General features: G+C 38.8%; 2 protein-coding genes and 1 long non-coding RNA gene across 7 annotated transcripts in view; all 3 read left to right on the top strand.

Moving 5' to 3' along the window:
* The window catches only part of GLRA3 (glycine receptor alpha 3), a 106,927-nt gene extending 85,603 nt beyond the window's left edge, over nucleotides 1-21,324 (top strand). Inside the window, exons 7-9 of the mRNA XM_042466432.1 lie at nucleotides 3,335-3,549; nucleotides 9,386-9,532; nucleotides 19,912-21,324. Coding sequence (XP_042322366.1) covers nucleotides 3,335-3,549; nucleotides 9,386-9,532; nucleotides 19,912-20,193 — 644 coding nt within the window. The 3' untranslated portion in view covers nucleotides 20,194-21,324. The remainder of the gene's footprint in view (nucleotides 1-3,334; nucleotides 3,550-9,385; nucleotides 9,533-19,911) is intronic.
* Nucleotides 21,325-47,333: 26,009 nt separating this feature from the next.
* On the top strand, nucleotides 47,334-66,085 carry LOC121932073. Of its 3 annotated transcripts, none has more exons than XR_006104262.1 (4): nucleotides 47,334-47,457; nucleotides 48,900-48,990; nucleotides 52,574-55,164; nucleotides 64,568-66,085. It is a non-coding gene; the product is annotated as an uncharacterized LOC121932073 (long non-coding RNA). The 3 variants fall into 3 exon arrangements; XR_006104261.1 differs by lacking the exon at nucleotides 64,568-66,085 and having other exon boundaries at nucleotides 52,574-52,848; nucleotides 53,063-56,590; XR_006104260.1 differs by lacking the exon at nucleotides 64,568-66,085 and having other exon boundaries at nucleotides 52,574-56,590.
* Nucleotides 66,086-78,141: 12,056 nt separating this feature from the next.
* HPGD (15-hydroxyprostaglandin dehydrogenase) lies at nucleotides 78,142-109,857 on the top strand. 3 transcript variants are annotated; one of them, XM_042468797.1, is made up of 7 exons: nucleotides 78,146-78,454; nucleotides 81,864-81,987; nucleotides 84,167-84,273; nucleotides 91,585-91,681; nucleotides 98,115-98,191; nucleotides 101,636-101,799; nucleotides 107,806-109,857. In XM_042468797.1, the coding sequence occupies exons 1-7, from the start codon at nucleotides 78,362-78,364 to the stop codon at nucleotides 107,942-107,944; spliced, it is 801 nt and encodes a 266-aa protein (XP_042324731.1). In that variant the 5' UTR covers nucleotides 78,146-78,361; the 3' UTR covers nucleotides 107,945-109,857. The 3 variants fall into 3 exon arrangements, with proteins under 3 accessions (XP_042324732.1, XP_042324731.1, XP_042324733.1); XM_042468798.1 differs by lacking the exons at nucleotides 84,167-84,273; nucleotides 91,585-91,681 and having other exon boundaries at nucleotides 78,142-78,454; XM_042468799.1 differs by lacking the exons at nucleotides 78,146-78,454; nucleotides 84,167-84,273 and having other exon boundaries at nucleotides 81,862-81,987.
* The last annotated feature ends 34,322 nt before the right edge of the window (nucleotides 109,858-144,179 follow it).

Below are 144,179 nucleotides of genomic sequence, written 5' to 3' on the forward strand. Positions count from 1 at the left end.
ACGGTGGGGTTTCATTTTTTGGTGTGTGACTTCAAGTTGTTTCCATGTTTTAGTGACTTTTAGGCAAATCTGTCACTGGGTTTCTTGGAGCTGAGAGTGTGTGGCTCAACCAAGGTCACACTTGGGTTTCTATGGACAAGAGGGGAATCAACCCCTGATCTCCAGAGCTGTAGTCCAATGCTCAGATCACTACAACACTAGATATTTATTTATTTTAAGGCATTTGTTGATTGCCTCTAAGCCCACCAGGGCCCCTAAAGTGAGGTACATGGATATCTTGACAGACACCAACAAGTAGCAACTAAAGAAGTAATTATGTTAAATGAGCAACATCACCATCATTGTGGAAGACTAATAAGTGCCTGTGTATTAGGTCACTTTTCCCAAGGAGGTAAATTATTATGATATTTAATTTTTGTGTCACCTCCCAATGCAGTTTTTAAAAAAAACAAATTAAGTTACAACTCACACAAAAACAAAAACGAATATCCAACTACAATACAATGAAATTTAACATCTCTGCATCTGTTTATAATTTACAAGGATGTCATACTATATGTCTCAAAATCTGCAAGAATAGCTGTTGTTCAAATTGCAGTGCATATTTTCAAGTCAAAATTTCAAACTCAAGCTCACTAAAAAAAGGGGGGGACCAGCTATAACCCATAAAAATCATGTTAGATTCCTCAAAATATGACTGTATTTGTGGTGGTTGTCTAATCTCAGCTTCAAATTTAAAAGGTGAAACTCCAAATGAAGGGCTTCACAGAAGGAAATAGGTAGGTGTGCCATAACACATAAAGAAATGCCTTTTTAGAGTCTTTTTTAGAGCTCTATTGAGTCCCAATTTGAAGAAAGGCTAAATAAATAAAGTTAATAATAATGTCAGTAAGATAGATTAGAAAATATGAGAGAATCTTGCTAAGATTCCTGTAGTTTAAAAGAGTATAGAAAATTGGAGAGAACTATCTGGGGTACTATTGCTAGGATTTCTGAGATTAAAGGTGGGAAGTGTTGGGGGGGGGGGGGGGGAAGGAAACCAGAAATCCCAGTGGACAGAGGCATTAAGTATGGACTCAAGCAGTACGGTCATCCATATCCATGGATTTTTTATGCATGGATTCAAACATCCATGGTTTGAAAATATCTTTAAAATAGATAAATTCCAAATAGCAAACTTTGATTTTGCCATTTTATACAAGGTACACCATCTTACCGTGCCTTTGTATTTAATGAGACATGGGAATCCACATATTTTGGTGTCCACAGGGTGAGTGGTGTGTCTTGCAACCAAACACCAACGTATACCAAGGGCCCACTGTAACAACAACAAAAACCTCAAAATATCTCTCTAGATAGATAGATAGATAGATAGATAGATAGATAGATAGATATTCTATTTGCACTGATTAGTCCAAGACAAGAGCCTCAATTCTGAACTAAGAGGGGAAAGTAAGGACTCTGACAGTCTTTGAAAGCAACCCAACAAAAACAGATAAAAATAATATAATTTTACTTTAGTTGAGTGTAGACTTTGACTCAAACCTACCTCCATCCAGATAGATCTGGGCTACCAGCGTAAGTATGCAGAAGGGGCTCCAAACTACAGATTCCATCTGAGCCTCCAAGTGGCAATAATGGATCCAAAGGCTGAGCGACACCAATGGATTCAAGTAAAGTATGGAGTTCCTTCTATTGACTTCCACTGGTAGCCCAGTTGTGTTATACTGGTTGGATTCTTGATAGAACCTGTTCTTCTATCAAAATCTGTTGTATACCACAGGAAACTGATTCTATTATAACTCCTTCCTCTTGAACTCTTGCATCCTTATAGTACGGAAACCACCATTGGCACCTACTAGAGTGTACAGCTTATATTTTATCCACAGATATATTAATTTGAACTGTTGCTCAATAGACACCATAACAGAAAAGCAAGCACCTTTGTGACAGTTATAGACATCCTTGTGTCAGTGATGAACTCCCTTCAATAAGAGTTTTTTTTAAATACTACTACTACTAATAATAATAGTAATAATATATAAAACAGAGCTCAAGTGGTACAATATGTTAAGGCTTTAAGTCTGTGGCTCCCAAAGAAAGAATGATTTCTTATCTCACACTAAGAAAAGAATATTTAATTTCACTTCTACACATTCCTATTACTTTGATTTATTTTTGTGCAAATAAATTTATTTATTTATTGCTGTGTAAGCAGGAATGCTCTATTATTAAGGGCTGCCTTAACATGCAATTTTATGCATGTCTATTCAGAAGTGATTTCTAATGAGTTCCGTGAATTTGTCCCACAGGTACATTTTTATAGGCCTGGCACCTTGAAGGAAATCGATATGTCATTAAACATATTATCATTGCATTTTTATTGCTCAAGTGTTGGTGTGTGGACAGAATCACTCACATGTTTTTCTGTCTCACGTGCCAAACATAACTTCCCCAGGGTTGTGAACTATGCACTATGTTCCATTTACTTCTCCACTTCAGGAAGCAAAATGTCTGGAGATAGCCCTGTTGGCCTTCAGCCTCTGCTTTGTGATGATTTTATTGCACTATATTTTAATCAAGGTTTTGTCTGTTACCCTTACTTTCAGTGGTACTTAATGGTTTTCTTGTAAAAATTATTTTAATGGACTGTTGTTTAGTGGTGGGTGATAGCTCCCACATTAGTGGTGTGGTGAATCTTCCCTGAGTTTTAATCTGAATGTTATTTTAGGCTGCATCTCCACTGCAAAAATAATCCAGGTTGACACTGCTTTAACTGCCATGGCTCAGTGCTATTGAATTCTGAGGACTGTAGTTTGTTGTGTCCCGAGAGCTCGGACAGAGAAGGCTAAAAGTCTCATAAAACTACAATTCCCAGCATTCCCAGCATTGAGCCATAGCAGTTAAAGTATTTTCAACCTGGATTATTTCTGCTGTGAGGGTTTTAAAGGAACTGTCCAAGTTACTGGACATATTACATGTAGGGAATATTTTTGTAGCTCCTTTGATTCACTGTCCCACTGAAATAGAAGATACCCACTGCCACTGTATAATTTTTATTATCATTTTGTTTTATCACTTCATTTGTAAGCTCCCATTAAAAAGATAAATACATAAAAGCAGAACAGAGCTATAGTAAATTATCACATACATTCTTTAATAATTAAATAACTAAGCAATAAGCAAGTAAACAGAAATTGGTACACTTTAGAAAATTTCCACAATTTGTTATAAACAGAAAACTATTTAAAACTGCTCTGTAACTACATCAAGAAATATTTGGTAAAGAGAAACAATGCTAATTCCACTAACAGTTGTTCTCTGTTGTAAACAGGCAAGTTTACATGTATTGAAGTTCGATTCCACCTCGAAAGACAGATGGGTTATTATCTCATTCAAATGTACATACCAAGTCTCTTGATTGTCATACTGTCCTGGGTGTCATTTTGGATCAATATGGATGCAGCTCCAGCCAGAGTTGCTTTAGGTATAACAACTGTACTCACTATGACAACACAGAGCTCAGGGTCACGGGCTTCACTCCCAAAGGTATGCAAGCTCTTGGACTTTGTGCATTTTAATTTTGGTTGATTCTGGAATATTGTGTTTTGTTTTAGCATAGCAGGCTCAAGCCCTCAGAGCCTTGAAGTATGTGTTCCTTGTAAGATATGTATATCAGAGTTCATTGAAGGAGGAAAGATAAGAGAAGGTTTCCCATTTTAAATCAGACTACTGTAATTACTTTTTTATATTTTTGACTATGCCAAATGCATTATACAAATCTATATTATCATTATAGAAGCTCATTGATACAGGATAATTCTTTATTGACTGCCTTCTCTACTACCTATTTGCCTGATCTCTTGTAGCTAGCAGTTTCTTCTTGTGGCTGGCAGTTCTTAACTTTTGGAAGTAAAAGTGCCTATAAAGAAGCAATTCTGTTTGCTGGTCCACAAATGTAGAACTGTCTTTGAGGGTTGAGAAAAATTTACAGTTCTCCTGGGATACTTCTCCCCTGAGGCAAACAGAAACGTGGTTATCATATTTCAAAACATTTACCATATGATTTGCTGTCTTTATGCCTTCCTCTAGCAGTCACCAAGACTATGGAGAAAGAGTAAATTGGCAGTACCATTGGTCATCGAATGATGAATAATTGTTAATACGATAAATAATGAATGTCAGTCATTTTATAGGAGTGTTTTTTTTAAACTGGGGAAATAGTTTGTTGATTTCTTTTTGTTGATTCTACTTTAGTACATATTGCATTCTTTTTTGTTTTAGAGGGAAATTTTATTATGCCAGGGAGAATGTTTCAGGGACCACAGGAAAGATGCTCCCTCAAGTTCTAAGCAAAGCTCCAACACTGGAGGGGGAGATCGGGGCCGGTTACAAACCGGCAGTTGGGATGTCCGGAGGACGTCCCATTTTAAAAAAGGGGCGTCTCTTCTAGACGCCCCTGAGTCTAATACGGACTGTGTCCGTACAATATGGCGCCGGCCCTTCTACGTGGCCGGCGCCATATTGACGTATCGGACGCTGAGCGTCCAAACGTCTCGCGGCCCTAATGATGTCACGAATGCGCCCTTGGCACTTCGCGACACCATCAGTGCGCCGCTGAAAGAAGCCCCATTTTGGAGCTTCTTTTTTGCTCCACGCGGGAGCCGCGCGGTATGGCTGCTGAGGCTCCCGCGCGGAGCAAGCGGCGGCGGCGGCGGCAGACCGCCTCAAAGCGGTGGTCTAGAACCCGCCCTGGTCTCTGACTCCTCCTTCTGGCCACTTCCAGCCATCCCAGAGGTTTCCATGTGGCCCTTCTTTGAGGTAGAGCTTTAGTCCTGGGGGGCATGTTGAGAATGTAGCAGTGAGCCATGAGGGAGAGAATACAAAAGAATGCAAAATCTACAAAAGAACCATACTTTTATTGGCCAACTGTATGCATAAAATACATCATACAAGTTTTTAAAGCTCCACTGGCTTCTTCATCAAACAAAACATTTTTTAAAATCATACAGAAGAAGAAATATGATGATGGTGGAGTCACAGGCTTACGTTTTGTGCCAGATGTTGTTTCTCATGTAGTTCAGTTGTTCTGGAGGGTTGTCAGTGCTGGCAAAGAGCAATAAAAGACAGGTAATAAAACTTCAACTCAATTAGCAACAGAAAAGTAGCTTCCCTTGAGTTCCATGTGGTCCCTGTGCTGTGCGAAACTCGCTGCTCCTTTCTTAGACAGAGAACATTGAATTTCTCAAGATGTCCCTGTATTGTTACACCTGGAAAGTCTTTTAAGTCTTGTAGAGGTGAAACTTGCAAATTGTTGTCCAAAAAAAAGTTTTAATACGAAGTCGAAGGCTTCATATAGTTTTTTGTGGGTTTTTCGGGCTATGTGGCCATGTTCTAGCAGAGTTTCTTCCTGACGTTTTGCCAGCATCTGTGGCTGGCATCTTCAGAGAATGTTTGCCTGGAAAGGACTTGGCTATATATATTGTGTGATCTGGAAAAGCAGGAGTGATTTGCATGTGTATTGTTGGTTACTAATGGTGTGAGGGTCTCTACAAGAGGACTAATGTCTGCTTGATTAGTGCACATTGTCTGCTGGGAAACCCCTGACCCTGAGAGATTTCTCATTTGCATTTGTCTTTATCTGGCTATCTTTCAGGACTGGTAGCCAAACCTTGTTTACTTTAAGGGATTCCTCTTTCCTGTTGAAATTGTCCAGGTGTTTGTGGATTTCAATGGCTTCCCTATGCATCCTGACATGGTAGTGGTTGGCATGGTCCAGAATTTCAGTGTCTTCAAACAGTATTTTATATCCAGGATGGTTTGTGGCATGTTCTGCTGCTGATGATTTTTCTGGCTGGCCCAGTATGCAGTGTCTCTCGTGTTCTTTGATTCTTGTTTGCACACTGCGTTTGGTGTCCCTATGTAGACTTGTCAGCAGCTGCATGGTATGCGGTAAACTCCAGCGGCTGTGAGAGGTTCTCTCTGGTCCTTGGCTGAGCAAAGCATTTGTTGGATTTTCTTTGTCGGTTTGTAAACCATTTGCAGGTTGTGCTTCCTCACCACTTTGCCTATTCTGTCTGTGACTCCTTTGATGTCTGGAAAAAATACCTTCCCTGCTTGTCTTCACTCCTCTGGGTTTTTCTGGGCTTGACAGCCCTTCTGATGTCAGATCTGGAATAACCATTAGCCTGTAGAGCCGGTCTAGGTGTTTCAGTTCATCTTCCAAGAAGTGGGGTTCACAGATGCGTTTTGCTCGGTCTACCAGTGTTTTAATTGTGCCTCTTTTTTGTCCTGGGTGATGCTTGAAGTTCTTGTGCAGGTATCGGTCTCTGTGTGTGGGTTTTCTGTATACTGTGTGACCCAAACGTTGGTTCGGTGTGTGGATGACTAGGACATCAAAGAATGGCAGTGTTCCTTGCATTTCTTTTTCCATAGTGAATTGGATGTTGGGATGGATGCTGTAGGGATCACCAAACACAGTGTGCAAACAAGAATCAAGGAACACAAGAGACACTGCAGACTGGGCCAGCCAGTTACAAATAACCTCTCTCTCTCTCTCTCTCTCTCTATATATATATATATATATATATATATATATATATATGATGTAAGTAGACATAAGGACACCACCAAAGTTTTGAGGAAGAAAGTTCCTCAATACACATACATTTATTGTTATATTTTTGTTCCACTTTTCTGCTAAACAGAGTAGTGCTCAAGGAGGTTAACAGACATATTTAAAATAGATTTTTAATAAACAAACAAACAAACAAACAAACAGTAAGCACCGTTCAGATCACTGGACTGAAAATAACTCACATTGTTTAAATGTTTTAATACTCATTATTCAGTTTTAGGAAATAATTAACCAGTGTCTGGGAATAAAGAGAACAGTTCAATCAGCTTTGTAGCTTAATTTCTTTTGTCATGTTGTCCCCAGAAAATAGTATACGTGCTAATTCTTAAAAGAGTTTCAAATGCTTCCAGAAGAAGAAAAAATTACAGTGCACCTATTAAGAAAACAGACCTAACCATGGCTGGAGAAAGGACTGAGGAAATAAGAAATACTGTACTGTATTTTGCATGTGTCCCTTAAAATTTAAGACTGCTTTTAGCTATAATAGACAATTAAGCTCCTTTATCATTAATAGCTAAAATCTAATTGCGAGTTCCATCTAGATTAATTCTAAGGAATTGATTTCTGAATGATAAATCAACACTTAGGTATGTCCTACTGATGCAATTACTCTATTCTAGTTGGGATTAGCCATCTGATTTAAACTAATGGTTTCATCAATTCTAATTTACTTAAACTGAATTAATGCTTTAGTACTGTCAAAAAACAATTTTGATCATTATTTCTAAATAAAAGGCCAGGTTAGTTTGAAACTAAGCATTATGTGAAACTGTCAGTTGTTCAGTTCCTCACTTATTTTGTTTTGAGAAATGTCCTAAAAATGTTCACATTTAGGACATGGTTCTAGAATTAAAAGAGTACATGGTTTTTATTTTCCCATTCAGACACACATATTTAAAATTACACAGTCTGCTACACAGAATTGTGGTGCGGGCCTTATATTTAATTTGTGCTCTTCCCTTTGTTTGTGATGACATGTGAACACATTGGTTAAAGTGAATCTTCAGCAAAATCTTTTCTTGGAAGTATTTTACTAAGCTAGACCCATTTTTTTCAGTAGGACTTAAACTTAGCAGAGTGTGCATCAAACTGAAGCTTTAAGGCAGTTTTTGAAAGTGAGGCGGGTTATTGACCACCGCTTTGAGGCGGTCTCCCGCCGGCGCCATTTGCTCCATGAGGGAGCCGCAGCAGCCACACCGCACGGCTCCCGTGCAGAGCAAAAAAGAAGCTCCATTTTGGAGCTTCTTTTTGTGGCGCCTCTATGACGTCCATCTGGTGCAGACTCGCGATGTCATAGACGCCGCGCGAGTCCGGAGCACACGTACGTACGTAAAGATGGCGGTGCCCGTATGAACAGGGCGCTGCCATCTTGTACGTATTCTATACGTACTAGGGTTAGGGGGGTGCGGAAGCACCGCCCCTTCCTAACCCTAGTAACGTATAGAATACGTACTAAATGGCAGTGTGTAACCCGCCTAAATTTCCACATTCCTTCCAACTGCACTTCATGAAAATTATCTCTGAATGGGTTGTGGACTCACCTGAAAAATGTGGAGTGGGTAAGTTTCAGGAGGAGGAAAAATAGTCTTAAATCGGGCTAGATGCTGATTTGGGGATGCACATGCTGCCCCTTTGAGCGCCTGATCAGGGCTGTGGCAACTACATGCTGCGGCCCCAATCTGGCCTTTCTGTGGTGCAAAAATGAGCCACAAATAGCAGCTCCATAGTTGCCACCACCACGGCTATTTGGCACTCTTTTGGTGCTGTGTCATCTAGATGCAGTGCCAGAGGAATGCCATGATGCTGCCTCATGTGCAGTGGGGCATGTGGTGTCACACTGACATTGGGGTGGAGTCAGAACGTGCGCCATGTGGACACTGCGCTGCCACTCCAACCTGATGCTGGCCTTTATTGCCGGTCTCTGGAAGCTGTTAGAGTGCATCTACACTGCAGAAATAATTTTGTTTTACATCACTTTAAGTGTTGTAGCCTAGGGAATCCTAGGATTTATAGATTTACAAGGTCTTTAGCCTTCTCTGCCTCATCGTTAGTCCCTCACAAAACTACAAATTCCAGGATTCTGTAGGATGGAGCCATGGCAATTAAAGTGATGTCATGCATTATTTCGACAGTGCAGATATATCCTTAAAGATATATCTGGAAGGAACTTCTCTCTTCTCTCCCCTTTTGCACTATCCCCTCTATGCACCATCTTATATGATTCATGATGGGCCATTGCATCTAGAAATTGTTTATGTGGGTCACAAATAGGTCAAGAAAATGCAAAAACTCCTGTGTGCTTATCTGAATTGGTTCTCTTCAGATCCAATCTACTATCTGCATACTTGGGGTACTGCATTTGCCTAAGCTGATAGTGCAGCCATAGTCAAACATAAGAAATCTTTTCATTATGTTCAAAATGTAGGGGGGGAAACTGAGTTTGAAGATTTGGGCTGTTTTTTCCAGTTGCATTGTTGGTGTTGACACCATGTTTTGTGATGCTGTATTTCATCCTAAACATTTTATATTTAATGGCACAAATAGTTTTAGAAAAATGCCTTTAGGGTAAGAGTTTTTCATAAAGCATTACTTTTAGTAGACATATAGGTTTGCCTTTTGTCTTTTTTATACAGCTAGATTTTACTCTGATGTGAGGAAATACATTTATTTTCCCTTGACATTAGGAGTCACTAAACTTCCCATCTGTGTTTCTAATACCAGCAGTCTTCTGCTCTGTGCTATCTATAGGTATCATACGTCAAGGCTATTGACATCTGGATGGCTGTTTGCCTGCTTTTTGTATTCTCGGCACTCCTGGAATATGCAGCTGTAAACTTTGTGTCAAGACAACATAAAGAACTTTTGAGATTTCACCGAAAGAGGAAGAAGAACAAGGTAAATATGGAAAGCCTAAGTTAGGGAAACACAGGCCAGGGGCATTGGGGAGCCTGTTAACTTTGTAACAATAGGATACTGTCTAAAAAGTGGCTGTAGAAATAACATGTTAACACAGGATGACATTCCCTCCTTTACATAAGGTCACCACAAGGCCTCAGTAATTCACAAATCCCACTGAAACCTTCCAAGTCTGGATTAAAAAGGGATTTGAGTGGAGAGACATGTAGAAGCTTTCTGCACAGAGTTTAATTTCTCCACTAGAGAATACTAGCAGATTGTCCCTTCATGATGGAGACTGCTGGTAAGAGATGTGTTAAAATAATTTCCTGACTGGCTCATTGGAAGGCTTGGGCAGTTGCATTCAGGGTTTTTATAAGCTTTTATCAAACACAAGAACTTTATTTCTAGCAAAAGTTTTGCGCCCTGTTTTGTTCTGGGTTTTTTTTTTTAATTAGAAAATTGCCAGTCATTTTGTGTGAGGTAGAGGCAAGGAAAAATCATTTCAAGTCAATTAGACACTACACTGTAAGCATTTTAAGTAGAATGCTAGATTTTGATTTACACATTTGAGATGAGTTAATCTTTTTATCACAACTTATCATAAACCCTTTCATGGTAAACTGAGGTTGAGCCTATGTGCTACTTACAAAGCACTTGATCCAAGGGATAAATCTCCTTCTAAGATGACTGTAAGAGAAGGGGGTCTGCAAACTACAGGCAGGAGGGTCACTTCTTATATAATTCTCTCACTGAGTCTCTGTTGCTGTTAGTGACGGAAGAAGAGAGTTCAAGTTGTTTTGCCTCTATCAAAAACAAGTATCCATATGCATCATCAATATCATACACTGTAATACATAAATATTTAGTTATATATTTTTTAAAAAAGTTCCAGTTTGAGACCTAGCATCTTTTAAGTTTCTGTTTTATAATTTGGTTTCTGTCTCTTTTATTCTTCTGCTTTCATCCTTCATTTCTATTTTTAATGTGGCTGGGAGGATGCACATAACATAGATAAAACCTCTGAGAGCTGTGGAAAAAAACAAAGAGGAGATCAGTAGTGGCACAATGTCCTATAATGATGGACACAGAGTAGAAAAACTATGGTGCCTTTTCATAAGCCAGCAACTTCTTGGGGGGGGGGGGATGAGTAATATAACCTCCACTGGGACTGGTTGCAATTATTTATTAAATGAAGAATGGAAACTTATTTCATCCTTCTCCATAAGCAAGTCATAGCCACAAAGCACTAGAGACATCTCTGTTTCCTAAAACATTTTCAGTTTACAATTGCAAATATTTCCCATATTACAAGGAGTTAATTGCCAATAGTCTTTCTTACAAGATAGGATACAGATTTAAATATGTGTATACACAGATAATTTAAAGGCTTATGCAGTTTCAGATAACTAACTGGAGGATTTAACATTACTACCAGATAAGCTCTAATGATGCAGATGATAGTGTGCCAGAATCCACAGAAGTGAGAAACTTAATTATGCTGAAGTGCCTGTGTAAGAAAATATTTTTTTTGTAAAACACAGACAATTTGTTAAGGTTTTTAAGAGCAACTGATTTTCTCTTCAGCAAATCAGACCAAGCAGCTGGGTTTCGTTGACTCCCTGACTTGGCTTTTCCTATTCCTTTTGCCTTCACATAATTATAAAGCTTAGTGCTTACTTTGTGAACCATCTGACAGTGGCTAAACAGTTGCCAGTTTTCTAGCTTAAGACATAGATTTGAATTTTCTCATTCTGCAACTAGGGTAAAAGAAGAAAAAGAAGAAACACTGAACTTTATCTAACCAGGAAATGATCAGAAATCAATAAATAAAATAAGAGTATAAATGACTCAAGTAGATTTGTGGAATTTCACCTTAAGTTTATTTTATGAGCATAATGAATGTTCCATTTAAATGGCTCAAACAACTGACCTGTTTAGCATAGTATCAGTTTTCAGACATGGTGATACTGAGCAATATATCCCTTGAGTCTCACTGCTGGGGAAAAGGTGGGATATAAATAAAGGGATAAAGGCTATGGGTGAAGAAAAGTGAAGAACAATGAAGTAGTTACTCAGGCACCACTTGCCATCTGTTCTTGGATATAAGTAGCTGTCTTATTCTGCCTGGGGCCGGTGCTCTAAAAATGTCATTAGAAATAGCGTTGAAAAGAATCAGATTACAAAATTGGAATTTGACTTCAATATTCAAAATGTGAATTCCAAATTGGCTGATCAATTTCTTTGTAAAACAGTAGTTGTCACCTGTCTGCGATTAACCAACCTACTATGTTGAGATTAATCAACTTACTCTCCTCTGCTCTGTTGAATAATATTGCTTCTGTTCAAAATATTACACATTACTCTTTCTTGAATATGGGAGTAGGGAAATTCCTAGTCTTGCCACCTTCTATTGTCATTTTCCTCATATGGAAAACAATATATCTGAAGAGGAGAAGTTTCTGTTCTCATGAAAATCAGGAACCTTACTGACCAAGAGAACTTTCAAGCAAATGAAACATCTCTTCAAGCATGTCATTTTCCACAAGAGGGAACTGATAATGGAGCTGGGCAGAGCTCCACATTCACCTCTTTGCATATTCAAGAAATTGTATTAATAACACCAGAACCAGCCTAGTGTGGTTCTATAAGCTGGAAACTGCAGTAAAGTTGTATGTATGATGAAGTGGGGAAGAAATGTTATCTCCTGTACATACTAGGTATCACCATTTAATTCCCGTACTAAGACAAGCTAGACAAAAGACGTTTGTTTCAACACTTTCAGTGTCATATTTACTTTGTGCCTCCTCCATTTTTGGAGTGAGATTGTAAGCAGATAATTTTAAAAAAATAAATGTGACTAGTTCTGATTGGTTTTGTTTTAACTTTCTGGCACTCTTCTAACGAAATAGCTTTATCTGTGCATCATTCCAACAGATATCACACAAACATGACTTTTAGATTTCTTTTTTCCTCAGTAAATTGTACCTCGGAGCAGATATATTTGACCTTTAAATTTATCCTGCATTATTCCAAGTCTGATTTACAGGGGAAAGTTCATTTCAGATATAAACTACAATGCTCAAGAATTGAAAGTGTCCTTGGCCACAAACTTCAACAAAAACATGGACAGATAATGTATTTCCTTATTCCTTGCTGACTTAGGAGCATGTTCTTGTCATTATCACAACAAGAAGAAATGTTGTGAGGCATTTTCAAGGAGAGATAAAACCCAAAGTTATCACATGTATGAGGGCTATCAATAATGTAAACATGAAAAACAAATGGAAAGCAGATTTTTTAAAAATCAGTTACAACCAGCATTCTTTTGGGAAGAAATCACATTGTAAAAATATCATTCCATAAATCATTGTTACTCAGTTCATACTTATAGGCTGATTCTGAAGATATTTATGATGATTACATCTAAAATGTACACCATTTTGCCCTTTAGAAAGCTCTTACAAGACAGTGGAGAGAGCAAGTTGGAGATGTATCATACATAATTGATACATATGGCTATTGCTTTGCTTGTTGACATTTCCAGCTTTAAAAAAGCAAGCATGCATACTAATTTTGTACTTGTGCTAGGGGAAAAACATAGTTTGTTCTCAGGCTATATTTTAATACTCTTTATTTACTTTTCAGAAGTGTTCAGTTTTTTAACTGAAGCCACAGTATCTCATTCTTTAGAGAGGGAATCAGTTGGTGCACCTGCTTGACTACATCCTTTTATTTAGTTTTAACTCAATAATCACTTTTTAATTTCCTTTCCTCTTTTTTTCTTTTTTTCCCTTCCTTTCTTTTTTTTCATTTATTTTGGTCCTCCTTCCATTTTGATGGAAGTTTCATGAGGGAAAGCTTGGTGGAAATGAAATCAGTGAATCATTGTGGCGTAGCAATGGCTTGAGAAGTGCAGAAGTCGTAGACGGAACATTGGCTCAAATCTACAATATAAATTTAAGGGTAAACTCTGTAAAAGATGTCCCATTTGTCATAACATGATATCCAGTCATTAACAACAGCCCAGTCCATTTGTCTGAACTAATGTCTTTCCATATGAACGCTGTTTAATTCCATATGACCTCTATGTGATGACATATGTTGTACTCAAAAGACACCCCCTTCTTTATAATTGAATCAAACATTGATTGATGTTAATATGTCCCATAAAATTTATATCTGAATCTTTTCAATAGTAAAATGTCCTTGAAATTAATACATTAAGGCTGCAAGCCTATGTCTTACTTTCTGCAAGTGCTTTTGTTGACTGTAACAAGACTGGATTTCAATACATATAATACAGAAACATAAAAAGACAGGGCAGGTGCGGATGGCCCTAAAGGATTGGGGCTGAATTGGAGCTGCAGCAACTGCACACCATTGTCCCAATCCAGAGTTTTTCCAGCCCAAAGAGAAGTACCAAAATACCCATCCTTTTTGGGGTGGAAAAAAGCTACCCTTTCTTCCTTGAAGGTGGCTCTTCTGCATTCCTGTGGTGTGCGGCGTATGAACGCTGCACCACCACCATGAAACAACACTGCCCTCCATCTGGTCAGGCGGGTGGTGTGACATTGGCTTGGGGGAGGCACTGTGGAGTGTGTCATCTAAACACTATGCCCCCATCCATCCCTAACCTGGCGTTTACTGCCGGTCTGTTTCAGTCTATAGTCACTTAAATACATGTAACAAAAGTAAATATATTGATCCCTGTTTGCTTTGGGGATCAAAGAAAATAGAAGGGAGCAGAAAGAGACCTGCTGTTTTGAACCATGTCATGCTAATTTGTTGAACTACTTGTAGGTAGTTACAGTTGAACTACCTGAGGTAGCTACCTGACTCCTGAAACAGATTACCAGTTCTTGTTGAGATTTTCATCTTCTCAAACATAGTACAAGCAGTGTATCACAAAGCAGTCATTGCAGTTTACAGTGTATCTGTTTCACAGTAATTTCCTTTCCAAAATACATAAAGACTTGATTGGAAAAGCACTGCCTTGTGGTCTTGGACTCCTATGAATGCATCAAACTGGATTTTTTTATTCCATCTCCCCCCAAAAAATGGGAGAACTGCCTTTCCTGGAAGGCTCAAAAAGCTCCCTTAAAACCTGAAGTGTTTTGTATTTTTGGTAATCCTTGTGACTCAGGGACCTGAGGGGCAGAAATAGCCCCTCAAACCCACCAGAGTTGTCCACCTTGACTTACAGCAACAGAAGACAGAAAAATTTACAGTTTCACTTTCTTGTCACCATGTCCTGAGTGACACAGGCATAGCTGTGTACACTTGCTAAGAATAATAAATGGCCAAAATATGCATCAAACACAAACTAATATAGTCAAGGACCTAAACAAAATGAAATGTTCTCATCTTTTTAAGGCTGGGCATTTTGTGCAGTGATGCTGATATGCCAAGACAGCAGCCCAGCCCCTTACTTTGATGGCTCTTGAGATGATACTTGATTTAGCAAGTCTGCATGTGTATTAAGAAACATTGACTTAGAAAAACCTGCATGCATATTAAGAACTGTGTGGGATTTTTTTAAAATTTCTACATTTTTAGGGTTCATACTAAAAAAAAATACCAGATGTACCAGGAGGTGGTATGCTAGCATGGCATAGTGGTTTGAGTGTTGGACTATGACTCTGAAGACGAGACCATTCCAAGCTTGGCCATGAGACCCACATGAGTCACATGCTCTCAGCATAAGGGAAAGGCAATGGCAAACCTCTTCTGAATAAAAGCTGCCAAGTAAATCCCTTGATAGGGTCACGATAAGTCAGAAAAGACTTGAACGTACACAGCAGCAACAACAACAACAACATTTGAAAGGTAGAGGCTATAGGCACAATGTTGTTGTGTGCCTTCAAGTTATTTCTGATTTATGGTGATACTAAGGCAAATTTATCACAAGATTTCCTGGGTAAAACTTGCTCAGAGGGTTTTTTCCTTGCCTTCTTCTGAAGCTGAGAGGTCAATGAGTAGGGTTCCATGGCTGAATGGGGATTCAAACCATGGTCTCCCAGTGTCCTAGTCCAACGCTTAAACTATTATACCATGCCTACATACAGATGATGAAATACTAAAATTTCTTACAAAGTAAAGTATGGAAATTTCTTACAGACTAAGGCAGAGTAAGGAAAAAGGAGCATAACTGATGAAAAATCAGGGCAACTTTACATTTAATAGGAAAATAATTAAGCAAAGAGTGTTAATAGAGATGATGAATTGTATTTCTAGATGTGTTTGTAAAAGTCACGTATAGCCAAGTATAAGTATAATCAATGAATGAAATTATCCTTTTAACCCAAGAGATGAATGTTTTTGTGGGAATAAAAGTACTGCTAGCTTCAGGATATTTTCAAGCTCCTTCATTATGTCCCATTACCTGAATCTGGAATACAGAGCTTGACAGTATTGCTCATTCACATTAGTATGACCTGGCCCAAAGGTTTGCATGTGTGGCATTATTTACCTTGCTAAAATTGCCATTCTAGGGTTGTTTTTGTTGTCTTCAAGCTGTTTGTGACTTATGGCAATCCTAAGGTTTTCTGGGGCTGAGAGTGTGTGACTAGCCCAAGGTCACCCAGTGGGCTTCCATGGCAGAGCAAGGAATCATTCCCTGATCTCCAGAGTTGTAGTCCAATGCTCAAACCCCTAGATCATTCAGGCTCTCTAGTTTACGAGATGCCAATTAGTTTTGGTGGAATTAAAAATCATTACATCCATAATGTTTCTAGTACAGAATCTGGCAGTTCCATTCCTCTTTATATTACCTGGATGGCAAACAGGTATGGCTATACTGTGAAGTTATGCTAGTAGTGGCAATGCTTGTGGCAAAGAAGGGAATAATTCATTACCATTATAACTAGCAACTTTGCCAGGGTTAAAAACCTCTAATTTGGACTAAAATAGCTGGAGCATGAGAGCAGACCGCGACCGCAAACAGGGGTTAAAGCCAAGCCTCTCCAAGCCGGCTTTTAGGCAACTTTATCCTATCAGGGATAAATCACTATAAAGCGAATGTGATAATCTCCATTGAAATAATTCAAGTTTTTCCATACCTTGGCTCAGTCATCAAACAAAATGGAGACTTGCAGTCAAGAAATCAGAAGACTAGGAGACTTGAAAGGGCCTCTATGAAGGAACTAGACAAGATCCTGTAGTGTCATATATCATTCAAGTGTTATATATAATCCAATATAAAGTTAGGATTGTCCATGCCATCATATTTCCCATTCCTGTTTGAAATGTGGTGCAGGGGAAGAGTTCTATAAATGCATAGAGGACAAGGGAGGAGACTAGGGAACAAAAATCTCCCTTTTCCCCAAGCAGCATGAGCTTTTGTCTCTCTTTTAGGTTCACCATACTCTAGTGCCTTCAATCTAGTCTACCACACCAATATGTGGCAATGTTACATTTGTTTGTTTGTTTGATTGATTGATTTCTATCCAGCTTTTCTCCTGAATGAGTTGCAAAGTGATATACATTAAAACAGAACTCCTAAAACTGCTGTAGAGCACATAAGATTTAAAAAACATTAAACCATATATCCAACCAAAACCCTATTTTAAGCCATGAAAATTAAAACAATCAAACACTTAAATGGACATTACATTCATACATACTATTTATCTTAGCATTTAAGGGTTTCATGTAGTCGGGAACCCTAGTGCAAAAAACCACAATATTTACAGCTTCTCTCTGTGTGTCTATGTACCTTCAAGTCACCTACTGATTTTTGGTGACCTCATGAATTTCATAGGGTTTTTAAGGCAAGGAATACTCAGAAGTGGTTTTGCCAGCTCTATTCTCTCAAATATAGCCTATAGCACCTAGTATGCCTTAACAATCTGTCATTCAAGTTCTAACACAAGGCTAAAATCTCCTTCAGTCCTGACTTGAATGCTTTAGGTTTATCTACATATTCCAACAATTGATTGAATGCATCTATTCTATTTGGGACTAACAAACGGTATGCCAACCACATGGCTACATCTGCACTGCAGAATTTTTGCAGTTTGATAGTGTTTTAACTGCCATGACTCAATGCTATGGAATTCTGGGATTTGTAGTTCTGTGGGATAGTTAGCCTTCTCTGTCAGAGAGTTGTAGTGTCACAACAAACTGCAAATGCCATGATTCCATAGGCTGGAATCATGACAGTTAAATCTGTGTCAAACTGCACTAATTCTGCAGTATCACAGCAGCCATAGCAAATCTAGGCGAGATGTTCAGCTACCAGTGCTTTGCAACTTGATAACATTTTTGTTGTTATTCTCCTTTATTTGTTAGTTATTCACAGTTTATTCATTTCCTTGGTGTTGGATCATTTTTTATTTCTTTTTCTTTGTCACGTTGGCAGCAATAGATGTAGCAAACTCAATCTAGAAATGTGTTTGGTGAATTGTTATTGATGTATGAGGTTTATATATCTTTTTAAAAAATTAGTTTGGCTCCATCTACAGGTGGAAGCAATTTCTGCTGCTGTCATATTAAAATTGATATTTTAAATAGTCTTAATAGAGCTGAAATTTAGAATAAAGCATGCAGCTTAGAAAAAAATGACATGGCAAATTGTCTTGTGTGGCACTAATACAAAATTAATGTGAGAGTTCTCTATTAATATGGGATTTATATAAAGCTATGATATAAAATAATATGAAACGAGGAAATATATTATGAAATTATGTTTCCTCTTTTCCAGGCAGGTGAAATTATTCTAGCCTCCTTGACCACTTTTATTTAAGGAAGGAACAGTATCTCCTTCCTTATATTTTTGATATTTTTTGCAGTATCTGTCTATGAATGTCACAAGGTGAAAAGAAATGGTTAGGATGTAGAGGTCAATACTAGTGATAGTACTCAATGAAGAATCCAAAGAAAAGCACTGAAGAAAAGCAATGAAGAATCCAAAGAAAATGATCCTTATAATTCTCTCCTGCCAGCACTCAAAACTGCTACTTCCAAATAAGAGCTGTTGCAAAAATGAAGTGCACATTAAAATCTTACTTCATAATAATTTGGACATAGCCCAGATTTTGCAGGATTTAATATTTGACTGTCCAAAAGGCCCCTTGCACAGGAAAGAACATTGTCCACTTCATTCTGTACATTCATTTAAAGATTCCTTGTGGTATCTTTATTCTTTACCTTTTTACTATTAGTACAATATCTCCCACAATTCAGCACTTTAAATACATTCCATTGGCATCACCCATATCATTTGTTCTCTCTGAAAATATAGTTTTAATGAGAGTTTGCATCATGAGTATGAAGTTTTTAAGGGCACTATCTGGCATCAGCATTTTATCCAATAATCCAAACATTATATCCTAAAGGTCTTCTCTCTATGCTTTCGTATATTCTGCTAGCAGCCTTGTTACACATTGTCTGTATACAAAGACATAGGTCAGCATAGTTACTAACAGAGGTGCAGTTCTCATATACTATTCCCCCATGCAATAAGCAACAAAAAATCTATATAGTGTACACTGTTCATGTACTACTCAGCTCTAGGCAAGAATTCCTCTTACATTATGTAATGTCCATCTATAGCCTGCATAGTTTCTAGGTGACTGGAGGAAAACTCTCTCATGATGCTCCTTGGTCATAGTATGGCAAAAGAAGATGTTTGATTCAAATAATTCTCAGGCAAGCTGCTGTCAATGAATACTTTGGGACTGCAAAGTTGTGACTGACATGGAAGTAAATAGATTGAGAAACAGCAAACAGTTGTTGGGTTACTGAAGCTTTTGTATTTTCAACAAAAGATTCCAGTACTGAAAAACAAAGAAAATAATCTATCAACCTTTATTAGGCATCTCAATAGACAATATACAACAAACAATACAATACAAAATTAAACTAAAATAGTTTACAGGAATACTTTAAAAATTTAAAATTTATCGTCCTTAAAATCATCTAACACTAAACTCTAACCATTATTTAGTTTGTGCCAGATTTTTGTTGCCTCCATTAGAAAATTGGCCATCAATCGTGTAATCTGTACATTACAATCCTCCAATAAATGTACTAGAGTTATATCCGTTAAGCAGTAGTTCATTTCCAATAGTTTCTTTAGCAATTTCGCTCTCGGTTTTTGGTACAGCAGGCAAAGAAATATAATATGTTGGAGAGTATTTGGAGATAGTTCACATGTACATATTCGATTTGCAAAAGGGATCCTCAAATATCTACCCCTGGTGACATAGGAAGGGTGAATATTCAACCTTGCGAAGAGGAAAGCTTTCCTCGAAGCCTGAAAATAATGAAGTATGGCGTGCTAATTTTCATATATTTGGAATACAGGATTGTCATAATGATCCAGGTCTTTATAATCCCATTAGGGATTGTTTGTGTTTGTTTTGTTTTTTTTACAGGATGATGACATGAGAGAGAATCGGTTCAGTTTCACAGGGTATGGAATGGGACCACCATGTATACAAGCAAAAGATGGAGTAGCTCCAAAGGGGCCAAATAATCCAACTCAACCTGCACCAAAAACCCCTGAAGAAATGAGGAAGGTGTTCATTGATCGGGCGAAGAAAATTGACACCATCTCCCGAGCTTGTTTTCCACTAGCTTTTCTGATATTCAACATTTTTTACTGGGTCATCTATAAAATCGTTAGGCACGAGGACATTCACCAAAAGCAAGATTAAGATTTCCAGGGCATAACAGTCTTGGTGGTACAGATCAGTATAAATGTACTGATAGGCTCACAAAGGGCATGGAGGGGGTAAATAATATTTGACTTGCTATGCAAAGTCACAAAGAGAGAAGAATGACATCCTATGAAGATACAGTACTTGCTACAACAGTGTTTCTACTTGTTATTAACTAGAAGTAACCTAATTTTTCAAAGTAAAATCACAACATTCTAGACTAAAACTCTACTGCCAACAAATTTATACATAGTGTTACATAATGGTACAGCATTCTTTGATGTTCCTTGCTACAATTTTTAATTCAATGTATTTTTCAAATCTATCAAAGGAAATTCCAGATGTCTTTAGACAAGTGCCATACTAACAAAGTTGCTATTACACTTTTAACTCTCCTTTAAATTTACAAGCAAATATTTGCCTTCGTCTTAATTCTGAAAAATGTAGCTATTTGTTCAAGAGATTTCCCTTTTAAGTGATGACGCATGTTTTCTAGATTTAAGGGTACTGTCAGTGGCTTTTCTAATAAGCACAGGACACATTATAGGCTATAGTTTACAAAGAGAAACTTCCTACAGAATATTTCATAGTGAGGAAAACCACAAACCACTAAGTCAATGAGATCCCATTGATTTTTCTAGTCATGCTGCAGTGCTATTCTGAAATAAGCCATGTGCTGAATTGATCAAAATCCTTTTTAAAATAGTGTTTTTGATTCCAGTGATAGTTCCCAGCCGTGTCACAAATTAGTATAACGCAGTCCGGTGACAGTATTTCAATAAGCCAGAGAAGGATAATTAAGTTAACAAGTATTGAAACTGTGGGAAATTGATGGAAAAATTATTGCCTACTAATATACATACTCATTAGAAAGTGCTTATCCTTAAGATCACTGCAACATACTTCCATGTAAACATGCTTAAAATTAGCCTGCAAGTTCCATCCCTCACTGATGGGGGAGAAATGCATAATTGCCTTTTGAGACATTTGTTTTCAGCTCTAAGCCAAATCTCAATGTATTTTGGCATAGTAAATATCCCAAAATGCATCCACATGTTTGGTGTCAGAATGGATACATAAGTCTGTTTTGGTGAGTCTTGTTCAAAAACTCCAATGAGACCCCCCCCCCCCCCCCCCCCGGTATATTCTGGCTGGACAAAAGAATACCCCAGTACCAAATACCAATAGATTGCTTGGAATATTTTATGTCTGTATACTTTATTTTTTACAGAAAGAAAACAATTCAAGTTCAATAGCAGAAATATAGGATAGTGTTCACTATCACGCATATGACTATGATCTAGAAAGTCTATGCTATTTACTAAACCTGTGTAAATTCTGCAATAAAAAGTCCGCCCTGAGAGTGAATTTGGTCCCATATGTATTGGTGAAGTATTTGGATGCTTTATACACATGAAATAGCTGGGCTAATTAATCAGCCTCTAAAATATCTATTAGTTAGGTAGGACACAATGTGGAGAAAAATATTTCCTATAATAGCAAAATCAGTATTCTTTAATAAAATATACATCGTGGTTCTAATCTGGATAGTTTAAATCATGAAGACGCTCTGCTTTTTCTGGGATTTCACAATCCCTTGGATTCCTTCTTTCATTAATTATAGATGCGGAAGAAGGGACAAAACTGAGCATCCAAACGTTGTCTTACAGTTGATACCTGCTGATAGCTACAAGGGTTTCTTTTTCTTTTCTTCTCTTCTTCCTTTTTGCTTTTAAATGTTAAATCTTATTGCTGGAACTATTTTCAGTTTGATAGACTCCCCTTGCCCTGTAAACTAAAGCAGAAGCTTGACTGAGCCAAAATTAAGCCCCATTTTATTTGGATAAAGTTAAACACAGTAGCTGTGCGGCCTGGTTTTTTTTATTTTATTTTATTTCATTTTTAAATAGCATTATTCACCAGCAGTCTTTCTTTCACAAACACCACTGAAAAATGTACAATTTTTAAAAATTGAGTGAAATTTAATCACTAGTAATTTTAATAGGGCTCCAACAATGCGGAAGACCTCCAGTATGCAAGCTACTGCTTAAAGACAAAATATAGCTACCAGATTACACATCTGACTGCAGTGCTAGGACACTGAACCTAAATAACACTTATAAAAGTATACTATAATTATAGGTTGTAAATAAGACCCAGTACTATTTCTGTGAAGTTAACAGCTTTTCTTCTGGCCTTGGAATATGACAAAACATAAATGTTCCAAATATTTTACTTTTAAAATAGTTATATGCCTTTTCTTATGTTATTATTAAAGAATTCGCATATTGTCTGTTTACAAGTCTACAGATACAGACCAATATCCTGTGGAAATGGTAGTACATGAATCTTTCTCAGAGGCAAAATGCGTAAGATGCATGGCAGATGAATAGTCAAAATTATCATGAAAATTATAGTTTTCAATTTTAGCCCAAATTTTAACTTTTTCATAAAATATATTTGTTTATAGCAGGGAAGCTATAGGATGGTTAGGGGCTGCCCTTCATTTTCTTTTAATTTTGAACTTGATGTTAAAAATATGTAGCAGGTAGACAGTGTAGGGCCTCTTGCATGGTGCCTTTTACGGTAATCCAACAGCAGTGACACTACCTGATCTACCTTTACTTCCTGGGGGCAATTGTATGAAAGGGAGAAAAAAGATGGTTCCCTTCATTTCTCTTATCTTGAACTTATCGTAGTGCATCCTGAAATACTGTAGTGAATCAATGGTCAGTTCAATTCTTTCCTTTTCTTCTCTACTTGCATAGTAGGTTTGCCAGATCTCAGGGCCAGGTCTTGAGTCTTCAGTTTTCTTGCATCATCTCCAGGCAGAAGATGTGGTACAAATTCTCCAGTTTTGGAGAGTTGGGCTTCAGGCAACAGGAGAGGTCTGTGTTCAAATCTCAATTAGAACAGCAGCTTGCAAGGATTCATTGGTTTCTTGCTTCAACTTGCAAAGATTCTCCATGGGCAATCTATCTATTTACTTAATGTATTCCTTCATTCTCAGCTGTTGTGGCATCATTTGCTTTGCAGCTACTTTCTGGTAAAGGCAAGTAGCTGAGTGAGAAGGAACAATCCCCTCAGGTCACCCAGAGCTGGGAACAGCCTCTTTAGATAAGATTTCTGCTTTAATTGCCAAAGAAGAAAATACATTTTGTCTCTCTGTGTGTATGTTTTAGCAACAAGCTGTGAACAACTCTGGTTGGTATTTGATGCATGACACATATCACCAGGGGTCATACTGAGGTCCCAGATCTGGGCCCAGAAATGTCAGGACTTGTGATGATCCTGAACTGGTAACTCTACTGTATAGAATAAGACAAACATCAGGACTGCTGCACAGGGCCAAACATTGAAGAAACCATTTAAAAACTTTTCCATTGAACTGGCGAAATGGGAGGCTTTCAAACACAGATGCATAAGCAAATGACCATGACAAATATAGATATGAAAGGATATTAAGGAAATATTTTTTCTATTTCTATTTATTTTTTATCCATACTGGCTGTAAATATCATTCTCACTTATAATTGGTATATTCTTTAACATCCTTTTGTCTGAGTATTTGTGATGGTCCTTTGTGGTTTAAAAGATTTATTTATTTATTTATTTATTTGAAGTATTTATTTCCCACTCTTTAGCCACAAAGGCTTTCAAGTATCAAATAATATATTGGAAAGTTCTATAGTATATTTGTAAGAATCTAAATGACTTAGATGACTATAAAAGAACAAGAAAGAAGCAAATGTGATTTTCAGTGATTCTCAGAGAATTAAAGAAAAACTAGATGAAATTATGATTTTTATGAAAAACAGCTCTAGTTTAGTTTATCTGGAGACATATTTTATTGTGGGAATATTTATTTTTGAACAATTTAAAGAATTTAAATTTCAATGTGAAACTTGGGTTAGGAGTGTAACAGCCCATGTGTTTGGACAACGATACTTTTAAGTATATATATTTGAATTTTCTTTCAGCATGATCGCTACACCAGTTAAGGTTTCAAAATGCATTATTAGACTTAGGTAAATAGTAATGTGACTATAACTCAGTTTATATATGGTTCATCTGCATAACAGAATTCATAGACACTTCAAAGCCACCAATGGGAAAAATTTTGCTATATGGTTCTTACTGTATGGTTTAAAGGGAAAAAATGGAAATAGCAAGCTATTGGTGAACTGATTCCAACTGTTATAAATAACTCCTTGGGTATTCATTGAAAAGTGAAGCTGCTTCTTGACCAAGTCATAATACTTTACCTACATAAAACAAACAAGAAGAGGCCTAAAGCCTCTGGCTATAGCCACCATCTTACAGTAAAATTCCACACTCAACAAGAAGGGATTCTATTATCCATATTATGTCCAGAAGGCAGATGGATCCCTCCTATAACCTAATTCTTAAATCCAGCACATCACATTGCAACAATTTCTAATTCCATTACAGAGTTTCCTTGGACCTTTCTACTATTTTGGCTCTCCTTCAACACAATATAAAACATTTGCCAAGACTGTTAGAAATACTATTGGTATGTTTTGTGTTAGACAAGGTATTAAAATAAATGTCATTCTAAATCAGGAGACAATCATGTAGAGAAGTCACGATATAACGATAACACTTTGTAACCTGAGGTAAGAGAAGGCAGACTAGCAGTATGAATTCCACACAGTATGATGTTTATCATGAATGTCAAATAGATAAAACTGGTATATTGCCAAAACTATCTCCTAATTCAGTTCACTCTTCTGTTATAGTATATAAAATGATAAAGAATGGTTTATGTTGTCTTGTGCCACCCCTTAAAAATTACCAGCAACTGACTAGTGCCTCTTAAAAATTCAGAATACCAGCAGGCACATGACAACTTATTATAAATAAATCCAGGAATGACTCTGTTACAGGCTCTGTTAGAAAAACTCACAATGCAAATGGATTTTAGTACACCTTTATTAAAATGTTGTAGCCAGTGCTAAAAGATTCTAATACAGTGACAAAGTGCTTCCCTTGTATTCACGTTACTAGTATTGAATGAGTCTCCCACATCCAAAATTCCAAACTCTGAAAAAGTCTGAAATCCAAAATTTTCCACATAGGTGGACACCTTTGCTCTCTGATGGTTCAATGTGCACAAACTTTGTTTCATGCACAAAATTATCTAAAATATTGTGCATAAATTTACCTTCATGCCATTAAGGTGTGTACAAAACATGAGACTTGGGTCTCATCTCCAAAATATCTCATTATGTATATGCAAATAGTCCAAATTTAAAAAAAGTCTAGAATCCAAAACACCTCTGGCATCTACACCCATTGAAATGCTTCAAGAGAAGCATTTTGGATAAGGAAGACTCAGCCTGTGGTGCTCTTTAGCACTGAACTATTGGATGCAGTCCACTAATGTAATTACTTGAACTGTCTTAAAATATTAACCAATCTAGAATTCAGTGGTGGTTTTTCTGGCCTCTGAGAAGGACCCAGAAGAACTACTGGTGTTGGTTTTGTGGCTACACATGCTGTGGTGATTGGTGCCACCAGGAGGTTTGCAGCACACTGCAGGAAGAACAGAAAACATCCCCAAGTTGCCTAGGCAACTGATCAGTCCTTCCAGTGTTTCAGCGTTATGCTGCAGCATGCTTCAGAAAGTTAAGGAAGCTGTTGCCTAAGCAAGTGGGTGACTATTCTTCTGATCTACTTGCAATATGCTGCAGTAGATTGATTATCATGGCTGTGGATAGCCATAATTTTGAAGTTGAAGGAGAGCATCACAATGGGTGAATTATGCCCCATCCCACCTAGAGCATCAATAGAAACAGTACAACTTTACAGCTTGCAAGCAAGGCAGCAAATGGATAAGGTTAATTTCAGCTCAACTCTAGTTACTAAAATATGCGGATTCTTTTCATGAGGGTTTGTTCAAAAGTCTTCTGGAAGGCATAATAACATCAACATAAGAAACTGCACTGGCTTTTTGGAAACAGAATACTGGCCTATATGGTTTTTACATGCCACATAAAATTAAAAACAGATTTATTTATTTTTTGTCTGCAAAGACATTGTAGAATTGGTCTCTTTCAGTCTAGAGCCCACTCCAGGTATTAGCCTTCACTATGATGGGCTTGAGTCTAGAGGAAGAACAGAAGCCTATCACCTGATCTTGTCTCCTCATACATGGCCAGTTCTTCTTATTCCCTTCCTGTCAGAGGAGATAAAAGAGAATGTCTGAATCTGAAACAATTCGTGCTTCCATGGACTTTTCCGCACAATTTAGACCCCTACATGATTGTAGAACTCCTCATGGTTGTATTGAGGAGCCTACATGAGCATAGCTCACACCTTTGCCCAATGTGGAGAGGTTAGGCTGGTGAACTAGGAAGGCATGAATCACATGAAAGGTGGCAATGTAGCCTTGCTGTCCATTATTCATGTGTCACTATTTCAAACAGCTAAAACATCATAAGGGCAACTGCTTCATGCACATTGATTTCAGTGTCAAGATATTAATATAGTCCATTATTCTTTGGATTGAATATGGAAGAGTAAGGACCCTGAACTGTGATTTAAACAGTCAGCCAGCTTTGGCATCTATGCCTCTGGTTCGTATGCCAATAGATCACAGTCCACTCTTCAGTCTTTTCCTCCTACTTCAGCTTCTTAGTTTTTCAGATCGAAAGAATGTAATGCATTTTGGACATAAACCTAATTCTCACTGTCTCAGCAAAACAACTGTTTTAAAATGGGACATGCTGAGATCAGTACCAGCTAGCATTGCAGGAGATGCACAAATAGTGAGTGATAAGAGCCTATGTTTATGTTAAACTCTAGTATGGGGTCAGTTCACTCACATACAAGGCTATAAAAACCAACTGAGAGCACAGATGACACAAACAAGAAAAGCAAAATGTTTTCGGGGGGGGGGGGGATATATGTATAATGTGTATGACTGTGCAATAGCAAGTACCTTTCAGAGTGTGCCATTGTTATGCACCTTCTTCAGATTGACTTAGGGCTTAGGCCAAGACAGTAACTTGCCAATGTGACTATAGTCCAAAACACCGCAGACATAATTCAGTTTGAGACCACTTTAACTCCCTGGCTCAATGCTAGGGAATTTGTGAACTGTAGTTTTGTGAGATATTTAGCCTTCTCTATAAGAGCTCTGTGCCACAATAAACTAAACTTCCAGATTCCCTAGGACTGAGCCAGGGCATTTAAAGTGGTCTCAAACTAGTTGTTTCTGTAGTGTTTTTTTGGATTTTAGTGGGTTTTCCGAACAGGAGCCCCTATCAGATGAGTGTGGAACTGGGGGTCTTCTGCACTGGGCGATTCAATTCGGTCATAACCAATGTACTGTCATACCTGGATTTGAATTGGCCAATCCGCTTATCGCGTGAAGTGGCCCTTCCATGGGATTCGAAATGAGTGCGTACTGGCTCCTCGTTTTGGGCTGTTGGCGAGGTGCACTTTAAGGGGATTGGCCAATATCGGATTGGGGCTTGTTCGATCTCAGTGCGAATGGGTCTGTATGATTCCTAGTCCGAACTCCGTCGCAAGACCCCCAGATTCCAATTTACTTCCGGTGGGTCTTTCTCTTGCCGGTTCCAGGGAGCGGGGGGGGGGGTTCCAGCGGCCTCCTCCCTCTCCAGCTTGAGAGGTCCCGGTGCATCCCAGCAGGAAGAGGCGCGGGGCCGTGAAGCGGTTCCAGCGCCTCCTCCTCCCGGCTTGAGAGGCATCCCTGGCTGATCCCAGGCAGGGAAGAGGCGCGGGGGCCGCTGGAATTGCGGTTCCCAGCAGCTCCTCCTCCTCCTCCTCCCGGCTGGGAGCCAGCCAGGCGCCTCTCAAGCCGGGAGGAGGAGGAGGGAGCCCGTGGAACGCGCGATGCCGCGATTCTACGGCCCCGCGCCGTTCCCTGCCTGGGATGCAGCCAGGGATGCCTCTCAAGCGGGGAGAGGAGGAGGAGGCCGCTGGAACGGGGCGTCGCTGCGATTCTAGCGGCCCGCGCCTTTTCCTGCCTGGGATGCAGCCAGGGATGCCTCTCAAGCCGGGAGGAGGAGGAGGAGGGCCACTGGAACGGCAGCGATCGCGCCTATTCTAGGCCCCGCGCCTTGTTCCCTGACTGGGATGCAGCCCAGGCTGGATCCCAAGCCGGGGGAGGGAGGAGGAGGGAACCGCTGGAATCACGGCGACCCCAGAAAGGCCATCAGTCCAACCTCCTTCTGCCATGCAGGAACTCTTAATCAAAGCATCCCCCCATTGACAGATGGCCATCCAGCCTCTTTGACAGCTGCTGGAATGCTCCTCCCCCCCCCAGAATACATACACCACACTCACACACAACATGCAGAAAACCGGGCATTGCTAATTTGTTGCAAGGGAAGGTCATGGTTACGTTAAAACCAAGAGGAATGTAGGAGGGAAACAGTAAGGGCACGTTGTATGCGATTGTTAATGTGCATGAGCTGGCTCTCCAGTCGTTTACCGGGCTGTCATGACGTGACCTCCCCTTTCACCCGGAGCGTTTAAGGTCGCAACCCATGCAGGGCCCACTGAGCATGTGGAGGGGGGCCGATACGAATCGGCCAATCTGCATGTTGAGCTCCGGTTTGACAAAACATTCTGCACTGATGCACTTCGCGCAATGCGGATTTGCCAATTGAATCCTGCCAATGCGGAAGGACTCCCAGGTATGACAGTACATTGCGTTATGACGCGAATTCGAATCACCCAGTGTGGAAGACCCCCAGTTCCACACTCATCTGATAAGGGCCGGGATTGAAATCCTAGTTTCTTGAAACCCTAGTCTAGCATTCAAACCATTCATGACATGGCTTTCTCACATTTCAGAATAGTTGATATTAAATCTCCAGGGAGAATTTCAAATGATCCATTATCACTCATTCTGACCTTGTTAAGTACTGTTTCTTGACATTTGGCATTAATATATTGAATACGTCTTGCTCCTTGCCATCACAGTACTGAAGCACAATACACGGGCAGTCTTTTTATACCAGATGCTGGAGAAAGCAGCACAGGACAGCACTAGCTTCTTTGCCCTCTACAGAAGTGCTGCAGAAAAAAAACTACTTTGTGATAGTTTAGGGTTTGAGCTGGCGTCTTCCTGAGGTCAGAGGCCTGCATCAGACTCCACCAAGCCTCGCAAGCCCACACTGCCAGTTGCTGCCATAATTCCCATTGCTGTTGCATTTTCTGCCAAAATTCAACAGCAACTGTGGCAGTTCTTCATGGTGCTAGAGGGTATGAGACCACCCTCCCACACCAGTTTGGAGGCCAAGCATTTCTTTCTTTCCAGAAGAGAAGACCCAAAGCACAATTTTTTGTGGTAGTGCCACCAGCATTTTACCACAGCATATTAACTGTCAGCAGCTAGATCAATCCCACTGATTTTGCCAGAGGAGATCAGTGGTGTAAGTAAATGTGGGCAACAGGAACTGCAAAAATAGCCATGGGGCTCCATGAGACCCATTTGCTTGATGTTGCCCATCCCGGTTTAGGAATGGGACATCGCTCGGTGATAGTCTTCCCAGCCAAAGATCTCGAGATTAATTGCTTGCATTTCCAGTTAAAATAATTAGATAGCAAAACATGTGAAATAACTGAAAGCCACTGCAAGTTAGAGAATTCTGGGATGAATTGACAAATTGTCTGATCTGGTATGAAGCAGCTTCCTATGAATGGTTGTGCAAAGGTACCAGGCACGTGACCTCAGGACTAATATGATGGTTTCCATTATGGTTTTTTAAAAACGTATACAGCTTCAAATTGCAGCCCTTAAGAATTTTAGCAGTCAATGAAGAAAAATTTAGTGTCAATTTATCCTAGATTTCAGTCTTATTCCACTATTACAGATTTCCTAAATTCTAAACAGCTCACAGCCTGTCAGCTTGCTACACATTTAGCTGCATGATATTGCAGGATGGCTTGGTTGTCCTTCCAAACATAATAGTGTGCTCTTGAAAAGATTCTATGGGTGAAAGGTAAGAAGAGTTACTTAAATTGTACTCAAGCAGTGTAAGGAATGTGCTTTGACAGAAGGCACTACTTGTTCAAATGGTCATGAAGTCATTACAAATGACTTTTTTTTTTTTCATGAATAGTGATTCCAGGCAATAAGGGGTTCAGATATCGTCTTCAACTTTTGTTCTTCCCAGGTTTTCTCATTGCTTTTTCCATCTTCCTTTCTTACTACAAAAATAATATAGAAGAAAAAATGAAATAGCCCCACTTGTAATATCTCTTGCTTGGCAGTACTAGGAACAATCTGCCTGGAAGAACCCTTAATGATATATATTATTTATTTATTTATCTTAAATATAACATTACGATAAAATTATATATTTGAGAGCAAGAACTACAAATCTATAGTGAAAATACATATTTTCTCTGTATAATACCATGTAGACCTCTATTTAATTATAAATGTGCACTTTAGAGTTAAAGGGACAATTGCTTCCACTATATTTTTCTGCTGTTGCAGAACTGATAAGTGATTAGGCAAATGAATATTCTTTTGGGTTGGACCAAGAAGAGACAATAATATTAAAGCTAAAATTATCATTTACCTTAAAATAATAAAATATTTTTTTAGAGAAAAGTAGCCAGTAGTATGATTTAGCCCAACTTAAACAATGACAAAATTTATTAATGAAAGGAAATGACAGTCAGAGAGGATACAAAATAAATATCTCTTTACAGAAGACCTATGCTCTTGGGTGACTGAGGTAGAAGATTTGATGAATGTTTATCTCTCTGAGATTAGCTTCTTATTAATTTGGTCATGAATATAAAAACTTGGTGCAGAATTTTAATCTGTACTTTACTGAAGAAGTAGATAATGGATAAGAAAAAACTGTATTAAACAGGCATAAGGATGTTTTAATTTGTTTCTTTTCAAAATAGTTTTGAAATCTGTTTTTCAAATTAAGTTGTCTGGAAATAAGAAGGTGCACACACAAGATTTTGGGAGGTGTGTGTTATATGGGAGCTTTTTTGTTTCCAACAGAAGTGCCTCCAGGCAAAATGGTGGCTCCAGGCAAAACATATGGTGCATGGCAGTCTCTAAGTTACTGTATTACCTATTTGGAAGGTTTGTGGAAGTAAATGAGACTGATGTGTAAAAGGCCATGAAATGCTGGCTCATACTGTATTCTTGATATGCTTCAGTATTTTTGCACTTCTTCACTTACATCTCCATGAAATATGCAAAATCCATTCCTTGAGTTTGCAATGTCAGCCTACAGTAGAGGATATAAAATGGATGAAAAGAACTAATATTAATTTCAACATTCTATGGATATTTAATTGTGAGCTACGTAAAAAGAAATTGTGCCATAAGCTTTGAACATGAAGTTTAAATTTTATATACAGTAGCTTGTGTGATAGTGCGCCAAGCTTCCTTAAAAGGCAACAGCAAAAAACGATGATGACGACGACGATGATATAATAGTGTGTTAATTATTTGTCTGTAATTTTTAAACATATCATTCTGTGAGTTCTGTCTAGACAACAACAAATGCCAATTCATGTCTAGAAGTATTTATTTCCAGTAAATCCAATGGAAAATGTCATGCATGAATTTTATTAAATTCCATTTTTTTCTTTCTTGTATTATTTCTTTATTAAGCACTGCAATTGACATGCTCTGGCGACAGGGGTGTTCAGATCTGTGTGGCCTATGGTGTTCATATAAATGTAGATATTTTGTTCTAAAACAAGAATAAAAGCTACCATTTTTCAAGATGCTGCTCAGGTGTTGCCATGATTTAAGCACTGACGTTTGACAGTCTAATGGATAATGGGTAATAAACTGGAACCAGTAGAAGGGATATTATAATCATGAAACATAACAGCAGAATTTGGGAGATGATGGAGTCCTATAAGGATTCTAGGGTGGATTACAGTGATTTTTAAAATAAAAGATTTAGGAGACTTTTAGCATGATTCCTTCACTAATCCAGACTCATAAAATGAAAATTATAGATAATTGTCATATACTATCTGGTTATGCTCCTTCTGTGGGCAATGCATTGGTGAGAACTCAGGGTCACATTAATCCACTTCCTGATGTGATGACAACTGGAGAAATCCTATCCATCTGTGGTGGCCGGAAGCTCTGTGTGATTCAAATCTGTTTTTGCAAATGTCCTCTCTATCTTACTATTCTCATTAATACCACACCACTAACACTTTGGTTCTAAATACAGAGTGTGCCAGATGGACAATGTGTCAGTTTCATTTTCTCCCATCTGCACATTTTGAAACTTTTGGTATATTCTAAGCAAAACAAATGACACAAAAATGTTAACCTATCAAGAGATTATTCAAACCCCTTCCCCATGAAGCCTTCTTCCCATGCTCTTCTAGTTCTGGAAACCTTTAATTTCAAACATGCAGGAGTATGTGAAAAGGTGCAGCCAGAACGATAAATTGTTAAAACCCTAGTATTTGACAGAATAACTTTTTGTTCATACACAGTATTTTTGGGTTCCAGGTAAGATATCTATGTTGTCATTAAAATTTCAGAGACAACAATTTCCTCAGAAAAATCCCCAAACTTCATTTTAAACTCTCTTCAGGCTTAAAGAGCTATATGACATTTTGTTCCAAGCCTAGTGGCCCATATAAAAATTGAATAAAATTTCCCTGAAGGATAATGTACCAAATCCCGCAAATTCCCTTTAAGTGCAGGATCTATGACGCAAAATAGGAAGTGCTCATAAGAAAATACTGAAAATAATGCAAGCGTGTCCTGTGAGGTGAATAATTTGTCTGCAGCTGCAAGAGGACATGCACATAAATTTGTTTAAGCTATTGCCCTTTTGGATGGTATCAGTCATCATTCCTAAAATACCTTTTAAGCTGCAGGTGAGTTAAAGTCATGAGTAAGCACTTATATAATGCCCCCACATAGCTCCTGTTCTCTAGCTGCTGACAAACAGGAATATGTCATTAGCCTTCAAGATATTTGGGTCTTCATCTTCCAAATCCCCAGCCAGCATAGAGCATGGTAAGTGATTGTGAGAGCTGTAGTACCATATAAGCTAGCTAGCAACACCATAGTGCATATGGTAGAATATTTGCAAATATTTTGTTGTTGTTGTTATTGATTTATTTAAGAGTTAACAGGATAAGTCACATTGCATTTCCCAGCCAGAATAAAAGAGGGATCCCATGGCAAATGCAATAATGTTTCATATACCCCTATCAACCTGTGATTACTTGATATGTGTTAGCTTATGGGAAAGTAAATCGCCCTTAGCCAAATTCACGTCTATATTTCAGTGGTTGTTCAGCAATAAGGATCAATTGAATGAACAGCATGCCTGGCAAATGTTATGATTGTGACATTGATTGATTGACATCATTGTACACCGGAGCTTTAGAGAATACAAGAGGGCAGGGTTTTCCCCAGTGGACTTTCAATCAAAAATTCAACATGGGAGGCAATTTGTGGTCATTTCATCTAGGGCATGTAACATATAAACCGGCCTATGGAATGTCTGCATCCTTGAGTTATATGGAGATGTGCTAAAAATCCAACTGGAAAAAAGGATGAAAAAGAACACATTGGAATGGGTTTATGAAGCGGCAGCCAAGAAGAAAGTACCATCTTTCATCAAAACAGTATAATTTGCATCCCCTAGCTGAAGATGCTCACTGATTAAAAGGGCAAAAAGAAATGTGCTATTATTTTCTTATTGTTTGGGATCATCAGCTATTTAGAAAAGTAAACAGAATGTTTTTGGATGTTTCATTTATGTGTGGTGCAAATCAGTCAAACATGGGAACAGCAATTCTATGTATCAGGTGGATAGGTAGGAACCATTATGGAACATCTACCATAACACAAGCAATAAAATAAAATTGTAAGGCATGGGGTAGGGTGGTTGTTGTTTTCTTCCTGTTTGTTGGGCTTCCAGAGAAAAGAAAACACTTCCCAGTTTAATCAAAACAAATGGGAGAGAATTAACTATTCCAGGTCCAAACCCTCAATACATCTCAGGTATATTGAGGGTATGAGAATCGTATGCATCTTTTACAACCCACCTCTGGAATACTACATTCTGTCCCCACTACTTACTGAACTGGTGGGACTGCCATGCCTGTAAAATTTTCTGCCACTGGACCAATAAGGTTTTCTACCCAAAGACTGCACTCTCTTTCTGCAGACTAACTGGTGGGGGGGGGGGGGGTTTCTAGTTTACATGGACTGTATCCACAAAAGCTTCTGCTAGAAATTTCTTCTTCCCAGTCAGTCTCAGAGGTGCTGGCTTCTTTATGACATTTTAGGCAAACAGATTTGTACAGCTATTGCTTAGATATGATACTTGATATCAGATAAAGTGACCTGTTTGAAAATGTGATTTTATTGATATGTTTTGTTCTTTCCCAACATTTTAATGCATGGTTGAAATAACTACAGGTAGTGATGCAGACTTAAATAATATTTTTAAATGATAATTTGACATCAACTTGAAGCAGTGTTATACTAATATCCATTAAGGCAGAAATAATAAGCTACATTCCATGGACCAGAAATGCACACTGTAATCTTACATAAATGTACATTGTATAAATGTATATGCTGCTCTTGTTGCGTACATATTTGCTCTTTTAACATTTGTATATATGTACAAAAATTAAACATAATTTTAAAATTTCATAAAAGGAGGAATCACATCTATAGGAGCAATTGAAAACTTCATTATCTGATCTAAGAGCAGTTTGTAAGACAAATAAGGATACTATGACAACAGTATAAACATTGCCTTGACTGTTGTAAGTGTCTTGATTGTTCTCTAAAATGAATTCCCAGAATATGTCAAGCTGTATCTGTCCATTATTCCCTCTACTGAAGTCTTCCTCTATCTGCTGCTGTCCAGATATTTTACATTACAGTTCCCAGAATCCCTCACCAAAGTTGCCTTGTTACTTTGGGCTGATGGGCAAAAGGCATGCTCCTGAGGAAGGCTGCTCTATTGCCTACCTACTTTGATTCCTGTTTTAAAGGGTTTTTTGGGAAGCTTGGCTTCACTATTAAAAGCTGGATTTGATAGTGCCACACTGTATTTTTCCGACCAGGAGGATGCACTGAGTCTGCAACTCTGCACTTTATTTTTAAAAAGATGTGATGGACATGAAGGTGAAACAGAGAGAAAGAGAAATAACTGTCCTGACTCAATATAAGACAATTTCTTGTATTTCTACTGTGGGGAGCAGGGAGAATACTTCTGTTATGTCTGCCTCGGGGTATTTGCTTTTTCACACACTTCTGGCATTGATACAGGGGAAAAATCTATACATGATGCTGAACAATGCTTTCTCAAATGAAGAAACATATAGGACTATGATAACTGATCACATAATAGTTTTCTCCCACTAGGCAAGTAGAAGGGAGGAAGAGATGTAGAGCAGGCAGCCGTCATGGTGCTGTGCCATGTTTCCTGAGATGGGGAAACACGGTCTTACAGAGCATTGCCATTCCTGAATCTTCTCCTGCCTTTGTTCTACAAAAGATAAGATAGAAATTGAACCCACACTGAGCTATATCACTGTTTCCAAAAAAGAAAAGAAAACACACTGTAGCAGCCATGTATCAGTGATAAAAGATTTGATATGATCGTAAGGCTGCAGAAAACTCTCAAACATTTAGCAAACAATCAGTTTCTCAAAAGAAAATGAAGTTTGGCCAAGAACCTACTGGGCATTGGTGGAGTCTACCATATTTGTGCTGGAGGTCTTGAGGAGAGCAGACAGTAGGCAATAACCCCAAATACTCTGTTTACCATCAGCATTATAAAAGAAGTCTTGTCCAGGGGAACTATATTTTATTTTGATATTATAACAATTTTCAATTTGATATGATCCTAATATTTGGCTACAGAAAACTCCCAAGCATTTAGCAAGCCATCAGTTTCTCAAAAGAAAAATGAAATTTTAGCAAGAAACTACTGGGCATTGGTGCTGGGAATCTTCCTCTTTTCTGACAACCATCTACCTTTTCTGACAACCTTCCACCAACCTTCTAGTGAGTTTTGTCTACTCATGATATGTCCAAAGTATAGCAGCCTCAGTTTGATCATCTTGGCTTCTAAGGAGAGTTCAGGTTGATTTGCTCTAGGACCCACTGATTTGTCTTTTTAGTAATCCACAGAATCTATAGAACTCTTCTCTAGCAACACATTTCAATATATATATATATATACACACACACACACACACACACATATATACACACATACTTTCTGTCAGATTTCTTCAATGTCCAGCTTTCATAATCATACATAGAAATGGGAAATATAATGACATGAGCAATCCTAATTTTAATATTCAATAATATTGATTTATTCCATCATCAGCTGGATCTGATTGTTGTGCATTGTTCAAAGCAAAGCTAACCATATAGGGTTGTAAAATGCAGCCTTGCTTGACCCAGTTCCCAGCTCGTCCATGAAACCCATTGTGTGACCTTGGGCAAATCCCAATCTCTCAGCCTCAGATGAAGGCAAGGGCAAACCTCCCTCCAAAAAAATCTTGCCAAGAAAATCCTAGGATAGGTTCACATGAAGGGCACCATAAGTTGGAAATGACTTGAAGGCACATAACAACAACAACAACAATGCCGCACATTAAAGCATACTGAGTAACTAGGGAATGTCCATTGCTTCTCTGCATTGCCTTTGCACATTTTTCACTGCAATGGCACTGTGAGTTTTCAGGCATTCACCCTGTATTCAGCTTTATCTGTTTTCAGTATAGGGGCTGTGTAATGTAATTCTGCCAGAAGTTACTGGAGTAAGCAATATAACAGTGCAATGAATCAGTGTAGGACCTTAGCCTATGTTTGAATCAGTGATGTTTTGCAGGCCTGTGGACTTCACAAGGTGACACCCTAAAAGGGTGACTCAGCTGCTCCCCAAACATATGCTTTTTGGAGAAATGGGCTGTGCCATTCACCTGTGTCTTTTTAAAACACTGAAGAGACGGTGTGAGTGGGGTGAAGCTCAGTGGAAGGAGAAAGGAGAGGCTCCGTGTTTCTTTAAAATTTTATTTTTTTAAAAAAAATTAAAGTTTAAAAATGTATTATTTTAATTTTTTCTTTTATAACACCACATCTTACTAAATTTTCAGTTAAACCACATGAAACTATGTATATGTAAATACATTTAGGTTGTGCATATGATATTGTAATTTGAAGGCATAATTTTAATTTTGCCATGTCACAACTATTTGTGTATGTCAAAACTATTACCATTACATTCAGTGATATGTAGGAATAATAATTTATGAGTAACATTATTACAATTTTTTTACTAAGAATTCTGTATGATGTGGTATAGGAAAGAGTCCATGGGGGAGTGACACCATGAGTTACATCACCAGGTGACACCAACCCTAGTGATGCCACTAGTTTGAATGTCTAATCAGAAGCCACTCACATAACTTATATTTGGACACTCTGTCAATTATCTTCATCAGTAGTCACACAGCATACAATTTGCATATCTGGCACAATACATAAATTTCTTATCTATTACCATGTTTTCTAGGGCATTTTTAAAAAAAAAATAATGTTGCCTTATTTACACCAATGAAGATTAGGAAGGGATTAATTAGGATCAGTATAGCCAGGTAATAAAATACATCAGAAGCTACAAGAATTGCACACACACACACACACCGCCAATGTAACTGGGAGAGTCAGTGTGGTGTTTTGAGTGTTATACTACAAACTTTGAAGTTCAGGGTTCAATTCCCTAATGGGTCATGGAGACCCACTGGGTGACCTTAGGTGACTCAAACACTCTCAGCTCCAGAAAACCCCTGACCAGGTTGGCTTAGTGTCACCATAAGTAAAGAAAACTACTTGAAGGCATGCAGCAACAAAATGTAACTGGATATTTTTAAAAATACACAAAATGTAGGTCTCTACAACATCTTACTAGAATATGTTGGCTGATTCATGTGACACAGCTATGGTATTAAGTGAACTAAAGTAAGAATCATCCAAGCCATAGTATTCCCTATCACCATATATGGATATGAGAACTAGACAGTGAAAAAAGTGGATAAGAAAAAAAATCAACTCATTTGAGATGTGCTGGAAAAGAGTGCTTAGGATACCATGGACTCTCCTTGGAAGCCAAGATGATGAAACTGAGGCTGTCATGTTTTGGCCACATCATGAGAAGGTATGATTCACTTAAGAAGACAATAATGCTAGGAAGGTAGAGGGCAGTAGGAAGAGAGGAAGGCCACCTGGCACAACAGATGGCTAGACTCAATTCGGAAGGACATGGGCATGAAGCTGCAAGACTTAAGGAGAGCAGTGGAAGACAAAGGGCTTGGAGATGTCTCATTCACAGGGTAGCAAAGAGCTGGGGCTGAGCTGAGGACAGTTAAAAACAACAACACTTAAGTGAACTGAGAGTCAGCATGGTGTAGTTGTTTGAGTGTTGGACTAGAACTTTGTGACAACAGGGTTCAAATCCCCCTTTAGCCATGAAAACCCACTGAGTGGCCTTGGACAAGTCTCACCCTAAGAAGAGGGCATTATCAAACCCTCTCTGAACAAATCTTGCCAAGTAACTGTTGTGATTCTTTAGAACCACAGTCAGAAACACCTTAAAGGCACACAACAATAAATTGGGTGAAGAGCTGTAAAATTACATTTGTATCAAAAACTGTAAACAGCAACAACACTAGAATGCCCATTTTGTTCAGTGTGCATTGCTTGCAAATATTTTATGTGTACAAATGACATTATGCAATTTATGGCCCTCCAGGTGTTGTTGACCTAGACCTTTCATCAGCTTGACTCAGCACAGCCAGTGTTGAAGAACTGTCCGACAACATACTTTCCCCATCCTGGCATTACCTAAAACCCTGTGATATTTCTTTTCCACTTTCTTGTGTCCTCATACCACTCTTTATTCATAGCATTACTGTACTTGTCAGTACCACTGCAAGCATACCACAAGATGGCTCTCTTTCATTACCTGTTAAAGAGTAACATGTGTATACATGCTTCAGTGCTCCATTCCTAATGTCAAATTAACAATACTTGAAAGATATCACATTACTAGTGGTGAACCATAGTCAGGCGCCAAAGGGAAACATGCATGCCAGAAAGAATTGTATGCTAATCTGTTTCCTGCTTTCGCTATGCAACTCCACTGCCAGAGAGATAAACCATTCACTTATTCCTTATGTAAATATCTCTTTCTCATGTCTCCTCCTTGGTGAAATTAAGGGGAATGGCTAATTGTTTCATAGTACAATCAAATAGCTTAAGAGTTGCCATTGTTGAGTCACATTTAAAATGTTACAGGTACAAATGGAAAACAACTTTTTGTTGCTAACTGCTGTCAAACCAACTTCCAACTTACGGTGACTCTAAGGGCTGCTGCCACAGTGCAGAAATAAGGCAGTTTCCTACCGCTTTAGCTGCCATAACTCAATGCTATGGAATCCTCAAATGTCTAGTTTGGTGGGGCACCAGAGCTCTTTGACAAGAAATGCTAAATATCTAATGAAACAATAAATCCCAGAATTCCATAGCATTGAGTTATGGCAGTTGAAAAGGTGTCAAAATGCAGTGTAGCTGCAGCCCATATCACCCTATCATCAACAGCCCTGTTTAGGTCTTGAAAACTCAGGGCCATGGCTCCCTTGACTGAGTCTATACATTTGGAATGTGATCTTACTCTTTTCCTACTGCCTTCTGCCTTACCGGCATTATTACCTTTTCTAGTGAGTTGTGTCTTCTCTTGATATGATCGAGGTACAACAGTCTCAGTTTATTCATCTTGGTTTCTAGAGAGAGTTCAGGCTTAATTTTCTCTAGGACTCATTTGTCTTTTTAGCAGTCTCTGGTATCTGTAGAACTTCTCCAGCACCTTCTGTCACTCTTTCATCTCTTTTATATAGTTCTTCCGTATATTGTTTCAATTGTCATTTTATTTCTACTTGGTCCTGTAATGTGTTCCCCTTCTGGTCCCCATTCATCATTTAAATTTCCATTTGATTTCTTGGATTTTGTGACGTTCTATAGTAAAGCAAAAACAGCTTGGAAATCAGCAACAGGGAAAACAAATTATTAGCAATACTGTCTGAGATATTTCTCAATAAAATTAAGTCTCTTTGGATTGAATGAGATCCTGCTGTGTTTTACTTACCTCCAGGTAAATCCATATGTAACTTTAGGCTCCAACAGTTTCATTTCCTTTTAGCAGTTTCCTTTGAGCAGACATGTATAGGATTTTAAAAGTACTGTAGAACCACAATGATCTACTCAATGAGAAATGAATAGGACTTTATTCATTTTTAAGTTTCATTTGTTTCAGTGAATCTACTCTACGTATAACTACGTTTGGATCCAGTTATCAGAATAATATATTCATAAGGCTAAGTTGGGTCATCAGATAACTGTCATATAACAAAGTGTGTTTTTATTTTATTGCGATACTGAACACTCATGCGGGATGTAAAATATTTATTATAAAACCCTGCAATAACATTATTACAAAAGTCTCACAAAAGGCAAACATGACAGTAAACATAAATTGTGGGGGCATATGTAGTGCATCTCATTACAGTTCACTTATCATAGAAATTTTGTTACAACTGTTACTTTCTCCATCTAGGCAAGTTTCACCAGTTTGGTGAAAGAGAAGTCACTGTTCTCTGACAAAATGCAGAAAATTATTCTGAACACCTTTGACTCATTTGTCCATTTGTCCAGTAAGACTGCAAATGTGCTTAGATAACCTTCCCATCATTGTGCATGGAGGAGGAGAGGGCTTTTCCCAAAAATTTGGGTGCAAGCTCGCTTTCCAATTAAGATGTTATAATAAAAACACAGGACTTTATCACAGCAGGAAAATTGGAGGTTTAAAGCGTCAATATCCCACCTAAATCACACAATTATGGTGAAGATTTTCAGGCAACATCATGATTAAAGAGCACTTATCTCAGGAATAACCAGGGAATAACCTGGTTATTCCCAAGATAAGTGCTTTTTCATCATCTGTGAAAATCTTCACCACGATCGCACAATTTTCCTGGGATATTGACTTTACATCCCTGATTTCCCCCCCCAGTTTCCCCCTGTGTGATAAAGTACACAGAAAAAGTCAGCATTAAAATAGAATTAAACCATTAGCAATACTAATACAATTTAGAACATTCCATTAAAAATGTTTTTTAAAAGTTAATGCAACAGCAGAATTGTAGCTGGATGAGTTGTTTTTGTCTCTTTAATCAATCTGTTTGCACTTTTTGCACTTGCTGTACATATATGTGTTTAGATATTTTAAAAGGGGAAAGATGCAAAATTTATAGAGAGACTTCTTACACAAAATAAAGAAAATCTGGTTTAAAAATCACTTGGCGGCTTATTCTCACATTGAAGATAAGAATCCTAACATAGATTGGACTGTCTTCAAAAGGCTGTCTTGTTGTCTCAAGATATTCTATTCTGACCAATATCTCTCCAGCTGTGAAATGTTTCTTTTCACATTCCTAATCTCAAACATTGCTCACACAAGGAATTCTTTGAAATCACTCAATTGGGTGCCACTGGAGATTCATCTGGATTTCCCTGTGGATTCAAGCAGGGCCATGGACATACATCCTTACATATCAATGCCAAGTTTCATTTCGGTTTCTATTCCAAGCTGAGGCCCATAAAGCAGTTTATATAACAATTCAAAGAGTGGGCAGGGCAGGAGGTTTAGTTTTCCCCCTTCTACTGGTTCTTTCAATATAAAATTGAACAACAAGAGATTTCTGGTCCATTTCTGTTTAAAGAAAAGAAAGAGCAAGGGTATGGATGTAAAAATGGCATGGAGAGCTGCTATAAACATAGAGGGAGAGATGCTAAAGAGAGGGAAAGTGTAACTGAAGAAACATAGAAATAAGCCATAGTATATAGGTAAATGAGAACAAAACATAAATGCCAATTGTATTTATTGACCATGTTAACTCCTTACAAGATACCACCACAAAAAAGTGAAATGAAAGCAAACAACTGCTCCCCTGAGGTGACCACTCATTTAAGTGTTAGCTTTTCATTACTATTATTTTTTTAAAAAAACTATAATAAGTCCTGAGTGACTTTTTGAGAATACTAAGCAACTAATTCCTCATTTTAATATACTTTGCTTTAAAAAGTACAGCCTTCCCTTATGCAAGCCATGTTAATTTATCAATATACAATTGGCCTTCAGTTTTTGCAGGGAATCTGTTCCAGACACACACCCTGCAAAAACAGAGACTTGATGATATTCATTGCATATTCATATATCTTTCCTATTAGATGCTACCCTAACATAAACCACCCATACTTATTACTGTATTATCATATATTTATCAGTGTACATAGTGTTTTACAAGTAAAAGAACAACAAAAAAGCCAGCCCTGCCAAAGGCATATAATCTGACAGAGAAAATACACAGGGGTAGTTGTTTGGGCCATTTAACAAATACAAACAAAAATTAATCAGTGATACAATAAAGGTATTATTGATGGATTTTAATATGTTAGAGGGACAGGCAGAGAGACAGAAGTGAAGGCAGGTTTAATAAAAATGTAAAACTATGCAATTTTATATGAGTGTTCAAAAAGAAACAGTATGCTGGTAGAAAGGGGAAAATATGAAATTGGACTGAATCAAGTAACAGAAGATCTAATCCACCCAACCCAAAGCGCATGATGACTTTTATGAGAAAGGAGACTTCTCTGAAGGAAGGGAAGCTGAAGTATTAGCATCATGGATGAGAAGTCAGGTTTCAGTGAGAGAAAGAAGGTGAAAAGATCAGGACACAAGTAGTACAGTAACTTTAGGAGCAATCAAGCAGCAGTTCCTTAAGGAACAAGAAAAGGGAAAATTTGAAAAAATATGGGTATCAGATTAGTAGAAATAGAAGAAACAGAAGCCATTACAAAGAACAAAGGAAAGAAAATTTAAAAAGAGTTACCCATGAAATAATAAATGTAACCCAAAAAAGAAAATGGATAAATTACAAATAAAACTATAGAAGATTCCTATCACTAGTAATGAAAAATCAGGTTCCTCTTTTGGCTGACAAATAGATTCTTCTTGGAGAAGGTGCTGAAATATCACTGGCCTGATTTTGTGCCCTAGATCCCAGAGATGACACATCTGGGTGTGGGAAGGCAGATCCTGAGTATGAGTTTCTTATACATTGGATGGCCTTTTCCTCCCTCACATAAAGTTCTGGAACAGCTCTCTGGCCTGATTTTATGCATCCGCTTCTGGAGATGGCATAGTATTCTAGCACCCACCACTGAAACTTCTTTGGGTTCACTGGTTTATAGTAAATAAGTTGTTTTTCATTCAGTTGCCACTCAATCCTATTTAAAATGGATAAGTTTGAAATTCTGTTATTGCAGAATAGCATGTATATGAGGTTTATCAGGCTCTTTGGCAACCCTGGGATATTAAGAGTGTAGTTTTTATCCAAGTGTATTATATTTCTCACTCAACAGGCATTGTGGAACCTATGGCCTTAGCACACACTGAATATGATGCACGGGGGGGGGGGGGGGGAAAAAATTAAAAAAAAAAAAAAAAAGGCAAAAAAAAAAAAAAAAAAAAAACACAACCCACAAACCTGAGTGCAGTCATGAATGAAATGGCACACATAAAAACAGCACAGCTCTGTAAGTAAAGTGGATCAATGGTAGTGAAAACAAAATAAGCCATCCTCTAAGAAACAGCAGAACTGCCACAAACTACAGCTGGGGTCAGCAACCATTAATATTTAAGCATGTTTTGTACTTGTCAGAACTGATTTTTTTGATTTCATTAACTGGCCTTGCTCACTGACACCTCCTTTGCCTGTAATACTGGGAAAAAACTCTTTGACCCTCCTTTTCTCCAATTAGGTCTTTCAGCACTATCTTTGCATCATTATGCACTTCACTTGAAGATACTGCCCAAAACCTCTTTCAACATCTTCCCCTCAGTATCAATTGCAGAAAAGGATCTGTCATAGTTTTCCACTGGAGTATCTCTGACTGCTTTCTGACTGTATTATGACTGTATTGGGTCTGATTCTGGCTCACACAAGGAATGAGAAGCTGATAAGAGTAGAAAGGATCTTTGAAGTTTATGCAGAACAAGCCCACAGGAAGCAATGCCTGGTATCTTCCATGTCAATTAATCTTCTCTGGGTTTTTATATTAAATTTAAATGATATCCCAAGTACCAAACCTGATCATTAAAACAGGCTCAGCACTTCTTCAACCTGGTGATGTATGAGCCTGCAACTACCTTCCATCACTAGTTGCCTAGACCTAAAATAAAGTACCTCCACATCATAATTTCACTATTAGATCCCTTTCTCACACATTTGTTCCAATAGTTTTGAAACACATTTTGATGGCCTGAACTCTTAGCTTCCACATACTATTCACCATACTTCTTGGGGCTTCTTGAATTTGAACTCAAAAATATACGGAGGGTAAAAATTTCCCTAAATTATAGGAAACATTCCCCCACTGAATCATCAAGGAAGCTGAAATATTGAATGTTGTAAAAAGGAGTAGATAGGAATTGTGCAGCTCAACCAATAAACCTTGTACAAAACTAACTAGCTTCTTTATCTTTATTGCCTTTGCTCATTAACTCTATTTTAGGCAATGTACTCACATATTAAATATGGAAAATATTCAACACAGCACTTTGCTCTCTGTACTCATCACACGCAATACTAGCTGCTTGTTTCTGGAAATCAGTTTCCATCAACTAATAAAGATTCAGAATTGACTTAGCTATACAAGTTACTAGTGCCCTTTTTGGTTCTTTCTTCCTGACTCAATGTAATCAAAATACAAATTGCACAGGTGAAAGAGCATATGGTATCCAGTTAATTTATTTCATTTCCATTATACACAGCTGTGACAGCCAAATGGAAAATTAAGCATTATGGCGTATCGTCATGTTAATGTACTATGAAAAGTCAGTTTCCTGACTACAAATTGTCAATCATCCGCAACAAAAATATGTCTCATGTCTAAATCAAAATAGATAGTATCAAAAATGTATTATTTCAGGTGAAAGGGTGAAAAGCCCCCTCCCCAAACATAGCAAAATGGCCAACCACAGATCCAAGGAGGTTTTGTAGTCAGGTTTGTGCCAGAAAAAATGACCCCCTATTGTTACCTTTTTGTTGTTGTCATGGCCTGTGCTTGACTCATTTTATTTGATTTTAATTTTTTAGTATTATGTTTATATATGAGTTTGTACGCCTACAATTTTTTTTATGGGGGGGATGGGACATTTTTTATGTCAAAAGTGAGGCTGGATACAAAATGTTTTCATTAATTAATAAATGTACATGTTAAGTAACAGTATTCTTGTTCAAATACTAGCTTGTGGCATGATTCTGCTTTTTATCTTTATTTAAATTGATTGTAATTAATTATCTTGCCAGCCTCCTAGTGTTCCTGTCATGATGAATGTGACAGAAATATATTATAATGTGAAATAACCTTTAAGAGTCCAAGAAGAGGAGAATGTGTCAAATAAAATGGCCTTCATTCATAATGGTGCTTGGTGCCACTTTTTATTTGAACTTTGCAAGGACAGTACTGATTTGAGAACTTTTATTCCAAGATATACACTACTATCTCTAGGCTTGATTCAGTAAATATTATCTGTACTACAACTGCAAGGGCCATGTAAGGTGAAACGTTCTGCCTGTCTTTAAAAAGTAATATGAAATTCTCTCCCCCACCCCACCCCAACCCATCACATAAGCAGAAACAAAAGTCTTGGGTGTATTCCGATTTTTTAAGGGATATTAGACAGCAGTTCCCCCCCCCCTCCAATCCTTTCTTTAAACAAAATATATTTAGTTAAATTCAAAGAATATTGACTGGAAATGCCTGTCCATTGCTCAGCATCTTTCAGCAACCTTGAACAAAGTTCAGGAATTACTGTTTTGAATAGTCAATGAAATGCCTCTTGACCAAAGTCTCTGATGGACAACCAGTTCTAGCAGCAGCATACTGTTAAGTTTAATGAAGGCAAGGAATGGTCCAGACCCCAATGCAACACTGGCTTCACAGTAAGTCCAACCATTTTTTGCATTTTTCAGGGATGCAGGGACCTGGAATGTCAGGAGAAAAAGAAGAGAACTGTCTAGGGTTGCCAGGACATATGCATCTGAGAACTTGTGTGTGATGGGTCAATGGTGCAGCTGTCCATTCATGTGCTTCTGCAATCAATTTCTGTCCCCAGAAACTCTTCCACTGAGGTGTGTTTATTTGTAAGGTTGTTTCCACCAATGCAGCCCCAACCACAACTAAATCCTCTTTTTCTTAAAGTGGTAAGACTTTGGGCAAGTTTACTAATCCAGTGTAAAAACACAATGTAATCACATATCTGGGGCTGACTACATGAGCTAAAAGAAACAGCCCCACCCAGTTTTAAACCTTACCTGTCCAGACAACACATCTGGCTGAAAAAAGAAGAAAACATACCCAAGCTACACTCCAGGGATTAACACTTGAGCAAGAAACATCCTGGTTTGCTCCAGTCCCAGCTGGAAAGAGTAGACTATTGCACCAATATGTGGCGTGCATGCCAGTGTGGAGATAGGAGAAAGGGCTGGCACACTGTTGGCACCTTTGCTGTCCATAATTTTTTTCTCACCACCCAGAAATTGATTGCAGAAGCACATGAATGGACAGCTGCACCATTGACCCATCACACACCTTGTTAAGTGAAATGATGACAAACATCATCACCAACAGTACAAGGGATTTACAGTGAATACAGTAACAAATTGGCTGGTCCAGCAGGGCTCCATGGGGGTGGGGAGGGAGAGAAAGAGGGCATGCACAGAGAGGCTCCATAATCATGCTGTGCCAATGTGTCACTTGGGGCATTGTTGACAGTATGGGCAGTCAATCGATCATGGAATTAGTTGGCCAGTTGTGTGGGACATTCAACGGGCTGGTGGCTGGTTGAACAAGGGAAGTTATTGACAGCCGTTGGCAGAGTGACTGTGTACTCATGCACAATCATTTGCAGAAGTACAGAAAAAAATAAAGGTGTGGCATGGCTTATAGCCATGAAGGCTCCATTTTGGTGGACCCATCTTCACAGAGGACGAGGGGCAGTGTGGACTGTGTGTCAGTTGTCAGTCCATTACGGGAGTTGGCTGTGCAATCAGCACATTCTCCCCATGAATCAGGAAACCCCAAGGGTAAGCTGGCTTTCCCCTTCCATCTTCTCGGGCTCTTTGTGTCTTCCTTTGAGCTATTTCAGAATGTAGAGAAGAATGGGATAGGAGTTGGGAGGATACAGCTATTGTAGAGGAGGAGGAAAAGGTGAATTTCATTCCTGTTCATTTAATTTTACTAGGGATATAAAACCTCAAGATACCTTCAACCCCTCCATCTCCTCAATCTAATTTCCTACAGATCACTATTTCTCTGCTGCAGGTTGCAGTCAAAAAAGCACTATCTTTATTTGGACTGTTAGGTGTGGAGTACAGTATCCACTGCTTCCCAGTGAAGAAAGAGGATCACTTGTGCGTGTGTACAGCATGCAGTTATGCCCACATGGCCCCTAATGTAGCAATTGCAGGCACACTTTGGGGTAAAAAAGGTTATGTAACCTTCATTTCAACCATAGGTTATAACATAGGCTGACCAAAAAACCCCAAAACAAATCACTTATCATAAAATCAAAAGATCAATGAACTCAAAAATCAGTTTCTAATGGCATGGGTCTTCCAGAAAGAAATACTATGCATCTGCAGCCACAAAACTAGAAGAAGCCATCTTCTCCATTACATTGCTCTTATTACAGGTAGCAATTCAGCTACTTTGCAGACCTGACCAAAGGCCCTTCCCAAAAGTACTCTGTCTAAGAATTTGGTTCTTAAATTTGTATAAAGTAAACACTGATATATGTAACATGGCAGATCTTCAATACAAATACAGTATCATTTTCAAATTGGTAGTTATTTCCCTGTAGCTATTTTTCTGGGCTGTAATATGCATCATCTGAAACACAACTATCCTAATAGAATATTTAGGGTCTTTTTTTTTCCCTTGTAAAGATAACACATATGGTTTTTCAAATGTGTTTGAACAGAGATGTTTAGGGCAGCCTTCCCAATACGTGATTCTAACATTTCAGATTCTGCAACACTGTTTTCACTATAGTTATCAAATACTCTGTATTGAGTAATCCTAGGACAGCCTTTGGATTTGGAGCAAAAGTCATGTCTTATGGAAACAAAAAGCAAAACCTTTAGTAAATATTACATGTTTGTTCTGCATGGCAAAAGTTAGGTTAGCTTAGTGAAGGTGAAGCTAAATACTCTTCAGAGTTTTGTGACTTTCAGCCTGAGGACATTTTGAGACAGAGGGCTTCTCATACTAACAGTCAGAAAGCATTGTAAAATTATTCTGTCTTTGTTTATTATTATTACCTGGAAGAAAAAAAGAGAGAAGTGTTAGAAAAACCTCTTAAGGAGTGTCTGGCTACTATTAGCTATTTTTCTGGGCTGCAATAGGCAGACAACTATCCTAATAGGATAATATGTGAAGCCCCCATAAATTCAAGAACTGACATCGCATTCACACTACATAATTATAGCAGTTTGATTCCACGTTAATTGCCATTGTTCCATCATAGGGAATCCTGGCGTTTGTCATCTGGAGAGTCACGAGAGTTCTCTGGCCAAGAATTCTGAATGCCATAGAAGAACCATGAGCCCTGAGGCAAGGTGATGGCATGATTTAAAAAGAAAAGAAAAAGTTAAACTGAAATTACCTTAAGTAAACCTAATATAATGGTTTGATGGCTATATTACTAATTGCATAATAGCTGATAGGGTTGCATCCAGGTTTAGGTATATTAACCTGGTCTGGAGTATACAAAATTCTTTTCTGTTGTTCATCCCATAGGAACCCCTCCAGCTCACAAAAAATGTGACATGGAGGGTCAGGAGATCATATTCACAGGATGACGGTCTCTACCTGATTTTCAAGCTCTCTCAGCACCTTCAACTATAGACTATTGTATTCAGCAGGTTTCCAATCCAACTATGTATCACATTGTGAGAGAAATGGATGTACTGCCATGTGAAGGAGGGGTGGCATCTGTTTTCCCCCAGTCTATATGCAAGTGCTTAAATTTGAATCCAACCCATTTTCTGGAAATGACATTAATCTTTAATCAACTCATATCATTACATTTTGCATTCCCATTTTAGCAACTAGGATAGGATTGGAGATAATACGCATAGGGTTGAATGTAATCCCAGGCTCTTCCTTGTCACCTTAATGTTTTTGGAAACATTAACTTTCAAATGTAGTGTGTAGATAACTGCTATGTGCCTTCAAGTTGCCTTCAGCACATGGTCATTCTATGCTAGGGTTTTCTTGGCAAGGTCTGCTTGGAAAGGTTTTTCCATTACCTTCCTCTGAGGATGAGAGATTGTAACTTGCACAAGGTCACACAGCTGATTTCCATGGCTGTATTACCCAGTATTAAAGTAAACAGCACATTTGAGGTTACTGCCAAAACAGAAAACAAACAGATCAAATGGCAAGTCAAATCAGGACCCAACCAGTGTGGTGTAGTGGTTTGAGCATTGGACTCTTCACAACCATGCATAAAAATGGGTAATATGATGGCTAATTTTACTTTCAATGATAAATCTTTAAATTTCTTTACTTCCTTCATAGCAATAGCAATAGCAGTAGCATTTACATTTCTATATCACTTTGTAGTGAACTCAGCACTCTCTAAACAGTTTACAATCTATAAGACAAACTGGATACTCGTTTTACTGATCTACAAAAGGATGGAAGACTGAGTCAACCTAGAGCACTGTGGAATCAAGTTCACAATGTTGTGGCTGCAGTACTATCATTTTAGCAACTGTGCCTCCAGGGCTCCCCTCCCTTCATAGCTGGCCTTCCAAGTCTTAGTCTCTTTCTGATTACAATCTCCTCTCTGATTCTTGATTGAGTCAAGGTCTGGAAAACCTTAAACTATTTTAATTATATGTTTTAAAATTATGTAAATAATTGTGGTCATTATTTTTGTTTTCTTAATATTCGAAGGTAACCCTTCCTTTGCATTTTGTTTCTTGACTTTTTTCAGTAGTCTTTCTGCTGGTAGTATGGTGTTATCTGCATATCTTAAATTGTTGATGTTCCTTCCTCCAATTTTCAGTCCTCCTTCCTCTGAGTCTAATCTTGTTTTAAGTAGGATATGTTCAGCATACAACTTAAACAGAGGGTGATAAAATGAAGCTTCGCCTGACCCTTTGTCAACTGGAATCCATTCCATTTTTCCATATTTTATCCTGACAGTAGTACAGTCATCAGGATAATCTAATTTCACGGCACACCCATTTCTTTAAGGTTTTTCATGATCTACACAATCAAAGGCTTTGCTATAATCTACCAAGCACAGGCTGATTTCCTTCTAAAATCCTCATATAGTTATTTCTTGTATTTGGAATTCCATTTCATCTCAGATGTACTAAAGTCCCAGTTGCTAGAAATGAGTTAGAACATTAGATTGTCTCTAAGGTTTTGATCTACGCTGCTTCTCAGTACAGAAGTACTAAAGATCCAAATATCAGACAAATATCAGACATTCCCATTCATCAGCTAAGTATCAAAGTCCCAAGCCATTTAGGACTTTAAATCTCTTCACAAGCACCTTGAATTGATGTATATTTCATGGAACTAAATGTATTTCTTATGTTTTCTATATTTTCTTTTTGGAACAAAATTCAGAATAATCTGGACTTTTCCTGTTTCTACAGAAATAAGACCTAGGTTTTCCATGTTCTTACCGCCATAGATATTAGCTATACTATTATGATTTGCTAACCACTGTTTCAAAGATGTAAAACAGTTGTACCCATTTCATCCTTAAATGGCCATATACTTGCTCTGCTGCATTTTGTTAGTGAATACATTTTCCACTGTGCAATGCTAGCAAAGATAAGTGTTTGCTAACATTTGAAATAAATATATTAATCCTGCTTTTCGAATCTGAAGAGAATTATCAGGCTATCATTATTTATACTTTAATTATTTTGGCGTCTTTTCCCTCTGTCAATCTGTTGATTTTTAACTTTGGGGAAAGATATTGGACTGATCATTCTATCATAGCAAGATTCCTCAAATAACACTATTTTCATTCAAAGCAAATTAAAATAACACATTCCCATTCATCAGCTAACTATTTTGATGCAGATGCAAACTATCAACTCCTGGAAAAACACAAGATAAATTACTCCTTCAGTGTGTGTTCTAGCTAGTACATTTGTAATCTTGCCTGTTCCTAACTTCAGTTTACTTTGGAGATCATGAAAATGGGACTGCTGATAGCGCTGGTTAAAGCTGGGAGCTTGACTCATATCACTTTCTCATGCTATTTTGGTTATGACCTCTCATTAGAATGCTGACACAATCTTCTTCTTTTTCTGAAAACACAACAAGCTCAGGATATGAGATTAGATTTTGAATAGTTGAACCTATCTCTATAGTCTCATCCTTTAACAGGACACTGAGACTGATCCAAAGGCCTAAACCCATACAGTCTTCCTGTTTTCTTCTTTAAGGGTGAGTATGTAGTGCATATATAGAAATTTTCCAATATGCATATAAATTGTTTCCCAGCTCTCTATGACACAGTTCTTCAGCAGTCTAAAAATTCATCAGAATCCTCATGTATTCTTTGGACAGCCACCATATAGAAGTACATCCCTTTGTTTTTAGGAATAGTCTATTTTGAGAAGGAAGGGGGGATCCTCCTACTGACAAATCCTTGAATAACTTGAGATCATTCTGTCTGAAAGAACACTTCTTCCACATAAATCAGCCCTTCCTTAAGATAATTGGAAACTGACATCTTTGTCCCAGTGGCCCCAATACTGTGGAATGAAATGGAGATCTACACTGCAAGAGTTCCAGTTAAAACTAACCTACTTAAGTTATCCATGTTGACATTCTCAGGCACCAATCTTTAGTAAAGGACTTAGCTATAGAATGGAAGTCACTGGCCACTCCAAAATAAGAATTCTTCCCATCAAATGAAATTTTCCTTCAGTCCCCAAATGTTTAGCAGAAAACTGCCATCTCTGTTTTAACAGACTTTTCTGTGCAACAAATATTTCTACACAGAAATATTATTTTCTGCACAGAAAAATGCTGTTTCCTGCATACAAAATACTGCTTGCTTGCTTGCTTGTTTGTTTTGCTAAATGAACCATGTGCAGATTTTGCATGAATAAATCCTGAATTAATGTGGGTTTTTTTGTTTTGTTTTGTTTTGTTTTGCAGTGGAAACTGACATTTCTGTAAATGCTTTCTCCTACACAGTTAATGCTACTTTATGCACAAAACAGTGACATGCAAATTTCCTGCAGAGTAAATCCCAAAGTGCTAAAAATTCTGATCAGACCAGGATTCTTCTCATCATGGTTTCTAAACAAACAAAAATATGTTTTCCAATCAATTTTCAAATATTTTTGGATATTCCTTCCATCCGTATTGATAAAGCTAAATACAGCTGAGCTTACTACTTATAATATTGAATAATGGCACCATTCAAAAAGGTAAGTGGAGAGAGAAAATGTTTCAACACAAACAAAAATAAAACGTTCACAAAAAGTCAGATGCTGTATTTAGCTGATGCTTGCTAAAAGGACTTTATTACAAGATTAATGGCATATGTGCATTAGTAAGGAATTGCCTTTTTACTTATCTAACAGATCCCTCCTAATACAAGGCAAACATTTAAACACTGGCTTTTTCTATTTTACTTCTCAGTTGCTACGTCAGTTTGTTGTGAACCTTGTGACTACAACTGTAAAAAAACAATAACAACCAAGTGTGTTGTCATCACATATACCCACAGCAGCTGCCAGCTATCAACAGGGAAACCACAAAGAAAGAAAAGAAAATAGGATAGTTCTACCTCACAGTAGGGGAGCAGAAAACATCCATCATTCAGGAGTGACATGCATGCCTCAGCAGGTTTTACCACAATTTTTCCTCCTGTTCCTGTTTTTACTGCACTGCATGACTGAAAGGACAGAAGAATTAGTTCCACAAATAGCTGACAACAGCAACATATTCCTAAGGGAACCTACCCTTCACACATTTACTCAGATCTAATTGCAGCCCCTTTCTGCTAGCAGTAGTAGCACTCATACAGGTAGAGTTCCCCTTATCCGAAATGCTTTGGACAAAGTATTTTGGATTTCTCCATTTTTCAGATTTTGGAATGTTTCTATATACATAATGAGATATGTTGGAGCTGGGACTCAAGTCCAAACATGATATTCACTTATATTTTGCATGCACCTTATACACATAGCCTGGAGGGAATTTTATACACAATGTTTTTTAATAATTTTTTGCATGAAACAAGTTTGTGTACACTAAATTATCAGAAAGCAATGATGTCATTATTTCAACCACCTAAGTGGACAATTTGGATTTTGCTTTGTAAACATGTTGTTGTACTATTTCAGTTTCTTTTAGAAGTTATTTTCCCTGTCTTTCCACATGCTTAAAATATATTCTTAAGGATGTTAATAATATATATTATATATAGGTATAGATAGTATATCAATACATGCATGCATATACATATGTAAACACATCTCTCCTAATGCAGACCAAAATAAAAAAAAATCTACTGCAACAACACAATGTATAGAGTATTCAGAGCTTGTCAAATAATTTAGTATGAGAAAGAAAATCTGAACACCACCTCTTGTACTGGATACATTAGTGTCTGCCTATGACAGAAGTCCAATGCCTCAGTTTACAAGCAAATTTGAGTGTTCATGTTGACTCTCTTCAAAAATATAGATTTTGCCCAAATTTCAGACAAAATGCTGCCCCACATGTGTATGTAGGGACAGCTAGAGCAATGTTGTTTCTAGTTACTAGACTACCAGAAAAAGGCTATACCAGAAAAATGCTATTGCATAAAAAGGTGTACCAATGCTGAAACATGTCCTGATTTCTACAAACGTAAAAGAGAAACAAAGAAACCTTTTAAAATCACTTGTCTCACTCGTTCCACAGTAGCATTAGACATAAATCTTTATTATGCTTCCTGGATGAATACAAATTAATCATCATGTCAAAAATGCTATTGGCAGCCTTCCTAGTTTACTAAATAGGACTGGCAGCCTTAATTGCTTTATTTCCAAAACACCTGGGCATGAGAAGCAAGATATTCTCCGAAGGTGTGTTTGCACCATCCAGTTCATTTCAGGGAAGAGGAGGAGGAACAGCAGCAGCAAGATATTCCTCTGTGTTGCTCCTCCTTATGGAATGTTCTGAAGATACTTTGTATGTGATTCATGCCCACAAAGAACAGAAAAATTATTTGTGTGTGAGTTCTGCAAGCTGGGTTGCCCATTGAGTTGCTGTAAAGATTCCAATTTGTTGCTGAAAATGAAGTTCTTTGCAGTCATGTATCACCCACAGTCCTTGAAAGCATACTGATTTTATATTCTTCACAGTATCTGGTTGTCATTGTAACATCACATCAAGAGAAAGTTAGGATGCCATCCTATATCCCATCAATGAATCCATCCATAACTCTGCTTGGGATCTAGTGCAGTGGACACTCCTGGACTTGAACAGCGGGGGAAGTCTCAGCTCAACATAGTCCCCTGCTCAGTCTCCAAGCTATCCATGCAATTCACCCCTGAAAATGTTGGTGTGGGGATGCAGGAATGCTTGCTTCTCATCCAATGTTAAGTCCACATTTAGGAGTTTTGGATTACCTGTGGAGGGATGGGGGTTTCCACAAAGGAGAATCAATATATTCACTACTGTTTTATTTTTAATAGGGTAGCTATGTTAGCCTGATGCAACGAAACCAAGAAAGAGTTCTGTGGCACTATAAGGTATAATATAGATATAACATGGTATAATATAAATATAACATGCAATATGATATAATATTGTTAGTGTTTATCATACTGGTCCCTGGAGATAGTCCAGGAAAGAAAAAAGGAACTGTAACCAAAAAGCACAGATATGGTACATTTGGGAATGAAAATGCTGGTCCAATACATCAGGCAAAACTAATGCTTGGAACATATTCAGGAGAATTCCACAGGAGGCAGTCACAGCAATCAGAGTGGAATAATAGTGCAATAAAACTATAGTATGGTGATGTCATAAAATTCTATGAAAGCTTGTGCTTATCCATTGATACCTAAATGGGAAAGCAAACAGTTAAATTGGCACAGCCAGTACTGTTATAGTTATTAATCTGTGCTCATTCATGAATTGCTCTTCCTGAAAGTTTTTAGTAAATCCTTTTTTTAAGCAAGAAAAAGGGTGATCTGGACAAGTCAAAGGCTACACAAAAGGATTTTGGGGGTGAGGCACCAGCATCTCTAGGGCTTACTTCTGGCCTAAAGGCAATAGGGTAACTTCACCTGATTTTAATTACCGAAGTAAATCCATAGCTTCAGGTTCTGTCTGGAATGGAATCATTTATTTACTGAAATGTTTCTAAAACATGATCTGCCAAAGAATAGCACTTGCATGCAGAGGGTTCTTGTAGCATCTTTCAGACTAACTGAGCAAAAGAAGTTGTAGCATAGACTTAGACCTCAAACAGATGGCCCCAAAGGGCTGCCATTGGCCCTATCTGCAGGTGGGGCATGCACATTATGCACACCCCTAGATGAAGTAGAAGCCACGCTGGGGCCACCTAATGCAGACCAAACCCGGCCGCAAAGAAAGCGAGTTTTTATCACTCCTTTATGTGACCTGTTTGGGACTGTGGCAATGGCTGCCTTCAGAATCATGTCTGGTTGCCATGGTCCCACAGGGATCGAGGGTGAGCATCTTCCTGCACCTCCTTTTACTACGTCTACTTCACCTCATTGCCTGCTCCCTCAGATGCATGTTTACTCCATGATCTGAGGAATTAGGCTAGAAGAAATATTGCTCTATACTGTTTACTGCTATGGCTGCCTCTTGTGGAATCCTGGTGTTTGCAGTTTATGCATGTCATTTAGATTTCTCAGCCAGGGAGCATTAGACTTCACTAAGCTACAAACCCAGAATTCCATGGGAGCCAGCCACAGTCAGAGTGGAATAATAGCACAATAACAGTGTAGTGTGGTATTGTCATGAAAGTCTATGAAAGCTTATGCAATTTAGTTTGCTCAGTCACAAAGGTGCCACAAGATCCCTCCGTATACTGGTATTCCAGACTAACACCCCTATGGCTCTGGATGGCATTTGCAGTGGCATTCAAAAACAGTCTAAAATCTTTGGATCTTTATTTATTATGGTCTTGAATTTTCTATCTATCTATCTATCTATCTATCTATCTATCTATCTATCTATCATCTATCCATCTATCTATCCATCTATCTATCTATCTATTTGCATTATCAGATGGATTTCTGTCCAGTAATTTTTAACTTTCTTGCATTCCCACCAACAGTGAAGCATAATATCAACTTCCATATTACATGTCCGGCAATTATTTCTACAATTGTTAGTCATTTTTGCAATTTTATCTGGAGTCAGATACCATCTGTATTGCATCTTGAATGTTTTGTATAAAGATAAGAGGTATATAATAGTATATTAGCAGCATTAAACACTCTTTTCTAGAAAACAAAATATTATGTAAGATGGGAGATGTGGTTGATAGTTCAAAGATAGAAATGAGGAATAAATAATAAACTGCTGTGAATATAATAAGTTCAAGAAAGTTTGGATGTTATAGGGGATCAGGGGGAGGAGGGAGTTTGAAGAATATTTTTTGATCAAGATTCTGTAAAAATGACATATTTTATTGTTTGTTTTTAGTTGTTTAATAAAGAATATATTTTAAAAATTCTAAAATCAGTATGCAAAGTCAGTAAGAACATCAGTAAAAAAAACATTCATATAAACAATTGTAGCATACTGCATACTCTCAAAAAGAAAGAGGTGATACCAAAATTCCAAGTTTGAGAACTAAATACTCTCTTATGTGCTTTATTTGATCAGCTGCTAGTCAACATATGAATCTCATGTAATATTCTATAGTGTATGAGTCTAGAGTAACTATAGACACCAGAAAGACTGGAATAAAATTAGTATAAACTGTTACTTCACCTGCATTTGCAAAGCTCTTTCCTGATTCATGTCACTCATGTCTTGTATAACCTTTCCTAGGAAATTTTCAATTATTTCTGCACTCAAGGTGAGGGCTGTTCTATGAAGAAACATGTACACCAATAAGGGTTTAATAAGGGTTTTTTCCCTTTCACAGCATCCACACATGAGAAATCATCAGTCTTCATTTAAATTAACAAACACACAAAAGAAGTTTATTACACGATATTTTTTCAGTTAAAAATCAAGGCCATTCAAGCCTTAGTTTTCCGTTGAAATGAAAACAAATTGGTCTTTTGTGGGTTTTCACATTTCACAATGTGGGACTTCATAATGAAAACAAATTGTTTTTTACATTCCAGTAACAGATATTCATGAGTGCGTACCTTGTCTAGGAGGTAATTTTTACACATTATATACATGAAATACACTTCCAAAAATAAGTCACTGAAGGCTTGTGAAGGTATCAGGGACTTCTACTTTGTTAGACTTTTTATAGCATCATTTTTAACATACTCAGTCCATGATAATTGGAAACACTGTGAAAAGAAATGAAAGAACAATTTTCTCACATATAGAGGTAGGTCAGATGTAATACATGATAACAGTTTGACTTTTAAAAGGCTAATGCCAGCTCCCTCCTACCCATTTCAATTTTAAATTAGATAATATCTTTTTGCTATTTATGACTGACCACAGATTTACATTCTCTGTCAGTCATGCTAAGCATTTATTTAACTGAAACAATTCAGAGGAAGCTTTCGATAAGGTTCTTCTTCAAAGTGGAAAATGGATCATATCTCTATATTTGAAAGATTTCATTGTAAGTATTTTAGTATTAGATTAGAAGAAGCCTTGAGTATTGCGTTTTGATTTTAATCGCAACTACAAAGAAAGGCAGGATATAAATGCTCTCATAAAATGAAACAATAACAACCATGAGGATGATGACTTTGGTATTTGTACAGGATTTTAAAAAAACAAAATGATATATTTTTGAAAGTCAGTTGTAATATGAAATACAGAAAATGTCTTTTATCCTGTTCTGATGGGTCTTATGTTTAGAAGAGCTCAGAATTAAGAACTGCCAGTGAATTTTTCAAAGCCACCAGGTTTCTCTGGCACAGCAAGCTCAATTGCTTTTAACTAGTAATTTTAGATCTGGATAATTTTCAGTTTGTAAAAAACCAGCCAGAATCTTCTATGTTAGGTATGAATGTGTAACCTAGAGTTATGCACTTGTGACTGTTACATATTCATGATCCCTTCCCTACCCTAGTTTAGAAATTATGTAGGGACTGTGAAAGTCTCCTATTCCTCACTTACCAGGCATCAGTCATGGTAATAAAGAGGGGTCTGCTCTCCTGTCAATCCAAAAGCAGCTGACTGACATTCCTCTCACATAAATGATCTCAAGGGGGAATTGCAACAAGGACCCTTATTCTGCCAGTTGCACCGAGTATGACTGGGGCTGCATCCACACTGCAGAAATAATCCAGTTGCACATCACTTCAACTGCCATGGCTCAGTGCTATGGAATTTAGGAACTGTAGCTTGTTGTGGCACTAGAGTTTTCTGAAAGAGAAGGCTAAATGTCTCACAAAACTGCATCTCCCAGAATTTGATAGCACTGAGCCATGGCAGTTAAAGTAGTGTCAAACTGGATTACTTCTGCAGTGCTCATGCAGTTTGGGTCATACTGGGTCAAAGCTATATATAGGGGAAATTAAATTTCTGCTGAAATAAAAATACTGTCACACAGCTTACCAGCTGGAAAGTATGTAATGAAACCATAGAAATATGAAACACTGAGTGAGATTTTTATGTAAAGTTTTACAATTCCCGACAGATTTTTTTATCACAGGAAAATGATATGACATGTGTTTCAGAATTTTCCTAAAATTAAAGAAAGCTTGTAAAAATGCTTCAACTTCCAAGAATACAACTTTATATTTTGTTAACTGTGTCCCCTGCCAACTGCGTATGCTTTATTTATAAGATCTAATGTTATTCCAGAATCAAGTGACAAAATAAAAATTATCTTGTCATAAAACTACCCTATAACTTTCCAGACCATATCTGTCATTCCTAGGAACCCCTTCCTTCTCTTACCTGAAAGGGGCCCCCCCCCCCCCCGTTCCTTTATTGACTCAACATCCAAAACAATGTTAGTTGTATTTTTCTTCAAGCACTCATCTAACTTGTCTGACAGGTATTTTGGGGGAATTTCTGTCCTAGCTGCCTTTACTGGTTCCACAATGTAAGTTGGATGAAAATGGAACTTTCATCTGAGTAAACATGTAAAACATTACACTGTAATTTGGATAAAAGATTCCTAGCAAAAAGCAACTGAATGCTACCCTTTATCACAAAGACAGTGTTGCTATGAATCAGTATGTGGAGAGATCTTGTAGCATCTTTGAGACTAACTGAAAGAAATTGGCAGCATGAGCTTTCGTAGACTTCAGCCTACTTCCTCAGATGTGTACAAATCCATTCCTCAGATGTGTGCAAATCCTATCTGTCGTCCTTTAGGTTTTAGAAGGAAGAGTATACTAAACTACACATGCTCAAGCATGTTTTTTTTTCTTAGTGACCTTCCTGATTATCTGCACTTTATGTGGGTATGTGTGGTTCTGACCTGATTCAGACAAATGATCTAAATATTCATTTTGACCCCTGAACAGATTGGTTTGGGTAAATAATGTATTTGGAAATTGTCAAAAAATAAATAAAAGAGGCCTATCAATATTTCACTGAGGTCTAAATGCATTTTTTTAATGTAATTGGATCCTTCCCTCAAATTTTAGTCTTATTTTGTCCAATTTAGTGACAGTGGTGGTGATGATGGTGATAATTATAATGATGATCAATAATATATTGCAATTCTTGATGGCATAGATGATCTTGGGGTTTTTTGTTTGTTTGTTTCTGAGTCTGCCATTAATTTTTAATTAATTAATTAATTAATTGTGTTCCCTTTCTCACAGAGTGGGAGCTAAGGTGGCTCCTAGATAACGCTGGTTAAAACTTCAACGGTAAAAACGTAAAAACAATTAAAATCATCTCATTAAAACAGTTAAGATTACACTAAAAATACAAAAGCTAAAAGACATAAACAGAACACGCACACACCCCATGCATAGGCCTCCCTGACAATGATTACATAAAACCTGCTTGAAGAAAAACATCTTTGCTTTCTGCTGGAAGGAAAGCAGGGAGGGGACCAGCCTAGCCTCCAGTAGAAGGGCATTTCAGAGACTGGGAGCATCCACTGAGAAGGCTCTCCCAGGCGTCTTCACATGAAGGTGGTGGGACTGAAAGAAAGCATTCTTCTGAAGATCCTAGGGCTCTGGCAGGTTCATATGGGGAGATATGAACTCTCAGTCTGGATCTAAGCTGTACAGGGCTTTACAGGTCATGACCAGCACTTTGAATTTTGCCCTGAAACAAAGAAGTTGCCAGTGAAGCTGTTTTAACAAGGGAATTATAAACTCTATATAATTGGCCCTGGTCAGCATTCTGAAAATTGTAAGGTCAGAAGGTTGGCAGTTCGAGGCTCAAGTGTCAGTTATGGGGTGAGCTCCCATCACCAGTCCCAGCTTCTGCCAACCTAGCAGTCTGAAAGCATGCAAATGCAAGTAGATAAATAGGTATCACTTTGGTAGGAAGGTAACAGCATCCAGTGCAATCATGCTAGCCACATGGCCACCAAAGTTGTATTTGGACAATGCTGGCTCTTTGCCTGCATCGCTGGTAAATTGTCCTCTAAAAGTTACTAAAAGGGAAAATAAGCCTCTAGCATCATCCCCAACAGTCGGTTATGACTAGAAATTAATGTCAAGAGGAAACCTTTACCTTTACAGTTTCCAAAGGTAGCCCCACAGAAAGTGCATTACAGTAGTCCAAATGGGACGTAACCAAGGCATGTGTCACTATAGCCAGAGCTGAAGTCTCAAGGAATGGACACAGCCAGCACACTAATTTTAGCTGTACAAATCCACTCCTAGGCATCCATGCATCCAGCCACTTGCAGATAAATCAGGATTGAGCTGCTTTTTTCCTGTCAGTCTGCTCAGGCCCTAAGAGGCTCCTGATGTGTTCTCACCATGAAATGGACTCCATCTCCCATAGATTATGAGGGTGGGAGTCCATTTCATGATGCAAACACATCAGGAGCAACAACACCTTTATACCAGGTTTAGACACAGTATACTGTCTCCTTGACTATCTAGTTATTCCTTGAGTAGAATTACTTTAAGTAGATTTGGACAGGCTGACCCTTGTCTGTCAAGCCTCTGCCTAGAATACCTTTGACCAGACCTTCTACCTAACTCTTACTAAAGAAACACAGGAAGTTGTCTTTATACTAACTGCTATTGCCCACTCTGACTGTCAGCAATTTTGCTCGATATCAGGCTGGATTTTTGTTTAATCCTACCTGGAGATCTCTGGTACTCCCTGTTGGTCTCATATCCAAATATCATAGAATCATAGAGTTGGAAGAGACCATGATGGTCATCCAGTCCAATCCCCTGTCATGCAGGAATTCACAATGAAAGCACTTTGGACAGATGGCCATCCACAACCAGATCTAACTCTGCTGAGCTTTCCAAATCCCTGTGTGTTCAGAAGAATACATGTGACTGAAGACTTTCCTGTCCTTGATTCTGAACTGTATTGATCTTGTCCTGCTCCCAGACTGGAGTCTGGGCCTTCTATTGGTCATTGAGTTACTCCTCCACTGGTCATTGAGTTACTCCTCCACTCCCAATCCTCTCAGGCCCTAGCTACTGTGCAAGTAGGACATTCATACTATTTCAGGGCAAGGAGATTGGGGCCTTTTCACTTAATTATACAATCTTTGTTCACTAAGGGAATCTGTCCTACTTTACTTCTCATTCTAAACAAGAAATTCAGCATTTACACTAACTACAAAAATGGAAGCTAATATAAACCACTAACTAAAGCAGAATGCTTTCATTAGTTTGGATTATGAGTCATATTAACTTCTCAAGCCAGCCAAATGTAGTTTCTTGGTTCCATGGAGGGTAAGAAGCATAAATCTATCTTCTGTGAGAAAACTTAGATAAGCTTGTCCCTGTGGGACATCAAAACAAAAACCACCTCTCAGTCTGCTGATCCAGCCATTTTCTAAAATAGGAGCTAACCACAAGGACATATCAGAAAACAAAGAAATGTGCTTGCAGTTGGGACTGTTATGTTACTGCTTGGATCATTGAGTAGCCTATACCACCAACAACAAAAAGAAAGAAAAAAAATCAATAAAACATCTCTTTCCCTGTCCTCAAATCAAACCAACCTTTACAGATATTATTTGTTAAATAATGGTTTTATTAATAATATATGCAATGGTGGTTCTCTTCATTATTTAACTTGTTAAATAATGGTTTTATTAATAATGTATGCAATGGTGGCTCTCTTCATAAACATTAAAATTTTAAAAGATCTTAAAGAAGTAAACTAATGTGAAGGTTGTGCAAATTTACAATTTACAAACAGATTACAAAAATTACTGTGTTTCGTATCTCATGAAAATCTGCTTGAAATTCTTGGAATTATACTCAGACTTCAACACAAGCAGGAAAATGTTTGTGGTTGTTGTTGTTGTTTTCCTCCTTTGGAGTGATACTAGATTAGATATTCCAAATTTGTACCATATATACACTTTGCATAATAGTAGCATGTTCAGTCTTGTTCCCTAAAGAATTCAATGTATACTACTATAGCCAAGATGAACACAGAAAGAGATCCGTCAGATAACATCATTAGACAGCTTTAAAAAAGCGGTCAAGACGGATCTCTTCCGGCAGGCCTTTCCAGATTAACCATCCCGGCCCAGGTTCCTGATTCCCTCATTCCTCCCGTGGCCCCATCTTAGTGATGGTCGAGGATCAACAGAGGGATATCAGGGTTTTTAGTTTTTAATTGTTGTTTTTATGCATTGACATTGTGTTTTAATATGTTTTAATACTGTTTTAATACTGTTTAATACTGTCTTAAGGGGGGGAGGGATAAAGTGTTTTTAATTGTCATATTTTATATTTTACTGTTGTTAACCGCCCGGATTGGTTTGCCAGAGGGCGGTATACAAATAAATATTATTATTATTATTATTATTATTATTATTATTATTATTATTATTATGAATACTGTAGTTACAGAAGCTAGATCAAAATGTTAAATCTTCATTCTAAGAGCATTTTCTTCAGTATCATCCCCAGCTATTTTAACTGGACTTACTTCTATACAGTGCATTCATGAACTGGCATGGGAAATTGGTTTCAAAGATACTTAAAAGACAGAAATTTCTGTAAATCACTATTTTTATATACGTAACAGGGATGGCACTATCCAGTTACTCAGTTGTAAATAAGTTAGGTTTTTTTTTTTTTAAAGAAATCTATATAGAAATGCTCTATTACAAGGCTTTGGGACAAATTTAAAAAATATTTATCTGAAGCATTGTAAGTAAAAATATCACTTATTAAAGGCATCCTCCCATCAGAGATGGAGATCCCAGGTCTATGGTGCTGCATCTCCTGAAATGGTAAGCACTAATAGGACCATGTGCATTTTCATTCTCCCGTGCCTGACTTATTGAAACATGCAAGATACATAAAACAGAAATCTCAATTAACTGACTACCTATGTACCCAAGTTGTAAGAATCCAAAAGGGAGCCATCCTAAAAGAGATGAGTCCTTAAATTAACATCATAGTAGGGAGAATGGTCAGTTTTTAGCTAGAACAGCAAAATGAAAGCATGGGAGGGATAATGTTTGCTTAGTTTTCCCTCCTGTCATTCCCAAAGCACAACTGACCTTAAAAAGGAAGCACTGCAGCTGAAATAGCACCACTGTGGTGGAGGAAAGTTCACTTGGTTCTCTTCCTCTGAATCTTTTCTGATTCATGACCAACTTGCCTTGCTTAAAGAAGAGTGTAATATTTATAGAGCCATTTGACCATGAGGAGAAAATGGTTGTGAAGAGGGGAACTGGGCAAACCCAGTTGGTGCCAGCCAATCACAGCTCAAAAAATGCCAGGAAGGGGGACTTACTGGGGGGGAGAAAGATGCAGAACTGAGGCTTGTCTCTGACAGAGGACAGACAAGAGAAAATTGATATTTTGTTGTTGCTGTTGTTGTTAACCGATCTAGACTCAATTATGGCAACCCCACGGGTGAGACACCTCCAAGACCCCCTGACCTCTATCACTCTACCACTCTGCTCCGAATGGCCTCTGCCTACATGGATACCCCTCTGTATCATCTTACCTGAGAACAGCTATAAAAACTTCTTGACAAAATATATACCTGTGACTCCATCATCATCGTTTTTTCTTTCACCTGTTTGATTTTTATTACCTTTACCTGATGAAGAAGCCAGTGGAGCTTTGAAAGTTTGCATAATATATTTTGTGCATTTTTGTTGGCTTGATAAAAGTATCAGTGTTTTGTGGATTTGGGATGTTATTATACTATGCTGTATGGCCAACACAACTACTGCTGGATATGATTTGCAGAGCTGAGACAAGTAGCCAGAAGAAGGACCTGAATAAGATTTGGGGGGGGGGGGCTATGAATGATTAAATAGTTCAGGGACGAAGGTGCTATCTAAGTGTTTTAATAAACTTATAGTTGTTTGACATTTCAAATGGAAGGAGATTTAGTAAAAGAAAATAGGATAAAATGGGCAAAGGATTGTAAAAAAGTATTGGAATTAAGACAATGGGAAATATCATGGGGAAAAGAATGAAATATACAGTTAGTCAGGACATTAAGGAAAATTTGGTAAAGATCATGTACAGATGGCACCACTCTCCTGAAAAATTATGTAGAATCTATGGAAAGGGACAAAACTTATGCTGGAAGTGTGAAAGGGAAAGGGGTACCTTTTTTGACCTATGGTGGGAATGTGTTTAAGCTGAAAAATTTTGGAGAATGATAGCGAAAGGAATCAAAGATATACTAGATGTGGATTTAAAATTTAGACCACAAATCTTGTTATTAAATATGCTGGAGGATAAGATAGAAAAGAGCTATGGGAAAATAATTTTCTATATGTTGACTGCTGCTAGGTTAACATACGCAAAATATTGGAAATTAAAGAAAGTTATTGAGATAGTGGAGTGGATTATCAAACTGATGGAATTGATGGAAATAGACATAATTTCTGAAAGATTAAGAGAAAATACAAAAACGATTTCAGAAATAGAGGAGAAGAAAAAGCAGGATAAGAAGAACTGGGAAAAAATGTACAATTATATAAAGGAGAAATGGCCAAACATACAAAATAAAATCTAACACGGTACTTATGAATGTAAGTAAGCTTAGATTAGAAGGAATTGACTAGCTAAAGAACTTTACACTGTAAAAAATTAGAATAAGATAGTAAGAAGGGTAATGGGTGAAGTCATAGAAAAAAATTAAAATGAACATCTGTAAACAGATACACACAGATAAGCAGTTAGAAAATATAATGAAACAGTAAGGGTTTTGACCAAGGAAGTCTTGTCAATGTCTGTCAAAGTCTTAGGAAGAATGAAGCAGAGAGAGTGAAAGGTATTTATGTTGGGTTGGGGGAGGAGGGAAGGATGGTGGATGACTGTGTATTTTGATAAGATGCTTCTGTTATATGTTATATATGTTATATGTTTTATGTTATGTGGTTTAGGTAAATGCAATTTGTTTTGTTTTGTAATAAAATTTAAAAAATAAACTTATAGTTGTTGTTGTTGTTTACAATTGTCTCTAGCTGTTCCTATTAAGTCTTGCTGTGGTCACTCTCACCACAGCAAACACGGAGAATAACACATCCACAGTTCTTTATAGAGATCAGTTTGAGGCCCAAGTACCCAATCCAGGGACAAATCTTGATCTGGGAGAGAAAGGGCAAAGTGTGTGACAGGTGCCTAAGGGTTGGGAATTGCAGGGCCAGCCTGGAGAGGGAATCTGGCATAATGGTGCCCTGAGAAGAGGAGAAGGGATTATGGGATTTTTCACTCCAGCATGTTTCCATTATCAGTTTTTCTGCACTTCTCCTTTTCTGCCTTAAATATTTATTTTTCACTGTCAGCCATTTGCAAATGAAAAAAAAAGGACATTATAAGAATCCTTTACCATAAACCACTTCTATGCAGCATCTATGAAATCCGGGAGAACAAGTACTTTTTAACAACTTCTGAGAATCTGCCTAAAGACCTCTTGATGTGACACAAGGAGTCCCTTTCCACTTTCTTCAGTTGTCAGATTGTTACAAATCTTTGGTTTTGCCATAGAAAAGCTTTATACCATAGGAAGTATCCCATTATGTCTCAAAGGATTCCACTCAAGCTATTTCTACATCACATGCAGGATTCAGACAGTTCTTCAGGGCTTGTTTAAAACACCTTTCTGCAACCAGCAAAGAAAAAAGATCCTCCACATTTACTCAGGGCGACAAGTCAACGTGCTATATTTAAATTGTTGCAATTATTATTGCTGTAATGCTACTTATATGCAGCATCTATGAAATCTTCTAAAAGATCATGATCTGCTTTGTCAAAGTTGGCACCCATGTAAATAATACTTTTTGTTTTTCCTCTCCTACTGTCACCATTAAAAAAAATAGAAAGCCACAACTGTGCAATGATGGACTCAAATCTTTCTTGAGATGAACCCTGTCAATTATTACTTCTACAACCACACTAAACACCACTGCTTATCTATTTGTCAGATTAGTTGTACATTTGAACACTTTTTTTGTTGTCTGGGTTATCTTCAAATTATCGTTCATGTCCTGCAGATTAATTTTGGTTGAATTTCCTTATACAGATTCTCTCAAGAGGATAGCCTATACTTTTGCCTTATCTCTAAAATGCCTCAGGAGTGTAATCCTCAGTCTGTCAAGCACAGTTTCCTTTCCATGTACATCATTCCTACACCTTCTGAAGTTTGATTTGAAGCTTATCTATGAGGCAATAAAGAGGTTTCCAATAAAATTTATTATATGATTTTGCCTCCTTAAGATACAAACCAAGGTAGCAGAATAATGAACCTTACTATATATTCTTTCTTCTAAACTCAAGCTAAAATTTTTGGGTAGTGATTCCTCTTACTTTCATAAATTAATCATGAAAATGTTCCTCCTTAAAAATGTACCAAGCTTTTTCTGTAATTGTACCAATGGACCACCTCAGGCAAAGACAATCTCTGCCCTTTACACAGTATTTAGCAGTGTATCTGACTGATTTTCCTGAAGTAAGATCCAGTTCCTAACATTAACAAGTCGAATAGCAAATAAGGTTGTTGTTTTTTACAAAGGTTTTTTATCCCCAACAACTCCCCTTTTCTCCTCATCTTCTATGTAGCCAGAATATTTTTTTAGCAGCATCAGCATTGGGAAGGACAGTGGAGGGCTTCACACAGATTATCCAGGTCAGGTTGTAGCAGCAAGTCTGCAGTAAAGAGTGCAATAAAAGCTTGAAATGGGAAAGTGCAGAGTTCTGCCCAGAATGATACTATTTATGCTGTGTGTGCCTGCTTCCAATAGACAATGTATACAGAAGCTGCCTCCAGAATCCCTTACTAAGGATGCATGTACAGAAAAACAGAGAAAAGAGAACAGCAAATGAGCTTGCCTCACCAGGTACTCCAAGCAAGAACCACAGATCTGTAAGTCTAGCCACCAAAAGGAAAATCATAAGAAAAACTGAGGCTAGTGGGCCAACAAAAAATATTCCTGGATGCACTTTGGAAAAAGCTTTCAAGTGGTTTCTAGGAGATTCAAAATGTTTTTGTTTACTTACACAAGGCTTACCTGGTCTGGTTATTTCATTTTACATGTGTACAGTCGGCCCTTCTTATACATGGATTTTTTATACATGGATTCAAGCATCCACGGATTGAAAATGTTCCAAAAAGGTATAAATTTACCTTGATTTTCCATTTTTATAAGGGACACCATTTTGCTATGTCATTATATGTAATGGGACTTGAGCATGCACGGATTTTGTTATACACGGGGGATCTTGGAATCAAACCCCAGCGTATAACAAGGGTCCACTGTATGTTGTTCATTTTGAATAAAAGGTTTGCTGGAACACCTAATGAAGCCAAGTAGCAAAACGAAAAGTGGCACATGCAAATAGCAGCTGTTTTGATTTGCAATCAAGGGGTCACTGCAGCATTGGGAGAGAGAGCAAAATTACCACCACCTGCTGACCTAAATAGTGTCCTTGAGAGTATCCCCTTTATTTTACACACTTGCTCTAATTTACTTGCTCTGGTAAAATCAAGTGCTGCATTTAGAGATACTGCTCTGATAAGGGCCTGATTCCTGACAATACTTAGACAGACCCAGACAATGGGAGCAAATATGCAGTTGCTCTAGCGGACCCATGCAAATTGTCTCATCCTGCTGAGCATTTTCATTGGGTTGTATAAAGATCTGCTTTTATCTGTTGTTCCTGGTATATGGAGAATTGTTTTTCAGATCACTTTATGTAGTTCTGTTTTCATTGGATGTTGCCCTGAGAATACCATTGGCATACCATTGGCATACCTAAGATAAATAATAATTAATATAATAAATATAATATAATATAATATAATATAATATAATATAATATAATATAATATAATATAATATAATATAATAAAGCTGGCATGTATGCTTGCCTTTCTACAATAACTTTGTAGCAATACTTCTATTAGGTCCTGCTCCTAACAGCTTTCTAAGGACTGGCAGCTGATTCAGCAAATATCATATTGTAATACGATCATATGGTAATAAGAATTTACTGACAATGTAAGAAACAGATTTGCAGCATTAAGTATAATTGACTGAGAATCTGAAGAACTATGGGTAGAAGCCAAGAACATAATCAAGGAAAAAATGCAGAAAAACACTAACAGTGGCCAAAAGGAAAGAGAGGGAACCACGGATGACAGATGAAAGAAGAGAAGTAAAAGAAGTTAGAAACAAAATCAGAACCATGAATACAACTGTGTGTGAAAGGATAAAGAGAACTATTATAATGACCAATGCAGAGAAATAAAAGACAATAACCAAAAAAATGAAAAATGAGAGACCTCTTCTACAAAATCTAGGAACTCAAAAGGAAGTTCAAACCAAGAGCTGGAATGTTCTATAACAAGAAAAAGAACATAATAGGTCAAGAAAAAATAAAAAGATGTTGGCTATAATACACGGAAGAGTTATATAAAAAAAGATTAAAAAATGAATGACATATGGAGTGAAGAACAGTATGAAGATGAACCCCAAATTCTAAAAAGTGAAGTAGAGGAGGCAGTAAGAGAAATTGGAAAAAATGAATCAAATCATTGGAAATGACAATAATGCTATGAAAGGTAGAAGGTAGTAGAAAGAGGGGGAAACCATATGCCAGATGCATGGACAACCAGGAAGGTCATAGGCATGAATTTGCAGGAACTCACTGGAGCAGTACACAATTGGAGATCTTGGAGATGTCTCATCCACAGGGTCGCTGTGAGTTGGGGTCAACTTGAGGGCAGTTAACAACAACAAGATCCATATTTTTATCTGGATTATTTCTTCCACTTTTGGAATAAGCAGGGGTTTATAGGAACATGTATTCTGGTTGTTCCCTTATTTTCTGATACTTTATTTAATAGCTGTAATTATTGTTTAATCTGCAAAATTTATCACATTATTGCTTACACATGTGAAAGGTTATAAATGGCTGAATTAAATAGAAAGGAACCTGAAGCTTAAAAAGTCTCCTTTTAATTTAGTATTCTAATTTCACACTAAAATTCTGCTAAATTCACATTAAAATATGTTATCCTTTGATTTGTTTTACTTTATTTTATTTTGGTCAAAATCTAATGTACTTTTGTCAAGTATAACCACAGGTCTTATGTCCACCAATTCCAAGATTTTCTAGCATAACCTTGTTCACATCCACATTGCCTCCTGAAAGATTCTGAGAGGTGATAACATGATTCAAATTCAAAGAATAGAGAAGAGCAACATATGCATGGATAGGGTGGGTGCAGAGGAATAACATTTAAATTCCAGTCCTGCCATCAGCTTAATTTCAGGCACAAGCACACACATACAAAAATAGAAGAGATAAAGCATCCTACATCTTCAAACACATTCCGAATTTACTGAAGACTCAAGGGAAGGGAATTCCACTGCAGCCCTTAAAATAAAGCCATAAATATACTTTCTGTCTGCTTATATAGCTGATATAAAATTGGGTCATAATTATAGTATCTGTCTACTTCTCTTCACAAGAATATTTTAAATAATTTAAAATAATGCAATATTAAATGTCCTTTGTAACACTGAAAGTTGCCCCTGCACACTGGCAAAACTTTCCAAATTAAATGTATATTTTACAATGTAATCATATATTCCTGCTCAAAAGTAAAAGGGAACAGATATTTCATTTTCCACATGGATACGTATTAGCTGGCTTTCTCTATTACACAGTTCAGAAATGAACACCACCATATTATATGATCTCAGGAACTAGTTATATAGGAATTTTACAATTGTTTTATAAACCTGAAAAAGAACAGTTAGTGGAATTTTGCATTCTTTCTAAGCACATCTGCATAGCTTGGCAATTTTATATCATATGGATGCTCCTTAATAACAATCTGGAAATTTGCCCTCTCCCTGTCAAAATGCTTCCTTTGATTTGTTATTCTCCCATGCATTTTCTCAGAAACATTTACTTCATGAATATGCAATGAAGAAGGCCAAGATACTAGAAATTGCAAAAACTGAGAAGAGAATCTGTAACATTTCATGTTGTTCTGCAATACATTTTTGAGGTATTCAGCACTTTAGTATTATTTTTTCTATCTATGAAGACATATTTTTCCTAGCACTCTGTGAAGGAAGGTTTCAAAGAGGACTCCAATGTGAATATTCTAACTGGAAGTTATTTGACAAACATATAAATTATGTTTGAAACATATTCCTGGAAAAGTCATTTATTTTACTTATTTAAAATATTTAAATCCTGCTTATTAGCAATGGTTCCAAAGCCTGCTTAGTACAAAGGTTCATTGTGTTTATTCAGATATTGGCTTACATTACTGTTCCTGTTAACCATTTTTATCTCCAGTGGCTGATATCTGGACTTGATTGATCTTGTATTCATTTGATTTCTTTCTGTACTTATCTTTTACATGGTACATATATCTTTTCTTCAAAACTACTCATCATTTCTCATCATTTCTCCACTGTCCTCTTCTGCTACATCCCTACTGTGAACTTTGGTCATCCAGCTCCACTCTCCTCAGCTATCTTAACCCTTTCCTCTTACTGTCCATTATGTCTGGACCCGTCTTCCAGAATGTGCCTGCAATGCTTGTTACTTTCTTCAGATCTACCATACATCCACCAAACATGTTTAAAGGTCTCGAGCAGAAAATGGAGCAAATTAGTTTTGCTGACCAACAATGGAAATAAAGACACAAGATTTTGGGTTAAATAAGGGTCACTCTATTGATCTATTGAACTATTATTTAAATTCTGTGTTAAACAGAAGGGGGAGCAACCAGGTGAGAATGCAACAGAGGCAGTAGGTCTCCACCAGACCATTCCTCATTTTCTCCTAGGACTTAGGTGAACATCAGAGCCTCAAGGAAAACCCAAATACCTGGGTTGCTCCCAGACTGGCTCTAATAGAAGGTAATCATAGGGATTTCCGCCTTCATGGCGCATGACTTAAAGTGAAGGCACAGCTTCTGGGTCAGCCCTAAGGGCAGTCTCTTTCCACATCCCCCTAGTCCCATGACTTAATAATGCAGCTCCAGAGGCCATCCTTTCACTAAAATTGGTGCCACAGAAGTGCACTGTAATCTTACCTTTCTCCTCCCACTACCTGCTGCGGACAAAGGGCAAGCATCTCCTTAGCATCTCTCACCTCCTGTTCCAAATCATCCAAAAACAAAATATTACCCTGCATAGGGCAAAAAACCCATTTGTAATATACAAAGCCTGGTCAGCCAGAGATACAAGCCCCATACAAGATGTGTGGCTGATTTCCCAATTTTAAAAAGAAAATATATAAAATCTAGTAGATACTCAAACTCATTTAGTTAAAAGTAATCCCTACAAACTTAAATGGGACATTACATGGGAGTGATAACGTCCAAACATCTATTCAGAAATTGTGAATCAAATGTTTTATATAAAAAGTTTACCTTTAAAAACAAACAAACAACCAAGAGTTATCCTTAACGTGTTGCAACAAGTTTCTGAATAAGTCATTTCAAAATCAGAGGGCAGGCCAGGTTTGGCACAAAAGCAACTCTGACTCACCATGTATTCTCTATAATGGCTTCAAGAACAATAATACAAATTCAATAATACAATTCTACATCAGTTAATTGGTTTCCTACTTGATCCAGCACTTGACTCCAAGTCCTGGGTTTAACCATTTGGGTCAGGTTATTTCAAAGGCCATTGGCACCTGCACAAGCCTATCGAGTACCTTGCACTGGCAAGTACTGAGAACTGGGCCTTCTCAGTAGACATGCCACAGGATTACAGCACTTTTGATACCGCCTTCATTGCCATGACTACATCATATGGAATCGTGGTATTTGTGGTTTGATGAGGTACATACAATTCCCTGTCAGAGCAGTCTTTGTTGTTGTGTGACTTCAAGTAATTTCTGTTGACCTTAAGGTGAACCTGTCACAAGGTTTTCATAGCAGAATTTTTTCAGAGGGGTTTTTCAATTGCCTTCCTCTGAGGCTGAGAGAATGTGGCCTGCCCAAAGTCACCCAGTTGGTTTCCAATGCCAAGCAGGAATTGTAACCCCAATCTCCCAGTGTTCTACTCCAACATTCAAATCACTATACCATCTTAGCTCTCCTCAGAGAGTTCTAGTGCTATAGAATCCTACAAAACCAGGATTTCATTGGGTACGGCCACTCTGGGTCCCATCTCAGAAGAGATGTTGGGTAGAAATTCAAGAAAAAGATAAAAGGAAAATAAGTAGAGTCAGCGCAGTCAAAGTGATATCAATAGGCTATAATTGTATAGTATGAAAGACACCATAATACGACTTTGTTCCCCCCCAAAATCTGTTTGGCTCTATCACTACATAGTTTTAGACAAGGGTTATTCATATGTTGTTGTTTTTAGCACGACTATGCAAACAATCTCACTAACGCATTCCAGGTTTTTTGTTCATACTATGGAACTGCATCTATATGCATCTCTGTGAGTTCGGTTGCTCACATGTGTCAGCACTTGCATAAAGAAGGAATAGACGATGTGAATGTATTCAAAGCATATTCAAGGCATGCAAAGTTTTATCTTGGTTTATCCTGAGTATATTTGTGTATGTTATTTAAACAGCTGAGAATCCAAATCTTTTAGAAAAACTCAGAAAAAAAAATCTGACATCGATTATCCTGGGCTAAGTGGGACTTTTTGGCAGCCCCTTTCCCCAAAAAACTTAATCACATGCATTCCAAATGTATGTGAACAACAAAGATTCTGCCCAGATTCTGCTTGGATTGTTTTCACTGTGTGAATAACTCCTTAAAGACTCTTCTCTTTTACAAGGCCATTCTGCAATTTTGCTGTTGGCTGTTCTTTCTTGAATCTTGCTGTTGTTCTTCCATCTGTACCTCACTAAGTATGAGTTTTCAAAACTGAAAAATGCCATAGAAGGTCTTTTCTTGAAATGTGGCTTAAAACAATGGAAATAAAGAGTGATGTATTCAAGTCTTTTACCCCAAGTCTCAAGTCAAATGTCAATTTTCTACCTTTAAATCTCAAGCCAAGTCTCATGTCCTGGCAAGATACTTTCAAGACAAGTCTCATGTCTGGCAACCAACTTCAACAGAAAAAAAGGAGGCAGCATGTGTTTCTGTGAGGTCTGCTTAACAAACTGTCCCAACTGCACAACGGGGTAGCCTTCTAAAGCTTGTCAAAAGCTTCCACCTCAAGAAGGTCAGCTAGCATATTTTCTGTTCCCCTTCTAGCATTTGCTGTCCCCTTGTGCTCAGTGTGTGTGTGTGTGTGTGTGAATGACACCAGCAAGTCGGGCACTACATGAGAAGTCAGAGCATCATTTTTTGCTAAGTTGAGTCCAAATAGAGTCATTGAAGTTACTTGGGTCTGAGTCAGTCATCTTGAATCTACAATACTGGAAATAAATACAAAGAAATAAGAAAAGAATCAAGACCAGATGCTATAGTACATATATCGTATAATACCCATGGAGGGCTAAACCTTTCAAGGCAATCATTTCAAGACTGTGCAGTCCTTTACCATCTGACTACTAAGCACACATACACATTTGCACTGTAAGATATAATAATTAATATAAATCCTAGTCTACTTTTTTGCTTTACACTGCCAAAATAGAGCCTTTCTCTTTTTTTAATTTATTCTTAAAACGGCAATTGATGATTTCAAGTAGGTCAGAACTACCTTCCTCTGGTTGATTAAGTAAAATCACTTTGAAATGACAGATCTTGGGAGGGGAAGATAGAAATTACTGAGGGGGGGAGTTTGAAATGGCAATAGCTATATATGAAATTATGTAACTCTGTACATAATCTAGAACATAGATCTAGGTATGTTTAGTATAAACCACAGCTAGCATGTTGACCAAAGGAAAAACAAGTAGTACAAATCAGGTTAATTTTTTGCAGAATTATGCAATCTTTATTTTGTTTCAGTGGCCAGAAAATATAACTGGTGATTTATGAAGATATAGTAATCATGCTAGGAACATGGAAACTCCCTATATGTCAATATAAATCCCTAAAAACATGGAAACTCCCTGTATGTCAATATAAGTTGGTAATCACCCTGAACACTTTTATGCTTTCTGTGGTGTTTTCTTTTTATTGTGTCTGAGTGGACTCTTTTTGTTTTTTAGGAGAAACAAGTGCAACAAACATCCAGCCCTAACTGTTGTCTGGGCTGGATATTTGTTACTTGTTGCTTGTACCTATTGATTTCATTATTTATGCTGTTATAATATGGGTGTTGGTTATATAAACTGTTGTGCTAGGGCTTTAACCTTTAAAAGCAACCTAGAAATATGATTTTAATTTAAATAATAAATAGGCCTGTAATTTATAGGAAATGCAACAATTTTAAAGTATTTTCTTTGGTTATCTTTATTTGTCTCAGACACGTATAGAGTCATGTCATATAAGTTTGTGAGATACATATGTCTTATTTTTATTCATTAATTGGTTCCAAATTTAGCAATTTTGAATAAAGAGTTGCCTTACTTCAGTAAAACAGAACACCACTTGTTTCAAAGGTTATTACCCAATTGTGTTTCCCAAAACTGATCTAGTGATCAATGTCCTATCCTTTTGAAATTTGTCTAGGACTGATTGTTGAAAAAGTACTTACACTGCAGTCATAGGATTCTTTTTTTTTCCTAGTGTGACTATGCAAATAATCTCACTCACACAGTCTGAGTTTGTTGTTCACACTATGGAACCACATCTATGTGCATAGCTGTGAATTTCAGCACAGAATAAGTAAAGACATAGTACAGGGATACCTGGTTAATCGAAATGAATATAAGTGCCCAGGATCAGATGAACTACATCCAAGGGTATTAAAAGAACTGGCTAATGTAATACCGGAGCCATTGGCAATAGTCTTTGAGAACTCCTGGAGAACACGAGAAGTCCCAGGAGACCGCAGGAGGGCAAACGTTGTCCCCATCTTCAAAAAGGAAAAAAGAGGTTCCCAGCAATTATCGTCCAGTTAGTCTGACATCAATATCAGGAAAGATTCTAGAGCAGATCATTAAACAGAGAGTCTGTGAACATCTAAAAGGCAATTCCATAATCACAAAGAGTCAACAAGTTTCAGAGAAAGAAGTCATGCCAGACAAATCTTATCTCTCTTTTTGATAAAATTACCAGCTTGTTAAATGAAGGGAATGCTGTGGATATAGTATATCTTGATTTCAGTAAGGCCTTTGACAAGGTTCTCCATGACATTCTTGCAAACAAGTGTGTAAAATGTGGGCTAGACAATTAGTTGACTGACTGAAGCCAAAGGGTGCTCAACAATGGCTCCTTTTCATCCTGGAGAGAAGTGACCAGTGGGGTCCCACAGGGCTCTGTCCTGGGCCCAGTGCTATTCAACATCTTTATCAATGACTTGGATGACAGAATTGGGGGCACACTTATCAAATTTGCAGATGGCACCAACTTAGGAGGAACAGCTAATACTCCAGAGGACAGGACCAAAATTCAAAGTGACCTGAATAAACTAGAAAGCTGGGCTAAAGCTAACAAAATAACATTCAACACAAAGAAATGTAAGATACTGCACTTAGGGTGTAAAATTGAAATGCACAGATATAGGACACCTGGCTGAATGAAACTACATGTGAAAGGGATCTGGGAGTCCAAGTAGACCACAAGTTAAACATGAGTCAACAGTGCGATGCGGCAGCTAAAAAGGCCAATGAGATTTTAGGCTGCATCAGTAAAAGTATAGTATCTAGATCAAGGGAAGAAATAGTGCCACTCTGTTCTGCTTTGGTCAGGCCCCACCTGGAATACTATGTCCATTTCTGGGCACCACAATTTAAAAAGGATGTTGAGCATGTCGTAAGGAGCATGATTAAACCAGAGCGTGTCCTAAGGAGAGTGACTAAAATGGTGAAGGGTTTGGAAACCATGCCCAGGGTTATCTAAGCCTTGGGATAAGCTCCTAGGACTTTCCAGGTCCTTCAGTGCAACTCTGTGGCCAACACCTGCCAGATGTTGATCATAGAACATGCTGGAGGACCCAGAAATGACTAGAGAAGCATTTTCTCTATAAACGTCTAGGTTCACCATTCTATGGCGAACCTCCAGCAGAATTGCTCTGGGGGAGCTCCTAGAGAAAATCTATGTATCAAAACCCCAAAAAATCAAATCTACAAAAGTCAAAAGCTGCAAAGGTGGAGGGCCAATGGTACAACAACAACAATAATAATACAATATAATAATAATAACAACAACTGAGGTACAGTTGTAGTGCAGACAAATAAAAAGAGAGGAGGAGCCAGGAGGGTGGCACTTTGGTTTGTTGTCCAAAGCACACTGCAGAAATAACCCAGTCTGGGACCGCTTGAACTGCCTTGGGCATTCAGAGCTGTACTTTTGTGAGGCATTTAGCCTTCTCGTAAGGAAACCAACACAACAGGAGGCTTACACAGTAAGTGGTCAGAAATGGGAGAAAAACAACAAATAGGTATACTATATATCACTAAGTACAAATGTTAATGAATAAAGGAATGCTAGAAAAATTCTCTCTCTCTCTCTATTGAACGATTCTAAATTAACATGAAATGACAATGAAATGGATATAAGAGAAACATTTACATTTCTTAGTCTCTGATATCCATTAAGAATTTTTGTAGCACTCCTTTCTCCATTAACATTCATACTTAGTGATCTATAGTATACCCATTTCTTGGCTGTTGTTTTGCTTTTCTTCCGATTTTTGGCCAGTTAGCCTTCTGTGTCATGGAGGGCTCTGATGCCTGGATAAACTACAATCCCCAGGGCCCCCTCCCACTGAGCCTCAAAGTGGGTTCTTTCTGCAGTGGGTCTTGGCCTGTTGCCTCAGAAGCCAAGAGGGAGTCATGCTCTTTGGAAGCTGGAGGGTGGAGCTGGAGGAGGCAGAGGAGGGTGGGCAGAAGCAACCTCCAGGCAGGTGACTAGTCTGAGGGCTTTCTTCTTCTCCTTCTCCCCAGCCCCTGGGTTTGCCTGTTTTCTCTTTCCCCCTCAGAGGTGTGCCTCCTCCTCCTCTCTTCTTCCCGCCTCCTCCTCCTCTTCCTCCTCCTTCTATTGCAAAGCCCAGACTCCAACACAAAGCCTGAGGCGCCCGGGGAGCTTCAAAAGAGCAGCAGCAGCAGCAGCAGCGAAGGAAGGGTGGCCAGCCAGAGCCAAGCCCCCTTGGAGCCCGTGAGGAGGATGCACCTGGCAGACAAAGTGGCGCTGGTGACCGGGGCAGCGCAGGGCATCGGGAGAGCCTTCGCGCAAGCCTTGCTGGAGAAGGGCTGCAAGGTAAGCCCTGCCTGCCCTCCTCCTCCTCGGGCTGCTCCCTTCCCTTCACCTGGGAGCCCAGGGGAGCCTCCAGTCCCCCCCTGGAGACTTCTTCCCTCTTCTCTTACCAGAAGGGACTGGATGGGAGGAGGAGAGCCTTCCATGCTTTTACTCTGCATCCACACACTGGAGAAATAACCCGCTTTGGCACCCCTTTAACTCTCTTTCTGGCTCAAGGCTATGGAATACTAGGAATTGGAGTTTGTTCTGGGCCCCACAACAAACTCCAACTCCCAGAAGTCCATAGCCTTGAGCCAGAAAAGAGAGTTAAAGCGGTGCCAAACCGGGTTGTTTCTCCAGTGTGGCCTCAGAAAACGACTTGAAGCACTGTAGTGGTCTGAGCTCAGGGTTCGAATCTCTGGAAACCCCCTGGGGGCAAGTCACACTCTCTCAGCCTCAGGGAAGGGTAAGGGGGCGAAAGCCCTCTGAGGAAACTGGCCAAGAAAACCCCAAAACGAGGTCGCCAAAAGTGGGAAATGTTTTGAAGGCAAAGCGCACACAGGACCAAAAACACTCAGAGGGAGCTGTCCTGGCCATTTAACAAATACAGACAAAATTGGGTTGGCCAAGAAAGGTATCCAATACAAACAGTACCAGTTTGTAAAGCCAGCATTGTGGGGGGTTAGTGGTTTGAGTGTTGGAGCCTGGGGACCAGGGTTCGAATCCCAGCCTGGCTGTGGAAACCCCCTGGGGGCAAGTCACACTCTCTCAGCCTCAGGGGAAGGCAGTGACAAACTGCCTCTGAATCAATCGGGCCAAGAAAACACCCAAGATAGGATCACCTTAGGGTTGCCATAAGTCAGAAAGGACTTGAAGGCACACCGCAAAAAGCAAAAGTACCAACCTGGCTCCTCCTTTGTTGGTTCACACTGCAGCTGTACTTCAGAACTTGGCTTTCCTTCTTCTGCTTATTATTATTATTATAATGATTAATATACGTTATTTATATAGCGCTGTAGATTTACACAGTGCTGTACATACAAACAATAAAATTGATAAAAATGAAACCTGCCAATGGCATACATTCTACAAAATACCAATAAAACAGTGATGGTGAAATGTGCAGCCAGTGTATTAGAGGTGGGAGATTACAGATGTAACATATATTTCTGTGTCAAAACCTAGCTCTCTGTATGCGTATCTCTGGGTGCAGACAGGACACCACTGTCTGTGCTCAGGCTGGCAATTTCTTTCTTTCAGTTAGTCTCAAAGGTGCTACAAGATTTCTCTACGTACCGATTCTGCAGACTGGCACGGCACAGTGAATTCTATCATTATGGCCACCCTGTGGATGAGACATCTCCTAGACCCTCTGCCTTCTCCTGCTCTGCTTAGACCCTGTAAATTCAGGCCCCTGACCTCCCTGAGTCTTCTTCATCTGGCAGGCAGTTTTAGGACTTTATCACACTGGGAAAATCAGGGGATTAAACAGTGAAAATCGCATGAAAATTGCGCAGTCGCGATTAACATTTTCACACAATGTCACAATTAAAGGGCCATTATCCCAGGAATAAACAGCCAATAAACAGCAGAATAACTTTACTTTATTGTACTTTATTGTCAGCTGTGTTGTTATTTTGTGTCCCTATCACAGGGTTTTCTAGGGCTGAGAGTGTGTGACTCGCCCACCCAGTGGGTTTCCATGGCTGATAGGGAAATTGAACCCAGGTCTCCAGAGGAGGGTGACTAAATGCCATAACCACAAAAGAGGACTAGTCACTGCAAAATGTAGAAGATTCAAGAAAAATTTAGGACATGACAAAATAAAAGCTAAAAACACTAATATAAATGTAAATTCATGCTGCTTAGTCATGCTCAAAATGGAGGACATTTTGAATATCTGCCTGGACAGAAGGTTGAATGAAGGACATGCCCTGGACAAGGAGGACATCTGGTCACCCTGCTCCAGAGTCATAGCCCAAACTCTCAAACTACTATTCCGCACTGACTCTCTGACTCAACTTAGACTTATGGAAATCCTATGAATAAGAGACCAGTGAGACCTCCAAGAGACCCTGTTGTTAATAGCTCAGATCAGGTCTTGCAAACTCAGAGCCATGGCTTCCTTGATTGAGTCAGTGCACCTGTATTGTCATCTTCCTCTTTTCTTGCTGCTTTCATCTTTACCAGGCATTACTATCTTTTCCAGTGAATCATGTGAGCTCATGATTTGTTCAAAGTACAATAGCCTTAGTTAAGTCATTTCAGCTTCTCGGAAGAGTTCAGTCTTCATTTGCCTATTCCTTAGAACTCTCCTACAGCAGCATATTTCAAATGAATTGATGAAATCCTAGAATAATAAGGGACCTCAAAGAACATCCAATTTGCTTCTGGTGCAGAATATACACCTATACAGTGAGAACTCTGTGTGTGTGTGTGTGTGTGCGCGTGCCTTCAAGTCACCTGTTGACTTACAGTAACCCCATGAATTTCATAGATTTTTTTTTTTAGGCAAGCAGCACTCAAATGTTGTTTTGTCAGTTCCTTTCTTGGAAATATATAACCTACAGCACCTGGTATTCATTTTGCAGTCTGCCATCCAAGTACTAACTAGAGTTGACACTGCTTAGCTTTCAAGTTGAGATCTGGTCCCTTTAGTTTATTTGGGCCCTTAATGAGAATTATATAGTCATAGTAAAATTCTATCTACACTGAAGGAGAAATTCCACTAAATTGAAATGTGCTTACTCCCTGAGAAGGGTTTCCCTGCACTGCAATCCTAGCTTACTGAGGAGTCATTTCTATTAGGAATTACTTCTGAATGAATAAGATTACACTATTAAACATATGGAGTGTATAAACCTGTATGCATTGAACACTTAACTAAATCATATATTTAAACAAAAAAGATGCTTAAAGATGCTTGGATGTAATGCAAATTGTATTTATTTGTTTATTGTTAGGGACTAAATACCGTAAAGGCACCAGATTTCATTTTATGTTGGAAGCTAAGCAGTATTAGCCCTGGATAGTATATGGATGGGTGACCACAAAAGCATACCAGGTACTGTAGGCTATAATTCTGAGGAAGGAACTGGCAAAATGACCTCTGAGCATTCCTTACCTAAGAAGATCCTATGAAATTCTTGGAGTCGACAGGTAACTAAAAGGCACATGAACACATTTATTTATTTATTTATTATTTGATTTCTGTCCAGCCTTTTTTATTACAAAGACTCAGTGGCAACATATCATATAGTGTATATCAAATTTCATTTTATTTTACATAAAAGCTACTGTATCCCTGAATGCAGGCATTACATTTGCTTATAACCCTCTCAAGTTACCTGTCCCTCCCTCCTTCCCACATGAGAAACCTAATCTGTGTAGGCATTGGTTGATCATTATACTTTATCTCCTTTTCACATAGGTAGCTCTTGTAGATCTGAATGTGGAAGTAGGTAAGACTTGCAAAGATGCTCTTGACAAGCAGTTTGATGCACAGAGGACGATCTTTGTTCCTTGTGATATTTCAAATGAAGAGAAACTAAAAGGTAAGTAAAGATATATTAAAGAGATAGATAGATAGATAGATAGATAGATAGATAGATAGATAGATAGATTCCACCCTAGATGTTAAAACAAGGCATGAATTTTACACATACACATACACACACATAATTTATGCCCTGTTTTAACATCTAGAGAAGAAAAGAGAATTTAAAAACCTTTCAGTTAGGAATTCTGAAGAAAAGGCTACATTGAAAAAGGGTTTATTAAAAAAAAGTATCCACTCTAAAATATCAAATATTAAGGATGTGTGTTCTAGGCTGAGTGTATAGACACAGTGCAAAGAAAAAAGACATCACAGAGCAGTTGTCACTCTTGTACCAAAGCCTCTACTGTGCTAAACTATTTTACAAGTACAGTACTCTGTTGTTGTTGTTGTTGTTGTTGTTGTTTTAAAAACAAGAAAACAATTTTAATGTAGAACTTCTTTTCCCTTGGGTATTGAAATTAACAGTTTGAAAAATGAAATTAAGAGTCAGTTTTTATAATAATATGTAGGGAAGACAAAACATTTGGTCAAAAGTGGTACTGGAGTGAAAATGAAGGCAACTAACAGAAGACTGTTAATTGGAAAGTTCTTTTTTGAGAGGAATTAATATGTCATGCTGAAGCCATCCATAACTGAGCAGTATTAGGATTATGATCTGAAATCCAGAACATCATTCTACCATTGCTCAATTAAAAGCAACTTTGTGACCTCTGGAAGAGCAGATGCCAAAAGGGTGACTAGATACTGAAGTCATGAAATCTGCAGAATAAGAGTCTTAACATGGAATGCACAAATATGTTTGTTTGCGACTCTTCGGACATAAATAGATTAAATTTTACTAGGTATCATGCAGGTTTCAGGTTATTCCAATTGTAGCTCACTAAAACAGAAACAACCCCACTAAGAAAATTAAATAATTCCCTAACAGGGATGACAAAGACTCGTGAGGAAAAAATATATGTAGTGAGATCTTCTGTCAGTTTGGCAGGATTGCACAACTCTGGTAGAGTGTATAGACAAAGCATATATTGTATAAGTATAGTCTGATCCTAAGCAGAATACCATGTTTCATTTCAGTTGACAGATGCTAAAGAGAAATTGTACCACACCCCTGACTGTGATTTCTTTTTGTGGAAGATAGAACTGTGTATACTGCTGGGCTGGGCTGGCTCTCCTAATGAACACTTCCACTTCAGGTGCAATGGAGGATGGTATCCCATCACCGGCATTGAAAATAATATTCAGTTGTCAGTGTAGTTGGTTTCTGCACATAGGCATGTCATCTTGTGTTTTTCATGGGTCCACCCAGTTACAGGTGTTAACGCTTAAAAACTGCAAGAAGATAAAGGGCAAAGTTCTTGAGGAGGCATGAGGACACGAGGAGAGAAAAAACATTTTCATAAAGTAGAAATCAGGAACAAGTCAGGGAATTTAAAAGATTAATATCTCCTTAAACTACATACATATTGCACCTATACATCAACTCACAAATTATATGCTTTGCTCTGGGTGCATCAGCCTAACTGCTAAACCTTGGTTCTTTACTCATAATTACTAGCAGGTTAGAATCTATACTAGGTCTCTGCTGTTCACACAGCAATAATAAATCCCAACACAACAACAGCTTAGTTAATTTTAATTAATTAATTTTAATTAATGAAGTTCTTTACCTTTGCAGACAGTTGGATTTTATAGTGTTTTTTATTTGAAATGAGACAGAAATTAAAAATGACTGGAATTTGTTCTCATGGCTACTAAAATGAACCTACCTAAATAAATAAATAATATCAGCAAGGGATTTATAAAAGAACTCAACAAGATTATGTGTATGCTCAGTTTGCAAAGATAGTGACACTAAAGACAATTTAACCCACTAGTTGGATTAAACTGACAGACTGCAAACCTGTACATATTAGCATGCAAGTAAATCCCACTGAACTCAGTGCTTACTTCTTACAAGTCATGCATCACTCTGAATTAGTTTTTTCCCATTCTGTTAATTAAAGGGTACAAAGTAAATATACTTCATGAAGAATTAGGGATGTCATATGCATGAGTATAATCATATGCTTCACTTGTTTTATTTAAGCAAAGTTCATACTTCAGATTGCCATTATTTTAATGTATTTTTTAAAAATTAATTACCTCCAATACACCCCACAATTTACTTACAGATGCATTTAAGAAGATAGTTCACCATTTTGGACAGTTGGATATTTTGGTTAACAATGCTGGAGTAAATAATGAAAATAACTGGGAGCTCACCATCCAAACTAATTTAGTAAGTACAATTTGTGCATTAAATATTTACATGACACCCACCTTAAAAAAAGAGCATCTGTATTTTCTGAAGAGAGAAATATGGATTGTCTTTAGGAATTTAGAGAAGAAACTATATGCTTTTGATTGGGTAGGTTCTTCAGTATGTAGTTAAAAGCAATATAAAGTGATACAGAAATCTTAATTTAGAAATCCTGGATTCAGTAGACAAAAAGGATTAGCACACTGCTAAAAAAGCATCTTACCACTGCAGAATTCAAGCTTTATTCGAGCTGTACCCTAGTGTTATCGCATGGTTTTTCTCCCCAAAACCGCCATCCAGGTACAGCCCGATTCTAATGTGGGTCCCTGAACTTGCTTCAGTGGCCATTTTTCCAAGTCGGAAAATCTTATTATATTTTTACTTTATCTCTTTGGTTTCTGTTCTGCAGAGAGGGAGAAAAGAGCATTGAGGGACCAGCAGAAAAATAGCTTAGTGTTGATGACATCAATACATCATTATTCATTTAAACCAGGCATTCCCAAACTTTGGTCCTCCAAGTGTTTTGGACTTCAGCTCCCAGAAGCCCCAGCCAGCTTGGTCAACAATCAGGAATTCTGGGAACTGAAGTCCAAAACATCTGGAGGACCAAAGTTTGGGAATCACTGTAAACCAAGAGTGGAAGAGATGTGGCCCCTGATTCTCCTCCTCAATTTTCCACAGCCTCTTGATCCCACACAAAATATAAATGGCATGATTTTGAGCACTTTTTGCCCGAATTCACTGAGAAACCCCACCAATGCATAAAAAAAGATCCCACTACACAACCCCACAAGCACCTCATTTCTTCTCAAAATGGTGACAGGAAGAACTATGATTTCATTTCCTACCATCATTTTGAGAAAGTCTTTAGGAAAAGGTTGTTGGGTTTTATTTTGGGTTTTTTGGACTTGCTGTGGTAGGTGTGTGGCCTGTGGGGAGGGGTGTAGTTTTGAAAGAAATATTGGCCCCTGGCTGCCAGTAAGTTGTCGACCCCTGATTTAAAGTCATTAGCCACCTCTCATCTCTTATTCACTGGGAATGTGCATCTGTTTATATGCCTTCAAAGTGTTTGTAGACTTATGGAGACACTATGAATTTCATAGGGTTTTCTTAGGAAAGGAATACTCAGAGGTAGTTCTGTCAATCCCTTCCTCTGAAATACAGCCTACAGCTTGTTGGTGGTTTCCCACCTGAGTACTAACTACAGCTGACCCTGCTTAGCTTCCAAGATCAGACAGGATTTAATGCCTTAAATGTTGTTGTTGTTGTGTGCCTTTCAATTCAGGGTTTTCTTGGCAAGATTTGTTCAGAGGGTGGTTGTCTCAGCCTTCCTCTGAGGGTGAGAGAATGTGACTTGCACAAGGTCATCCACTGGGGTTCCATGGCCTGCTGAGGGTTCAAATCCTGCTCTCAGGTCATAGTCCAGTACTCATGCCACCCACTGACCTTCTCCCAAATCACACCATACAGAATTCTTAGTAATGTTTTTGTACTTATTTTACTCATAAATCATAATTCCCATACATCACTGAATGTAATGGTAATAGTTGTGACATAAACAACTACAAAACTAAAATTATACCTATAAATTACAATATCAGATGCACATCCTAAATGTATTTACATGTACATACTTTCATATGGTGAAAGTAAAAATTTTATAATATGTGATGTTACTCACTGACACCATCTCTTCAGCATTTTAAAGAGACACAGATGAACATAGCCTGTTTCTGACAAAAGGCAGATGTTTGGAGAGCAGTTGTGTCACACACACCCCTTAGGGCGTCACCTGGTGCAGTCCACATCCCTCTAGTGATGTCCCTGCATCAATTCTTGATCCAAAACTTGGATTAAAAAACAAACAAACAAACCATGGAACATTCCAAGGAAGAAAATGTGACAAGGAAACTGACAGTAGCTACAGCTAATGGAGTCTATGGCAGTGTTTTGACGTCTATCCAGGCAGTTAAGTCACCTCCAGCCACTTAGGTAAATGAATACTGACCTTTGTTGTGTAACTAAATAACAGTAGCTAACAGTAACAGTAGCACGGCCTAGAACCCTAGAATCAGCAGTAGTATGCCACTTTGTGCCCATGTGTATCGTGCCATAATCATGTTACTCTGGGTCAGTGGTTACTGAACTTTGATCCTCCAGATGTTTTGGACTTCACTTCCCAGAATTTCTGACTGTTGGCCAATCTAGTTGGTGCTTCTGGAAGTTGAAGCCCAAAATACAAGGAGGACCAAAGTTTGGGAAACCCTGGATCAATATGCAAAGGGGTTTTGTAGCACTTTTGTGACCTGAGAGAAATAAATTTGTAGCCTAAGCTTTCTTAGACTGAGGGCATGTCTACACAGGCCATTTGCATCAGTTTCTCCCCCCCCCCCTTGCATCATCCTGTCTACGTGGGGCAGGGCCAAGGATCTGATTCAATTATGGAGTGTCTTCACATGGGAAGGGCAGTTCTGTAGTGAGTTCTGTAGTGAAGACAATCCCAGGGAGACAAAGCCTTCATTGTGTGATGTGGTGGAAATATTTTCTGGGGAGGTAGAATCTGGATGCTCGTTCTGGCCCCAGGTCTACTATCACATATTGGAACCACCTACACTTGGTATCCCTTTTCTCACCTGTTAACCAAAAAGTCATCCATCCGCACTGCATATTGGTCAAAAACAAATCAGAAGATTTGCTGGTCCCCCCCCCCCCAAAAAAAGGATACTGGATCAGAATAATGGCTGAATGAGAGAAATCAATCTGTGCCCATAATAGGGTCCCCATGGAAACAGTTGAATTTATAGCCACATAATCATTGTGTGGTGGCCAATGGTTTCTTTGCAAATTATTAACTGAAGCAGTTCAGACCAAGGCAGCCAAGCCAAGGACACTAAGATGTCATTTGTTGTTGCTATTGTTGTGTGCCTTCAAGTCATTTCTGACTTATGATGACCCTAAGTAAACGTATCATGTGGTTTTCTTGGCAAGATTTGTTCAGAGAAGGTTTGCCATTGCTTTCCTCTAAGGCTGAGAACATGTGTCATGCCCAAGGTCACCCAGTGCATGTCATAGGTGAGCTGGGAATCGAACCCTGGTCTAACAGTCAAACCAGGTGAATCTCTAAGATGTCCTAGCGTACCTGATTCAATAAGACCAGATCCACCCCAAGAAATCACACACACACACCATGCATAAATGAAAGGGGCAACTGTGTGCAAATTACTGCCAAAGCAGCAGAAAGAAGTGGTTCTGTCACATGCCACATTTGCTCACTTGTCAATACTGAGCTGTGTGCTTATTGTAGAGCTTCTTGATCCTCAAAATGCCCACCAAAAACGAAGAAGGCTCTGGTGACAAAGAGAACAGAATTAAAATGAACTGAAGCATGAACTAATCAGGCTAGAATTCATCAACTGTTCTCCAGAAGCTGAGGGAGTAGGTTGTCAGAATAGCCTCCGTTTATTTCAGCACTGACCTTTGATGGTCTAATGACTGAAAGTCTGTTGTATGTTTAAACTGTAACAATCGGAGCATAGCTAACAGCTCTAAAGAATCTGAGAGAGTAGAATGTAGTAACTACCTATCAACCTGTTCAAGGTCCGATTTACATTTAAATGCAAATGATTGCTGGGGAATAGCAACTACCCTAAAATACAAAGCTAGATGGGGTGTAATTCCAAGCAACAACCACCCAACCCATCCAGTCACAATCTGAAGTATGTTTGAATTGTGTTTGTTTTCTGCCAGCCAATCAGTTTGATTAAAAATTCCCCTAAATTCACAATAATGGCAGGAGTGAAACCACCAATTGTGAATGGGTACACTAAAAACTAAGCAAGATTTAAATTGACATGTAGAGAGAGGAGAATGAAACGCAGCCTAAAACTGACAGTTAGTGAGAAGGAAGCCATCAATCATGGGTTAATGGAAAGGTCTCTCTGTGTGTATTTGCCTTCAAATTGACTGTCAACCTATGGCAACCCCATGAATTTGTTAGGCAAGGAATACTCAGTGGTAGTTTTGCCAGTTTGTTCCTTTAAAATATAGCCTACAGCATTTGGTATTTATTGGTGGTGGAGCACCTGGGAAATGAACATGAAACCCTAAGGGCTCTCCCACCCACAAGTTGGGAATTGCAGCTTTAGGGTATTTAAGATGCCTTATAAAAATTAACATCAGTCCTCAGTCAGGGTAAACCTTGGATCTTTAAGTGGTCTTCAAATTGTAAACTGTGGTTTATATGGGCAAGTCAATAAGCTTAAACCCAGCCAACATCCAAACACAGAACACTCATCAACTCCTTTACAGTAATTAGCTCACATACATAGGCCTTGAACATTCTGGCCCAAAAGGCTGGCCTGTGGCCGAAGTCAGGGTGCAGCGTCCTGATGATGCACACCTTGACTCTGCCCCCAGGGTGCCATGATGCCAAGACACAGCATCAAAGAAGTGCTATACACCACACTGCCACGGCTATGGCACCCTTTGGAGGGCACAAAAAGGATCCGCTTTTTGTGGCTCCTTTTTGCACCCTCCAAAGGCCAGGTTGGGACCATGGCATGAGGTTGCCACTGCCTTGATCAGCCCAGGAAAGGGGAGGCATTCCTCCCCCCCCCCCTTAGGGGTGGTCTGTAGAGTCCCATAGTTCTAGAGTAGTTGCCGTAGTCTGTTGTACCACTATGCACTAAAGCATCCAGTTACAGGATCTCCTGGTATAAATTGTCCCCCAGCAATAGAACATAGAACCAATCTATTTGTAAATGGGAGAATATGAGCAGTCTTGTTTACAAATTAGCAGCAAGTTTTCAGTGAATCATGCAGTGTTCTAAAGGCTTAGGGGAGGAAGACAGTTGGACATTAATGACATGAACCCTTGTACCAACAGTTGTTGTTATAAGTTGTTAGATGAATCTGTTAAACTCAGCTACCCAAATGTCAGGCACATAATGTATTTCACTGATTTCCTGGAGTTACAGAAGCCATCATCTCCATCTTCCAGTTGGGCATCAAAAGAGCAAAGAAAGATTGGGAAACAAAGCCATCTAAACACTGAAGTGTAAAGTGTAGCAACAGCAGTCTAAGTCAGCCCATCAAGACCAAACAAAGTTTGATATATATTTCAAATGCAAAATGAATTCTTCTTTTCAGTTCTTTTGAGTGTAGTCCCATCTGAAGCCTTCAGAGGTAGACAAGGTGCCGCCGCCACCAGTTCTGAATGAATGCAGACTAATTTAAACAGGATTAAGCCAACATTCAAACATACAAAAACAAAGCACAGTCTAAAACTGATAAAATTGTTTGGGAATGTGGAAGCTATAAATTATTTAGCTTTCAACACCAGCACTAAATAAATAAATGAGTACATTCCAAGCTACTTGCAGGGCGGGTTTATACTCATAAGGTCAGAAATACTGTCTGATCTTCCTGAGGCTTAACTGACTGAGCCACTCTGGCTCTTCTAAAGGACAAATCAGTCTGCCCTGCAGCAACAATTCAGTGAAGGACATGTAGGAAAAAGAAAGACAGAGACAGAATAATCAATTTTCCCCTCACCCAACCTTTCTAACAATAGATACTGAGCAAAACAAATGAGACAGAAGAAAAAACACTGAGAAAAATCACAAAAAAAATGCAAATGGGTTTTAGAGAATGCCATCCTCACAACTCTCCATTCTTTCACCCAAAAGAACACAGAAAGAAACTATAACGCCCTTCACTCAGTGTTCAAATGACATGTGAATGGAGGAAAGTTATAAGCCAACTGTGCAAAACAGATAGGTGGTGGAAATAAATAAAAGCACCAAGTACTACACTTAGGGGGGGAAATGAAATGCACATATATAGGATGGGATACCCTGGATACATGAGAAAGAGATCTAGGAGTCCTAGTAATAATAATAATAATAATAATAATAATAATAATAATAATAATAATAATATTTATAGTCCGCTTAATCACTCAGAATCCAAGCAACCACAAACTGAACAGGACTCAACAGCTGCAGCTAAAAGATCCAATAGTTTCTAGACTATATCAGTAGAAGTATAGTGTCTAGATCGAGAAAGTAATAGTGCTACTCTATTCTGCTTTGGTCAGATCTCACCTGGAATACTATGTCCAGTTCTGGGCACCACAATTCAAGAAGGATGTTGTCAAGCTGGAGCGTGTCCAGAGGAGGGCAACTAAAATGGTGAAGGGTCTGGAAACCCTGTCCTATGAGGAACGACTTAGGGAGCTAGGGATGTTTAGCCTGGAGAAGAGAAGGTTAAGAGGTGATATGATAGCCCTTTTTAAACATTTGAGGGGATGTCATATTGAGGATGGAGCAAGCTTGTTTTCTGTTGCTCTAGAGAAGAGGACCCGGAACAATGGATACAAACTACAGAAAAAGATATTCCACCTAAACATTAGGAAGAACTTTCTGACAGTAAGAGCTGTTTGACAGTGGAACACACTCCCTCAGAATGTGGTAGAGTCTCCATCTTTGGAGGTTTTTAAACAGAGGCTGGATTGGCCATCTGTCAGGGGTGCTTTGATTGTGTATTCCTGCATGCCAGGGGTTTGGACTTGATGGCCCTTGAAGTCTCTTCCAACTCTATGGCCTGTTACAGACAGCCAAAATAAAGCTGCTTCGAGTCACAGTGGAGGTATAGTGTTTCAATGATGCATGCATCCTAAGAGTCCAGAAGTTGCACCAAAGCCACGCTCCAGTCCTTAGGGCTGGAGTGTGGCTTTGGTGCGACTTCTGGACTCTTAGGACGCATGCATCATTGAAACACTATACCTCCACTGTGACTCGAAGCAGCTTTATTTTGGCTGTCTGTAACAGGCCATACAGACAGAAATACAATCAAGGTGACAAAGGACAAAGTCAAATTGATTAAAGGAGGGAAAAGCCTCCCAAAGTGACTGATTGCCTGGCCTCCTCCAAGGAAGAAAAAAAAAACCTGCCAATTATCTCATCCTGCAAGTAAAGGAGTGATGATAGGCTTCATCCTCTGGGTTTGTTCTTTGTTGTGGCATTACAGTGCTTTGACAGAGATGGCTAAATATCTCACAAAACTACAGATCCCAGAATTCCATAACATTGAGCCATGGCAGTTAAAAGCAGTGTCAAAATGCAATATTTCTGTAGTGTAGATGCAGCCTAGGTATCACTACCATGATAACTGAAATAACTTCATCAGTAAGAGTAAATATTGAATGCACCCTGAAAAAATCAATTTAATAGATTAATGCCAGACAGATAGTATTACATATGGTTATCTCCTTTGTGTTTTCTGTGTCAGATTTCATTGATTAGAGGAACATATCTTGGGCTAGAGTACATGAAAACTGAAAATGGAGGCACTGGAGGAGCTATTGTTAATATAGCATCACTAGCTGGTAAGAAGATTGTTTCTTTGTTTTACATTATAAAATACAATCTCATTAAAATTCAGAGAGATTTACATAAAGTTCCTACACATAAAACATATCAGCCTGAAGATAAGTAGCAGCACTGTTGTTAATGATATTATGTGCCTTCAGATCATTGCCGAATTATGGAAGTTGGAAGGCAACCCTATCACAGAGTGGTTTGTTTTTTGTCTGTTTTTGTTTTTTGGCAAGATTTTTTCAGTGGTGAATTTGCCATGGCCATTCTCTAAGGCTGCAAAAGTGTGACTTGCCCAAAGTAACCCAATGAGTTTCCATGGCTGACTATGGGTTAAATTCGATTCTTCCAGAGTCCTATTTCAGCACTCAAAGCACTACACTTCAGTGGCATCACTGAGAGGGGGGGCAGACTACACCAGGTGTTACCCTAAGAAGAGATGACACCACAGCTCCTCAAACATCTGCAGAAACAGGCTATGGTATTCACCTGTGTCCCATTAAAATACTGAAGAGATGGTATGTGTGGAATGAGGCTCAGTGGGAGGAGAAAGGAGAGGCCCCAGGTTTTTTTTAAAATAAATGTTAAAATGTCAAAAATAATCCTTAATTTTAAAAAAGCTATTTTTAAGAGCATCACATTTTACCAAATGTTCACCTTACACATATGAAACTATGTATATATAAATACATTTAAGATGTGTGTATGATATTGTAATTTAAAAGTACAATTTTAATTATGCTGTTTGTTTATGACACAACTGTTACCATGACATTCAGTGATGTATGGAAATTAGGATTAATAAGTAATATCAGTACAATGTAAAATAATAAGTGAGTTCATTGAAGAGGAGAAGGGATGTGAAATTGTTAAGGAAACAGTTAAAATGATTTTCCACATGGGAGGAAAAAGAAATTTAAAAGAAAACACTGTTCTTTGGTAGGGTGGGGGAGAGGTAAAAATAAATAAATAGAATGTGTGTTAGGGGGGGATTAGTTAATAGCTGATAACACTTTTGAGATAGGATGTGATTAATTTGTTGTCTTGTAAGGTAAAATGTTAATAAACCATATAATATGGTTTAGAAAACATCAGTACAAAAACGTTAGTAAGGATTCTGTATGGTGTGATATAGGAAATGGTCAATGAGAAGAGGGCTGACACCATGAGTTACACCAACTCTAATGATGCCATCACCACACCAGTTCCCCTGGCTTCAGATTTAGCAGCATAAGAACAGATAAATTAAAACAAACAGTAACTAAAGAATAAACCTCACCTGGTGCCTCCTATTGAAAAAGGTGCTAAGTGAACATGTGTAAAAAGGACATTCCTACAGCAAAAAGGTATTTAGTTCTCACATACGCCCCATAACGTTTAGACAGACTTGCTGTTAAGGTTCTCTCCTCACAAAGTAACAGGACACCCTCCCACAGTTAATCCTTTATTATCTGGGGAGGTATTCCCATTTATCACACTTGCCTATGCTGTATTACTTATACCATCATGCATTTGGTAACACCACCCCATGTCATTGACTGCTGAGGGTGAAAGGACACAGGGAGAGAACTGTAAGTTGTACTACAGAAATGATAAGCAGAGGAAAGATAGAAGGTGTCTGATGTCATAGCAGTCCTAGAAGTAAAACTTTGGTGTCTTATGTATCACCAGCATTGTACTTCTGTGCCAAGTCTGATTGAGCCCTTGGTTTCATGGATGTCATGCTCAAGAGTTTAGGGCAATTACTTGTCTGGACAAGAGTTCCAAGAATCTCTCAGCTATCATGCCCCTGTTTTACTTTAAGGCAAAGCTGTAATTTAAAACTATCTGTGTTCTGATATATGTGTTTTTTCTGTTGCATATATTCAAGGCAGAACCTTTAAGCTCATCAGTGCTTTATTCACCTTACTGATGAACTACCTCCCTGAGGCTATCTCAAATCCTTGGGCATTAGTGGATCAGAATCCACTGGTATCACCACCCCATGTCATTGAGAAGGGAGAAGGTTTTGTTGGGTCATGGGTTCGGCACTCACTGAGGATGAAAAACTCTAGTGTTTTCTAGCATGGAAAAACTGCAGATCTCATGGCTTCTGAAGCTTCTCAGATGATTCAGAGGTAGCTAAAAACAAAGCAAAGGATAGCAATAATAAAGTGTTTTCCATGCCTCTGTACTGATTCACTGGTGTCTACAGGAAATGTATATGTTAAGCTATCTTTTTTACCTACCGGTAACTGTTGCATTGGTCTTATTTTCTAAGGCATACAAATAACGTGATCAAGTAATACAGTGGACCCTTGTTATATGCTGGGGTTTGGTTCCAAGATCCCCTGTGGATGACAAAATCTGTGTATGCTCAAGTCCCATTAAATATAATGACACAGCAAAATGGTGTCCCTTATAAAAATGTAAAATCAAAGTTTGATATTTGAAATTTATACATTTTTGGAACATTTTCAAACCGTTGATGCTTGAATCCGTGTATACAAAATCTGTGTATAAGAAGGGCCGACTGTAGTTGTTTTTCATGTGTTGTTCTGCAGGGATGGGGAAAGTACAGCCCATGGGCTATTTGTGGCCACAATTTCAGGGTCCTCCACGTCAATTTCTGTGGCTCTTCATCACCTCACAGGGTGAAAATAATTGAAAATTGAAATTGATACTTTTAGGGGGGAGAAAATACATTCCTAATGTCCCTTAGAAGGTGGGGACAATTTCTAACAGGATCTGACCCGTAAATGAACCTTCTGGTCACTTTCCATTGTAAAAATGGTCTGCTCTGGGCCTAAAATGGCCAAAACATGGCAGAATTGCCCTCCAAACCCTTTAGGGGTGTAACTGAGGCTGCGACAGTGCCAGTACAGTACTGACAATACCAGTGATACTTCAACATTTTACTCTTAGCCACCCCTCTTTACATCTATGTGAAGATATCACATGTATTCCACTCAACACAGCATATGAATAAAAATAATTTGTTTTTTTTAGTGTATGTATTTTCATTCACACATTCATCTATATTCATCTTTTAACAACTTATAGGGCAGTAGAATTGTTCAAATTATAACAGTTTTATTTAAATATATTCAATATTTGACTCAGCACTATAAATTGTACACATAAAAAAATTGGGAAGAAGAGGAGGAGGAATCAGAGTCTCCCAATCTTGTGCCCCCCTCCCGAGCATGTCCTGCATCCCACTGGGGGTCCCACCATGCCATTTGAGAACCACTGGACTATATTATGAAATTCAAACAGGATATTTAGCTTGGATCAAGCACACCAGTTCAAACATACCAAACATCAACATTCTTAAACTCTGCAGAAATCATAATCATCATTGTCAGTACCCACTTTTTTTACCACTAGCAGCATGCCTTCGATATTCTGCCCATTAGGGAGGCTGCACCTTCTCCATCACCTCTTTTCTCACTTCTGTATCCCTGTTTAATAAAAGAAAGAAAAGAAAAGAAAAGCAGTGGATGCTGGAAACATGATTCTACACTTAAGTATGACCACTTTCTCTCTTTTCCTTTTATCGTCATGAAAGATAGCCCCCTTGGTCAGTCCCCTAAACCCGGTTTTTAGTGTGTGTGTTTGTCCTCCAAACCTCCATGCAGACAATCCTTCCCACATTTTTATAGCAATCTAGTCATGATTGCTTTAAATGACAAATTAATCAGTGATTTGCATTATAAAAAATACTAATGATATAAAAGTTTTTTTAAGTAGATAAGGACCATATTCTGACATTAAAATGCAATCCTATGCCTGTTTGTCTGGGAAAAAACCCAACTGAAATTAATGGGTGTTAGTTTCAAGTAAAAATGTGTATGATTGGATAAAGAGTATAAAAACACTGTTAAGAATAAGAGGCAAACTCTTATCATTGAAGTTGTTGCTTGAAGTGCACTGTTCAAGCTTGAAACTATGTATCCATTAAGCATAATTATTTCCAGTTTAAGTAAACAAGGGAAGTTATAACAATAAAAAAAACCAAGAACAAAAACCCATACAGCTTTCAAAGCACTAGTGGGACAAACTGTAGAGACGTGAACAGGGATTGCTTCAGCCAAGCACTTATAAATGAGAATTATGTACACCGGCAGGAAAGGCTGGTTTGTGGAAAGAGTTGGAGCATAGTGTCCATATGATGCATTCCCCAGCTCCACCCCCAGAGTGGCATGAGGCTGTGTGCCACACCACGTTGCACGTGGCATCCCAACACTCCTCTGTCACTGCATCCACATGACGCAGCACCAAAGGAGCACCGTAAAGCCATGGCACCGCGACTATTGCTCCCTTTGCAGGGTGTAAAAAAGGAGCTATTTTTTGCATCCTGCAAAGGCCAGATTGGGGCTGCAGCGTGCAGGTGTTGCAGCCCTGATCTGGCTGTAAAAGGGGCGGTCTGCACAGCCCCTGAGTTACAACCAATCAAAAAACAAATGTGAGCAGAATAAAGAAATAATCTTAATAATTTGTAGATACCGCCAGAATTATATTTGTACTCCAAATTTCTCACTTTCTGGTTGTCTACAAATACTAATGGTAGCATGTGGAGCTTTAGAAATGCAAATAAATGCATTTAGAATCTGATCTTTCATGATCAGATTCTAAATGCATTTATTTGCATTTCTAAAGCTCCACATGCTACCATTAGTATTTGTAGACAACCAGGTTACCGGGCAAATAGTGACACTTTTACCGGATTCTACTCATCAGGAATGGGGCAGGGAGGCAATGTGCTATTTTAATTTCCCTACAAAACCACAATAAAAGGTTATGTTAAAATGTCAGGTGCACAGAGCTGCTCAAAGGAGTATCACAACTGGCATCCCAAAGATAGAGGAGGACAGTGCATAAAGGGACCCTCAAGCCTGAAATGATCTCTGATAAAGAAGAATGGTGTTTTAAATGCATTATTTCTAGAAAGCCATAGCATAATTTTGAGACCTATTACACTGTTCTACTGTTAATGTTGTGTATATATGAGATTCAGCAATGAGGCCCCCCTTTTTTTCAGTTTCTAATTGCCAACTCCCTCCATTCCCATTCAGTACTATTTTACAAGTACCCAATTGGAACACAAGTTAATTTTTAAACATTCACTTTTTAAAACTTTGTAAATATATATTGATTTTAATCCAGCTTCTTTTTTCACTTATGGTTACATTCCCTAAGAGGACTTGCTCCAGTTCTTGCTGCCAGAATAGGGAGTGGAATCAGTGATTTCCAGTACCCCGTTTCCCAGCATTTCCCAGTGTCACTGTTCCCACTATTCTGGAAGGAACTCTGAAGCCTCCTGAGCAGATTTTTGATGGCATAGAAGACTGCTGGAAGAAAGAGTAATCAACAAATACCACCTCCCTCTCTTTGATCAGTGGGTACTTCCCCTGAATCAAAAGCCTTTTCTGGATGAAAGGAACTGTTCCATCCAGAGGAAACAGACCCAACCCAGAATACAGTATTCTTAACTAATGGGAGTTGGGGGATGTGACTTCTCACTCTAATTTAGTTCTGTAGATAGAAAAACACTGTTTCATTTGGAAGACACTTTTATTTTCTGTATTCCTACTATACCAAATGGTCTGTCATTTCAGTGGAAGGAGACAATTGTTTCAGGGTAAAGAAGTGTTTCTGTTCCCTAGTTAGAGCTTTATGGTATGCAAGTTTATCACTTATGATTCCATCCAAATCTTTTCTCTAGTTTCCAGCATATTGAGGACTCTCAATGGTCTGGAACTTAAATTCCCTGAGTAGAGTTTGGACACTCCACTTCACCTAGCACCAACTTACAGTTATTTGCCACCAGCCCAAACTGCTTTTTCTGCACCTTTGCAATTCCTCGAACATGGATTGAACAGTTTCATGCAATATATATGGAGTGTGTGTGAGAGAGAGAGTGCTTGTGATGTAAAGCAAAATCATTTGCCCTTGTTTCATATCATTTGTCACATGTTTCTGAAATGTTCATTTTAAAGTTATTCTCTTGTTATTTTTAATGACTGGGAATATAAATAATACAAATATTAATAATATAAATAATAGAGCCAGCATGATTAGTGGTCTGAGTGTTGGACAGTGACTCTGGAGATCAGGGTTAAAGTCCCTACTCAACCATGTAAACCCTGGGTAACCCTGGGTAAGTCACACTCTCAAGCTGAGAGGATGGCAAGGGCAAACTCCCTCTGAAGAAACTTGCCAAGAAAACCCCATGATAGGATTGCCTAAGGGTCGCCGTAAGTCAGAAACAGCTTGAAGGCACACAAAAACAATATAAATAATAACTCATCTTTCTCCAAAGGGGAAAGTGTTTGGCTAAATAGATTCTTTTTTTATTTTCACAGGTATTACTCAGTTCTCAGATTTAAAATATATCAATTTATATGAAAAATTAATATACATCAGTTAATATCTGTGACCCTTTTCTTTCTATTATTGAAGGACTTATGCCAGCTCCTCACCAGCCAGTCTATTCTGCTTCAAAGCATGGGGTAGTTGGATTTACACGTTCAATTGCTGTGAGTATAAGTAGAATCTCACAATTTTCCTTATGAAAAATCTATGTTCCTATTTTCCCTTCACTCAGTATCTAAAGTAGCTTCATTATCTGAATTTCAGCTACCTTGGTATTTCATCTGCTGAAAGCAACTGTGTAGTTTACAATCACTCTTGCTTTTCAGAATTTGATTATCTGTATTTTTATTGTCTCTCACATAATTTGCATAATGTGACAACAGTGCTAAGAAAAACACCTATCTGACAGCAGCTTAAATTAATAGAGAATAGGCTCTTTCCAGTTCTCACAAATGTCTTTTGTGTCCAATGTTCAAGTATTCAGTGTAGTATAGGTACAATTATAAATTAGCATACCTTGAACAGATGTTGTATTGACAAAAGGACAAATGTTGATCAATGTTTGGATATGAGTCTGTCTCCCTGTCACTTACTAGGGCTCAGCAACAAGATTGATCAATGAGTCAGCTGACAACCAAAGTAAAGGGCCAATGGTCCAAGTCCATTCTTCTCCATTTGTTTCCACAAGTGTACTGGTATCTTTCTGAGACTGGAAACTTCAAATTAGCATATTCTGTGTTGTGTGGTGAACAGAGTAATTACATGAGAGATACAAGTAATATTGCGTGTGTATACATCTGTCCATTTCCTTTTTGTTCTAAATTCAGATATAAAAAGATTGCCGTGAGCAGAAGGGCTGCTTTGGGATATTGAAGGGACACTGATAAATGATGGAATAACTGTCATACAAATGTTGACCAGATGTGGCCCACAGCTTGCTAGCTGCCAACTATGGATGTATCAGTCTTTCTCAATGTGATGCCCTCTAGAAGTTTTGGACTGCCAGTATCATAACCATTGGCTAGACGGGCTGGGTCAGATGGGAGTTATAGATCAAAAGGTCTGTAGGGCACCAAGTTGGGAAATGTTGTAGTAAGCTTTTTAAAGCAATAAATCATTAAATCATGGTTAAGCAAAGGGACCACATTGTTGGAATTTTTTCCAGTGAGCTTTAAAGGTAATTTTGCTTCTTTAATTCTAATACAAGTTGAATATCCCTTATACAAAATGCTTAAGACCAGAAGTATTCTGGAGTTGGGATTTTATTTTACTTTATTTTTGAATACAAGTAGTATAGCATGTACCTGTATTGTATTTGCAAGGCTTGGAAAGAGTCTCGGGAGACATGAGGCTGGAGAATGACACAAGGATCTGTGAAATCACCGTGTAGTGCTAGGTACAAATCCACACCTTCTGTCAATTCAGGGATCATTACTTCATTCTCCAGTCTCTCCAGCCTTGCAAATATAGTGAATGCTACCTTGCTTGTATTCCAAATTCCAAATCCAAAACATTCCAAATTTAAACGCTTGAAGCTTCATGAAGGCACTCAAAAAGTTTTAGATTTTGGAGCATTCCTGATTTTCAGATAAGAGCTACTCAACCTGTATAGCTAACAACATATCTTGAGTTAATAACACTCAGTACTCCTTTCTATGCCATTTGCCATTAAAAAGTCAAGTAAAATGTTGATGAAGAAGCAAGGTTTGGAAATACTGTACAGTATAGTATCAATTTTTTAACTTGAACAAAATAAGACTTGTAAACATAGATGAGGATTATGGAGGAACACAAGAAGCTATCTTTTACTAAGTCAGCTATTTGTCATTAAATTGGGTATTAACTAATCTAGAGAAGTAGAATAAGCTAGAAGCCTTCCATGGACTGAATGATGCCAGGGGCTGTATTCCTAGCAGAAGTTATAGTTGGATTAGGACAAGTCATGCCATGGTACAGAGACTGTAGATGACAGTGGGGATATATTTGCAAGCTCAAGGGAAGCTCTGCTGTTATTTCTGCAGGGATTCCTCTCCCTCTGCAAAGGAATGGGGAACTTGCAGGCCAACCCTAGACCAGATGCCTCCCTTTTCTAGTCTAATCTTACTTGCAATGGCTCTCCAGTTCTTACCTTATTTCTTTTTAACAGCAGGCCTTCCCAAAAAAGAGGATCCCAACAATTATCGTCCAGTTAGTCTGAAATCAATAACAGGAAAGATTCTAGAGCAAATCATCAAACAGAGAGTCTGTGAACATGTAGAAGGCAACTCCATAATCACTAAAAGTCAACACGGGTTTCAGAGAAACAAGTCATACCAGACAAATCTAATCTCTTTCTTTGATAAAATTACCAGCTTATTAGATAAAGGGAATGCTGTGGATATAGTATATCTTGATTTCAGTAAGGCCTTTGACAAAGTTCCTCATGACATTCTTGAAAACAAGCATGTAAAATGTGGGCTATACGAGTCAACTGTTACAAGGATTTGTAATTGGTTGACCGGCCGAACCCAAAGGGTGCTCAACAATGGCTCCTCTTCATCCTGGAGAGAAGTGACCAGTGGCGTCCCACAGGGGTCTGTCCTGGGCCCAGTGCTATTCAACATCTTTATCAATGACTTGGATGACAAAATTGGGGGCATACTTATCAAATTTGCAGATGACACCAAATTAGGAGGGAGTAGCTAATACCCCAGAGGACTGGACCAAAATTCAAAATGACCTGAATAGACTAGAAAGCTGGGCCAAAGCTAACAAAATGAAATTCAACACGGAGAAATGTAAGGTACTGCACTTTGGGCGGAAAAATGAAATGCACAGATATAGGATGGGCGACACCTGGCTGAATGAAACTACGTGTGAAAGGGATCTGGGAGTCCAAGTAGACCACAACTTGAACATTAGTCAACAGTGCAATGCGGCAGCTAAAAAGACCAATGCAATTTTAGGCTGCATCAATAAAAGTATAGTGTCTAGATCAAGGGAAGTAATACTGCCACTCTATTCTGCTTTGGTCAGGCCCCACCTGGAATACTATGTCCAGTTCTGGGCACCACAATTTTAAAAGGATGTGGAGAAACTGGAGCATGTCCAAATGAGAGTGACCAAACTGGCAAAGGGTCTGGAAGCCATGCCCTATGAGGAACAACTAAAGGAGCTGGGGATGTTTAGCCTGGAGAAGAGAAGGTTAAGAGGTGATATATAGCCCTGTTTAAATATTTGAAAGGATGTCATATTGAGGAGAGAGCAAGCTTGTTTTCTGCTGCTCCAGAGACTAGGACCTAAAACAATGGATGCAAGCTACAGGAAAAGAGATTTCACCTCAACATTAGGAGGAACTTCCTGACAGTAAGGGCTGTTTGACAGTGGAACACACTTCCTCAGAGTGTAGTGGAGTCTCCTTCCTTAGAGGTCTTTAAACAGAGGCTGGGTGGCCATCTGTCAAGGATGCTTTGATTTGGATTTCCTGCATGACAGGTGGTTGGACTGGATGGCCCTTGCGGTCTCTTCCAATTCCATTCTATGATTCTAAGACTGAACCTGGAATATTTTGAATGCAAAGCCACTCAGACTCTCCATCTAACATTTAACATATCTGATATATTTTGTAGATGGCTTCTTCAGTTGGAAAGTATGGTGTACGAATAAATGCTATCTGTCCTGGTTTTGTCAACACACCAATTCTACAATCAATTGACAAGGAAGAAAACATGGGCCAATATTCAGCTTACAAAGAAAATATCAGAGATATGATGAAATTCTACGGTATATTAGAGTGAGTAAAGTACACACAAAGTGAGATTATATTTAAAAGATGGAGAGAAGGAATGTACTTGCATGATAGGCAGGAAAAGGTTACAGCTTTGCATTTTAAAATTTTTAAACTTAATTTGTTTGAATTGGCTCTTTTTATAATTTAAGTTAGTTTCCCTCAGTCTGGGAGCTGGAGACCCCCTATTAATGATTAGATTGATAGTTAGATTGATAGAGGTTACTCCTCTAATACAACACTGATGTGCTCCCTGCTCTACTAAATGTCTACCCAGCAATCTTAGATACCACATATTTGTTCAAGGTCCCACCATCGATGGCCTTTTTGGATTTTGAATTGTCACTGATAGCTGTTCTATGGATTCAACCATGGAGGTAACACCACCAATGCCATGCTATTTGATAGTGATAAAATTATCAAACACTCAGACAAGGACTGAAATGGGGGAAACAGAAAAAGACAAACACTGACGTTTCCACTGACACAAGTTGTTTTCCTATCTGTCATGATTCCTAATGCTGTCAGTTTCACTGGTACATTAATGCCTACCCTTGGATTTGACCTCTCAGTCTGAACTGATGCACTCTACTCTAACTTTCAGTTCTCTCTTTGTCCTGTGGCACTTTATTCGCCAGTACCTTGCAAAAACTAGACCTTATGCAGACTGATCTTAAAGGCCAGCTTGGGGGTGGAGTCAGAGCATATCATCTGTATGACACACACCCTGACTCTGCCCCCAGGGTGACGTGATGCCACATGCCGCTCCACATGGCGCACAGCATCATGGGGCTCCTCTGGTGCTGCATCTGCATGAAGGAGCACTGTAAAGCCACAGCACTGCAGCTATCGTGCCTTTTCCAGGGCACAAAAACGAGCTGCTTTTTCCAGCTCCTTTTTGCGCCTTGCAAAGACCAGATTGGGGGTTCAGCGTGCAGTTGCTATGGCCCTGATCTGGCTGTAAAAGGAGCAGCTGAAGGCCGCCCCTTTGGGGCTGTCTGCACAGTCCCTTAATGAGTCCAAGACCTGCTCCAATTGGAAGATGTATTTCAGGATTAAGATATGTTTCACATTTAGATTCAAGAGAGCCTAGCAGTAGATCACATATCTCAGGAAGATAATTGACAGTTATTAGTTTATTTTCCAAAGTAGCAAAAGAGAAAAGCAAACTGTTCTAAATCAAGACAAAATTCACATTGCTTTGCAATTCGAAGGCACTGTACAACATTATACAGTGCGCCCTTTTCTTATGCAGGGGAGCCGTTCTGGCCCCCAGCATAAAAAAAATGTGTATGCTCAAGCCCCATTGAAAATAACACCATGGGCATGCACCCCATTAGTCTTAATGGGACACGCCACCCCTTGTGCCCCACACACTCCCACAGGCTCCCTCACAGCTTTCTGCATATGCTGAAAGCCACATATGGTGCGTCCGCATATGACGCGGGTGCACTGTACTCCATTTTGTTGATTTTGATTGCAATCACCACATGCCAGAAGCTGTTCGCTGACTTTTTCTTCTGATTGATGCCTTTTCATCTGCCTGAATTACATCAGTTTCAATCATTGCTTCATGTTTTGCACAGGTGTCTGACAGAATCAAACCCATGGTCAGCCCCATATAGTTCTAGATTAATTTGTCACTTCCAAGTGAGGTGTTGGGACCAAAAGCCTTTACATTGAGAGAATTTACCTTCCAGGAACTGGGACAACTTCTGATCTCACCCAGACTGGCTTAATTCCCCTCAAAAGGATACCGAAACAAGACATGTTTCTGCCACAGTAGCTACATCCTGAAAGTATGCAAACAGTCTATGACTGACATACCTTCAAAACAGTTAGCTAATTATCTCCAAACGTAATAGGACATTTAATCTAGTCAAGTTGGGTGGTCATTTGAACAGATGTACGAAATTTTGTAATTCCTGCAGCAGTAGACCAAATTTTGCAACTTCCTTCAAGAAAAGGCAGCCAATATGGTTTATTTTGACCTCATATACACCTTCAAGTGGATTGACAGCCCATCTCAGTGTCAGAGGCCATTGGTTCCTGTAGGTATTTACTTTTGCAATAACTTGTCTCATATCAAAGCCCACTGAGCTATTGGGTACCACCAAACTTTATTTCCCGGCAATGAAGACTGTCTTATTGGTCATCATTACTTTAGCACAGAGGCTGGCAAACTTATCTGCTTTCCATCGCAATCTACCCTTTCTGTGATTTCACAAGGAACAGGTGGTGTTACATCCCTCCAATAACTTTTCTATCCAAAGTAGTTTCACATTTTCACATGGCTTTGAATTTTTTTATTTTGTTTTGTTTTGTTTTGTTTTGTTTGTAGTTATCCTCCTCAGTCTAAGGAGCTAAACAGACCACCCAAAAGGGCCAGTGTTGGGGTAGAGTGGGGGCCTGGGGCTGCACAACACACACCTGACTTCACCCCCAAACCGCTGTCATGCTACCCACCCACCCGGTGAGCAGCATTACGATGCTCCTTTAGCATGGCATTCAGATGATGCACCCCAAAAGGAGAGCCAGAAAGTGCCGCCACATTTTGCCACTTCTTTGGGGGCTGGAAAAATGGCAGATTCAGTCAACGGTGTGCAGTTTTTTCAGCCCCGATCAGACACACAAAGGGGCAGCATGATGCCTCCTCTTTAGGGCCATCTGTTTAGGCCTCTAGTTGTACTCCTTCTATGTCTGAGGAGCCTACTTATTTTATTTCAGCTAGACCAGAGAGTTCATGTAACTTCAAAACTCTTTGTTTAGTACAGTGGCCCAGTAAAGGGTAAGCCAAAGTATTGCAAACATTTTCTAAATGTATGTCTGGAACAATAAGATTGTTGACAAGCATGTTCCATTTACCATTAGATAGCATTGTACTAGAAGACTGGATGCTTTGGCAGCTTTCTGACAGGAATGCCTCTGCTTGAAACTTGGCCCCTGCCTTCAACCTTTGTTTAACATTACCACATGGACCTGAGGGACAGACAAGAGGCATGTTTTGGCAAAGCAGTGCTGGCATTGGTTCTTCAATTACACTCTTTGCAGTGAGTGTAGCTTTCTATACTCCCATATGTATGAGTCACAGAGAGTGCAAAGAAGAAAAACAGGTTGTTTAACTTTAACTGTGGTTGTTCAGTAACCATCTGTGAACTCGCACAACTTGTCCTCTTTCCTTTAAGTATGGCATGCAAGTGTGAATACCGTTTTGTGGAGTATCATTGTGGCTGACTGTAATTGAGTGAAGAGGCAGAAGCCATATTTGGAATGAGTGGGAGTGAGTGAGAGTCTTGCCCAAAATGCCTCAGCTTTCCACAATGACTATGGAGGGACATGAGAGTGCATATGTGTGAAATGACCACTGAAAGAACTGCAATTAAAGTAAGCAACTTGTTTGTGTTGCATAAAACTCTGGCTTTATTCTCAGTGAGTAATTAACATCACTTGAAAGAATGTGAGGACCTGCAAGGCCCAAGTGCTGTCCAGTTTCCTCATGATCTCTTTTACTCCCATTTTTCCCAGGCCATTTCTTAGTAATAGTCTTGTTCCACATCTAAACTCTTGTAGACTCTGTTCTGCTAATCTCATTACTGACCTCCCTATCGCCTCACTTGTCCTCTCTTTTTCACAGCCCTGCCTCTTTCATATAGGAGTATAAGTGTAAATCTCTCCCACAAGACTTAGGTCTCAGCTCGCACTAAACCAGTACTAAAAAAGATGGTTCCAGCATGCCAATCCGCAAGCAATAGGCTGCCATCCCTGGCATGTTTCCAGGAAATAAACAGTTGTAGTCAATTGAGCACAAGTCACTGGCCCATCTGAATGGACTGGAAAACCAGAAAGTCCCTGGTTTTGTTCTTGTCCTTTCCCTTTGTTTTGTTGTTGGTGGTGATTTTGTTTTGTTTTGGGTTTTTTTTGGAGATCTACATAACATTTTCCCCCTTCGGAAGTATTCCCAGGGAACTCCCAACACTTACAAGGACTTTTTTATTTCCACTCTCCATGTCAGTTTAAATTAAAATTACATTTCCCTAAATAAAATTTACATCTCCATGGCAGTGTGTTTCTGTTATCCCACAGCTAGGTAAGACGGGCATCACTAAGAAACATAGTAACTGTTCCCAGTACAGCAAATTAAACAGAGATCAAGTGAAGGAAAGGAATACTAGCAATAAAAGAAAATAATCCCAATGCTTATCTAGTGTAATTTTATGAAAAGGTCTCAGTGGAAATTGATGAAAGTCCATTTCTAAAATGCCTGAATCTAGATATGATGTGTGATCAGTTGGAGAGGAAGGAGAAACAACACAAGGAGGGAGTGAGAAACAGTTTGGATGTAACACCATGAGTATGCTGGTAAAATCAAAGCAGAAAGAATTGGAAAGTCTCCATACTTCCAGGGACTTCCTGTATGGATGAGCACACTGGCACATTGGGGGAGAGGGGGGACTGACAGTCCTCCAGATCAGGTAGCCTGAGAAGCATCAACCCTAAATTACAAGGGAGTGGCTCAACAGCAGAGAGGGATATGATTAACTGAGTGCTTCCTTCTTCCTCTCTCCTTTTGGCAGGTCATAGCAAACAAGCCCATACCAAACAGAGCAACACATAAATCAGTGTAGAGCTATCCATTAAAACTGTGAATGTGTTTGCAACATTTTTGATTTACATTAAGTTAGATGTTTATTGTAGTGATGTTTAGCTCTCATTGGGTTTAAGTTAATTAATTATGCAAACCAAATAATAACCCCTGCCCCAGGTCTGCTTTTATTCATAAGGATGGCTGCAGTGGTATAAAAACTAGGACACAGGTTGAAATGGGCCTCAAGCAGTCACACGTGGCTGCAATGGAACAAAGGGTACAAATCACACTGAAGCTGCTGTCACACTGCAGAATTAATGCAGTTTGTCACCACTTAAACTGTCATGACTCCATCCCATGGAATCCTAGGATTTGTAGTTTGTTGTGGCACCAGAGTTCTCTGACAAAGTAGGCTAACTCTCACAAATTTTAAAATCCCAGAATCCCATATCATTGAGACATGGCAGTTAAAGCAGTGTCAAACTATTAATTCTGCAGCCTGATTCTCCACTGCTTTACTGAGGAGATTATCACACCGCCTCAGGTGCCTGACTTACCTCTTCCAAATTTGGCTCAAATCCAGAAGTTAGGCTGATTTTTATCACATGGAAATTTTACTCAAAACAGTTTCCTGTTCCCTCCAGTGTTGAATCCGGGCCGCATAAATTGCTTCAGTTGCCATTTTTTCCAATTCCGAAGCTCCAAAAAAAAGGTCCACCAAAGCAACTTACAGGGCCCAAATATAGCCCAAATATAGCATTAGAGGCAACGAGAAGCTGTTTGAGAGAAAAGTCCATGTGATAAACTGAAATTGAGCCAAATTCAGAAGAGGTAAGTTGGGCACCAGACGTGGTGTGATAATCTCCTGAGTCTTCTTTAAAAGCTTCCATTTATATCAACAAAAGCTTATTGAAAGTCTTGTTGCAATGGAGGGGAGTGATTTCCAGCACAGGCTCAGCAGCGTAAAGAAAATAATTAGTCTCTCCATCAGAAAATTACATGCTGCAGTGAAACTTTTAATAGTACCAAATGTAACTTGGGAGGGAGAAGGAACAAATATGAGAAATAAAGACAGAAGGGAAGCTGATAGGGTTGGCTAGAAACTTTTTGTGGGGCAAATGCAGGTTGGGAGACAGGTCCTTGTGCCTGCAGTATAGGTTCTTAAAATACAATGGATTATATGAACACTTAAATGGTGATTTAAACAAGTGTTGAAATTATTCCCTGGATGTGTATCTGTGTATTCATGTGTGTATCACAAATGGTTTGCCTCCAGTATGCATAGATACTCAAGTATATTTAGCCTTGCATAGGGTTGCAGTATTACTTAGCTTCTGTATTTTCCTTAATAGCAATAAGGCTGAGGGTATGTTCTGCATATCTGTAGCATACTATCTCTAATTCTTATAATCTAAATTTATTTTTAGCCCACAATTAATTGCCGAAGGGTTGATAAAACTTCTTGAAGATGACAAGTTAAATGGAGAAATTATGAAGATTACAACAAATCAAGGGATTCATTTTCATGAATACAGTCCACTACCATTTCATTCCAAGATGCAATGAACCTGTTATGTGACTGTTTTGAGAAGAAATATTATTTGCTTCCTTGAGACTGTTGGAATGAATTGTTAAGCAATAAGAAAATCTTGCTTAATAGTAAGAATTCACTTGTGTTCTAAATCTATTATGTGAAGGACTAGCTATATTGCAAAAATGATTTTTATATTGTTGTTACTTTAATATTGTTGTTACTTATTTTTATATCAGATGGCATTTCAAGTGCTGTAAAAATATTTGAATACTATCTAATTTTATTTGTGACAAAATGTAAAATTTACCAAACTGCAAACCTGCTTCTTTATTGTACCTTTGAATGTGGCTAAAACATTGTGCACTTAGTATAGCCCTTTCTGTTCTGTCTTTCAGAGATTAGAAGGTTGCTTTTTTGAAATGTGGTGTAGTAGTTTGAGTGTTGGACTAGGACTCTGGAGACCAAGGTTTGATCCCCAGCTCAGCTATGAAACCCACTGGGTGCAAGTCACATGCTCTCGGCCTCAAGGGAAGGCAGTGACAAACCTCCTCTGTAGAAATCTTGCCAAGAAAACCTCATGATAGATTCATCTTAGGGTTGCCATAAATCAGAAATGACTTGAAGGCAAACAACAAGAAGTTAGTTATAATTCCAGTGCTTCGAGTATTTATTTACTATAATAGTTACACTTTTTAAAGTACCTCAAAAGTAACTACAATAGTTACATTTTAATAATATTAAATTAATTTAATGACTGTCCTGTGGTAAAAAGGATACTTTCCTCCTATCTGTCTTGATCTCAAGGCAATACTCATAACAGAGCACAAGAGGCAGCACTTGAACCACATGATATACCTCTTCTCCAGTTTAGTGAGCCTCCTGTATGGCTATTGGCATAACTTTTGTTTCACTGCAGAACAAGTGAAGTTATCCTTCATTAAGTTATAATTGTAATGGAATGTAGTCATACCCATATTATTGGGGGTATGTGTATGACTTGTGTGACATGGGAGGAGGCTTGCTTGGGGGCTTGATAGTCTTCTAATTTTTTGTGTGTGTGTAGGCCCAGGTCCTCTGCTTCAGCACATGGTCTCAAGGAAGCAGGGTATCTGCATATAGGAAGTGGGTCAGAGACTTGATTGAGGAAGGCACTACTAGTCACTAGCTCACTATAAAGCAGAATCCCCAGTCCCTGAAGCTTGGCAAAAATGGAAGAGATGGTGCAGTAGGGGAAATGCAGCACAGAATAGGTAAAAAGAGGTAGTACAGGAATACTTGGATACTCTTATGAATTCAAGTCTCCAGGGCCAGTTGAATTACATCCAAGGGTATTAAAAGAACTGACAGATGTCATCTCAGAGCCACTGTCAATTATCTTTGAGAATTCCTGGGAAACAGGAAAGATCCCAGCAGACTGGAGGAGAATAAATGTCCTCATATTCAAAAAAAAGGGGGGAAAGAGGACTCAGATAATTACCATCTTGTCAGCCTAACATCAGTACCAAGCTAGACTAAGCTTATCTCTTTTTTGAAAGAGTTACAAGCTCAGTAAATGAAGAATGCTGTGGATATACCATATATTGATTTCAGTAAGGCCTTTGACAAGGTCCCCTGTGACGTTGCAAATAAGCTTGTAAAATGTAGGTTAGACAATGATGCGAAGTGGATTTGCAATTGGTTGACCAACCAAACCCAAAGGTGCCACAGGGTTCTGTCCTGGGCCCAGTGTTATTCAAGATCTTGATAGATAATGGAATAGAGAATATGCTTATCAAATTTGCAGATGGCACCAAATTGGCAGAGGGGGTAGCCAATACCCTGGAGGACAGGATCAGAATTTAAAATGACCTTAGCAGACTGAAGAACTGGGCTAAAACTAACAAAAGGAATTTTAACAGGGAAAAATGTAAGGCATTTTACTTATGGAAATGAAATGCACAGATATAGGATGAGTGATATCTGGCTATACAGAATATGCTGCCTCTGAGTGTGGTGCAATCTCCTTTTTGGATTATTATTTTTTTAAAACAGGCTGGATGGCCATCTGTTGGGAGTATTTTGATTGTTAGCAGGTTGGACTGGATGGCCCTTGTGGTCTCTTCATATTCTATGATTAAGTGTTTCTATTACTAACTACCATTACAATAATTTAATGAAAAATTTAACTGAATCTAATTAACTAGTTGGTCTTTGGTAAAGCCAAAGAAAAGTTCTCTTACAACCACAGTGGAACACTGGATTTACTGATATCACTTTATAAACATGTTATTCAAACTTCTATATCATTATATCACTGGTATTGATTATATCACTGTTGTCAGGTCTTTTTCCCCATCAGAATATTTAATATGTTCAATAGATGAAATGGCTGTTTATTTAATTTCTACCTGGTGGTTCGTTTCAATCTATTCTTGGTGTGACTTACTACATTACCTGTCAAAATCAAAGGAGCCATTATTACCAAACCAAAACTTATAACAGGTTAATTATCATGACTGCACAAAGGACCTGCTATTGAGGTACTTTGGTAGGCAAGGTCTGCATGGTCAGTGTTTAAAATGTTACTTGAATAAAAGGAATTAATTATTGTTGCATTGTGCTTTACTAATGCATTGTCAGTATCTCATGCCCTGTAACACTGATTTTGCATTTTAATCTCTTTTTCACGGGTAGTGCAAATGAACAATACATATATGAAAATATGTTAAAACAAATGCTGAAACAAATACAAAGAAAAATATCCAAAGCCAGTGTGGTATAGTAGTTTGACTCTGGAGACCAGAGTTTGAATCCCTGCTCGGCTATGGAAATCCACTAGGTGGATTTCCCCAAGCCACACACTCTCAGCTTCACAGGGAAGCACTGGCAAAAACTTCTCTGAACAGATCTTGCCAAGAAAACTCCATGGTAGGGTATCCTTAGGCTCACTATAAGTCAGAAATGATCTGAAGAAACACAGCAACAACACATACATGATCATGGTATTAGAACTCCAAATGTCTAATAAATGTGAGAAATTTGTTACAGCATCTGCATGTCAAACACAATGGAACAAATAGCAATACACTATGACAAACATACACATACATTTTATCTTAATTTTAGCAGGGCTAGTTTGCTCCTTTTTATATAATTACATTATGAATGTAATAAGGCACAAGCAGGCTGTTCATTTTATGCTGCCTCTGAGTGTGTGTTTGTGTTCTTTATTCCTATTACTTTGTGTGTCATGTCTCATTCAAGATTTCCTCTCTTTATGCCAATCTCTGTTGAAGTCACATTTCTGAATGTTTTATCCTAGTTTTATTCTTAATTTTTTAATATTAATTACATAGTAATATTTTAATTGTATCAATTTTCAATAAAAAGACATTTAGTGCTAATAAAATATGTTTACATATTATTGACACTTAAGATTAATTCATTGCATTTTATCTATTAAAGCTGTAATGCATTGAAATTTGGAGTTGCGTGTGTGTATATACACACACACTGTGTGACCTGGGAAGGCAGGAGTGATTTACATGTGTCTTGTTCTGAGGCCTGCCATTAGCAACAGAACAAGACACATGCAAATCACTCCTGCCTTCCCAAGGTTCCACAGGATATACAGTGGACCCTTGTTATACGCTGGGGTTTGGTTCCGGGATCCCCCGTGTATAACAAAATCCGTGTATGCTCAAGTCCCATTACATATAATGACATAGCAAAATTGTGTCCCTTATAAAAAATGGAAAATCAAGGTAAAGTTATACTTTTTTGGAACATTTTCAATTCGTGTATGCTTAAATCCGTGTATAAAAAATCCGTGTATAAGAAGGGCCGACTGTATATACCCAACTCCTTTCTAGGCAAGCATTCTCTGAAGATGCCAGCCACAGATGCTGGCAAAATGTCAGGAAGAAACTCTTCTAGAACATGGCCACAAAGCCGAAAAACCCACAAAAAGCTGTAGATTTGCACTGTTTAGCCTAAATGATCTGGAGCCAGAAGAACTCTGGACTGAAGCCAGGGATATTGTCACAGAAGAATTCAAAAAGACACTTTCTGTAGCCAGAAAAAAAGGCAAAAACTCAATAAATGACATGAAAGTTGTCAAGCTATTGAGGACAGATGAGTAGCAAAATAAAAGAAGACAGAAATAGGGTCAGCCCTGAATGCAACTGCTCAGGAATTTGTGTGCAGAGACAAACAGAACTACTATAATAATCAGTGTAGAGAAATAGAAGATTTCCCTGCATCGTATGGACGTATGGAAGTACAAGTTCCCTCTTCCATAAGATCTGAGAAACCAAAGGGAACTTTAAACTAAGAGTATACTATATTATACAGCTAGCAAGGAAAGCAAAAGGGAAACTGCACTCAGAGCACTTGGGAGAAATAAATCACCAAAAACAAATGACATACCAATAGAGATGTTTCAAACCACAGACAAACAATCTACTCTAGTTCTAACTACAATTGACCAACAAATATGGAAAATGAAACAATGGCCCACATATTGAAAACACTCAGTTTACATTCCAACTCCCAAGAAAGGGGAGACCAGGGTTTGCATCAATCACAGGAGCATTGCGTTAATCTCCCATGGAAGCAAAGTGATGCTTTAAATTCTATACTGTATATGGAGGCGGGCAGATGTCCAAGCTGCATTCAGAAACAGACTAGACATTATTATGCTGCAAACCAAATTTACAATTTACAGCTGAACATTAAGAAAACAAAAATAACCAGAGATGATTTGCATAAATTGAAAGTACACAATGAAGAAAATCCTTGGAAAGACAATAGGCCTTTTTCCTCATAATTCTCAACGGAGGTTAAAAAAACTTGGTTTCTAAAGTTGGAATATGACCTTTTAAGCAATGCAAAATGAGAAGAACACACATTGGTGAGGGAAGTTAAAAGCAGAAGTGGCTCATATGGTCTTGAAGGGGTGGAAATGAAACCCTGCAACAATGTATGATGAAAGATACTCTGACTGAGTAAGCTGTAACAGGAACTGTATAAGCCCTGTTTTCAGTGTGATATCAAGGTATTAGTCTTAAAATTTGTGACCAGTTGTGATATTTATTTTGTTGCCCTTACCCCACCTACAGAATTTCTAAATTTTGGCATTGAAGCAGACACTATCTCAATTAGGAATTTTACAGCTTTACAACATTGGCCTGAAACATCTTACCCCATATTTATACTTAATACCAGAAGTTGGGAGACATTAGAATTAGAAAGTTGGCTCCATCCGATAATGTCCTGTGATTTGTAATGTAGGAAGAGGTATTTAGAATGCTCTGCCAGAGAAAATGTGGTGTCTCACAAACTACAAACCCCGGTGTTTCATGTATTCTGTTATGAGTAAGAGTCCAATAGGAGTTATATAACAAAAAACAAGGAACTTTACCCTGCTGTCAGTTTCTTTCCCTCCAGCAGTTTTTTTTTAATTGGTTTGTATTTAATTGTTTCCTAATAGCTCTTCCCTTACTCTGTGTCTTCCTTCTGTATCACTAAGTTTCTCTTCCTGCTTTCTTTCTGAACTTTCCTACTTATTTCCATGTACAGGATTCCATTGCACATAACTGGCAATTGAAATGAAATGACAGAGCTATAATTGTATAATGCGAAATATCTATGATCTGTGATTGTATGGTTGTAACCTTTGCTACTCTTACAAACAGACTTTACTTATTTTCACTCAGTTTGGCATTGGCAGTTGTGGAAGTCTATTACGAATTAATTCACAGTTTGCAAACACTTTGCAAACTGAAATTTTAGTTGGGGAGGTAATTTTCATATCTTCTGCTTGCTGGAAGGAAACACTGATAATGTGTGTGACCGAAGAAAAATTTGATCTAATTTGCAATATTGTATTTACCAGCCAAATGAACAAAAATAACATAAAACTGAATATATTGTACAAAGTACATAGCAATTAATATTGTCCCCAGTGTGACAATCTGTTTGGACTTATCAGTTACTAGGATTTCAAGACTATTATCCAATCTCTGCTCAGGCAATGTTGCAAAACATTCCTATTTTTATTATACTTGTATAGTAAAATATACCTTTGCCAATAGTCAGCTATTTTTGTTAATACTGAAAGACTCAGTTTAACAATAGAAAATTGCAATGAGCAATTAGACATTTCAGTCACTTGTGCAAGAAGGTACCCAAGACCTCCCTGTTTGAGGGCTAGCTCATTCCCAAGGGTTGAGACAGACGCAGAGCGTGTATTTCATGGCTGAGGACATGTCTGCTAAGAACCATCTGATTCTTTGCTGTCTAGCTGTGATCAGACCTGAGAACAAGCCATGATGAGAGGAATGACTTAGGAAATGGTCAGTCAACAAAGGCACAGGGGATGATTCCTGCCATAGTTCTTTGGTTCAAAAGACTCAACCAGCACCAGTTGTTGAAGTAATTTTCTGCCAAAAAAGGGATAGGATCATAGCCCATGTTTCCTTGGAGTTTCTGTACTATAGAAATGGCCACTCTTCAACAATATCTCCACAACATTGGATGGAAGGATTAAAAGCAGCAAATAAAACAAATTATTGACCAAAGACATAATTATTCCTTTTTCTCTCTCTAGCATCCCTTTTCTTCTCTAGCATGTTGCCACTGCTTTTTGTTTGCAGTACAACTGGTTAACATGGCTTACCTTGCCCCATAGAAATCTGGGGGGGGGGTGTTAGTTGAGAACCACATCTCATTTATGGTCTAGTATAATGATAATTAGTGAATTGCAATACTGTCATATGACAAATGCAACCAAGTGTATAGCCTGTTTGTCCCTCTCCCCCTCCCCTCATTTTTACTCTTCAGCAATCAAAAAGCAGATTACCATTGAAAAAGAGCTGAGCAGACATAACTGAAATGCAACTACCAGCTGATTCAGAAGCTTTGTTTATGGAACTGCTGCCAAGTTTCTCGAAACATAAAGTCAGATTGGGACATGCCTGGTTGTATTTTTTGGCAGGAAGTTGTAAACATGTTAGTGGGTGTGCAGATCTATTCACATGTTTCTAAAACTTTTAATGAGTTTCAGAAATGACAACATTAGTCTGTTCTGTGGCTGCTGGCATAAATGTAGTCTACTCAGCTTCATCCAGAGTGGACCTGTAGTGTTTTCACAGCCAGGATCAAAATACTATCTCTTCTTTTCTTAATATTCTAATTGAGGATCAAACTGGATGTGAAGGGGAATGCAGATAAACCATGTTTCTCCTCCCACAATGGGATTTCCCCAGAGATGCCTTGACAATCAGACCTGCAAATTAAACCCATGTTTACCTTTGGCCAGTTCTCAACACAAACCATGCTAAATGCAAAAAAATAGAAATAAAAATAGATTTCTTTAATCACTTGAGGGAAAACCTCTTTTGAAAATGTACAAAACCATCTCTAGTTTGATCCTGAGAGGTGAGGTACAGGAGTGCAGAACTACAGAATTTCCCAAAGAGAGCATTAACACGAACAAATGTATGATTTGCAGAGTCTCTCTGAAGAACAAGAGAGAAAAAAATTCCCCTGATGCTGCCCTGCTTCATCACAGCAGAAACCATTAGCTGCCCTCCATGAAACAAAGCTAACCATGTTGATTGGCTGAAAGAATGAATTACCATATATACTTATTGACATAAAAATATTGTTGTTGTTCTTATGTGCCTCCAAGTCATTTCCAAATTATGGTGACCCTACAGCAAACCTATCATGGGGTTTTCTTGACCTGATTTGTTCAGAGTTTGCCATTGCCTTCCGCTCAGTCTGAGAGAGCATAGACTTGCCCAAAGTCACCCAGTGGGTTTCACTGCAACACTCAAACTACTACTTCATGCTACCATATGATATGATAGCACATCTCAAAATTCTTAAAAGTTTCCAAGTACAGTCAGTCCTCTGTATTGGTGAGAGTTTGGTTCCTGCCCTTCCCCCCACCCCCGCAAATACAAAATAACATGGGATCCAAAGTCCATATAAGTCTGTGGACAGCAATATGTTTGCATCCACATTGATGCAACTCTGTACATTCACCACCATTGTCTTATATGGGGCAAAGCTAGCCGTGGATGCATAAAACTATGGATAGCTGGCCTGTGACTCTGGAGGACCAACACTACCTTCAGAAATAACCCACTAGTGGCCATTTACTGCCTTCTACTGTTTTCACTGTCTAACAACCAAAAGAAACACAGGCACGTTACATACCGCCCCAAAAGGGTGGGTTGGAGGCATCTGTTTTAACTCTGGAGGGACGCCACAGCAGGCAAACCATGCAGCATCCCTCCACAGTAAAAAGAACCTGGAAAAAACAGGTTCTTTTTAAGGCAACCGGCGCATGTCACGAGTGTGCCATTGGCACACCGGTGATGTAAGTGATGTGCAGCGACTTCTGTTCACTGCACTTCGCTTATGTCATCATGTTGGCACCTGTGTGGACAGGACGCTACCATGATGCTGCCGCCATTACACGCTAGGGTTCAGGAGCATGTGGTTACTGCACACTCCCAAACCCTAGTATTGGCAGCGGCATGCCGCTTGTCCTCATAGAATACTCTGAATCAGGGTATGGTATGAGAGCTTTTGTCCATCAGTTCATATTTTGTCCACTCCATTCACACTTTTACAAACCTTGCCACTATGTTTCCTTAAAGCCATACTTTCTAAACTAAGAAATCCCAGCCACTTTAATCTTTCTTTGAAATGAAAATGGTTCCTTCACCATCCATTGTTTTAAAGGTTGCCCTCTTGTGCACCTTCTCACATTCTACTGTATCCTTTCTGACTATCTAAGCACACAGCACAACTGTGAGTATAGCGTACATTTATTTAATTATATTAGCTTCTTAATGTTCCTGCAGCCTCCTGAATAGGATTTGAATAGGGCTATTGTGATGCTTGTTTTCCTTTCCTCAAAAATCCCTGTATTACATTTGCTTGTTGTGACAAGTTGGAGCTTCCTTGGCAGTTGACTTAACCTGGCTGCCCTCATTTCCTCTTTCTTCAGAAAAAAGAGAGGAATTTTCATTGAATGGTTTTCTTTTTGCCTGAACTCATCCTGTCAGATATCAAAGCAGCTGGTTGTGGGAGAACAGCTGTTTTCAGGGAAATAAGCTCTTTTTCCTTTTCAGATAATGTGCTACATTTTAATTTCCAAGAATGTAAGCACTCACAAAAAAGTATCTTGTGGCACCTTGAAGTATAACAGATTTTTTTATGACAAAAGTTTTCCTGGACTAGCAATAGATTAAGGAGCCCTGGGAAAAGAGCTGAGGGCCCAAAGGATACTACCTATCTTCTTCAGAAACAGAAATGAGGTCCTCAGATGGAGACCTGCCTACTGCCTAGTGGCTGCTCCAGTGGTGAGATCAGGAATGTGGAATTCCAGGTGAATTTGGAAGAGGTCATTTTTCCACTGGATCACATCTTGGAAAAGTTATTTTTGAACTACCGCTCCTGGAATCCTTCAGCCAGCTTTGGATTCAGGGAATTGCAGTTTGCAGTTCCACAATATATATATATATAATTCTTATCTTCCTAACACACACCCAAAGAGGGTAATTACATATGCCATTCATGAAGTTAGTGTGGTTAATTCTTCTCTGGCAAGTGAACAAAATGATCCATGCAACAGGGAGGGGGGAAGATCCTCCCATTTTGCCCTGACTGGTGTGAGCTAAATAAGTAGTAATTCTTCTGCAATAGATTTCGCCTGTACTGTTTTAAACATATACTTGCCACAGTGTTAGAGATGCAGAGATGTAGAAGGTACACATGATTTATTAGTTTGTCCTGGAGTTCTGTTTCTCTTTGTTCTCCAACCTACTCTTCTTTCTGAAAGGAGTAACAGTACATGCTGCAACTATGACCTATCTTTCACTTCTGCTCATTGTCCTGGAGCAAATCACCCATTGTATCAGTTCAATGTTTTCTTTTCTCTCAGGCAACCATTTTAAATACACTGTATACAGTGGGGCATTGGTATCTGCTGGGGTTTGGTTCCAGGATCCCCGGTGGATAACAAAACTGGATAACAAAATCTGTGGATGCTTAAGTCCCATTATATACAATGACACAGTAAAATGGTGCCTCTTATATAAAATGGCAAAATCAATGTTTGCTTATTGGAATTTATATATTTGGGGGAATATTTTCAAGCTGTGAATGCTTGAATCCATGGATTAAAAAAATCCATGGTTATGGAGGGCCAACTGTATCTGATTAGCTGACATTAAAGAAAGGATGGTAAAAATGTAGCATTAATGTTTGAGGTGGTGTTCTTGCCTGCACCCCTAACCCCAGCAAATGTGGAGGGCCCACTGTAAATGATTTGTGTTGTTATACTTGCCTGTGTATTTCTTGTTTCCCCAAACTATTTTGGTTCTGTGATTTGAAAAATAAACATTTTTAGAGGAAGGGCCAGAAGTGTACTGTGTTTGGACAGAACCAGAGGTTTGAACATTTCCTCCCTGATCCACTCAGATAAATTTTATTTTTAACACAGGAACAGTATCTTCTTAGTGAGCTGTTGGATAGAATACTATCTCACCTCTCATCTTTGTATCTATTATGAGGGAACCAGTATAAACTTTACTAATGTTTCAGATCACAGTATCAGAGCAAACATGGAAATGTATAAAGGAAAAGTCCAGACTGTTTTGTCCATAGCTTTCTGTCTTGCTATCTTGTTCACATTTTATCTTATAGAATGAAATAAGGAAGAGCATCAATATATCTAACTTAAAACAAATACAAGAAAGTCTTATGAGCTTGACTTTGGGGAAACAAACTTCTTTTAAGTTAAATATTTTTTAAAAAAATGATGACATGTTCAGAGGAAATATGATTTAACACCTACTCAGTTAAAGTCAAAGGAGGGCACTTAGTTCATACAAACAATTTCTGTTAGTTGAATAGAAACCCTTCCTTGTATTTGCATTGAGGATACACAATGATTTTCAGCTTAAGAATTAATTACTTTACTCTTTTTTTTACAACATAGGATAATGGTATGTTAAAGATTAATACGTCATAATGTAAGCTACAGCATGAGCCTTCCTGAACTAGAGTGCACTTCATTCTTTGTATTTCATAAGTAATATGTACTCAGTGAAAGATTAAACGTTTTATTAGAAAATATTTAAAGATACAATTTAACATAGACCAATCGGTAATATATATCAAGTCCAAAGAATGCAATTGCAAATAAAAATACATAATAGTATGATAATATATAGAGAAATTAGATATAAGCAAATTTCATTCCTAGGATGTGTTAAATTGTTAAAACAGTTTTAAAATAAAATAGAACATACTAAGGAGACCAAAATATATATCCTTTACTTTAAATCACCAATGGCAATCACTAATATATTCAAACAGTTGCATACCATAGAAGAGGAAAAGGGAAGGAGAAGGGAAGGAAGGGGAGGAAAAAAGGGGAGGGAAAAAAGGAAGACTGAAGCTTCACCGCTCCTTTTCTACCAAAACTGCAGCTGGTTCCTCATACTGACGATGGCCCGAAATGTGCTCAATGTAGATGTCTCTAGACCATCTAATGGTGTCTGACACCATTAGCTTGCGCATGAGTTTTGCATAGCGCTTTCCCACTCCACAGACTCTCAGCACAGGTTCATTTGCTGGATCCCAGGCACCCAGGGCTCCAACAAGCAATGCATGGACAGAGACCTCGTACCCCTTTTGTCTCAGGACCTCAGCCAGAGGGGTGTACTTTTGATGTTTCCGTTCTCTGGCCTCCCTCATGGCTGGCTTCCTGTTTTCAAAGGGGATGGTGACATCTACAATAGTAATCTTCTTGTGGTCTTCATCTGTGATTACTATGTCAGGTCTCAGCTGGCTGTCTGTCCCAGGCACAGTTCGATTGAGGGAAATGGTGCCCATTGAAGCTGGGATAGCTTTAGCCAGTCTATTCATCACAGCATCGTGCCGATGTTTCCAGGCTGTCGAGTGTGGAGGGCAATTGCAGAGCACATGGGGAAGCGTCTCGTTTGGATGACCACAACGACGGCAACGTTTGTCATTGTTGCCAGTTTTAACAGCGCCGTTAAGAGGCACAACATTCAGACGAGCTCGATGAACAAAACGCCAGTCAGCGAAACGGGTGAAATCTCCGCGTGGAATAAAGTGGTTACTTGAGTCCCATTGCGATGTCACCTCAAAGACCTTGCCCTGGTCAGGCTTGCTCAGAAGCGCGATGGTATATTTCTCCCTTAGAAGTTCTTTCAGTGAACTTTCTAGCAGATGTCTTGTTTTGTGGGAGAAATTCTGGACCTCTGGAGGGTTCCCTTTGGTGACGGTGAGCTGGGGGCCCTCTTCAGCAGCCCACATCCATTTGCAACCAATAAGTTTGTTTAAGCGTCGGGTTGCATTCCGGGTGCGGGTGAAGAGGGAGGAGAAGTCACCACCATCGCGTCCAAATTCATTTTCCAGCGAACCGGAAAGATAGGTTGCTAGGTCGCTCTCTGATGGAATTCTAGCAATGCGTTTTTGGACTACTTCTTTTAGGGAACCTAAAGCAATAGATTTTACAGTCTTGTCAGGGCAGGTGAGAAGACGATATGCATGGATGATGGTTGCAGCGTCCCCCGAATCTCCCAGCTTAGGGATTCCTAATCCTCCATGTCGTTGAGCAATGTGCAGAATGTCGTTGGTCGCACGCTTAGGGAGGCTAAGCCACTTCTTCAAGGAAGCCGTGATTGCTCGGTCGACTCTAGTGAGTGCTGTTTTCTGGACTGACGAACCCCGAAGAGCGAAGTCAATCCTTGGGAGGAGGAAAACCCTAAGCGCGTCGATCTTTTGCCATGGGGCTAGGAGGGATGCATCGATCTTCGTGGCATCCATCGCAATGGCATGCAGCGTAGCCTCAGGAGTCTGGTAGCTTCGGAAGCCCGTTGGAGTCCCTAGGTGTTGGTAGGTATCTCCTTCTTTAAGATGGATCATGGGTTTCCCTTGGATGGTAAAAGCGGTTGGCAGAACTCGATCTTTCAGGCTCCCATTGATGTGGAGCGTTGCACATTTTTTAGCATTAAACTGCAGACCCATCCAATCTGCAGCATGTGCAGTTGCATTTACCATTTGCTGGAGTTCATCAGCTTTTTCAGCTACCAGAACGAGGTCGTCCGCATAAGCCAAGATGCTCACTTTATTGCCATGTAGCTTAAAGCCACCGGGACCATTGATGATATGGCGGAGAAGAGGCTCCATAGCCAGGTTGAAAATGATTGGGCTAAGTGGACAGCCTTGTTTCACCCCACGACGAACACGGATTTCCGCTGTCTCGCCTTCCGCCGTCCTCACTGTGGTGGTACAGTCGTTATAAAGTTCACGGAGCAAGTCAAGGAATGTCGAAGGCATGCCCAATTCAGCCAGTGTTTCCAAGATGTGGGAATGTGGCACAGAGCCAAAGGCGTTGCTGATGTCAAGCCAGGCCACAGCACACTCTCTTCTGGTGCGACGAACAGTGTCAATGATTGTTTGTATTATAAAGTTGTGTTCGTAGCAGCCCTCACAGGACATGAAGCCCTTTTGTTGAGGGCTGACAACGCGACCAGTGATGGCCCAGTCTGTGACCCTGGCAGCAATGCAGCTTGTGTACACCTTGTAGATGGTGCTACAGAGGGAGATTGGGCGCCAGTTGTTAGGGTCCGTCGGATCATCCTTCTTATGGATGAGGACAATCATAGCCTTTTTCCAGCTGGTCGGCGTTCGACAAAATTGTTTACTGAAGTTAAAGATGGATGCTAGAACCAAGCAGCCAGGATCGTACTTCTTCAGTAAACTGTATCGAATGCCATCCTTGCCTGGGGCTGTATTTTTAGCCCTTGTCAGTCTTGCCTCAACTTCTTGAGGGGTAAAGTCTCTTAAGAGGATGTTGTTTAATTCTTCCTCCACTCTCGGCAGTCCATGGAGGTCAGCTGGACGGGGAGCTCGGCTTTGCTCATCTCGGTCGAACACAGAAGTAAAATTCATTATGCTACAATGAATCTAAACCAGAATTCTATATGACCTGTTATGTTATATATATTTATGTATGTTTAGCTACATGGCAGAAGTGCTATGAAACCCCTGTACTGAATTGTGAAGATGTCTTACACAGAACACTGTCAAGAGTGCCTGATGTGTATTAGTGTACAAGGTGCATTCAAACTTATGTGGTGCACATTGGGACCAATGTGATGTGCATCACATTGTACAGGTACATCATTCACTTTGATGGCTCTAATATATAGTGTCATAACAGCACCCTTTACTGGATCTGAATGTTACAGAACAATCCAATTGTAATGCCCACAGATGTAAGTCTACTTACAAAATCATACAACCCCAACACGATTCCAGGCTCTTAGACTGTAACGTGTTACAAGGCTCTTTGTTCTTTCTCCTATAATGAATGAACTTACACTTGTGTAAATTACAGTGTGTTTATGGAATTGTGAAGCATTTTAAAGATGTAGTTAAAGGTTTAAAAAAGTATAGTAACAAAATCTGGGCAGAGATGGTCCAGTACAATAGGTTCATCTGAAATGAGCTTCCTCAAACAGTTTGCCATTGTGTGTGCAGTTGGTTTATTAATCTCATTTGTACTACTGCTAAGTGGGATTAATTTGCTTGCTATGTCCTAAAAAAATTAATAAAAACAGTTTAAAATAGGTGTTGCACAAAGAATATCAACACATAACAAAGGATATGGGTAGAGTTATTAGAAAATAGAATAGAAAAATATCTATTCAAGATCCTTAGGAGTTTCCCTGTACTTAAAGCACTATCATAAGTCAATATCATGAAGTAGCTTATTGGCCACCATACTGGATAGGAAAATGGTGGCCACGTGCTTGAAAATAAAAGTGATGATTAAATCAGAAAAGCAGAACCGACATCTCCAGCAATATCATTCTTTGATGCCAGCTATTCCTGTCCAAAATGTTTCTTTCTGCTGCCCCCTCTGTTTCTACAACATCAAACATAAACAGTTTCTAATGGTTCGCTTAAGTGTCACAAAGAAGCTGTGGGAGGCAAGGGGGGGGGGGAAGCATGAAGCAATAACTATTTCAATACACCAGAAGAGTGTGTGGTGCATGTTGCATTTATAAGACAAACAATATAGTGAAAACAATTCCTCCTGGAAAATGATCTTTGCTCCTCGATTCAGCATACACAATGATACCCTATTTATTAGAAGTCAAAAACCCTGGTTCCTCAGACCTTTCCTTCATGTCTTGGCTCTTGTTTCTATAAGCTTTGTTGTATAGCAGAGGGTTGTTGTTGTTTTCCCCAGAACAGTTTCTGAAGATTATTTTTAACCACTTTATAATTTTCAGGAACCTAGAAAAAAATACCAGTATTCTCTCTATTCTCAGTGTTGCTTGTGAAGCCAAAATGATACCCCCTGTGCAGTAAAAGGATGTTGAAATGTGCTTATGACAAGCAATAAAAATAAATAAAAAGGAATAAAACTATAAAGAAGGGAATCTATATGATACCTGAACATACTAATTTGCTTCAGAAAGCTTGAGTAATTTGTGTGAAGAGTGGAAAACCCAAGAGGAATAATATGGACTGGCTGGAAATACCATACTCTCCCACTGTCCCGATTTGGGCAAGGACAGTTCCTCTTCACCTTCTGTCATCCCACTTCTCCAGCTGATTTTAGAATGTCCCAGTTTTTCACTCTACTCCCACTTTCAATCTTTGACCTCAGCTTATCTCAATTGCTGCAAACTGGTCTCAGAGTGCAAAAAGTAGTTTTCCCGTTCTTGAAAAGTTGCAAAAGACCAGATTTGATATGGGCTGCCTACTGCTCGGGCATGGGGCAGTATGATAAGATCCATCAGTGATAGTTACAACCCGCTTGTATCCCAGCAGGGATTTGGTGTGCGATAACCTCCTAAATTGTAAATCTTAAATCCAAACTCTAGATATTGATTCACCTTTCCCCTACTTCTTATTAAACAATTTCTAGTCATATTATTTCAGTTTTGCCTACTATATCTAGCATCCACACATTCTTTTCAAGAATTTTGAAACTTCACATGCCATCTTTCAGCTCTAGTATTCTCTCCCCTCATTAATCCCATTACAATGAAAAAAGGGACCACATATTCCCCTAGCCTTTACATAAGAGAATGCCGATGGGGAAATGCAGTGATGTTCATTTAAAATAGTTATATACAGGTTGAGTATCCCTTATCCAAAAATCCAACATGCTCAAAAATTGGAAATTTTTCATGAGTGGCTGAGATAATGACACCTTTGCTTTCTGATGGTTCAGTGTACACAAACTTTGTTTCATGCACAAAATTATGTAAAATATTATATAGAATTACTTTCAGGCTATGCATATAAGGTGTGTATGAAACATAAATGAATTTCATGTTTAGACTTGGGTCCCATCTCCAAGATATCTCATTGTCTATGTATATGCAAATATTCAAAAGTCTGAAATCCAAAATATTTCTGGTCCTGAGCATTTTGGATAAGGGCTATTTAACTTGTACTATACTTCATAAAATATGGTTTTAGGCCTTTGGGTAGAACTGGATTAGCGCAAAATAATTTATATGTAATTGCTGGGTTAGCACAAGATCAAAATTGAATAATTTCCATAGTAAAGTCAAATTTAGATATGGCTCTAGATTAATGTATTCAGCACACTGGTGTCCCACTGTTCTTCTGTCATGGAGCCCAGGATGCATGGATGTCCCAGATGTCTTATCCAGGTGTTGAAAAGATGCACATCTGCTTAGCTTCAGTAAGACAACTCAGATGGACAATGAGACAGAGCTTTGCATCTCAACAAATGAAATACAAACCCACATAACAGATAAATTGGTTTATCCATGTATGTAAACACACATGCCAAATGAATTGGTTTATCCAACAGCAGCACTTAAGGCACTGCCATTGAGTTCTGTCTGGCAAATCATCCCCAAGCTTCTACCTGCCAATATTCACTGGCTTCCATCTATGAACATTCATTGGTTTCCTTCCTTAATTCCATCTATTAAATTTACTCTGAATCTAAAATCTTAACCTCCATCACTTTCTGAACACTTACCTAGTCATGAAGTATTTTAACACCAATTTCAATCAGTGTCCTGGTGTACACATATATCAGTGATCACTTCTCCCATGCATATCTGCACACAAAGATACCCCAGGTCACATTTGTGAACGCTGATTGGTTACCATTAACTTCTCTTTCTATGTCCTGCCTTCAGTCCACAAATGTGCATCAACTTTCATCAGCTATTTCAGTATGTGAACTTTTGCAGGCTAACAAGTGCAAAAGATAGTCACCAGTTTCCATTCTATTTTATGGCATCCACTGACTTCAGAATGCAAACTCCGCATCTTCCTATATTGAGAGAAGGGGAGGGTATAAATTAATAAGATTCTATCTGGCATCTTTCAGTTTGTACAGTTCCTTCAAACAGAATCAGTCAGCTTCCAGCCATAGATATGCATCAGCTTCAGGTTTGCTTCCACTTAGCAAGTCCACATGCTTTCACTAGTGATTGCTTTCTGCTCTCATCCCATTTCATTCTACTGGATAGCCTCATTTCATCTGCCATGTTTCCTTCTTTCCTTGACATTGATATGTGTGCTTGACTCAATCTGCCTGGAAGAGAAAGGTTGAATGGGTACATTCTAAGCTCAGTGGTAGTGATGACATACAGATTCTTAGAAACACATAGCTTAGAAGAAGAAACAGAGTGGTGCCATTGTTTGCTGAGTTCTGCTCTGTTGAGGAAGAGGAAAAGATGACTCAGAAAGAGGTTCCCAAGACACAAAGAGGTTAAAACAGATTCAAATCAAATGAAACTACCTTCATCACATTTGAACTTATGGTCAGATATCTTTACACCCATTGACAATCATGGGCCCTGATGAGGCTGGCAACTTGTCAAATAATCATAAGATGAAAGTTCTTCTCCTTCTCTTGTATTCCATCTATGTGAAGATTATTTTCTTCTTTTTTCTTAGAATCATAGAATCATAGAATTGGAAGAGGCCACAAGGACCATCCAGCCCAACCCCCTGCCATGCAGGAACTCTCAGTCAAAGCATCCCTGACAGATGGCCATCCAGCCTCTGCTTAAAGACCTCTAAGGAAGGAGACTCCACTACACTCCGAGGGAGTTTGTTCCACTGTCAAACAGCCCTTACTGTCAGGAAGGTCTTCCTAATGTTGAGGTGGAATCTCTTTTCCTGTAGCTTGCATCCATTGCTCCGGATCCTAGTCTCTGGAGCAGCAGAAAACAAGTCAGCTCCCTCCTCAGTATGACATCGCTTCAAGTATTTAAACAGGGCTATCATATCACCTCTTAACCTTCTCTTCTCCAGGCTAAACATCCCCAGCTCCTTAAGTCGTTCCTCATAGGGCATGGTTTCCAGACCTTTTACCATTTTAGTCACCCTCCTTTGGACACGTTCCAGTTTTTCAACATCCTTTTTAAATTGCGGTGCCCAGAACTGGATCCAATATTCCAGGTGGGGCCTGACCAGAGCAGAATAGAATGACAGTATTACTTTCCTTGATCTAGACACTATACTTTTATTGATGCAGCCTAAAATCTCATTGGCCTTGTCAGCTGCCGCATCACACTGTTCTTATTGTTATATTGCTCCTTAGTAAATAATAATAAAAAAGAAAGAGGAGGAGGAATGAAGAAGGGGACTTTCCTTTCCTTTCCTTAAGCTTTATAGTGCTTTAGATCTCTTTCTGGCATTAGACCAACTATTCCTTGGACTTTACCAGAACATCTTTTGTTATCATCTTTGTGTGGTATTCCTGAACCTCTGCAGCCCCCATTTTTATTGACCTTACTGGAAACAAATACTTGTCCCTGCTTACTTTAAGTCATGCCTTTCTCGATTTCCTTTCTCTCTCCATTCAACTTTATTTTCCACCACTCTCATATTCTTTGTAGAGAATGTAGTCCCCAAGATCAGTTGCCTCCTAGCATTACTATGGACCTTTACCTGAAGGCTTCTTTTACATTCTGCACAAAATGTGTTTGAATTAGATGGTGTACAAGATGTCTTTCAAGTTGATGATTCTACAAATAAATCACTAAATATTAAGGTCCTTGGGTAGAAACTAAATACTCTTTGTGAAAAATGGCAACCTGTGTTACATTATTTTCTTCCATCACCATATAGTTGTAGCTTTGTGGACTGGATCATTACTCTCTGCTTTCCTCTGCTCTGTTAGTATACCCTGCATGCCTCATTCTGTATTTGGAACTTCCATATTTTCATATTTCATATTTGAACCCAGTATGTTCTTAAGAGGTCCCTATGACCTTTTGGAATATTAGGTGAAGTTCCCAGGGAAAAAGGAGTGAAGATGCAAATTCATTTACATGATCCAGGTAATAATGCAATCAAAGCTAAATAATACAATCAGTCCTTCCCCCTTGTCCTCTACATTTCCTCTGGCACCAAGAGACAAAGAAGGTCTCATTGCACCAAAATAGTAAGCCAGCTCTTTCTGTCTACCCCTGCCATGTTTTCAGCCTATTTTCCTGTCCATTCACCCTGGGGTTGTCTTCATCCAGTCACTGTTTTTGTCACCCTAAAGTTAAAGCCATCAACCAGTCTGGAATCCCATTGCCAAATCCTGGGAAATTCCTCTGAAGATAACACATCTCCAGAGACTATTTTTCAGGTATAAATATTAGTCCCAAAAACCTAGCCCCTGTGCACTCAGTATACATACAGTTGTCCCAGGCTGCATTCTATGTATGAGTTGCATTTTGTATTTAGAAAATAAAACCCTCTTAATAATCCAAACCTGGAGTCCTTCTCAGTTATTACCAGCATACCTAGGTGCTAATGGTCCTAAAGGTTACCCAGCCTCTATACCACCCCTGAACGGGCTAAGTTGGGGACATGGCAGCTGTATGCTATACCCCCATCCCAGTGCAAATAGGAGCCACGAAACGCAGCTCCTATTTGTGCCATAGAATGAGCACCATAAGTGCCGCAGTGCGGCGTCATGATGTCCCTCATGCGCAGTGCAATTTAGGCACTGAACATGAGTGGCATCATCATGGCGCACTCCATCTGTAAGGGGGTGTGCCAAGATGGCGCCTGGGGCACATGGTAACCTTTCTGAGAGTGTAAACACTCAGCCCCTGCACAACCCTAGTTTGGGCCCAAGCTGACACAAAGTGCCAGTCTGTCCAGACCCTAACATCTCTGAAAAGTATTACATCTTAGGAAATGTAAGGTCATATCAAAGTTCTTTAATTGTCTTAATGAGATATCTCATTCACACATAGTGAAGTCATCAAATGATAAAAAAATACATGTGGGAGCTAGTCCAAGAGTAAATAGTCCAGTTTTCTAGGCATTTAAATCGATATCAGATAATAAAATATGATATTACAATATGTCATAAAACAGCAAACGAAGCACTAAATATTTCCAGTGGGCAAAGGGAGAGAAAAGCAGTGCACAATGTAATAGTACAGGGAATTAAAATTCAGGTTAAAGTTAACCAAGACTCCCCCCTCCCCATGGTTCAGTCAATGGCAGTTCTGTTACCCAACCCAATCCAATTGCTTCTCAATTTGTATTTAAAACAGTATTTTTTTCTGTTTGAACTTTAAGGAATGTTTCTTAGCTTGGCTTCTTTGTTTCAACCCAACATATATGTCACAGAATCTCTCCACCTTGCAGAAGCATTCTATCAGGCAGAGGCTCTCAGACTGTGGTCTAAAAGACAAAACTGTCATTATAAAAACATGTTATTTATGTACTTTGGTTAGCAGAACAAAATCATTTCTATTAAGTGGTCCACTGAGACCTCCAGCAATTTTTTTCAGCTGCCCCACAAAAATACCAGACATGTCTGTGAAGCAGTGCTCTAGGATGAATACCTGCTGGGTTCTCTATTGCTGCACATAAAGTGAGCACACAATAGACCACACTCAATGCTCCCTGAAGTATTAACTGGGAAAACTGATGGTGGTCATGGGTAAGATGTTTTTCAAGAAAATACCACTGCCTTAGTTATCATGGGGAACCTCTGGTGAGCACAGTTTAAAAAAAACACTGCTCTAAAAACATCTGTATGTATTTCTGGTTCACAAATGCAGGAGTGTACCTTTTAAAAGCAAAGCACGTTAAATGTAGCATGGGATCCAAAAACAGGGGGATCAGATTACCAAAGTGCTTGTGTGTAAAATATTTATCAGAGAAATCAAACAGAAGCAGAATCCTTTCAGATTTCTATTCCCATCCCTTGAAATATGTATATATTTAATCAGTTAAAAGCCAGCCTTGGGCTGAAATCTTATGCACACTTTCCTGGGAATAGGCTCTATTAATCACAGTGGAACTTACCTCTGAATAAGAACTGGGCTGTAAGTGAAGATACAGCAACTATATCGGCAACTTGCTAGCTTCTGATAATATTCCATGGCGTTGGTTTTAATTTTTAATTCTATATACAGTCTGAGCCAAGTGTACATTACTAACCTCCGTGGTCACTTCTAGAGGCTGAGATCCATCTTTGAAGAAAATTCAAAGAGATGTTTAGGCATGGGATTCCCAAAAGTAGTGTCAATGATACAGAATAGACGATGTTGCTGTTAAACCTGCCATTGCAAATATTTGAAAATATATGTAAAATCTTCTCCAGTTCTTTCATAATGTACTAGATAGTTTGTTTTTATCTTATTGATTATTTGACTTTCACTATGGGACCATGCTTGATTTGGATACAGACTGGTGTTTTAGGGCTTGTTACTGGACAGTTAAAAAATAGCTAATAGGAAGAAAATAAACTCATTATGTGGTGCTGGAGAAAAGCCAAGAAGACAAACAAGTGGATTCTAGAACAGCTCAAACCTGAACTTTTTCTGGAAGCCAAGATGAATAAACTGAGGCTGTCATACTTTGCCCACATGAGTCAAAATTAATCATTAGAAAAGACAATGATGCTAGGGAAGCTGGAAGGCAGTAGCAAGAGAGGAAGATCATACGGCAGATGGTAGAATTCAAAGATATAGCCATGTTAGTTTGTAAAATCAGTATGTAGAAAGATTCTGTAGCACCTTTGAGACTAACTGAAAGAAAGACGTAGGCAGCATGAGCTTTCATGAATTTAAAAAAAAAGCTCATCTTGCCAACTTCTTTCTTTCATTTGTCTCACACAAAGTTCCTACAAGATCTCTTTACATATGACAGATGGTTAGACTCAATCAGAGAGGACATGGGCCTGGGCCTGCAGGGCCTGAGCAGAAAGGTTGAGGACAGGAGGTCTTGGAGATGTCTCATACACAGGGTCACTATGAGTCAAAGTCTACTCAAGGGCAGTTAACAACAACAACAAAAGAAAAACAGGTTCTATATGATATTACGAAAAGCATCACTTTATACTCAACTTGGGTCTTTTGAAAAAAACATTTTAAAATAATTAAAATTGAGTGGTGTGATAGGTGATAGAATCTTATTTATTGATTAAAACAGGTACACTCCATCTTTATGTTCTAATCAGGATTCAAGGGTGCTAAAAAAAAAAATAAAGAGCCATTAGTTAAGAAGTTATTGAAGCTTAATAAGATTGAACAATTTTAATCAAAATGAGCCAGTTAAACAAAAATCTCAACACTAAAGCAAAGGTAAATAGAGATTTCTCAACACACTTGATGTCCACCCAGACTGAATGCTTTAAGAAGACCCTCAGTATTTCACATTGCAGTTAATGAGACCCCCTGAGGTATACTAAATGAAATCACTTCTTGGTAAAATAATACTTCTAATTTTGGTGTTCTGGAAATGTTTCCATAAGCCATGGAGCAAAATGTGGTGATGTGAAAGGCATTACACAACTTACTGTATATGTTCATGTATAAGTCTAGAAATTTTAATCAAAAAATTGACCACCAAAAACCTGGGTCAACTTAATCACAGGTAAATTAAATATTGTACTTTAACTCTTATCAAAAAGGAAATTACTTAAAGGCACACAACAGCAACAATATATAAATGAAAATGACAATCTCAGAGAGATGGTTATTAAAAGTCAACTTATAGTGATCGTAACATGCCTATCTACTACCAGTCTTTGAGATTTTGACCTTATTCACAAGCAGTATAGTGGAAAGAATGTGCAAGACGGTATACAAAATCACCATGCTAAAATTGTAGACATTTCACATATCTATGATTTAAAATGTAAATTAAAAATTCAAGCATACTTTCTAGACACATTAGCCAAATGATTCTCAAACTGATCCACCAGATGTTTTGGTCTCAAACTCTCAGAATTCCAGAGTGCTGGCCATACTGACTGGGATTTCTGTAAGCTGAAGTCCCAAATATCTGGACCCACATTTTGAGAACCACTGATCTGGATCATCTTATATTTTATGGTGATGCCTATGATACTTGTGGCAGAGGGGACTTTGGGGCTAGCATGATGGCATGAACGTTCCAACTTCAGGAACAAAAGCTGGACAATTGTGGTAGCTCAGCTTCTGTAAGAAAAGGAAAAGTTTCTAATTGGCAGAAAATTGTATCTCACTTTGATCATATAACAGTTTTATGTTGTGGATTTAAAACCAGGAAGAGGTCCAAGACATTAAGAAGGTAAAGGACAGAATGTCTAGAGACTGAAGTGGAAGAGTTCAACAGACACAAAGAAATGATATGTGTATGGGATCTAAATATACACAACTATTTGAACTAATTCTTTGATTGTAGGCTTTAATAATAGTGCAGAAGTGCTTCATTCCATGAAATGGTTTGGGAGCATAGTGTAACAAGATCCTTGCAGAAATATTTTGCAAGGTAATAAAGTTCATGTTTTTCAAGCAGTAATCACAACAGAATTTCAGTTCTATGTGAAGTCACAATGAGGGGGGTGTCCTGAAGGTGAATTGTGGACAGCACTTCTGGTTCAACTGCTTCTTGATTCTTGTCAAACAATCTCATACAGTGCACTTTTAGAGGAGTGGTGGGGGAGGATAAAAGTCGTAAAACCATTATGCTCCAGCAACAGTAGCAAAAGCAAATGCATATATGCTGTGTTCATTGTCTGGGGAAGAAACACTTTTAAACTTACAAATTAAATACAGTTATCTTGAGAATAGTTGCTGAAGAAGGGCCATAGTATCCACATTTGATGAAATAAGAGTATTGCTTCCACATCTAGAAACATTAAAACAGATGGAACTAAACCACCCATTGGGATTATGTTAAGTAGACATTTCTTTCCACTTGAGCAGGTGAATCATCTCTTGGCTTCAGTCAGACTCCTGAATCAGTCTAAATCACTCCCACTTGACTAATGCTTTTGCTACTATTATTTAAAATCACTTGTATAATAGCCTGGCCTGCATTACTAATTACTAGTGCAATGTACTAATTCTGTGTAGTTATTCTCAAGTTTTGCCAATCAGAATATATATATCAACAAGCCCTGCCGCAACAGTTGCTTCCTGCAGCTCTCCAGAATGTGAGCCACTATGCCCTGGAGATGAAAGCCACACCTAAATGGTTCATCGCTGACGTAAGTGGTGCCAGCCCCTCAGCCAAGACTTGTACTAACTGCATCTGAAGATACCAGAAAGGGGGAAATCAGGAGAAGCAGAGAGAGGACTTGGGGAGACATATAGTTGAAGGAGAGAGTGGAGAAGGTGAGGGAAAGGAAGGGAAGGAGCTCTGAATATTTGCTTCTTCACGTCACACGGCCCTGAAGGCTTGGTTCACCTGGCCTTCAGTAGAATGAAGCAATTGTTAAGGCATTTTGATGATAGATTATTTGGTGTGTGGAAAAGAGTAACCTTTGTAACACATGAAATAGCACTTAGTTGGAACACATTTTCTCTTATTTCTATGATGGAACCCCTAAGAGGCCTCCCCTATGTCTAATAAATTAATGATGTGTGTGTGTATAAGTATATATATTCTTATTCTTTGATTTTATTCCATTTTTATTGTTTTCATTTTCCTGGAGCAGCCATGGAGCAACTGGGAACTGCACACAGAGCCCTATGGGCTCTTGGGAGCACAAATTGGGAACCCCTGCACCAGTCCATCTTAACAGAAAAGGGACTAACATCTGAGACAAAATGTAAGCCTGGGACTCTAACACTGTCACTTTTCTTCTCCTGTATGATTGTTTACACCTTTGCTTGATAAAGAAGCCAGTGTAGCTTCAAAAGCTTGCATTATATATTTTGTGCATTTTAGTTGTACTGATAAAGGTACAAATTATGGATTTTGATATGACCCATGAATAAGTCGAAGGTAAAACTTAGGGGTATGCAACAAAGGATCTAAATAATGAACCTATAAAATTTCAGGAGTTATGACTTTGTGGTCACAGTAAAGGCTGGATGGTGAGAGAGTAGAGGGGGAATTAGTGCTTCCAGGACCGATTATATTCGTGCCTTTCGCCAGGGGATGGTTCCTTTTTTATAAGAGTTAAAGTACAGTTCTTACATTGACCCATAGATAAGTTGACTTAAGTTTTTTGGGTGAATTTTTGTACTAAAAATTCTAGACTTATACATGAGTATATACAGTAAGTTGAAATCAATTTCATATTTGAAACATAATATTGTGCCGTATTACTGTATTTGCACAATTTCCTGGAAACTCTCTACAGACCAGCAGCTAGTGGCTTATGGCCTGGAACCAGACTGCAAATTGGCACTTTGAGTAGCAGTTTCATGGGACTTCAGATCTCACATATGCTCTCTTAGTCTGAATTAATTTTCTACCATTGTAGGTTTTCTTCAAATAGTATGAGCACCCAGACCAGTGCCATTTAGTTAAGGAAAAGAGACGGGGGTATACACAAATTACCCAGAGAATAGGCCACTGTGGACTCCCCAAGTAACAGGTATTTTGCAGATTAAATAGTTTGGCACTCATCCACTTAAGGAAACGAAAAGAAATTGTTACTTAGCCTGCTTGCTGGCTGAATAGCCTGATAGTATCTCAGCTAACTATAGTTTTAAAATATCACACAATGAAGACTTGACCTTTCTCTCAAACTGGAGGGCTGTCTAGAACATTGAAGCCAGAATCCTGTGTTGGGACAAAATGTAGGGATCTTTAGTCACACTAAAAATAATAATAATTTTATTTATATTTCTCCTTTTCCCAAGGATTCGTGGATAACCAAATGGCAGATAGTAGATAGGGAGAAATGAAAATGAAAGAGGGAAAATCAGAAAGTTCTCAGAAGGTTGTCTAAATCTACAACTGTTGAATAAAAGCAATGTTCCATATAAGACACAGGCAAGCAGAAAATGCCTTCCATCTGCTCCCTTCAATGGTAGCCAAAGCCAACCAAATTAATGTGGCAGATGAAGCAGAAAATCCCACAAATGCCTCTCCCTGGCTGCTGGCACACTATAGAATTAATGAAGTTTGACATTGCTTTAACTTTCATAGAATCCTGGGATTTGTAGTTTGTTGTAGCTTCAGAGCTCTCTGACAGCAAAAGTGAAACGTAGCACAAAACATTAACTCCCAGAACTCCATAGAATTGAGTCATGGCAGTTAAAGCATTGTCAAACTGCTACAGAGTAGATGCGCTCTGTCTCTGAGATTCTAGTATATTAAAGAGCAAAGAATTTTCTACCCTTTTGTCATGCACTCGTCAGCAACCTGAGGCAGCTGTCTGACTCTCCCAAACAGCAAGACCAGCCCTGGTAGTCTCTTCCTTCTATAAAATGCTTAGAAACTACTGGTTTATATTACTTACAGTTAGGCTCAAAGGTGCTACAAGATACCTTTGCATACTGATTTTTGCAACTAACACAGCTATGTCTTGGAATTCTACTGGTTTACATGTAAGGTTATTTTATTAAATTTTATTTTCATTAATTTATTTCCTGTCTTTTTTCCAACAGGGTAACTAGTTAGATCTTTATAACTGAAGCCAGGCATGAGGTTAGCTCTTAATGAGTGATATCTTCCTCATATGCTAAACCACAGACAAATCACCTCTTGCTTTGTCACAACTTTCAAGGAACATTCTTTAATTTAACAGAGAACAGGTGAGTTTATCTTCTTTCCCCCCCTGGCAACCAAGAGAGATGCACATCAACAAACAACCTCGGGGGTGCATTATATAGCTTCTGTTCCTTTCTCCACCTGTTCTGACAATGTTGAAATAGTTTGGAGAGGACTCTTTGCTAGAATATTTTAATGTGGGGAGTCTCATCAGGAAATGTTCTTTACTTTTTGGGAGTCCCACTATGCAACTAGGCAGGTTGATGCAGCTATCTCACATAGCAGATTTGGGGTGTCCTGAAAAGGGGCAGTAAATTGAGAGCCAGCATGGTGTAGTGGTTTGAATGTTGGAGTACAACTCTGCAGACCAAGGTTAGAATCTCCACTTGACTGTGGAAACACAGTGGGTGAATGTTGGCAAATCACACTCTCTCAGCCTCAGACAATGGCAATGGCAAACCTCTCGGAAGAATCTTGACTAAAATTCTGTAGTAGGTTCACCTTAGGATGGCTATAAGTCATAAATGACTTAAAGGCACAAACAACAACAACAATAAATGGTTGATTAGTTAGTTATTTTGTTACTATTGCATTTTTACAGCTAGGGATGGGAAGAGAGATGCTTTAGGAATGATCTGTCTCACTTGCTAAAACAAATTGGTTGGCTTTGAGTACTATTCACCTCGACTTGGGAAGTTGGGAATTGCCATTTGCTACCCTGTCTTAGTTGGAAATATGTCCTGGGTCAACCCTGAGGCAAAGTGACCCTGTTGTTCTTAGGCCTATTTAAATTTAAAATGGCTTACTAGAACTCTCTGTAATAAGCTATATTTCAGTCTCCCTCTCAGTCACGTTTCTCTTTTCTTCCACTCAGGTGATATTCCCAACAGTAACTGGATTATTGGTATAGGTCGTGAACTCTTCAGAACAAGGACTGCTTTGTTTTTGTAGGTATATAGCGTGTTGTACACGTGTGATGTTAGCTTAAGGTTTCTAGGTCATACTGTTCAGCAAATAAAGAAAGGCAATAATGATCAGGAAGGATAAATTTACCAGTGCTTCCTTGGGTGCCACCAACTGCTGCCTGCAAATACATTAATCACTGACCAATAAAAAATCTTCTGGGAGTAAACCAACAAGTTCTTTATTTAGCTATATAGTCCATTCTTATCCTGAAGCCTTAGGACACAGAAGCATGTCTCTTCCCCAGGAAAAACATTTTTCATCGTTGAGTTCATTCTATGACTACAATAAAATAAAATAACATAACACATTCAGTCCAGTATCCTGTTAGTGATTTCTGTGTACATTAATGCAACATACACAAATGAAAGTCCCTTTTTGGATGGGGCACAGAGATAGGATTGCCAGACTGGATACTGGATGGGGCTCCTGTAACATTAAGCCTCAAAACATTTTAGAGCAGGATGAGGTACCATGAAATTTCATCAAGCCTGACACAGTCAACTACATGGAGTATCTACATGGATTCAGGTGACCCAGACCATTGCAGGGGTTAAATCTAATGCAGAGGCAGTTTGTCAAAGATCATTCTGTACATCATTGGCATCCTAAGGGATTTTTTTAGTGTCCCGAGAGACAATTCTTAACACAACCATTGCTATGTTAGTTTAATAGTAAAAGAAATGGTTGCCTTACAGGAAGGAAAGCACCAGATAATTTTGTCCAGCTACCATTCTGACATTATCTGCACAAAGCAAGATGTATGGAACCATGTCAGATGACAACAAGACTGCTTAAAATAAGACTTTGAAAGAGTTGTTCCTGGCATCAGTCAAGGTCCATTTTATGTGTACACACCGATTATGGACTTTATAACACGGGGGAAATCGGGGGTTTAAAAAGGCATTTTCCTGAGACAGTCGTGCAATCATGACAAAAATTTTCACATGACGTTGTGATTACAGAGGATTTATCCCGGGAAGAACCAGCAATGCTCCAGCAACAAATCATTCAGTCCTATGTTTCTGTCTGCAATCTGCACATGTAGCATCTGGCAAGGACAGGATCACCATAGGTAGAGTTGAGATGTCATTTGAACAGACTGTTGAAACTACAGCACACCCAGAAATCCAGTAACAGTTGTAACCCAATCCATATGAATACTGTAAACATGTATGTCCAGCCATTACTCATTCTCAGTAGCATTAGTACACTTCAGTGGAAGATGAGTCCATTTCTTTTCTTTCTAGGAAGCAAAATAACATGGTAGAAATCAGTTTTGTTATAAGACAGGAAGAGTGGCTTCTTTGGAAATAATTTGTATGTGGGTAGACAGCACCTTACCTGCTGCAACAGGCTAGCCTCCTCTGAGTAGCATTCACTGAGTAACAGTGAAACACACACATACCTAGAAGTTCTCTTGGTGTCTGCATGGAAGCTTTCCTCATTATTGATCAGCCTAGAGACTACTGTTTTCCTAGGAAATTATATATCACCCATATTTCACCATTTAGGGAAGGACCTTTGCTTCTAAAATTATTTTTAATGTTGCCATCCACTTCATGCAAGTACCCATGGGGAGTATAATTGATATCTAGGACCCCAAAATGAATTTGCTGAACATTTTAGGATTCTCTTCAATAAAATTATATTGTTACTATAGTTTTTCAAAATGAATTATGTTCGTGTAGTTTAAGCAAGAAAAAGGGTTAAACCCTCCTTGGCCTCACAGAACTAGCTCCATAGTTCTTTGGATCCTGGCCTATGTTATTTCCTAGCTGATATAGCTATCTGTTCAGTCTGTTAGCCAACAATGCATTTAATACATAAGTTCTACATCACATAAGTTGAATATCACATGTTGGCCAGAGCCTCAGACGCAGAGGTGACCTTTGTTCTTTCCTGTTTTATGTTTATCTTTCAAGTACAGCATAGTGAAGGAAGGAAGAAGTCTTTTTTCCTCTCTCTTTCCTCCAAACCAGTCAGGAAAATGAAGTAACTAGTCGTATTTCACAAACAGGAAAACTACTTATCTTAATCGAATCTCTTGAGTACTTTGGGTGTAAATGTCAGCTGGACACCTCGATTAAATGTATTCCAGGGTTTAAAGCCACACTAGTCAGTTGCAACAAACATTTTTTAAAATATGTTTTGTACCTTTTTGAAGATTAATGATACTATTTTATGCATATTTGTTTGGGACTAAATCCAACCGAACTCAGTGGAGCTGTCTTCTGAGTACACAAACATAGGCTTATGCTAGAATAGATTTATTGCCACATAAAGTTAAATTATTCAGTGTCGCTCTTCAAGTACGCTAAAATGTTTGCCACCAGGAATTTCAAAAGAGAGAAATAAACAATTAGCTAAATTTTAAAAATGATCTTTACCTGTGACTTTAAGGAAAACAACATCAGATGTAGGTTTTTTTGGTGGGTTTTTCAGGCTATGAGACCATGTTCTAGAAAAGTTTATTCCTGACGTTTTGCCAGCAGCTGTGGCTGGTGTCTTCAAAGAAGGCCTCAGAGAAAACATCACATGTATTTTCCAATCCATAACATTTTATTTATCCTGTAGAATAACTTTTACCTGCCCTCCAAATATGGGAGTCTACAATCCTCACAATTTCCAGCCAACATTCGAATTCTGGTTGGGAATAATGGGAACTCATGGAAACTATCAAATTAAGTACAGTGAAGAATTTCTCAGAAGATACATCTAAAACAATTCAGCATTTCAGGTTCTTATTTCTCTAAGAACTGTGCATATTTTCTCAATGAATCATAAACTACCCGGAAGGTGAAACTGGGTGGGAGAGAACAAAATGTACTTTTTCATCAGCAAACCTTCCTCATTCACTAGTCTTTGTAGGTGAATTTAGATATAGAGGATATACTGTAGGAGATAAAACAGACACCTCAGAAACAAAATTGATGCATCATTGGCCTGTTACAGACTGCCCAAATAAAGCTGCTTGGGGTCTCTTTGGAGGTATGCTATTTAAATGATGCATGGGTCCTAAGAGTCTGGAGATCGCACCAAAGCCACACTCCATTCCTAAGCACCGGAGTGCAGCTTTTGGTGCAGCTTCCGGATTCCTAGGACGCATGTATCATTTAAACAGCATGCCTCCAAAGAGACCCGAAGCAGCTTTATTTTGGCAGTCTGTAACAGGCCATTGTTTGTGTAGATATTGAAAGAGTAAAATTTTATCTCAACATTCCTTCCAAAGATGCTCCCATTCACAACATTTATTTTTTATTTTCCAATAAAAAGTTCACTCAACTGTAAATCCAGTCTTGTTGGCAGCTTTTTTCAACCTAGTGTCCTCTAGATGGTTTTCACTACAACTTCCATAATTCCATTGCTGCCTGGAATGATGGGAGTTGTAATTCAACATACCTGGAGAGCATCAGGTTTAGGAAGATTGCTTTGTGGAGAAGCATATAAACTTCTAAAAGCTTTGTCCAGAACTTGGTTGCACTGATTTGCTATCAAAAGCAGGCTAATGAAAAGGACAAAGTAATGAAACCTTCAAGTTGATCCCATCTTATGGTGACCCATTCCTTGGCCAGATTTGTTCAGAGGCGGGTTTCCATTGCTTACCTCTGAGGTTGAGAGAGTATGAGACAGTACAGACTGGCACTTTGTGCTGGCCTGATTGAGGAGTAGAGCTGAAGAAGGGCTGAACATTGACATGCTCCAAGCCCTTCTTCCTCCGCCAAGGCACCATCTTGGTGTGCACCAGTTTACATGGGGCATGCCACGATGACGTCCCTTGAACGCAGTGCCCAAACAGTGCTGCGCACAAGGGGAATCATAACACCACACCATGGTGGTTATAGTGTCCCTTCTACGGTGCAAAAAGCAGCCCCTTCCAGGGCAGAAAGGGGCAGTGTATTGCCGCCCCTTCCTGGCAATCTGTCGAGCCCCTATGACTTCCCCAAGGTCACCCTGTGGGTTGGCCATGAGAACCCATGGCTGAGCAGGGACTTGAACCCTGGTAATACAACATCTTCTGTTGGTCTGCAGTGCCAACCCAGTGCTGTGGTTAATGTGGTCCATCAAAATACCTGTTTGCTGACCTACCACACCCTCAAGATAAATGAAGGTGTGAGCAAGTTTTTTCCAGCATGTCCTCTAACTCATTATGCTTCACTAAGTGATTAGGCCCCAGAACAACTACCTGCAATCTTTTCGTGAAACTCAGTTATTATGAATGTGATTCACCTAGTAATGGTCAGATCCATTACTAGGTGAATCACATTCTGTAATGCACATAATACCTTTCAATTAAGCAAGTATGAAAACACTTACACCATATAAAATAAGCATGATTATTATTCCTTATTTTAAAATGTGACATTGTGGGTACTATAAATGTTTTATTGCCATTAGCTTTGCCACAAGACACGTGGCAGGACTCTAAGTGACTCATAGGCCTTCACAAACATGCCAATAAAAACTTTTTAACAGCTTATGCCATCCCATAATTTGCCATGCTCAATTTGTCCCAGCTTTTACCCTCCATTAGCCTCTCCACTTTTCTACCTTTGAAGTGACTTAATGACTATGTGGGAATGATGAGGTCACCATTCATTGGCAAAGCTACCTGAAATCACCAACTGCATTAAGTCCACTGAGGTAATGCCTTTTTTTAAAATCATTTTGCTTCATAAACTGGGGTAGATGAAATATCAGGGTGTGAGTGTGCAGGATCTGTGGAACAACAATGTCTACATTCTCTCTGACTCAATGAATTCAAAGATATAGCCCTGTTAGTCTGTAAAATCAGTATGTAAAGAGATCTTGTAGTACCTTTGAGACTAACTGAAATAAAGAAGTTGGCAGCATGAGCTTTTGTAGACTTTAGTCTTCTTCCTCATGCTGCCAACTTCTTTATTTCAGTTAGTCTCGAAGATGCAATAAGATCTCTCTACATACTGACTCACTGAATGTATCAGTGTGACTCAAGTGCCACTGACATGAACTACAGTACTAACAAAAGATGGGCCAGTGTAATAGCACTGTCTTGCCTCGCTTCTGTCACTGAAGCAGGCTTATCTCCTTTTATCAGTTCTGTCTCTATGTCTTTAACATAGATAGCAATCTTGTTGTTCTTGTTAATTGTCCTCAAGTGAGCTTCCATTTATGACAACCTTATGAATAAGAGGCCTCCAAAAGCCCCAGTCATCGGCTGTGGTCTCCTTGACTGAATCATCCCATCTGTAGGGTGGTTTCCCTCTTTTCCTACTGGCTTCCACTGTACTAAGCATTGTCATCTTTTCAAATGAGTCATGTCACACTAGCTATCTCATACCAGGTCAGATATTTGGTTCAGCTAGTTCAGCACTGTACACAAACTGCCTACAGCAGAACCGCCAATATTTTGCAGAAGAAAACCAGGACATGTGTGGCCAAACAACATTAGAATGTGATCAAGATGGGCAAAGTTATTAATGAGAAAGAACACACAAAGTAAAAGAAGCTGCAACAGTTCATTTTTGTCTGAGTCTATGAGGAGGCAAGATTCTTCCCTCTCCACCCCTCCTTGCTGAGTTTATTATGTGCAAACTATTTTGCAGTTTAGTTAGTTAGCTAGTTTATATCTTAACTTTTTCCTACCAAGGGACCCAAGATTTTGAACTCCTTTTGCAGCAATTGAAATGAGCTAAGGATAAAGGAATGAAGTGGAAGGATAAGAGAGAAACTGGGACATTTTAAAAGCAGCTGAAAAACTGGGATGACAAAGCATGTAATATTTGGGTCCCTAACAAATTGAAGGATACGTACAGTTCATCAGGACTGTCCTATTTGGAGAGGGCAGGGACTGAACCTACCTTGGACCCTTTGTCCTAAATCCAGTTTTTAGTCCCAATTACAGTAGAAATAGTAAGAGTTCTCATGCAGGGGATCAACCATAGATCAAAGTGAGGACTGCAGTCAAGAAATTAGAAGACTTAGAATGGGGAGGGCAGCTATGAAAGAATTAAAAAAAATATCCTAAATTGTAAAGGTATACAACTGAGCATTACAGTTAGAGTAGTACAAGCCACTGTATTCCCTCTTACCATGCACAGATGTGAGTGCTGGACAGTTAAGAAAGCGGATAAAAAGAAAATTAATCTGAGATGTGGTGCTGGAGAAGACTGCTAAAGATTCCATGGACAGCCAAAAAGACAAACAAATGGGTCCTAGAACAGATCAAGTCTGAACTGCCCCTGGAAGCCAAGATGACCAAACTGAGGCTATCATACTTTAGTCACATCCTGAGAAGGCACAAGTCATTGGAAAAAATAATAATGCCAGGAAAAGTGGAGGGAAGTAGAAAGAGAGGTGGGTCACATGGTAGATGGATGGACTCTTTTAAGAAGGTCGTGTGTATGAAATTGCATGAACTAAGCACTGCAGTTGAGGACAGGGAATCCTGGAGATATAATAATTAATTTAATAATTTGTTTTATTTATATACCGCTATTCCAAAGAACATAGCGGTGAACAGCAAGTAAGCTAACTAGTAAGTAAGCTAATTTGCCCCCAACAGTCTGGGTACTCATTTTAGCGACCTCGGAAGGATGCAAGCCTGAGTCGAGCTTGGACCCTTTTGCTGGTCTTGAACTCGCAACCTTGGGGTTTTGAGTGAATGGCTGCAGTACAGGCATTTAACCACTGTGCCATATCTCATCAATGGGGTTGCTATGGGTTGAAATCAATCCAAGGGCAGTTAACAAAAGAGCAGATCCATTAAATCAATTGGAACTTGATAAATCAATACACATTCAAGTTCCATTAATTTAACAGTTGTGTTCTATTTGAGACTCACCAATTGGATATTTTTTTTTCTGGAATAGGAATCATAAAGCCTTTTAGAAGTTTTTGCACTGCAGCTCCCAGAAGCACTAGCCAGCATAGTCAAGAGTAATGAATATTAGCATCTGCAGTCATTAAATAACTGAATGAGGCCAGCCAGTAGAGTGGTAAAAGCCTGACTGAAACTTCACTTTATCCCACTCCTAAGAGCAGTATCATTTACCACATTTCTGCCACTAAAAGCCCATTTTAGCACCACCTCAAAAAAAAAAAAAATAAATAAATAAATAAAAAATAGCCGCAAAAGGGTTACCTAGTCAATGCTTATAAACCAGGTTGGATTTTAATTTCCAACAACAAAGCACCAGATTACACAGCATTCCAAAGCCTTGCCTGCACTGGCTAGTAAGATTACAGCCAGTCCAGGGCATTATGCTCCAGGACTGATCTCAAACTAGGCACAAGGCAGGCCAATGTATCAGGCAAAATCCAAAATCCTGGGTGGCACTGAGGGAAACTGCATGGGTAGCCTGGGCCAACACCATATCAGTATAGCTGACCTGTCCCTTGTCCCCAGAGTCACCAATGACATATCCCTTACCTGCAGGAACTCCATGGACAAGCCTCCCAGTGTGCCGCCAATTGCATCATTGGGGGTGCAGTGGTGTGGCCCACACCAGGTGACACCCCAAGAAGAGGGGTTACATGTGGTCAGGCCCTTCCCTCCCATGCCACCCCATCCTTTTCATCATGCAGAAAAGGACTAGGTGGCAGAGGGAGACTGCACATGCCACAGTAGAAGCTCCACCCCAAGAAGCCCTGACCCCTGCACCAGGTGACACCAGGTTCAGGGATGCCACTAGTGTGGGTGCTTCTCATGAGGATGGGTTTACCTGTGCAACCAATGTGAGGAGAGGATAGAGGCACCCCCTGATAATATCCAGAGACCCCCACCATGTAATGGGGTTTCCATCTGCCCTGTCTGCTCATTGATCATTTTTGGGAGGTTTTCAGACAGACATTGGATTGTCGTATCTCAAGAGTGCTTTAGTTGTGTCTTCCTGTATGGCAGCATGTTGGATTACAAGATGACCCTTGTGGTCCCTCACAACTCTATAATTCTGTGATCTGAGAGGAAGAAGTCTTAAGTGGGCAAAATATTTCCAAAGCAGTTCATTAAGCACTGAATAAGCTTGGTAGACACAGAAAGCTGGAAAAGAAAATGGGAAGAGCGAGGACTAGTAGGGTGGGATAGTGAGGGGAATGCCCTGGTATAACATTCCAGAGGAGGTATGGCTGATGGGCAGGAAATCTGAACAGAAACAATCCTGGAAGGACATGAAGATTCACCATAATATTTTGCTCAGATTCTCTGTGCATATGCACATACTGCTTAGCCTTAGATGATTTTTAACAGCTGAAATGAAAAAGTTCCTGAATAAAAATGAACTTTGATATTTAAAATAAAAGAACATTCCTGAACACTTTCATTTA

Source organism: Sceloporus undulatus, chromosome 5 (assembly GCF_019175285.1).
Source record: "Sceloporus undulatus isolate JIND9_A2432 ecotype Alabama chromosome 5, SceUnd_v1.1, whole genome shotgun sequence".
Lineage (NCBI taxonomy): Eukaryota > Metazoa > Chordata > Lepidosauria > Squamata > Phrynosomatidae > Sceloporus > Sceloporus undulatus.

Coding starts and splice junctions, on each gene's coding strand:
- HPGD (XM_042468797.1), top strand. CDS start 78,362: ATGCACCTGGCAGACAAAGTGGCGCTGGTGACCGGGGCAGCGCAGGGC. Junction 78,455..81,863: donor TGCTGGAGAAGGGCTGCAAG/GTAAGCCCTGCC, acceptor CTTTTCACATAG/GTAGCTCTTGTAGATCTGAA. Junction 91,682..98,114: donor TAATATAGCATCACTAGCTG/GTAAGAAGATTG, acceptor CTATTATTGAAG/GACTTATGCCAGCTCCTCAC.